This window comes from Petromyzon marinus, chromosome 1, assembly GCF_048934315.1.
Source record: "Petromyzon marinus isolate PM22_M1 ecotype Great Lakes invasive population chromosome 1, UKy_Petmar_22M1.pri1.0, whole genome shotgun sequence".
In the NCBI taxonomy this organism is placed as follows: domain Eukaryota; kingdom Metazoa; phylum Chordata; class Hyperoartia; order Petromyzontiformes; family Petromyzontidae; genus Petromyzon; species Petromyzon marinus.
The window spans coordinates 23645376-23771348 of NC_133667.1; the positions used below are offsets into that span (position 1 = coordinate 23645376).

The 125973-nt window shown below is 43.6% G+C and overlaps 1 protein-coding gene across 1 annotated transcript; it reads right to left on the reverse strand.

Annotated features, from left to right (window-relative positions):
• Nucleotides 1-2638: 2638 nt before the first annotated feature.
• On the reverse strand, nt 2639-115800 carry LOC116938511 (unconventional myosin-Ie-like). Its single transcript, XM_032945662.2, has 28 exons — nt 115549-115800; nt 70536-70673; nt 64339-64428; nt 63910-64004; nt 51077-51164; nt 48761-48850; nt 47649-47780; nt 43232-43366; nt 42694-42826; nt 42013-42209; nt 41106-41186; nt 40885-40971; nt 39834-39920; nt 39221-39388; nt 38211-38296; nt 37865-37946; nt 36479-36585; nt 35948-36046; nt 28892-29036; nt 28102-28216; nt 25748-25917; nt 22899-23044; nt 20313-20459; nt 19237-19397; nt 18466-18585; nt 17088-17319; nt 14758-14933; nt 2639-6037 (listed from the first exon to the last, which is right to left on the reverse strand). Exons 1-28 carry the CDS (start codon nt 115549-115551, stop codon nt 5961-5963), a joined length of 3387 nt encoding a protein of 1128 aa, XP_032801553.1. The 5' UTR covers nt 115552-115800; the 3' UTR covers nt 2639-5960.
• Nucleotides 115801-125973: the final 10173 nt, after the last annotated feature.

Here is a 125973-nt window from a genome sequence, read left to right on the forward strand (position 1 = left end):
CAATGTTTAAAAAAATGAATAGTCTACAAAGAATAATGTAATGCTCTTTACCAGGTATTTGAACGTCTTCAATCGTGCAATAGTTAATCAGGTATATGACGTGAAATCTAGAGTTCATGGCCACGGTTGCTGATGTTACCACACCTCGACATTTCCTTCTTCCTTCTGCTAGATTTCACTGCAGTTGCAAAGTCGCCATCCGACCCCCAATGTCTGCTCTTACTGTATTCCACAATCCTTAGATTCCTTAGGTTACCGACCTCTGCATAGCCACTTATACTTCTGTCTTAAATAACCTTGCCTTCCACTTTGTGCCTCACTCATCATAACATACTTTTCCTGATTACATCTACTGGCACTTTAATGCCATATTCCAGAAATTAACTTCCAACACCGCTTACCTTATCCTGCCATGAAATCCCTAACAACCGTCTTTATGCACAGCAAGGTAACCATTTAGCATGGGGTTATTACCAAATTCGACAGATCATAACACACTTGGTGGGGGAGGGGGTGCATCTCACAAGTCGCGTATGACCAGAATTGTAAGACTACGTTGACACCAGGCACAAGTTAGCGGGAGTGCATATTCATTTCTGTAGCGCCTTACAATTCAAGGAACATTATAGTTGAATTCAAACACGTCTCTGTACATCATGCATGACGTGGGCAGCCAAGGGTTAAATACTGCAACTGCATTTTTTGGCAGACGTCAAAACACCCCCCTGGCCTTTTGGACTCACCCATCGTAAATGCATCCCACCTGTCTGTCCCAAGCACAGTTTAATGGCCAGGTGCATCAAGTTAATATTGGGTGAATCAAAGAAGTTTTTTCAGGCAGTTTCACCATTTCACGTTTGCCTACTCCCATCTTATAATAACATACCTTACTTGTCAAATCATATGTAATGCTATTTCCCCATTTTGGCCTTGCAATGCTATTGATGCTCACCTACGTATGAGATGTCATATTGTTTTTAAAAAATGTGTTTTTATTGTCTTATAAGTAAAATTTTACATTCCAAATATACCCATTTGGTATTTACAGTTTGTTTTGAAGTGCCTTGTGGCATCTGCTTTGCATCGCTGTCAAGTTAAATTTTGCAGCCTACCCACAGGTGACGCATTATATTCAGTGACCAACACCAGATGCATATCGAAGCAGCTTTGCAGCTGTGATTTTCACGTGAGGGGCATCGAAGTCTTCATAAGGGGGGAAGAGGGAACGCAAAGAACACATTACATGAAAATTACAGTATTTGACATCAGCATCATCATTGGCTCATTTCTATCTACTAACGTCACCATCCCTCTATTTTGAACTTACGTAGCCAACTGCTAATCGGAGGTACCGGGGGGGGGGGGGGGGAACAAACTAAACACAAAAATCAGTTCTAAAGAAATGAGTTTTCAATCTAGATGATTTCAAAGTGCATCACTCCAGTGGCTTCCTTATATCGGAATGATGGCATCTCTCCATCCCCACGGTGGTCATCCTTTCAGGCTTGTTTTCTCTTTTGACTGACATTTTGTCTGATCGTGTCCATTAGCCACCTTCACTTTTAGCAATGTGTCCTGCCCAGGCTTGCTTATTCTTCTTAAGTCAATTTAATACCTCTACTTTGAATTCCCTGTTCCAAGTGGTCTCTCAATGTAATTCTAAGCATGCATCATGCCATGCTCCTTAGTGCACTTCAAGGTTCTAATCAATTTTCTGTTTATTATCCATATACAATAGCAGTTATAAATTAAAGTTTTAGATTCTGTTGTTCAAGCCTTTGATGAAGGCCGCTTGTGTTGTGGCCGAAACGTCGTGAGAATTTTATTGTGTTATTTTATTTTATCAATTTATTATTTTATTCTCATTCTACGTGATTTTACCGAAAGAACCAAAGAAGAAGAGCTAATCTCCTTGCCGGACTCCTCTATTTTTATTTGTTTGCTTTTTTTCAATCTCGGTGCAGCTGTTCCATCGTTATAAATTATCATTGCCAAATAATATTTTTTTATTAGGACCTTGTTTTGTAACAGCTTGGATACCTGCTTCTGCTGCATCAATGTCTTTTTCCGTCCGTAAATGCCAGCCGTAATGTTATTTTATATGTACTTGCCTATTCCAGGAGTTTATGAAGAGTATGTATTTTGTCAATCTTACTTGCGCATGTGGCAAGTTGGCCTCCACAATGTTCTTTGTAGTTCCCTATAACCTCCGTGAACAATGTGATAAGAATCTAATGATCTGTAATTCTTCAAATCGGTTGTTTCACTTGTGAAGGTAAGCAAATATAAACAGAACTCTGTTATGTACATATAAAATGTCTTTGTCCATTGGCCTATTGGCTTTCCAAACCAATATTATCCAGCAGCATTGCTTTAAGCAAGCATGCTCTGGACAGGACACTCGGTATTGAGGCTTGTTAAACAAACGCTGCTTTGGTGCAAGATGTGACTGAATGGATTACCGCTTTTAGGTTTTTACCCATAATTCTCACAGCACGTTGGTGTGTATAGTTTGGAATAGAACAATTAAGATATATTCCATGATTGATATTTCACACGTGAATTGCATTGTGTTGACTGTGGTGTGCTCTCAAAATGTTATGCAATGAAAAGCACATGACAAATAACGCAAATACAGTAAAGTCACATTCCTTTTATTATAGAAACCCAAACCTGCCCATTTGAGGATCAAACAATTCAATGTTTGCTTTGTACTACAGTATTAATACAACGGATTGATTTGCGAAGTTACAGTATATGTTAAAGCGGCCATCAAAACAGCATACAATATATGGAAACCGTACCAATTTAAACATTTTCGTAAATAGATAACGCGAAACATGACATACCTAAATGAGCACTTTTGGTAAAACGTTCAAGCTAGTTAAAAAAGGACACTCCCCATGTTTAAATTAATGCTTACCGCCAGTGATTCCATTTACCGTTTCGTACATATAATTTAAACTGTATTCGGACCACAGCGTCTCTAAGGCACGCACAATGGACCCAACTATGCAAACAAAATGTATCAACGTGAAGCACTTCAGTAGCACACACATACATTCTGTACAGTGTGCAGGTATAGTACCGCGTTCGAACGATCGCAAAAAAACGAATTCAATCGCAACCTACTCAAGTCAGGCCCTGTGTGGGTGCAGCAATATAGTTGTCGTTTCTACAGGGGTACACAAAAAAGGCATTTGCTTCAATGCACACAGATTGCTCTCCTTTAGTCACGGGCTCGCGGTCCTCCAAGTGCTGTTCAGGAGCCAATGTTCTCATCTTGGAATCCAGAGGGGGTGGCACTGTCATTGGAGTGTTTGTCTCACAAGCGGAACGTTGCTCGTTAAAATCCTGGCTATCATCCCACCAGGGTGGCTAAACTAGGAAGTACTTGTGGGAAGTCAACAGCTGTCCTATAGAAATTAGCCTATCTATGCATGGAGAAATTTGGAATTTCCACCAGTGGCCTGAGCCACTGGTGGAGGTGAGCAGCACCCCTCATTCTTTGTTTGTGCAAGGAGACACTGGAATTGTTTTGAGATTTTTGATTTCCTTATGGCACATCTTTTGAAAATGTATTTATTAGTCTACAATAATTATACCATATTTGTAGCGCATATTGTTGTTACATACAAAATGCATATTCCAAAATGACAAGCAATAAGGAAAAATGTGTTGACATGTTGCAAGTAGCTACTCAGTTGCATAGAATGTGTGGCCAGATGCACATTGATTGCTCATTTCCTTTCCTAGTCATTCTTTTCAGGTCAAGCTGACCTGAGGACAAGTCTCAAGGGCTACAGAAACCAATTGAAGTTGCACGAAATAAGACCCTTGCCCAGGCATGGAATCAAACTCTGATCAATGATATAGCAGCATTGTGAGCTAATCACTGTCACTCCTCACTCACTGTTGTAAAGTATAAATGTTAAGCTCAATCTACAGTCAACCCATTCCCTGTGTGAGTAATTTACAAGGTCCATAATTTCACGCTGTGAAACGAAGTAAAAAGGCACTCCACTATGTGTCCTGTGTTTGCAGGAAAGCAAACGTTCAATCAATTAACACCACATACTCCAGCTTCCATAAAAAAAGGCTAATGCTTCACAATTTAAGCGTTTTAAAATTTGATTTCTCCTCTGGACATCCACAGCAATGTTTTGCATGCAGATTTCATGCATCATTTTTTTGTAATGCAATTTTACAGTTCTCATTACATTTACATGAACTAACGACTGCTCCCCCTTTGCATCTATCTCACTGGCGTTTCTCTCTTAATGATCATGCCGATTCATTAACACAGTCGTGCTCCAGCTTCCATGACATTTTCAATATAAAAAAACCGTACGATCGCTTAAAAATTACCACTCGTTCAAATGATCCCTGCAACCAATACGCAAGTCCATCAGGCAACCGTAAAGGTATGATTGTGCTATGCAAAGAGACAACTCTCAGCATTAAGCCTAACACCCAACAATATCACTCGTATGCATTTACAGTACTGTAGACTTCACGCCTCGGTCAAGCAGCAGCAGCAGCAGTAATAGAGACGTGTGATTTTGTGAGATCTGCTCTTGGATTCACCCAAAGGGCCTGGGGCCTGATGGTAACGTTGTACTGTCTGACACCTCCACTCCTAATTATCCTGCGCTTTTAAACAGGGCTCCAGCATTTACACATGTGCTCTCAGTGCAAGTAAACGTGTGCACGGGTTCAATTCTGACCCTGATGACCTTTTTTCCAGTTGCTGATAGTGGAAATGTTAGTCAACGGGATGGTAATATTACATTCTGTATTACAGCCATCCAACTTTGGTTATGAATTCCACATTCGGAAGATACTTTACATGAGAATAATTAAACGTAAAATGAGTCACTTAAATAATCCTGGTTTTAATTAGTACCATATTGAGGCGTGTGGGTGTATTGCTCTTACAACAAAATTGCTAATAATTAGGTGTAAAATGAAGACAATATATTTTAGAGAAATGTTTTGCTCCGTTGCAACATAACCGGTTAATAGCCCGCAAAATATTGTTGTGTGTGTATATTTAATATGGTATTTCCATTTTTGTTTTTGTAAAAGACCAATAATACAGTACTGTATTATAAAAAGGCATTTTAATGGGTAAGGTAATGTGATTAGTTTTTAAAAACATTGGAGTTTATACATAGTAATTTCATGGAATTGTTATGTTTCTGTAACAAACGGGCTTTGAAAAGTGTAGCCTGTCAATGTCCAATTGTGGGTTATTCGCTGGACAATCACTACAAAACCTTCAGAGCAGATGTGATTTTCAGCTAAGAAGGAATGTACCGGTGGAATTGATAACAAATCTTAGGCAGGATGGCAGCAGACCATACATGCAGAAGCATGCAGGCACATTTGGTTACAAACCACATTGAAAATGCTTGCACTGCTTACTTGTATTATACAGGCAAAACTGCCTAAATAGTTTAATCAGTCCAGAATCCCACACAGCCAGTGAGGTCACCATTGGTCGTAGATTTTTGCTGCGATGCAAAGGTTTCAGAACATTAGGTTGCATTTGCATACAGAAGCGTGTTTTCATAATACATAGCTGCAATGCATAAGTCATTATAGATGCAGGATATCAGTCGATAGTATCCTGCTTAAACCAAGCAACAAAACTGTATTCCACTTATGCCACTCGACAAAACTGGCAGAGAAGAATATGATCACATGAACGCAAAAGGCCAATTTGGAGTCGGCTGCCAATGATTCCAAAATCCCAACCACATGACACGAGTATAAAAATTTATAGATTGAAAATCCAATGTAAAAAAGTAGGAAGAGTGATGTGCAGCAGAAAAACATGTTTCCAAATGCAAAAAGGGCTTAACGTTCACCCACACACACACAACTGTGCATACATTAATACGCACGTACACACACACACAAACTAGCATGAGAGCACATGCGAGCCATGAGACAGGTCAGAGTTTCTCTACGTAGTTTCCAGGGAAGAGGCCTTGCTTGTTTCGTAATCGGCCAGTCCACCAGCCAGAAGGATCTGTGACCAGAGGAAACAGAAAACATGTCCTATATACAGTGATGAAGTACTGTAAATCCATATGCAATATAGTCCAATGCAAAGCATCAGATGTATAAGTTGGCAGAAAAGGCAGTTTGGTAGAAAAAAATATCTAATTGCTTTAGTTTAGTTCTTTCGGTAAAGTCACGTAGAATGAGAATAAAATAATAAATTGATAAAATAAAATAACACAATAATATTCTCACGACGTTTCAGTCAATGTCATGTGAGCCCACTGAATTATGACAGTGATCTGCCACGGCAGAGGAGCTACTGTGGTAGTAGCTACATTGGAGAAACCAAACGACATATCTCGGACCGCATCCGCGAACATAAAGCAGACTTGAAACACGGTAGAACGAACTCCTCTGTCGTGGCAGATCACTGTCATAATTCAGTGGGCTCACATGACATTGACTTCTCCAAGACGGAGGTTCTTTGCAAACCAACCGGCTACCATGAGAGATTCGTTCATGAGGCCATACACATATACAAGCACAGAGACAATTTCAACCGAGAAGATGGATTCTGGCTTAGCAACCATTGGAAAGATGTTTTAAACCATTTCTGTTCTTAATTAATTGTATTTTACGATGACCTTCAGACCGCAGCTCTTTCGCCAGCATTGACTCTTAATACCTCTCACACCACGGTTAATGGTATGGTTTACAACATGGAGTATAATAGCGCCTCGCAGCTGTCTCTCTCCCCCTCCTCTGTTCCGACCATGGATGAACTCGTCCGTCTGAATGGGGCCCGTAGCTATCCGTGTTGCTAAAGTTGAGGGTAAGAATCCACCCATTTTTTCGTCATATAGCATTGTGATATATAATGACTTATTGTTGGTAGCTTAGCTGATTGGAGAATATAGAGTTTATTGATAACATTAAGGTAATTTATATTTTAGTTTTTTATTGGCTCACTATATAGTACTGTGAACAGCTCAGATGTGTAGGCCTTGACTTCAACATAGCCATTTCTGTGACCAGTCACTAGCTAATCACTCAGTTATTTCAATGCTAAATTTGCCTAGTTATTTAAATGCTAAATTCTCCTGTTTGATTTGTACTAAGTGCCTCGGTGAACGTGTATGCTCTGACTTTAACATAGCTATTTCTGTGACCAGTTACAAGCTAATCACTCAGCTATTTCAATGCTAAATTCTATGCTAATTCCTTTGTCAAGGGGTGCCTCTGCGGATGTGTATGCTTTAACTTAGCTATTTCAATGCTAAATTCTATGCTAATTCCTTTGTCAAGGGGTGCCTCTGCGGATGTGTATGCTTTAACTTTTAACATAGCCATTTCTGTGACCAGTCACAAGCTAATCACTCAGCCATTTCAATGCTAAACTATATGCTAATTCCTTTGTCAAGGCGCTTTGTTTCCTCTCACACAGCTTAAAGGTCGTGATCTGAACGTGGCTTTTTCACTCCAGCGCTGTCCTACCAGACAGTCTCGTCCCTTCACCTGATGAAGGCCGCTTGTGTTGTGGCCGAAACGTCGTGAGAATATTATTGTGTTATTTTATTTTATCAATTTATTATTTTATTCTCATTCTACGTGACTTTACCGAAAGAACCAAAGAAGATGAATCATTGCAGTCACGAAAGCTTTAAATCGAAAATTTGCTTTAGTTTAGGTTTTGCCGCTTTTTTACGTTGCCAAAGATCTGCATACATTGTCTTTCTGGACCAGGCCTAAAATAAAAATCAGGACACTCATGATTCAATTAATGTTCGAGGACCACAAGCGTACATGTTTCTGCTCACAGTCATTAATAGAATGCCAGCTTTTAAAGATGAAGTCGAAGTATTCTCTCTCTCCCACAAGGGAGGGACTGAACAAATGTAGAACCACAATACGGTTACACTAAAAAGCCAGTGACATCTCAGCCAATTAGTGCTGATCTATCAGCTGGAAAAAAAAATATCAAGGTCACAACAATCAGTAACGTGGCTTCCAGCATAAGTATTTTAATATAAATGCTAATTTATAGTAAACAAATGTTATTTTGCAGATGTGTTTGCACCCTTTTTTTGTACAATTGTGTGCACGTCAAGATATTGGACCAGGATGTATGGAGTGTCTAATTTATTTTAATAAGGAGCATGTCCAACACATATAATTTTTTCACATTTTTATTCTGCTGTGCCATTTGATGGCGGCTTCAGGCCTGCATATGTTTTTCGGGAATCAATGTGTAAATGAAACCAACTATAAATAATATACATAAAATTACATATGTCAATTATTAAAAACAGATAATTAATTATTAAAGGAACTCTTTTTTTTTGACCAGAGGAAGAACAGATGAATGCCAAAACTGCTAGCATTAATTGCATCCTTGCGAAGTTTATTATTTCTTGACATTCTGTTTGGATTTGACTACAGTATTTAAAACATGTCCATCATGTGCACTGTAATGTCGAAATTTTCTCTCACACACACACACCACATTGACACTAGTTTAAATGTCATGTTTCACACAGTCTGAGACATTAAGGTGATCATATTTCATCCGGTATTATTAAAGCAGACGTTGTGACACGTGCAGGCACTGTGTGAAGCCTGCATCACTATCTTCGAAATGATACTCCGCCTTGTATATAAAATTACCGGTCCATTAGCACTGCTGGACTAGACCAGGATCACAATACTTTATTAATGCCTACGTGACAATATACTATGCCATACCATACAGGGAATTTAAAGGTATTACTCAATACTGTACCTCAAAACAGTACTGTATAGGACATTGTTTGCTGGACTTTAAACCGAGGACTAACTAAAGCGAGGCTTCTCGTCTCAGTGGGCACATGGTTAGAATGGTCATCTATCTATTGCCCAGTGCTTGTTCCAAGGTTTTTTTCTCATGCCAAATGATGTCTAAAACTAAGGTTCTGCTTATTACGAAGGTATTGCCATATGTCAAGGCATTGCCCAATACTAAATCATTGTCCACAGCCAGAGATTGGATAATTTGGAATTTGGCATTACCAAGGTGTTGTTGCTTAAGCAATACCATTATCAGTACAATACCAAGGACACTGATAGGTATCACATTTCTAAGTTATTTGCTTCTTAATCCATTAATAGGATTCTATGTGTCATCCAGCACTAGTTGACGCACTGGTTTCCATTAAGAAATAAGATAACTGGGCTTACTCGATATAAAATGTATTTGAATGTGTTGAGTAAATTACCATTTTATAAATTTGAATTATGTGTCAAATAGCCACTGCTGTGATGAGAACATTGTATGTATTTGAATAGGTTGGGTAAATTTCCATTTTAAAAATTTGAATTGTTTGTCAAAGTCACTGCTGTGCTTAGCACAGTACATTGTTTTTACAGTACTGTCGTGTTCTGATTACAACCCTCTGGAATCGGATGGAATCTGTCACGTGTAGCTAATTTAGCTTTGAAAATGATTCACTGCCATCCTAAATACATGTATTCAACAAATATTACGTATATATTGTATCCTGAAGAAAGTACACTTCTTGAAAATAAAGTTAGCTGGAAACCCAAAAATAGCAGGCCCACTGTTGTTTGTCTCGTATTATCCAATCAGGATACATTTTGGACTAAGTTTGCCTGATATCAGATTTTTGGATATTTAAGCCCAATTCCAGTTTTGTTATTATTAGTTACATTTGAATCATCTTTGTTCATGCACTAATTTAATCATTAAAAAATTCTTAAAATGTATTTTTTGGATTGAAATTTGTAAGTTCCACCAGTAAAACAATAATTAGATGTAAATACATAGTTAAATAATTTAAGCTGAAGTGACTTTACATATCATCAATTGACAGCACTTTCGGTGGGAAAAGCATGTAGGTGACACTGTGGAAGTGATGTCACTATCGACGACGTCATATTCGTATCAATCCGAAACGTTTTTTTGCTTCATGCGAAATTTAATAGCTAGCTCCATTCATCATTTTTTTGTGGGAATTTACCAAAAAACTGGAAACGTATCCCAATCCACACACAAGTGATAATTTTTGTTGCATTAACACTTGGCAGGACATGTTTCCTGCCACAGCTATGCCTGTAGACGTTCCAGTTCCAGTTGAAGCCTTGCTTGTTCAGTTTCAATTCCGCATCTTCAATTATGGAACAACAGATTAAAGTTGCGAATTGAACGGTAGATGGTTTCGTTTGTAAGAGTACCCTATCCTTCAGCAATCTACAAATCAAAAGAACAGTTGATTTAAAGGGATTCGCACATAAGTCAGATGCAGAGAGATTATACTGAATCGAGCAAGTCTATAATGAGAGTGATCTCACAACTGGGTTCTCCTCTATACCCTCTATCCTACAATGCAGCCTGAATACTGATGCTATTTCAAGTAACAGGATTAAGGAGACAATGTACTGTACTGTTCTTATAGAATGTTAATAAGTAAATTTTAATCAGGTAGCCACACAAAAAAATTCTACCCGTGCTTTGATGGTCCATAGGTCACACTTACTTTCTTGTGTGATAAATAATTATTGACCATCATTCAGTTAATTTCCATCACTTTTCCATAAGCCGGTATTGTTTCTGATGAGGAATTAATGCAAAAGTAAGTACAGATTTACAGAAACATCTGTAGATGTTAACGGCATTAACAATTATAGAATTGTACAAATGTAATGATAACAGAAATCTTATCAGCAACCCTATTTACCTGCGAATCCTATTACCCATGGGAGATATAGGGTCTAAAAATGTATTATTATTCATGTCCTATTCTTTTCATTATCCGTGATTTATCCATGTTTTCTCCAATTGCAGAACACGGTCTTATTTTCTCAAAAAAGTGAAGTTGCTCAGCAAATTCATAGATTATCTGCAATTTTTTTTACAGATAACAGGATTTACAAATGTTCACCCCACCCACATTGTCAGGATAAGAGGAGTTCTACTACAGGACAGGTTGTGAGTGTAGTGTACATACCTTTGTGTAAACACAGTGAATGTAGATTTAAGCTTTAACAATGTCAATTTGTTGTACTTGACTAAAAATATAAACTCAAATGTCTGTACTTAAAAATGCAGTTGAAAATGGTGTCTGTACACTACCATCCACTTTGCTTGCACAGTAATCCATCGAGTAGAGAACCCTTGTTTGCCTAGGATTCAATACGTTTAGGTTATAACGCTGACCAATACTGATAACATTCTCGAAAGTTCTAAGAATATACGGCAATTAATATAATATAACGTTCATGTACAATTACTAATAATACATTACTAATAACACGCCTTGTGGCGTCCTCTGGTCTAACACCGTTTTGAGACGAGGCTCAAAAGAAAGCTGTCTCTGGTGTGGACCAATCAGTTTCAACGACAATGCATATATTATCAGAGTATGTTTTTTGTTTGCATTCTAACCACAAGTATTGTGGTTAATGCAGCCATGATTCCTTGTAAAAGGTTTCAGTTTGGGGTTTTAGCATCTTAACACCTGTTTTGTTGCCAGAAAAAGGAGGGGGAAACCTATTCTCATAAATAATATTGTCCATAAATTATGCTTTATCAAGTAAGGTGTCTCCATTAGTGTAGACACAGACGTATACTATATTGGGCATGTGACAATGCATCAATTTATTGATTATAATCTATTCTAACCCTCATGATACATGCATCCACTCATGATACATGCATGTATCCATGCATACATTGAGAAACCAAAACAAGGCACAGCGCAATCGAGACAAACATTGATTCCCTTAATCGTGACAATTCATCGAATCACTGGGGGTTAATAATCGTTTACTTGCCGACTACAGTAAATATATTCAACACAGTGACATGTTTGAATCAATTGCCCTTCTTTCGTCATCACGTGAACATATTTACCTATAAAAAGAAAACTCATCTGAATTGTTTTGTCACTGTAGTTTCATTATACACTACGGTATTAAAGCATTGCAGCACAGCGGGAATGAGCCATGTTTCGTTTGGAAAATGTAGTTTCATGGTGGAAAGTAGAATCTAAATCCTCCCGGGAACTTCATTGATAATGACTTTTGCGTAATTTACCAATTAGCATTGAGAATTATTATTTTATTTTAGTGACATTGTGCAGACAGTTGTTATAATTACCCACGAGACATTTTCACTGCCAATATTTCACAATGCCAGCCCAAATAGGAAAGTGGGCATCACTACATGTGAACAACATTTTAAAATACTGCAGACCATGGCCACTATTCAAACATTTATCACTAGGTGTTTCCCCTGCTACAGCTTTTTGAATGGCACCAGAATGTCGTGGGCATAATTATGCACAGTACAAACTTAACAGGGCCCTTATGCACTCCTGCCCTTTTCTCTATGACGAGGCAATGATGTCAGGCGGGAAACATATCCGCCATTATATTCTTAGTTTTTTCGGTAAAGTCACGTTGAAGAGAAACAACAAAATAACAAAATATATATAAAACAATAAAAAATTCTCACGACGTTTCGACCATAACTCAAACGGTCATCATCAGGTGTGTCGGTTTGCATAAATTTATTTTGAAAAATTTATATCCGCCATTGTCATACATCACTTATGCCTTGTCCACGCCAGACAGCGTTTATGCTTCCCGTAATGGCGTGGAGTGAAAAAGCTCCCCATGGTAGCATGTCGCAAGTCACCTTGGGAAGAAAAGCATGTGCACTGGTGGGCCTGCTTGGGCTAAGAACTGTGTGTGATGTCTCCAGACACACCCCTGCATTTCCATACCCACTGAGGCCTGTTATGAATCTCGGTGAGATGGCACTGCATTGTGGATATACTGTCAATTGAATTTTTTTTAATGATCACAAATGCCATTTTTTTATTACTCGCAATACATTGTTGGCATTCTGGACTAGTAGGAAATGAACATGAATAAATGCCAGTAAGAGACAGCAACACCACTTACGCACTCTAACACCTTCACTGGCTCTAATTGAAGAGATATAGTGCAATGTGAGGACCATGCACACGTGGGTAACCATCACATGATTAATACAAAACCATGGGGAGAAGCCTCTGTTTACAAATCGAGGCCAAGGTGTCACTGCAGACTATGGAATTCGGTTCTTTTTCAAGGCTCTGGGAAATACAACTGATCATGGAGATTACATTTAGTGCTACATTCCTTTAATCTACAATAGCTAATGTAAGCCCCACTGAATCTACTAGGCCTGCTTCCAAAAAGGCCCAAAAATATTAATCAGGCCTCTCAAATACTGAATCAGCACCACAGATTTTGGCAAGGCAGAGAGAGAGAAAACACCACATCGTCAGCCAGCATACGAGACTAGCAGGTCGAGAGGATACAAATGTATGTATTACTCTTTGGTTTTTTCGGTAAAGTCACGTAGAAATAAGAAATAATAAAATTACATAATAGCATACGACGTTTCGATTGCAACGCAAGCAATAATCATCAGGCATAGAAGAGCTAAATTTAAGAGAGAGAGGAAACACAGAACCGCAGATATAAATACAGACACCTAAGTAGAGGGAGTTAACACAGAGACACAAAGAGACACAACGTATTGAGCACAGAGAGATAGGGTCTCTGTGCCGAGGCCTTAGCATGTAGGGGAGACAAAGAGAGATGGAGAAGCACATAAAATCGAACAAGATTTAGTAAAATTTGGAAACAATATAATGCAGCACAGAGGGTCGGTCAAAACACAATTAACGCATTGTCTGGCTGATTACGTTATTTCAAAGATTGCTAAATTATAGGTTAAGAGTGATAGAGTACAGATCGCAGACACATATATAGACATCTAAGCAGAGAGAGTTAGCACAGAGACACACAGAGAGAGACACACACATGGGACACAGTGAAACAGTGCTTCTGTGTCGAAGCCTTAAATAGAGGGAGAGGGGGGGCGGAGACAGAGATAAAGGGATACAAATTAGCATGGACTGACTTGGAGCAAGTAGAGGCACACACACATGTCGCTTCAGCGTGGTGGGGGGGAGGGGCACAAAATCAGATTAGCATGCCCACAGGGACTGTGGAGAGAGACAAGACACATACACATAGACACAAAGGCAGAAACACAGTTAGAGACAACACAGAGACACAAACTTAAGTTAAGTGTGACATTTGAGAGAGAGACAAGACACATACACGGAGACACAAACAGAGACAATGCAAAGACCCTATCTCCATGTGCTCCATACGTTGTGTCTCTTTGTGCCTCTGTGTTAACTCCCTCTACTTAGGTGTCTGTATCTATATCTGCGGTTCTGTGTTTCCTCTCTCTCTTAAATGTAGCTCTTCTATGCCTGATGATGATTGCTTGCATTGCAATCGAAACGTCGTATGCTATTATGTAATTCAATTATTATTTCTTATTTCTACGTGACTTTACCGAAAAAAACAAAGAGTAATTCCTGCAGTCACGAAAGCTCCAAATCAAATGTATGTTGAGCTTCTTTCGCACCGTACGTAGCCAACCGTGCTCATCAAAGGTGCGTTTGAAGTACAGCAAATTAAACACACCTAAATAACTGCATGTGAACCGACAATCCACATTGCCACCAGCTTGCAAGGAACGCTAATATAAAAGTAGGAGGGCATCACAGCACAAGTTAGGGAGCGGAAGGCAGGTACGGCATACATCGGCACTGCTCAGACACCTGGGCTGATGGAAGAACGGCACGATAGTCACTCCGTCTCGGCGGTGCATGTGTCACCTACCCTCCCGCAGGACGTCGATGACCTCATTGGCATTGAAGCTCAGCTCGTCCGTGTCTTGTGCATCATAAGGGTAGAGGGCACGGCATTGGGGCACTCGCGGCTTGGGCTTGGGCGCAGGCTTGGGGCGTCCGGCGCCCGGGGGTGGCTTGCGCTCCTGAGACAGCCGTCTCTGCAATCTACCGTGCATGAGGGAGGGCAGCACTCAATTTTCCGCCATATCAAGGGATGTGATCTAATTAATGCAATGTTGTGTAGAGTCAGGGCATGTATTCACCTCTGGCTAGTTGCCAATGACAATTAGGAGAGCACGTGAGTTAAAATACCAGATAAATGTATTATACCCATCATGTGTCTTTTGTGGATAAAAATGAGCACTGTATGGGAAGCCAACAAGTCATTGTAATATGTAAATATTATCCATAGCCATAATAACAAGGAATTTCCTCTACTGGCACACGACCGTCAATGGAGATGAGCATCACCCCAATGCTAATTTTACTCTCATCTGACTTGGGAAATCCACTCCATTCATTGAGACTCGTTACTTGGGGATAATGGAGAATAAATAAATAAATAACTACGTATGGACCAATGTAAGAATATTTTACCGGCACTTCCATGATGAAATTACTCTAGAATAGTGCGGAAGCCTCAGAGGAAGTGTACGTAAATGTATATAAATAAAGATGGTGATGATGAAGATGGTACAGTTGTGAAATCATGTGTTGCATGCAATGCATTACCATATTACTAAAAGGCAGGTACTGGCAAGCCTCACTATAATAGTGGAGCTATTTAGAGGCAAATTACGGCTGGTTGCAAGTTTAGACCGCAACTGTATAAATGTGCTGCAGAATGATGTTTTACATGAAGCTAAGGCAGGCCAAGAGGGAAGATTGGTTCATATCCTGCTTTCAGAGCCGTAACTTGTCCAGTAATTACAACATCTGTATTCACTGAAAGCCAAAATCACAGGCTGTACTTGTAACATCTGCTCAATTTAAGGATGTATAGATTTCCAATACGATGGCAACTGTGGCCCATACCTGTAAATTGCTTTTTTGCCAAACTTTTTGGGAAAAAAACAATTGCAAGTAAAAAAGAAATGGCAATTTAATTGGATTTTATTGAAACACACGAACGCTTAAAACATTAAAAAACGAGGATGTGTTCCATTATCAGTGCTGATTCCTGTGGGATATTACCCATAGCTAAATTAACCTCTATCCCACACCCACCACCGTGCCTAAGATAACATAATACAATGGATTATTCTTCTAGTGAAAGCACACATTCATTAGTTAAGGAAACACTATTTTTTTAAGTTGTACAGATGCTGTGAGCTAGGCGTGATTGCTATGCCCTGTAGATGAACCATTATGTCAGGCATTATTTATGGGTCTCTTCAATTGCAGGCAATTGTGTGCGTTTACATTTTACATTGTGTTGTTACTAACTATGAAGACCGCTTCACTTTTAAACAGGTCGTAATTTTGAATCCCAGTCGGTGATCGGCTGAGCTCATCATCACACTGTGGTGGATAAAACAAGTACTTTCTTGTGGAAAAACCTGACCCTGCCATGTTAATGTGGAAATTCCACCAAGGGTTCAAAGATGGTCAAAACGCTTCCCTTTCTGCTTATTTCCTGGCACTGCTCGAATTTGGAATGCCCTTCCATTGTTTCTTTTGCCAAGTTCTTATAGCCTTGCTCAATTCAAGAAACGTATTAACTCGTAACTATTAAATGTTAAATATTGCTGTTTGTTGCTGGAAACTTGGCATGTTGGGCCTACATTCAGCAGCCGTGAATAAAAAAAAGTGCCACTATTTTTTCAGTAAGCTACTGACTTACCAATACACATATGCTGTCTGCTTCACAGTGGACGTTAAAGATATCGTGTCATTCCATGTTTCCCTCGCTTTATCTGGGTTCGGTTTACGTGATTTTACGTATATATGGCTAATCTATTTCTACACAAAACCTGCTATATGCGATGTGAATTCACTCACATGCGGCTATGCCGTTGGACGTGGGACAACATTGCTGTGTGTACTGTATGCGCTACTCGGCAGACGGTTATCTCGAGCGGTTTCGCTTTGTGTGCACTTTTGTTTGGAACGAATCTGCTGCATAAAGCGATGGAAATCTGAATGAAAAAAATAATAAAAAGGGCACGATGCAGTAGGCCACATTGGCACCTCCTGCAAGACAAAACCCGCATGCGTGAAACATAGCACCTTCACCGTAGCACTGCGCTACAATAATGGCACAAATACCAAAGGTACTCAGGATATAAACAAAAGAAGACTCGTCCTGAATGGACTCACCCGGCAGCCCCTTTGTCTGGGACACGCATGAAGGGCAGGTCCTGGGGTTCCTGTCGCGAGGGCTCGACGCGGGCGCGCGTGCTGGCGCCCTGGCGGGGCAGGGATGGCGCGTCGCCACCAATGCCGGACTGCCGGTGGTTGGGGTTTCCACGCTGGGGCCCCGCGCTCTGCCTCTGCTGAGTCATGGGCGCTTGCTGCTGATGCTGCTGCTGTGGAGGACGGAATTGTGGCCCTGCGGGTGCATGACGGAAAAGAGGTTGGTGCGTGATTCGCGGGTTAACGTGAAGTCATTACAATCATCTGCATTGCTGCAACGAGTATTCAAAGGATTATGATTATTCACATAAGAAAAATTATAATTTTACAGGCATTTGTCAAGCCTCTACTAGATGAAGGCATACCCAAGTTCTGTGGGTCATGGGGGTTTGTTGACAATACCTTACTGCAGGTTGGTGAAAACTGGTTTATATGTCACTCACCATGGATGTCAGCTGAAGTTGGTAATCTAGCTCTAGCAACGCTAAAGTTGTGTTATGAACTGATATGAAGCCAGACGTACTTAAAGTGTATCATATTTTAGAAGCAAAACTTTATCTATTTTCGAACACAGTGTGTTCTCTAACTGTGGCATTTTCCTCTGTTGCATATAGTACATATTCACAAGTGGGTGGGTAGCTTATCAACCGAATATGCTGTGGGACATCCAGACCAACAGTAAAGGTACCACTTTGCTACGATGCAGAATATTGTAGATAACAGCAATGTGATATAAAAAACAAAGCGTCTCCCCAGCTGAAAAAGTGCTGTGCAGCCTTAATATCAATTGAGATACCTTACTGGAATTGTATAAAAATTTTGAGATAACATTATCTCAATTTCAATAAAGATATCTCCTACACATCTCAATACACGAATTAAATATTTAAACACTCTGCTCTGTATGACACAGATCCATCGCTTTCACAATATTGAATCACCTGTTGAAAAGAACGTAGGAGGTCATTAAAAATCAGTGGGGTATTTACACACTTATACTTACTTAATAGTCAAATCTCATAAGCGACTGTTGGAGCTGAGTCAGTTGAACACGTAGGCTTTCACAACCAATATCCATAATAAAGTATTTTTGGTTTAGGTCGTGTGACTATAAATATACAAAATGGTACTCGAATTTAAATGTTGCGGGTTTACTCTCCAACACACCGGTGTGCTGAAGTAGTAACTAAATGGCGCCTTTTGTTGACGTGACAAACCTTCCCAATTGGCTGTGTCGGGTCGTAACGGGTTTGACGACATTCATACTTACGTAATCTAACCCAAAAAAAACCTTTCTTATGCTGGAGCTTCCTTTGCTCCATCTCGTGAAGGAGGAACTCACCAGAATTGGGCCCTCTTGAGGTGCCCTGGCCACGCCCCCTGCCTGCACCACCGCCGTGACTGGCCGTTGCCCTGTTTTGGGGTCGCGACCTCCCGGATGGTGCGTCGCGTCTGGTGGGTCCTGCAGAGTCCCGACAAACGCGATTGTCAACACAATTGAAATGACAGGCCCACACGTGATGGAGCTGCACATCGCTCCATTGCACTTTAGTTTAATTCACATGAACGTACGTCGGCTCCACGCCCAAATAAGTGTTGGGCAGCTAATTTCTTGGGCAGTGATGGAAATACAGTAAAACCTTGGATTGCGAGCATAATTCGTTCCGGAAACGTGTTTGTAATCCAAAGCACTCGTATATCAGTTGTGATCACGTGACGCTCGGCAGACAAGGCGTATACGTTACTACTTGTATTGCAAGACCTCGCTCGTTTTTAAAATTAATATTTATTTGAAATTTTTGCTCGTCTTGCAAAACATTCGTAGACCAAGTTACTCGCAATCTAAGGTTTTACTGTAACATATTCCTCTAGCTGTCAAGGGTGGTATAGATGAAAAGGCGAATGAGCCCCCAACAGGAATTTGACCTCATGACCTTTATAGTATGAAAGCATTGCACTGCTACAGTGCTACTCATGTGGATGAAGTTGACCATTAATGACAGACAACTCAATAAAAGGAGTACACACTGCAAAACATATTTAAAGGGAACTGTCTGATTGGCTTATCCAGTCTAAAACCCAAATAACTGCTCCCAAATTTGTGGGAACTCACGGGAGTTGTTGGGCAGGCCCTGTCCGATCGCAATTGTGAACTGCTTTCCGCTCGGCTTGAGCACGGCCACGTCACCCTGGCCCTGAACGAAGGAGACCTGACGGGGGCCCCCACCACCTGGCCACCCCCCCCAGCCCTCCTTTTTCACCTTGAACTCCAGGCTGCGGCAAACACAACATATGTCGCAAGGTAAAAACTTTTACAGGTGCGACGATGCATCAAATTACGTGTAAAAGATATGTTTTTCGCCTTATGTGTTTGTGTTTGCAGCCACTAGAGAGGGAGGGTACGTTTGACTTGAACCTGATCATTACCCTGAATTGCAACAATTCATTAAATCACTAGGGGGTGGGGGGGGTGGTAGTGAAACTTGTCACTCCTGAAAATGTTAATTTTAACTAAAGATCAACGGTGGTAGGTGCGTGTGCAGGTGTGGAGTGACATATGGACCCCTTGCCTGATTACCCGTGCCGACTTGAAATATTCAGAAAGACCTGCCTATGATCCATCAAGGCTTTCTCCAGGTCAGGTTGTGATGAGCTCACAGATACTGAAATCATCTGGACAGTGTCATCCGTGGGGTCCATTAGCAAGCGAGGCCAAGGTGAACGGGTTGTGTTGTCCGCATGGCATAGAAATGAGATGGGCTGAGGCGGTATAGGAGGAATTCGAGCAAAGCAGACTTGCCATGAACTGGTACCAGTGGTGTCCAGATCAGTCAGCGAATAAGAATACCGGGCAGTTGGCAATAGGATCTGTCCACGAATGAAGCAATGTGGAGGAGCAATGGTCACAACAACTTGCATAGCCTTAGGCAGGTAGAAACACGTTTGAGCAGTGTTGCATTTGCCATTCACCAGAGTCTAGTGGACCTACGGCACCACCCAACTTGGTCGTGACCTCCTCAAGGTAAACATTCACCACCCCACCAGAGTCTCGAAGTGCACCTGGTCATGGCTCCACCTAAGTGGGGAAAAAGTAGTGGGAGGAAAGGAAGCTACCGTTCTTGAGATTCAGTGCATTCGTGTGTGGTGGGGTTAATCGGCAATGCGCGTGAAAGTTGAAAATGCACTTGCCTGTTTGCGAACTTCATGTGCAGCTTGCGCTGAGTCCGCTCCTCGTACCGCTTTACGAGCAGGCTCAGGAACTCGGTCTTGAACATGGACTCCAGCAGGCTGTCATACTCCGCCTCGTGGATGATGAAGAAGTCGTCTTGTAGGGTGCTGCGTTACCGAACAGCGGAGTGACGTGCACGCAAAAGTAATTTGGACCTCATAATGCCTTCTCCATAGAATTCTTTGCTTTCCGCGAGCCCCCTTTGATGCCAGGGATGGCTTTAGGATTGTTCTGTCCATAGGGGTCCCCCGGGTTGGGGATCTAAATTATTTAGGGAGGTAAATGGAACCTGGCACAAAAGCCAACCGAGATGGGGAGCAATAAGCTACAGAGCAGCGGGGGAAACCATATCATTAACAAATAAATGCACAGCCATTTACCGCTTTAGCAATAGAGTTGTTCATTTCCTGATACCATGTGCTTTGGGAACTGTTATGGTGTTTACAGTAAGCACTCAGGCTAATTGTAAACACGACAATACCCAATACTAGTGAAACGTAACACGACACATAGAGAACTGTCTTTCCAAATGGGGTCCAATTCTTGTGGTGAATGGCATCAGGGATAGATTTTGAAGCGGCAAAGGTTACCACTGTTGTCCCGCTCCAATGCGTGTGGTGCAGCGCCCATCTCTCCCGATGGCCCTGATCCAGTAGGGGAAACTCCACGTTTCATATGGTAGGGGCAGCCGACCCAAAGGACAACCACTGCTGACTTGGCACTAAGTGTTACTTCGCATTTAACTCAACATCATTTTGACGATTATCTCTGTGCGTTGACACCCAACTTGGATTTCGGTTTGCAACCTCCCAATTGTGAGTCAAGCACTCTGCCACCTAATTAGATGTTGCAAGTAAAAAGCACCATGAATTTTGGTTGTCACAATCTCCTACGTTCCTATGACTGAATCACCCAGCATATACACCCATCTCATCAGATCTCAGATGCCAAGCAGGTTTGAGCCTGAATAGTGCTTAGGTGGGTGACCACAGTGCCAAAACAAGTTGTCATAGGACTGTGGAAATGCATGTATGTTGAACTTCTTCCGCACCGTACGAAGACAACCATGCTAATCGGAGATGTGGGGGAAGGACAACAAACTAAACATAAAAAGCAGTTCTAAAGAAATTCGTTTTCAATCTAGATCTAAAAGTGCATAGCTCCAGTGGCTTCCTAATATCGGTAGAGCGCTCCAGGCAGCCGCAGAAGTGCATCTGAAAGCACGTAATGCGGTGACCGTCTTTGTTTCGATGGCTAGCCAAAAAACGCTTCGAGAATGACCGGAGTTTGCGTGATGGTTTATGCTGCTTGACGGGATCAGCAAGGTGTTGTGGTTCATTTGTGGCAAGCACTTTGTGTGTAATGAGTGCGACCTGCTTGGCAGCAGAGTTCAGTGTGGAAAAATCCAATGTTGTACTGTACTTCCCGCATTCACCAGTGTTGCGAAGTACGGTCAAACAGCAACCATGACTAGCAGTTGACTAACAAAAGGGCTATGCATGTACAATCTCACACATGCTGAAAATTTATGGTGACGTAAAATGACCGGTGACTGTTTTAACGGAGGACCTTTGAACACCTGAGGAACAACACCTTTGGCCCAATGTCATGAACTTTATATCACCAATAAACACAAGCATGGCTGGCGGGTTTCCACCCACGCATTGGTGAAAGAATGAGAATCTCGATCCTGTAACACTAAAAGTACGTTGGCAGTGTTCAAATGTCGATGCAGGAACACGAGTGCGTCACCGTGTGCTGTTTAAGTTTGCCTGTAAGTTTGTGCATGCACACGTGCGTTAATCTGCACACGTATAAGCAGATGTGTGCATGCTTGTGCACATTGGCAACCATGTATGTATGTTGAACTTATTTCGCATCGTACATAGCCAACTGTGCTAATCGTATATATGTCCACATACACAGGCCCATACATTTGTAAGTGGGTGTGTGTGTGTGCATGTGTCGCCCCAAAACATTAGCACGTGGCAGACAAAGGTGGCTGGGCATGGCACTGGTCACCCACCACCTCTTTTCCCATGCTGGCCTTCATAGCTACTCGCTAACAGCATTTGCCCCAAAAGTCTATTTAGGCTATAATATGGGGGTCTTTGTCTTTCTGTGTATGTGCGTGATTGTGTCAATGTGCATGTGTCCATGCATGTACATGTGCACGTGCATGCGTTCATGTGCACGCATCTGTGTGTATCTTTACGTTCACACGCATAGGCCCATGCACGTGCATGGTGGTGCAGTGATTAGCACACTGTGCTATGAACCTGGCGAGTATGAGTCCCCGCCAAAGATAACATCAGTGGGAAGTGATACGAGGACCAGTCCGGGGCTTTCCGTTGATCGTCTCACTCATAAATGAGTACTTGATGTGCTATATAAACATCAGCATTGGGGAGACCAGGTATGGTGCTGGCCAGACCACTCTATTGTGCACTGAGCTGGACTTCACAGGTGCTCACGAACAGCACTTGTACCAACAGACGATGTAGGCTATACGCGAGATCTTTGTTATGTGTGTGCCCACAGCTCACCTGAGCGAGACACCTTCAATCTTGTTGAGCTCAATGTGGCGCTTGAGGACTTCGCGCACCTGGCCTTTGTCAGGGCCTTTCGTCACCTTCTCACGGCCAATCATGTACAGGCCCTTGGACGTCAGAATGAGGTCTCGTTTCACGCTCTGCGGAGAAAGACGGGCGAGAGTCCTTACATGAATTGACATTAAAACACGATGGGGAAGAAAAAAACGACATTTCAGGGAAGGCGTTCACAGAAAGTGTACAAGTCAAATCAATGGTACAGTATTTTTTCCCACGAGTGGTACTAAGCTAGTGATTGGAATTTGGGAATTTCACATTCCTATGACAGGGACCAGTAAATCCATAAGACAACCATGGTTGTCTTCCTTCAAAGTGGTATTCACTAGGCACGTAACAATTCAGCTCGATTCAGAATCATGTTTGGATTCAAGAATCAATATTTTTGTCTCATTTTTACCAACTCGTTTATATCATGTCCCACACGTTGAGTCCTGTTCACTCAATCAGCCGATATGTAAACGTAGCATGAGCATATCATTTGCATCCATTGTTAATAGATTCTCAAATGTACAATTCAATGAATTTTTTAGAACATAACAATCAATTTTAATCGATGAATCGTCAGCGGGGTCAGCGACAAGATCGCGTGCCTCTGCATCTTTACTCTCGGTCATCGACCGCATCTTTATTCACTCCTGTTGCCCTGCATGACAGCTCACGGTGGAACTCTCCGCAGCAGCACGACTTACAACCTCCTCCTATCTACACCAAGGACCAAGACCGTCACTGCCAGGCATCGTTTCTCCATGCCAGCCCCATGCCATCTGGAACGCCATCTCGACGCACATTGACAGCATTCAATCTACACCGACTTTTAATGGGAATTTAAGGGCCCTAGCTCCCTCGCCCGGCTTTCAAACAGACACCAGGCTTGGCGCCGCACCTTAGAGTCACGGCCATTCATGTCCGTGAAATATCGTGTGCATAAGAATGGTATTCTTATTATTAGTACATGCCTCGTCCTCGTTATTATTGACTCCAGAGGAACAATGGGATGAGTAGACCCCAACTACAATTTTAACTCACAACGTCTACTTTAATTCTGGGCCAAGCGCTTAGCAAGCATAGAAGCAGATTTAAATATCTTTCTATCACCAATTTCCATGTTTTTTTTTTACAACATTGAGGCACATTCTGATACGTCTGTCTTTTCTAAACTAAATTTATGGGCCAAAATTTGAGCCAACAAGATATTTGATAAATAAATAAAAATGAGAACTCATGTTCATCTCTCCACATAAAAATAAAGCTGTTTTTAGCCCATGAGCATTTGGTCTTTTCAGATCAATATTATCCTGCAGGATGTGTTTAAACGAGCAAACTCCAAACCTGTTTAGACCTTCAGGGTCCTGTCAGCAGTCAGGCGTGTTAAACAAACACCACTGGTTTGCCAGATGGACTTCAGAAATATTAACTTTCATTATTAAGGGATAGAGGTCTATTTTTTCATTACCCACATTGATCCACAACAACGCATATTATATTTTATAACGACTTTAAATATTGTTCAGTAACAAGGCAGAGTGAGATGACCCATCTTCGGACTGTACGATCAAACCCAAGCGTTTTTTCAAGTTGTTTTAGTACCCTTACACAGAAAACTTTCTACACTCTTTTACAATATTTTAACAGTGACATTCCACCAGGTCAAAAGATAAACACAAAAGCTCGCTACTTCTCCAAAAGGCTTATTACCATCTTCTTGACATGATGCTACCATTTTCAGATAACTGAAATCTTGTTTTATCCACTTGCGTCAAACTTGTGCACTGTTAAATTAATGTTGACTATTCCTCCCAGTGACTCTTTTCAGTGCTTGAATAATATACTTACACAACATAATGCAATGCAGGAATTACATTCTGTTTTACTGCAGTGTTCAAGACCAGCAGAAGGAATGGTAATCGAGAGATGGCCTGATAAAAGGGAGATGAGGTGAATAAATCAGGGCCAAGTGTGGAAGGAATAAATGTTAAGCACGTAAAATATCATGTGGCATAAAATTCAGTACAATGTCCTATATTTAATCCAGTGACCCGATTGAGCTTTATCAGTCTATCTTGACAAACGTCGTTAAATGAGGACAAAGACATATTTTTTCTTCTGAAATTATTTGTAGGTGGTGTCTAAATTTGGGTTATGAGCGACCATAAATCACGCTACGAGACTGGACAGCCATCCCTGCTGCTGTTGCTGGCGTGGTGGAGGGGACCGCCCGCCTCTGAGTCACCACCTTCGAAGCGAGGTTGGTGGATCACGGAAACATCGCCACGTGTGAGACGACCAACCCGCAGGCCCATCACCACATGACCACGGACTAGTGCAGCAAGTAGGTTGATAAGCAAGAGTGATCCCCTCACATTCGTGAGTTTTCAAGGGATTTTGGTTACACCTCAATGCAAAATAAATACTCAAAAAAGTGTTTGAGACACACTTTCTAAAACTGTAATAAAAATGTAATAGCGAGACTCGCAGTCAGGAGTCTGCGAGCACAAATCCCGGTCTTAAGTCAACTCAGCCCATCATCCTTCGGGGGTTGATAAAATATGTACTAGTTTGTGGATAGTAAATGGCAGTCATCCTGCAGACACACCGTCCCCCATCACGTGAATCAGGAATTTCCACTACCGCTTCGGGGAGACGCCCGTGATTGCTCGTTCAAACAAGGAGACACTGTCTTGACGAGGCCGGTCACATCATCCAGCAGTGGATTCAGAATGTGTGATGGTCGAGGAGAGAAGGGCCGGTGTTAGTGCGGCGAGAGGGTAGCGTGAGGCCGATACCTTGAAGCGGCGGTCATATTTATTGACGCTGTCGGCAAAGTCCACGCGGTCGCGTTTGCCCAGGAACTGCCGCAGCTCGGGCCTGTCGTCCAGCCCCAGGTAGTCGCCCACAAAGTTGCGATTCAGACTGTTCCTCCGCCGCTCCTTCTTGTTCAGCAGGATGTCTGATGCTGCGTGGGGTTAAATAGGGGGAGGGGGGGGGGGATATGACATACAATGGCAGAGAGGGACAGGGTAAAAAAAGATATAAAGGTGCAGAATTTCGTTTCAAATTTTTTTGGACCAATAACACCAATTACATGGTTAGAGGGTGTATAACTCAGAACTGCAATGTTGCCATGCCAAATCTCAAATAGAGGTCGACTCAAACCACCATAATCCATACTCTATAAAATGGGTTCCACTTTGCAGAAGGTCAAGAGTCGAAATTTACACCACTGGCTCGAGGTCACCGACAGAGATGAGAACAACCTCAATGCCCATTTAAGGACTTTGTTTATGCCATCGGCATCATGTCCCGAAGCTAAGAAAGGTCCTTCTGGAACTTCCTCACTCAGCCGAGCATCGTCATCCCCACGTCAGCTAATATTCCTGTAATATGATGGCATGTAGCTACTTTTACAGTGACTTCAATGGGCCCAGACCACTCACTCATGCTCTTTAAGGAGCCGTTGTCCATATGTCAATCAACCAATATAGTATATATGTTAGCCCCAAGAGCCAAAGTAAAACTAAATTTACCAGGTCCTGAAGCTAGGTCCAGCTGCCAGAAAACTCAAACATAACGGATGGCTTTTCCCGTGCAGTGATCGATGACTGGGCTGAGATGAGCAACTCTCTCTCTATACTTAAGAATCAGGTCTCTTCGCTGATGGCAAACCCACAGTCTGACACGGGACATTATAAGCCCTCTGAGCCACACAGCCATGTAAAGAATTCTGCTTCCTAATTGCATATTGACAGAATCTCTCTTCAACACCATCTCATTTGCTTCTTCATTACACCGTACCTAACTCTTTTTATACGGCATTTCATTTTTTACACACACACACAAGCACATTACGAATTAATAACAAACAATATGCTTCATAATGATCCCTTCACACTCGCATATTAAGTATACGCCTGCTGCGAGGATGGTGACTTCGCGATGGTAATTTCATACTTTGCTTGTATTGTTTCAAAAACAATTAGGCTATAATGAGCAAATTACAATGAATGCACATTGCCTGTGAGCGCACGGGAACCACAGGGTGGGGTGGGCGGGCACGGAGGGAGCTGCGAATCTACCTCGCTCATCTCATCAAAGAGCATAAAGCATCACGCAAACTCCGGTCATCTTCGCAGTGGCTTTTGGATAACCGTCGAACAAAGACGGTCACTGCATTGCGGGCTTTCAGATGTGCTTCTGCAGCCCGTCTGGAACGCTCTTCCTTCCGATATTAGGAATCCACTGGAGCTATGCACTTTTAAAACTCATTTCTTTCGAACTGCTTTTAGTGTTTAGTGTGTTGTCCTTCCCCCGCACCTCCAATTAACACGGTTGGCTACGTACGGTTTGAAAGAAGTTCAAAATGCATACATATTCATACAAATGATTTTGCACAATTCTCAATAGTCGTGATGTATTTCACACCGCAAATGCTACGCATGAAATGTAAACGTATTCTCGCCATCAGAGCTCTATTCTTAACACCATTAGACCAGGTTGCACGATCCATCATGTATTTGTTTCTTAATCATGCATTTTTGTGTGGTCATCAATAGTAACATTGTAAGCAGTCTTGTAAATCTAACATGTAGGTGCGAAAATAGCAAAGGCGTATTGCTAATGTCAGCATTCGTCACGTAAATATAACATACCCTTGTGTGGCTGTATAGAAGGAACAATGCCGTCTTTAATAAACTATTTACTCAAAATGGCAGTGCATTTTTTTTTTAATGCATCAGCCAGGGTTTAATTTGAGCACCTTAGCTGGAAGTCCTATGGATATCCTGGCTCCCACCATAACAATATGCAATTTCCACCAATGGTTCAGTGCCACCAAAGGTGACGAACACAGCCCCACATGGTATCGAGGGAGAGACTTTAAAATAGTGACGTCATGTCAAGTGGATGCACGTGCACCATCGATGTTAGCCAAGGCTAGGAAATGAACTCGTGTTTCCGGCATCACAGTGCTGTGTGCTAATCGCTATGTCCACCGCTGATCCCACGCGCCTGCTGACAATGAATAACAGCAAATGCAAGGCCAATCTTTAAGTTGCAGTGCTGTGGAGCTGCCACACGTTGGCTCTGCCCTCACGGGAATGCCGATGCTTTTTTTTTTCGTTCCGAGCAGCGCTGCGCTCACCTTCCTCCCTCATCTTCATGTACCGCTTGTGTGCCACGTGTTTCCTCCACGCCTTCTGGATGGCACGTGCGTAGCCGTCGTATTTCCGCTCCCGCATCTCCTCAAGCAGGAAGAGCTAAGGGGAGCAATCATCCAATCCCCACCAAGTAAATAAGAAAACATAAAACAAAGATAAAGATACCCCCTCTAGTTTATGTTGTGACAAGTGCTGTTAGCAATGACATATGAAGGCATGCATGTGGGGATGGTATGACCAGCACCACGCCTCTCCGACTTTGTCGCCTCCCCGACTCCACAAATCCTGATGTTTAAACATCGCACCAGCAACTCATTCAAGTCTAAGTCAACCTAGGACAGGCCCAAAACCTAGTTCAGAAATTCGTCACTGATGTCAATTCAGATGTCACCTGCCACGAATTTTAGCCATGGCAGGTATCGAGGTGTAGCTAACCACTCTGCTACCACTCCCCGCACAGATTTAGCCAAACATCCCAATGCAGGACCCTCACGGAAATAAGTCTTGAGACTCAATTAAGTTGGTCAAATGAAAGGCACGTCTATAAACAGTATACAATTACCATGGGCTGTCAAGGTGCGAGGTTCAGGAGCACAGTGGCGAGAGGGAGCCGAGGAAGCAGGAAGAGCAGAGGGGGAGTGAAGGAATTGGGAGGCATTGGAAAGATGCAGAGAGATCAGAGCGAGAAGAAACATCGAAGGAATCGGCGGTAGAAGAGGAATCAAGAAGTAGCAGAGGAAATTGGTGACATCGGATGGAGGGGGTCCACCTCACCGACTCGGGTGCCTTGACGAACACCTTGGTGCGCCCCATCTGGTACTGGTCGGGGTCCATGTTGACGGTGCGCAGGAGGTACTCCACCCCTTTCCGCTCCTCGCCGTGCCACTCCGGCCACGTCTCGCGCGTCAGAATCGCGTACCTGCACGCGCGGCCGGGCCCACCCCGCAAGGAGGCGCGTCAACCATGTCGAGCATCCGACGATTCTTCACGCCCAAAGTCACAAGCCGGCGACTTCTGTCGACAGACCGCGTTGCTTGCAAGTGGGGCTGGTGGCTCACGGACAGATGTTTACTTCATTAAACAAGACTCACGGAATGCTGCACCTGTGAGCAGGGTCGAGCCTGGATTTTGCTTAGTGGTTGGCCACCAAGCATAACAGGTGTTGTAGGCTGCAGAGGGCAATGTTGTTGTGGCCTACATAGGGTGATGCAGCAAGATGCATTGTTGTACTGTATTTATTTGCTCCCACATCTATGCTCCCCCACCTTCACCAACTAACATTGATCAGCAGAGTAAAGTATGGTCAAATACACCCTCCATGACCTGAATGGTGTGGGAAGGCACTCGCCCAACAGTGGATGAATAAAACATGGGCAGTTCATGTACAAGTACACAAGTACATCAGACACCCATCCACCTCAGGAGCAGGAGGGAGGTAGTCGATAGGGGGCGGTACAGCACATACCGATCGTCACCCATTTGTACTAAGATTGAGCGTTATCGCTTTGCATGTTCCCTATGTAAGTATCCGCGCCCCGTGATTTTCTCCCACGTGTAAATAAACGCGCAGAGAAATTGGTCAAATATCCCAAGCAGGAAACTTGTAAGTAAAACAAGAGTCCTAAAAGTCAGTGAGGTTTTCCTATTAAATAAAGAACTACTGTATCAGGATTAATATAGCTACACAATTTGTTTATTTAAGTTGTGGCTTGGTGTTTCAGGGAGCTGCAATACCCATGTTAATATACACAGCCAGCACCACTGGATTTCTGCATTATAATCCCAGGCACATGCCCAAGATTAAACAGCATTGTGGAGTGTAGTAATTGTAGTGGTTTGATCAGTCAGAGTGTATCCCCACCTCTTGCTGTAGTGACCATTCAGACATACTTACACCTCTATCTGTGGCCAGGAGCCACTCGTGGAAACTCCACATTCCCATGGATGGAGGGCATTCTTTCCAGAGGAGAAACATGGCTGACATTTCTGAACTTGGTTGTCATTTTGTGAAACTGATAGTCCGAGCAAACCCTAGTTTATTAACAGTGATATTCGCTTTACAGGATCATGGTGCCTACTCTGACAGCTCACTTCAGTCTGCAGGTGTTAAATAAGGAGAGATTTCACCTTCTTACATCTTCACTTACATAGCACAATTGGGTTGTATTGTTTGTTAAATTAAAGGCCCAAGTGTAGAGCAACGGTAACCGATACACCAATCACTGTGATTCATTTTAGTGTATCTCGAACAGACTCCGCAATCCATCAGAAAGCTATGTACGACCAACAATTACCCAGATTTTTCCCTGTGTAATATACCAAAGCCAAAGTCCTAGCACCATCTATTGGTAGACGTTATATTTATTTAATGCCCGAATTCTTAGTCCTGGATTTTTATTTGCCATCGGCCGTAACAAAAACTGTTGTACGCTTATTTTAGTGTTCTGGTTTGTTCTGAGATCCGCGAAAACAATCTTTTCCCATCCACCTGTGGATCCAAATCCACGTATTGTCCACCATTGGCGTAGACAACCAATCATGCAGATTGGTCTCCAACGGTCTTACCAAACACGGCACTGTGTATAGATTTACTATCGTTTATATTTCTCTGACAACTATTAAGCAGACAGAAATTGAGTGAACCTTACTATCAACGGCACAAATAAGGAGCATAGTCTAGAGATTGTGGCCAAATTAACTCTTAAATGGATGTCAAGGATTAGGATGTAATTTCAGATTTATTCCCAAAATGAAGTTTTACCTCGTTATTCAAGGGCCCCACTTCACGCCTCCACAAGAATTTTACAACAAATTGCAATTGCGAGAAAAAAATGTCAAAACAATGTTACTATAATTATTGTACATTTACTGGTTCTGAAATTCGAAGTGAAAATCTGTTCCGCAACATTTTGTTGCCTCATCCGCCATATGCAAGTGCATTGTTTACATAGCGCACATGACCGTCCATAAATCCCTGCCTCCCCAAATACAACAACTCAGTCAGTCGTACACAATCGTATCAAGGGCAAATGGTGGGGGGGGGAAGACCATACAAGGCCTTTTTGACATTGCACGCTTCACCACCACACGGGAGCAGGAAACAGACAGCAATTCAGCAGCTCCAGCCTTCCGACTACGTAACGCGGGTCACCTCTGCTCGTCAAATCCCTGCCAGCTGTACACGTTCCAAGAGCAACTCAAAAAAATGCATTCGGCCGGCTATGCTGTGGCACCGAGATGGTAAGCGTTGATTTAAGAGCCACTGAGATACGTTTTTTTGTGCTACTCTTGACTAGAGATGCTGCCTTTGTGTAAAGGTTAGCGTACTGGACTTGCGACCTAGAGGTCGCCGGCTTGATCGGCGCCACAGTTGAAACAATGGGACAGGCTCCCCCACCGCCTGTCCACCCAGCAGTATATATGAGGCCAACAAAGTCGATCAGTAGGTCGTGCATGGTGGGATAAAGTGTGGGTACTCGCATCTCTTCCAAGATATCTGGCCAGCACTGGAATAGTGGGTCATAATACCCTCTAGAGGAACTCTCTAGAGCTCCCTCTCGTGGAGACCCTTCTGCATAATTAAATTATAATAAAAAATCACTTGACTTCCAGAGCTGAAAATTAATAATAGTAGTTTGTTGCCAACAAAAGTTTCTCTGTAATAGGCCGTGTATAAAAAAAAATGTATGCTACCGGTGTGTGGATAAAAATACTGTATATAATTTGGATAGACCTCGGAAGTAGTTCTGTCATATTCCTCTCGGACTTGTGTTGATACACTTCTCAGTGAGAGTTTAGAACGGATGCTGTGCCTCATGACACAATGCCAAAAGCACAATTGTTACAATATTTGTGGGGGGGGGGGGAATGCAAATCCTGGTTGTGGGGTGAACTCAATCCTCCAATCCCTCCGTGATTGATGTCAGGAGTACCATTTTGTATGTCGAGTTAAGAGTGGTTAACCTATTGAGGGAATGGAGTGGATTTTTAACCACCAACTCTGGCAAGCACTGTAGAGGCCTGTGTGCATTTGAGCATCAGGACACTTTTATTTTTTAAGATCAGACTGGAGCCCACTTATACCAGCCAGGAGAGGAAATGAGACATCCAATCTGCCAGCTGTCTGTGGGAAACTTTAACCACGTGGATATTCGCTCAAACATCTTGTGCCATCATTACTTCTACAAAATACACTCAAGCACTACTATTGAAGAAAGTACACAATACAAGGCTTAAACGTAACCCCATGACAGTATAGTAAGTGTTATTCTACAAGGACCATTCGAGATCAATCTGGACTTTTTCATTCTGGATTATCACAAAAAATTACACGAGACCAAAAGATCGTGGAGTGCTAGTAGCAACAGATGCCCAAAGTAGTCTGGGTAGGTTCAAGGTGTGGCGAATTCTGTATCATAGATTGCGGAGCAATGTTGTGCAATTAAGATTCTGGTAAAGCTAAAATACCAAACCGGCTGAAATATATTGCAGGTTTGCTGAAGGGTTTTGTTGATTTTTTTTGTCAGGAACATAGAAAGATATTGAAGTGTTACAAATTGTTTCGAAATGGATGCGAGTGGGCAATGGATGACGAACGTGTTTATGCATGATGCAGCGTTGTGACTCTCACAGAGACTGCGTGCTGAGCAGTTCATTCAGAGCAAATGCCACATGAATGTGTATGAGACTGACGCAAAACTGGCAGTGTTGGAAGTGTAGATGCCATCATTCGATCGCACCTGATGAGGAGATGAGGTGATCATTGAATGATGAGGAGAATGTGGTAGTGGATGCCCTCATTTGGCTAGATACATGTCCTAAAGAATGTAATGCCTCTGTAATTAAGGTGTTACAACAACCAATCGGGAAAAAAAAACCGTATACATGTAGCTGGAGGATCATTGAAAAATAAGTAAAGTTTCATTTACTTTCCTTTACATTTTCGAAACTAAGGATGAATGTTTACCTTTAATGGCCCACATACGTGACTCTCTCTGTGGCACTGAAATGCACATGTGAAATGTAAATGATCCAAGCACATGGTTTTCACTCTGCTGTGTTTATGTTACGCCTCTTTTTATGGCATTCTCCATCGTGCCAGTTATGGAACGAGGCCTCAGCCGGTTAGAAAGGATCGCAATGTATCCGACATTGTACACCTCAGCTGTGTGTCCTTGTAAATGTTTAATCAAATAAATAAAACCCACAAAAAAAATAACCGTTTCACATGAACGACTATCCTTTCATACAAGCACTGTTACTGATGGCGCACTTTCAATGTAATGATTTCTTTATTTGAAAGCTACACATTTGAGGTCATGGTAAAGGACACATGGCACAGAACCTGCTGCTGACAGATATGTTACACCAGTGGATTTCTGCTTTAACCGATTGAGCCCTTTGTCAATCGACTGTTAGATGAAGACCTCCACATTCCACATCGGCTATGAAGCTTGTTTGACTATGCTTCAACATGCTGGTCAGTTCAGGTTGATGATGGGATTGGTTCAGATATCATTTGCTTGTAACACCGGCCACAGCTGGGAGTCAAACTCAAGTTGTTAGTTTGCTTCTCATGTCAGCCACAATTGGGAGCCAAACTGAGCTTGTTGGGCTCACAAAGTAGTGCACATACCACTGTGTCATCACTCCATTCCCAATGTTTAAATATCGGCAAATTATTCCTTTAATCATTTTGAAACACCTATTTAAAATATTTTTCCTTGCTTAGGCCAGGAAATGGAAGCACAACAATGGACTGAGATAATCCGTGTGGAACTATGAGTGCTATCCCCTTGAATGTGTTCGTTTTCTCTAGATACTCCAGTTTCCTCACACATGCATTTAATGGAACTCACTAAACAGTACATGTGACTAAGCCTCCTGAAAAAAATAGTCTTGAGACTCATGGAAGCTCTGCTTGGTAAGTACAGAGCATTATTATTTTTTAAATGTCAATGGAGTGACAGCACTTTCCCAGAATCAGCACTGACCGTCTCTCTCACAAGCTGAAGACAGCGATCACATCACGGAGCATAGCTGACGTCATTTCAGTTTCAATGTGTGTGCGTCACGGTTTCACAACAGCTCCTCGCATTAGCACAAAGTTGATTCCTATCCGGAGCCAAAAATCTAATGTTGGGCTCAAGTTTTAATAGTGGGTAGTGTTTGTTACAGTTTCCTATCCTTAGCATGGCTCACAATTCGACAATTGTGAGTTCAAATCCCAGTTGCGATTCAATTCAGCCCAGGTTAATGATAGAAATATAACTTTGCTGGAAGCCAAAAAGTGGTAATTCCATGGAGAAATTGGCCTCTGTCATGGGAATGTGGAATTGTCACCACTGGTCCAGGAATAGCCACTATAGATGAGCACCACCCCATTGCTTGTATGAGTGAAGAGACACTTAGATGTGATTTTCACTTTCCTGTAAAATTCTATGAACCCTTAACCTACCACAAATTCCCATTTGTACCACCCCCACCCTGTACAATTATGTAACGTCTCCTGGCATTTCAGTGGCTTCTAATAGCACCGCAATCCACAACTGCTATCATGCATGGCTGATGTCAGACTCCATTATTGCTTCTGTTTGGATATGTATGGACATGTTCAGAAGCTAGATTGCAGGTGCAGCAAACAAAGTGTGATTTTGTATCGGTCATTTAAGATATGAAGTTTACTTTGTTTGATTATTTTACATGCGAAAAAAATGTTACATGCCTGGTTGATTTCTATATTTAACTATTTACCATTTTTATTTTACCAGATAAAGCCCACTGAGCTATTTAGATATTTTTTCAGAAGCAACCTGGCCACAAATGACAGCTTAATGAAGGGACTCATCACGTGGAAATTTATCTACCCAATTTAACTCAAGACACCACTTACTCTGACAATTTTGCAAACGTGGACCACCAACTCAATCATATAAATAACCATCAACTACTATCCAAGCTCACACATTCCCCAACCTTCCTCCCTGATACTCTCTCCATCTCACAGCACTGCGACTGCCACCACCACCCACCCCAGAGATATCTCCCTCCCAACCTCACGCTCCACGAAAGGCAGGTTCCACCCTCTGCCCTCCTGTCAGAGGGCAGCCAAAATCAGCAGGTAACCAAATGCTCACGCCCTGTTCACACGGGCCCTTTTTCCTCCAGCTGCTGAGAACCGCGGCGTAAGTTTGCCATGTGCCATTATGCAAGACGCCCATGATTGTGATGCACACCGAGCTGTTTTGTTTAAGCCCGCGGGCGGGCCAGCGTTGGTAGGGGGAGGTCGTGACTAACCGCCGAATGCCAGCGCGGTTAAGCGCCTTAAAGCGGTGTGAACTGTGTCTCAATTTCACACTCTTGTCCGAATACTTCCAACGTGAGGCAGGCAACAATGAGGGGTTTCTCACAAAGTGTTTGGGGCTGATTACCATTAAACCTAACATGCCACTGCGATTCCAGAGGTATTTTGGGGTATTTACCCGGACATCAATTCATCCGGCCGGGTGGCACCGTGGTTAGAGCGCGCGTCTCACAATCTAAAGGTCGCGGGGTACAAAATCCAGTCGTGGGACAATTCAGCCCACATTCCGACAAGCCAAAAAAAAAGAGAGCACGGTTTACTTTGTTGGAAGCCACCAGTTATTGTGCTTGTAGAAAACCACAGGGAATTTGGAATTTCCACCACTGGATCAGAGTATACGAGTGCTGCTACTTTACTAATTTGTGCAGGGATGCAGAGACATTTAAAAACTTTTTTACGATCAGACACAGGCAACTGCCACTTGGTGACACTGACAATGCCTGTGTCCCCCCCCCCCCGGGACTCACCGCTGCAGGAACTTTTTGAAGATGCGGCGGTACGCGTAGCCCGCGCGGCGCACGCGGATGTTCTCGCGCAGGCCCAGGTACTCCGCCTGGTGCTTCACCCTACGCACGCACGTGCACGTCATAGACCGCGTTGTACAGCACCTCCCAAGAAAACCACGAGATTACAAAGACAAATCCCCAAGAGATAAGAGCTCTTGTACCCCATTTTCCACTGGCACATCCGAGCCGAGTCGAGCCGAGCCAGCACGGCAACTTCAAGTTACGAGTACTTTTCCAACGGCGAATTGCCGCGCCGAGCGAGAATCAAACTACGAGACGTTGAATGTGGCCCGAGGCCAAGCGACGGCCATAGTCAGGGCTGACGACGCGTTCTTTGGGAACGACGTCAGCGGCACAGCTCGGCTTCTGCGGTGACATGGAAACAACCTGGCGCCGTCTCCTGAGCCGCGCACGGTTGGCTCGTCACAGACCCGGCACGGCTCGGTTGTACGGTGGAAAAGAGGCGTCGGTTTAGCGTGGCCGGGCCCGCACCTGCTCTCCTCCCAGTCGCGTGGACGCTTGGTCTCGTTGGGCTTGATGCAGCGGATGTAGTGCGGCGTGCACTTCATGAGCGTGTTCACCAGGTCGTTGGCTTGTTTCTGGGAACCACATGGGCGGACGCCACGCAATGAACTCCCATTGACATATTGGCATGGCATTCATCCAGTGTAAATTACAATGTTAATTATGTATCCGGAAAACACACAATGAGCTCCTGCATTCGGGATGTTTGTCCAATATAAATAATTACTGATTGTAATGTGGGAGAAAAGTGGAGTACCCAGAGAAAGCCCATGCACATGCTCAACAATGCTATCCGTTGACCACCTTGCAGGATGCGGTTGCTGGTCTCAGTCCGGTTACCAATGAGTGCACAAAACAATCTACATTAAACTTGGTTCTGCATATAATTTGGACAAATTCCACCTTTGAGAATTGAAAATATTGGTTTGACTCTCATGCAACAAATGGTAAGATACCAATGCTGATGGAAGGAAAACAATTATTGTTGAAAAGACTCAGCCCTATCACAGGACTGTGGTATTTCCACCATGGCTCAGACACAGAAATAGAGAAGAGCACCGCCCCATGCACCTAACTTTTAACCAACTATTTTTTATTTCCCAAGTAAGGCCCACTGAGCTATACAGCTCCTTTCAAAAGTGACCTGGCCAAAAACGATAGCTCAACGAAGTGGCTTATCATGTGGAAAGGTATCGCAGCCAAGTACTACAAACACATGTTTCTTAATGTGGAGGTAAAAACCGGAGGACCCGGAGAAAAATCCACGTGACCATGGGTAGAACACACAAACTCAAAAATAGATAGGTGTCAGGGTCAAGATCAAACCCACAACCTCCTATACCAGCCAAGGTAGTTCACATCTCACCACCTGCTAGTCTAGGGAGACTCTTTTACTTTTATACAAATTAGCTTCTGTGATAAGGGCACGAATGTGGTATCATGGCTCAAGTACTCAGCGCCATGATGTCATGACGGTGTCCAGAGTTGGCCTCCACTACCCCGCCCAGCAGTGTCACACGAGAGAGGCTCCTGGGTTGGTGGTCAGGCAACTAAGTTGCCATCTAGGATTGCCACTTGCTCTGGTTTTTCCTAGGATGTCCTCTTTTTGAGACAGCCATGCTGGGAAATCTGTGAGCCTTCCAAGGCACTGAAAGTCCCGTTTTTTTGTTCATCAGTTGCGTAATAATACACCACTCAGGACGACGCATTCAATTATAGTCCTCCACTCTTCCAGAATTGTGAGATATTCTGCTCTCTGTGACATCAGAGATGGCAACCCTAATTGACAATCATGGTCGGGGAAAACACACGGGGATGGATTGAACACGTTCGTGGGTACGGGCTATGAGGCACCTTTATTTTGCTGGCTACAGTTGTTGGTCGCCCTTTCTTCTCACTCTGAATGTTTTCTGGAAACAGCGCCTGGATAAAGGAACTATGGCACAAAAAAAAAGACAACACACGTGTTTATAAACGTGAACAAAATCACTCAACTTTAGCATGGTATGCAAAGGACAAAAAAACACTTGCATAATAAAACAAAGTTACATGCATATATAAACAACTTTAATGTGATTTTACGCATGACAATTGAGTCACATGATATGTGAAACTCGTAACCATTTTGCCTTTACACGACGTCACGCCTGTTAGTCAAGCAGGGTGTATTTTTGTACTTTGAGTTTTTTGACCAACATACTGCTCGCTGCTTTGCATCAGTTCGATCAGGTCCGTGAAAAGGACGTCGCGATTCCGCTCGCAAAATCCCTCCACATCGTACGACACCTGGCAGAGAAAAACAAATAAAGAGGCATGAATTCCACATTCCTATGACAAGAGGGAGTCTCTTCACAGGACAACGATTTTTGGCTACCCACAAAGTGGTACTCGACTCACACTGATCCCTACAATAAACGCCAGGCTAGATGCAATGTCACGATTACTGATTGCAACAACACAAAAAAATATTCTTTGGTTCTTTCGGTAAAGTCAAGTAGATAGAAAAAATAAGAAAAATAAAGTGAATAAAAATAATACAAATAAAATATATATTTATATTTTTCTATCTACGCGACTTTACCGAAAGAACCAAAGAATATGAATTCCTGCAGTCACGAAAGTTTTAAGTCAGAATTTTAAAAAACGTTTTTGTTGTTGTGACCTAGATAAATAAAGGGACATAATTAATTGAATAAAAAAAACAAGCTTTGGTGACACCTAACACGCTACCGCCACCGTCTGTAGCTGCCATTCATTCGACGCAATGAGGCATGATAAATGGTGTGCAATTTCCGTTCTCTCTTTATCCATCGTTGCCTTGTCCAAACACGCACTATTGCACACTGTATGGCATTTGCTAATTGTATCTTGCTTTGCGATTGCAGATGGCGGTAAGACAGTGGTTGCCGAAGCCGTTCTATCCAGTAAAACAATTTCACGTGCTCCAGGTCAGGGGTCACGCCCTCTCCAAAAAAACCTCTTTTGGAAAGTGACCGTTTGCATTCGAGTTGGTGTACTCGTCACCCTTGTACTCATTAAGGTACTCAAGTTATGAGCATGATCGTGCACTAGCGCTGAACGTGGTTAAGGGTTGGCACCTCCGATTAAGCATGATTGGTTACGTACTGTGCAAAAGAAGTTCAACATACATGCATACACAAAAGGGAAAGGTGCTCTTCGTGTGCGCGTGTCTGGCCGGCGGAGCCGCACCTTGCCCGCGTAGTGGTGAACGATGAAGCCCTGGTTCCAGCTGTTGAAGTGCTCATGACTGCCGATCTGTGCGCGCAGCTTCTGCAGTAGCGTGGCGTCGGCGCCCTCGCCCTTGGCGTGCATCGTGGCGCACACGTCGTCCAGCACGCTCATGATGCCCGGCGGGTTCTACCCAGCATGAGCCGGCGCACAGGCCACACACACGGCTCCCGTCGCGCCGTTCGTCCTCTTACAACATTCGTTCGTATCCTACTACTCTTATCACAGCGTCCTTCTTATACCGTCGTCCCATATCGTAGCCCTCGAGCACCCGAGCAGTAGAAATACTGCATTCCTATAGGAGGGGTGCCTGAAATAGGATGACGATTGTTGGCTTTCCATGACCAATTAAGGCACGATAGCCCAAAATTGACACCAGACCGGTCCAGCACTTTAACATTGCAATCCGTTTAAATATATTACCAATCACTCTCTTACAAGTGAGCATTAGATGCCCAAGACTAGGCTTTCCCCTCGATTTACAGTGGGTAAGGCTAATGGAGAGACCACGACGGATTGCGTGTCACGGCGTTCAGTTGCACCTTGATGACGAGCAAGGCAAGACGATTCCTACCACTTTGTTTTCAATGAGGTCGCACACGATCTTGTTGTTGAAGTAGTCAATGGGCGTCCACTTGATGCCTTCCTGCACGTATTCTTCCTGCAGAAATCACACGCGCTTTAGCTACTACCAAGCCCTACTACTAGGGAAGACTCGACATGCGGTCACGCTTCTTCGGTCAGCAGCCGTGCCCACACAACAATGACGACAATAACAACAACACCACCACACCAACCGATGCAACGGCGTCACGTTACTTAGGAATGGAGCCTTGATGCGGGGGCGATAGCACGCGACTTTGGGAACTTGCAGGAATGGAGCTGCTGCGAAATTTACGATCACTTTTAGAGACCCGTAGAAGGCACTTTCAGGATTCCCTGTTTTTCTGTGTTAATAATACCCGCGTTCCGCCGAGATGAAGACACCTCTTAGTTTATCGTACGTGATTAATAATACATTATAAAACATTATCCAGTGATCACGGGGAAGGCCGAAGAAGACCAGATGGGGAGATACCGTTTGGGTGGCTCTTGTAATTTGCGTGTTTACTGTTATTTAAATTCTTCTTTTCAATAGCATATTGTTGCTCGTCTCTTAACTGTCACTCTTAAATATGCTGTTCGTTTTATTGTTAGGTAAGAAACACTTACGTCTGTGCTCTCCGGCTTCCTGTGTAGAAAAAGTGGGCCAGGTTTTGCCCAATCCTGGCCAGTTGGCTCAGTAAACACAATAAACTAACTACTGCGGGATATGGCGGAGGGTCGTCGGCAGTCCCTCGGGGTTCAAGGATGACGTCAATCAGGTTTGGTGGTGGCTGAGGAGTCCGATTCTCGATCCGCAGATATTTGGGCATTGGGGGGTGCGGGCACGTGGTTCCAGGTGGTAGTGGGATCCGCAGTGCCAGGGTAGAGAGTGTGTTAGTAGCGTGGTGTGGTGGCATCAACGACTTTGGCCACCATGACATCCTGGTGCTTGAACATATTATCCCATTTGGCTATAAAACACATTTATTTTGCTTCCTGAATGTTGATCATGAAACATAAACCCTCGGGGTATGTTTTACCTGCTCTGCCTTTAGCGTCAGTTCGATGAAAATTTGTTGCAGTTTCTCGTTGACAAAGTTGATGCAAAACTGCTCAAATCCGTTTTTCTGTAACGCAAAGTGAAGCAACAACAAAGAGTTCGGAATTAAAGTCCCGAACGACACAATAAAAAAACGGAATAACACAAAATGCCAAGTCGCGTTTGTGAAAATGGCAAGAACACACGAAACGCACAACGCACCTGAAAAATTTCAAACCCGTAAATGTCGAGGACACCAACATTGTACTCTTCGTGGTCCTTCTGTATGGCTCTGTTGATTGCCTGTGATCAAACACAACACCCACATCCCCCTTGACAAAGGTCTCAAAGCACACACAGCACTTAATACACCACATGTAGAACAGCGACAAGACAAAGATTCCGTCCTATTACCTTAATAGACTGTAGGGGGTAAGTGCCATTCGCGAGCACCTATTAAGGCCGACACTACACAAAAGGAGGTGGGGGTGGCCATCACCACGCCCGACCCCCGTTGTCTCCTGAGCGGCGATATTTACACACCGCACCAGGTACTCATTTGAGGCTAAGTCTATCTAGGGGAGGCCACGGGCCGGTTCAAATATTCACCTCGGTTGTTGGTTGCTGGGTTCATCTCGCAGAGTGCTAACCACTCAGCCACCGCTGCCCCCACACACACGTGTAGACACGCACACAATGCAGTGACTTCCACTAACCTATACATTTGACTTTGGTGAAGAAATGGCCATACATCCCAAGCAGAACCTTCCTGTAAAAAGGTTCTAAAGACCCATTTGAGACTCTCCTAGATAAATAAAAGACTATTTAATCCTTTTATTTGATAAAAACCTAAATAATAATTTGAGAACACCTGAAAGGCACCCGATGCGGTAACCGTCTTTGTTTGATGGCTCGAGCCAAAAGCCCCTGTGAGCATGACTTGAGTTAGCATGATGGTTCATGCTCCTTGATTAGATCAGAAAGATGTTGTGGTTCATTTCTGGCAAGCACTGTTGTCCTCCCCACGCACCTCCGATGAGCACGGTCGGTCTACGTACGGTGACAAAGAAGTTTAACATATCAGACATACAAGGTAGCCGGCTCGGCCTCCACTGCGACCGGACCTCACCTCGACCAGGTAGTCGAAGACGCGCGCGTACAGCGCCTTGGCGAGCGCGTCGCGCGTGTAGTTGGCCTGCTCCACGTTGAGCGTCACCTCGATGGTCTCCGACTTGCCGCCCCACTTGCTGTCCATCTGCCGGCTCGTCAGCTTCTCCTTGAGCCGCGCCTGCTCAATCCCCAGCAGGAACGCCGGGAACGCCAGGACTGTCGGAGCACGGTGGGGGGAACAAAACAAAAAGGGGGGTGGGGGACGTTCATGTTAAACTTTACAGTGTGGCAGAGGGATCATTTAGGAGCCGCAGAGGGCGGTTCAGCAAAATGCATTGTTGTCCTGTACTATGCTCCAAAACCTATGCTGAGTGGAAGGTTGCTCATTCTCCTCTGCTCCCCGCCCCCCCCCCCCGCCCCCTTTGTCTAGAACTCCCCCAGCCGTCCGTCCTCCCCGTCCCCCCTTCAGGATCAAGACCTTGCTTTTGTTAATCTCGTCTTTCTCTTTCTGCCTGCGCCCGACTGCTTTTACTAAAATAAATACGCCCACTTGTTTTACTTAGAGCGTCTTCAGATGCCACCTACAAGCCGTATAAAAAATCCTCGTTGCATTCCATTTAATTGTAAATCGCCAGTGGCAGGAGCTCGACGGTGGCGGCGCTCGCGGTTGTGTTTGACCCGCGGAGGTCGCGCGGCTCACAGTCGTCGTTCTCGACGGCCGCGTAGTTGCCGGCTTCGCGGAATGACAGGTTTCCCAGGTGCAGGATCCCCGCCACGATCTGCAGCACCATCTGCTGATGCTCGGCAGGGATGCCGATCACTCGCATCGCTTTCTGAAGTGGGGGGGGGGGGGCGGGGGGGTGGTAGGAGAGTGGGGACACGGTCAAGGGGCGATGGAGGGGCATGTGTTTGGTGGAGAGGAGGAATAAGAAAGGAAGAGAAGGTGGATATGGACATAAACAAGAGGGGTCAATTAAGACCTGGTTTTGAATCAAATAAACACATGGCAATGACCAAATCACCATGAACGTACCCAATGGTGTTTAACCAGGATTGCTTCTGGGCAAGAATCATCAGGAAAAACAATTGGTAGATGGACGTAAATACAATTTAACTGCGGCAATTAAATTATGCCTTTCCTATGTGTTTATGTACTTGTTTGTTTGATGGGAGCAAAGTTGGTCCACTGGTAGAAAGAGGCCAGTACCTCTGCAGCCTGATTGCTAAGCGATGGTTACCATGGTTTCCTGGAAGTCCTTGCGGTCATCAATGTCATCGACCTTGTAGGCCCCAGACTGGTTGAGGTAGTAATAGTAGTCCGGTGTCGTGATGCCCAGTGACTCTTTCTGGTCACCCACTGCTGCTTCTGTGAGCTGCAGGAAATACGGGAAGCAATTAGATAGTTAAAGACAATGTAAAACGTTTCCATTTTTTACCACAGTTGTCATAATATGATCAGGTGGAACTGTGGTTAGAGACAGGGTTGCCACCTGTCCTCACTTTCCTGAGACTGTCCTTGGAGAGGTAGCGGTTCTGGAAAAGCTGCAAGTCTTTACATACACTGAAAGTCCCTGTTTTTGCTATTGAAGTAAAAATACACCACTCAAAACCATGCTTTTACATGTAATTGTTCCCTCTTCTGAGATCGTGAAACATACTCTTTGATTCTATTGGGTAAAGTCACGTAGGTGAAAATAAAATAACAAAAAATCACGACGTTTCGGCCACAACACAAGCGGCCTTCATCAGGTGAAGGGACGAGACTGAAGGCCGCTTGTGTTGTGGCCGAAACGTCGTGATTTTTTGTTATTTTATTTTCACCTACGTGACTTTACCCAATAGAACCAAAGAGTATGGATCCTAGCAGTCACGAAAGCTCTAAATCTAGAATCGTGAAACATTGTTATTCCCATGATATGTCCCGGTATTTTGTTATACCTCAGGAGGTGGGAATGCAAGTTATATGGCCAAAATCAGCCGTAAACTCAGTTCAGCCTATTATCTCTCTGGAATAATTAAAATAAGTACCAGTTTGTGGCAAGTCAACAGTGGTTGATCTGTGCAGAAACAGGACCCAGCCATAAGAATGTGGAATTTTCACTGCTGGGTCAGGGAAGTCAACAGTGATAAACACCACCCCTAGGCTCACTTGAGCATGGCACAACTTTGTCCTTCACTGTCATGATTACAAGCACGGCCCTATTAGTGAAACAAGCACAGTAATAAGCTACCAATTAATGCGGCGGCAGACGACTGTGGCTTATAGTTCAACAAAACGTTTTACAAAGAGGTGCCAGGAAAATACAGTGAAATCTCGAGAGCAACGTTTTGTTTCAGGGGACATGCCTTGTTGAATGTTTAAATGATCATTTACATCTCAATTTCAATCCATTGCTGGATGAAGGCCTTAACCATTATGTCCCAGTCATGGGAGGTTGTTTGACCGAACTTCACCATGCTGGGCAGTGCCCGATGGTGAGGTGGGTGGGTGGATAGAACCACTCGCCACTTATGCTAGCCTTGTTAGATGAGATACATTTTTTTTCTGTGAACAATAACTGGAATTGTGCCAATGGGAACTTTTGGGTGACTTACAAAATGGGATTCTAGATACAGGAAGACACAAATCGAGAATGTTATCATGCGGTTTCGCTTCATTTGAAAAAAACAGCAATTGGTAAAAATGTCAAGTAAATCGTAGAAACTGCAATGGTTGCAGAGTGGAAGCATGAGCCTATAATAACCTCATCAACCCTGTCATTAACTCTATCTGACTACAGAAAAATATACAGCAGACTAACATTTGGGTGGGCACTAAACACGTTTCTCAAATCAATGCAAAAAGGCCATTTCTCAAAAATGTTGCCCCAATATATATGTGTGTTTGTTATGAGGCAGTGCCAGGAAGGGAACTGATGAGGCACGTTTGGTCTGAGTTGATACAGACACAGTTTTCCATTCGAAGATGTTTGGCATCAAACAGACGTTTATGAATGGTGACATTTCAGTCTTGTCAAGGCATGGCACTGTGACGCATTTGTTTATGCCCATTATAAGACCACAACCTTTTGCCGTACTGTACTCCCTGCTCAGAATAGACGGATGAGTGCCAACAAAATTAACTTAACACTATTTTTCACTCGTAAGGGTCTGTTTGTTAATAAGGATGGTAATTAAGTATTTAACCAAACACAAGTGCCATTTAAGGTTACCATGCACTTTTTTTACTCTGGGTAAACATAAAATACAGATCACTGAGAGTTTTCAGAATGGAAGTGGAAACATCACAGCAGTGCAAATCAGGCTGGGCAATGCTAAGATGTAGGTGAACAATCTATCATGTTTGTCGGGCAGTGTAGTATTAAGTTACTAATGAAAGAAAATGTCCAGCGAGATGAAAATGTCAGTAAATTAGCAGATACATCGCTCTCATGGAGATGTATTTGAGTTGGTAAAAATTTATTAAAAAAGGGAATCTGTCGATAAAGGGATGTGAAAGCAGATATCCTGAAATGGCTGTCTACATATTCGCAGGAATTATATGTTTCGGGAATTAAGGCTTGACAACAGCGATAGGATGAATGTGTATACATAGCAGAGCAATACCTTTATAATTAGGGCAAGTTTCATTCACTTTAAAACTGTCTACTACCGCTCAAATTGCAGCTTATCCGTGGTTGACTTCTATATCATTGCTCTTGTACTTCGATAGCATTGTCAATGCAGTCCTGATAATGTTACTATAATGCAAACATATTTTGCTCTTGATAGATCATATTTGTAAAAAAAAAACAAATCAGTAAGGCAAAAACATGGGCTTTAATGAGCTTCGTTGTCCAGGTGAAAAGCTGCATAACACATTTTTGGGGTTTAATTTGCTTAATTTGGATTATGAAATGTATAATTAAGTACTGAAAACGTGGACTTATTGCTTGCTTACAACCCCCTTCTCCTCCCCCCTGAAAAGGGCAATTAAAACATGATTATGTAAATTGGGACAATGTGCATATAAATTAGATACAAAAATACATTATTTAATATTAACCACGTTATTAGATTCTACAAGGGTGTTTGTTCAGTGCTGTTCACGAGCCTACATAAAAGCGAATTTTCCATGATGCGGTTCTTTATTAATTGTGTTATTTAAATTTGTTTATAGACCGATAGATTTTTTTTCAGCAGGAAGGGCCCAATGAGCTATTAGGCTTTATTTCCAGGGCGTCCTGCAACGGCACAGGTTTTACACGGTACAGATCTTAGTTATGAACATGGTTACATCGGTTGCGATACAAATAGCGAGTATCGGTCAGTTTAACACGTAGGCTTCCGCGACCAACATCATTCAACATTTCAGTTTTTTGGGGGGGTTAGATCGTATAAATATAAATGTGTTGTTAAACGAGTATCGGTACGTGCTTCAAGAATAGGGAACTAGTTAAAGATGCAAAAAAATGTCGAAATTTTATCTTCCATTAAAACACACAAAAAAAGTCAAAGCGTCTTTATCCCCAAATCATAATCTGCTTGCACCTATTCCCGTTGGTGGCCCTACATCCAAAAGTGAAAATTACACATTCATCTGGAGGAACACAATCTTAATATACAATAACCACTGGCAGCATTTGAAATAACAAACACCAATGTGCTCACTAATGACCAATTTCCAAAAGCACGTTACTCCGAATTAAAAAAAATTGAAGGCCCTTGATCTATCAACCACTAAATGAAGGCCTCCTCCCCAAGCCAAGTCGCAGGGGTTGTTTGTTCACATGTCACCAAGTTCGTCAATCGGGAGTTGGTGAAGAGGGGATCCCTGGACTGGTTCAGATTGAATGCGCTACTGAAGTCAGCCTTGGCCAAGAATCAAACCTCTGGTCGCCGGGTTCATAAAGCAGTGAAAACTAGAGTCCACTTTGCTTATCATTTATTTTGCACATCCATGTGACAAATATGTTTAGTTATCACGGAAAAAAAAACACCTCACATTCTAACCTTTGAACCACAGCAATAAAAAATCTGATGTTACTTGTTATTACAAGCGTGACTGAGTTGCGAAACAGCAGGCTCCTAGTAAATACCATTCTGAGTTCAAATCCCCACCATGGTTGACAGTCCCTTATTATTCACAAGTAAAAAAAATACTTGATTGCTCAACATACATGCGGGAAAACATACCACATTATCATGGCGGGAGGTGGGGTAGTCTCTGTATGGGACAACCACAAAGAGGAATGAACACTGAGTTGGCCAAGGGATGGGCAGTCCAACTGGATTCTATCTGTGCAGAGCTTTGAGTGTAAACCCTTTATATTGCATGGAGTGTTTTTCTAGGTAGTCCCGAATTCCTCCTCCCATATTACAAACACTCAATGGTATTGGTCCAATTTAACACGTAGGTATCGGTCCAACCATCTCAATGCAAGACCTTCCTAAAAACAGGGTCCTGAGACTCAGGGAAGCATTTACGAGGCAACTAACTGGCATGCTATTGATGGGCTGAGTTAGAAATATTTCATCTAAGAACCTTCCAGTTGTGAGTCAGATGCTGTAACCGCAGCACCACAAAGAGATAACCTCAAATCTGTGCGAAGAAGAGTTGGTGTGCGAGGGTCATGGGTCATGGGTCAAGGTTCAGGAGGAACAGAGCGGTCATGCCTGGTAGTAGATGTGGAAGTTCCTCTCCTGGGGGTTCTGGCTCACGACTCGAGACTTCTCCAAAAGGAAGTTTGAGATCTTCCCTCCATCTGGCTCTCCACCCCGGCTGAATTGGATCTCGAAATACTTTCCCTGCAGGACACACATGACAACAACAACAACAATAACAACAAACATTGGTGGGAAAAAAATAGTTCGGAAAAAATGAACTCGGGTTCAGGTTAATTTACAAACAGATGAGCTCTCTGGGTTGAATGTTAAAGGCTGCTCGCGATGTCTTTTTTAATGTAACAATCACACCTTTGTTGTTGTACAAGGCAAATTGGCAGTTCACTTCACACAATCTAGTATTTTAAGGACAGTAAATGGATTGAAAACGACAATGTTATGGCAATGATGTGTTTGCTTAATTGGGGGCTGTTGGTCTGTGAAATGCTACCTCTAGCACACTCATTTTATTACTGTATGTATGTCGAGTAAATGTTCCCGAGCAAAGGTTTGCTACTTAAAATGTCAATAAAATGACCCCCTTTCAGTGATGCTCATATGAGAAACAGAGTGGTATTCATCTTTCATTGTTGGGCCAGAGTAATTATTGGACATTCCACATTACCAGGGCAGAATCCAGACTGAAAAGGATGAGGTACTGTTGATTTCCCACAAATTGGTGCTCGTTTCATTGACCCCACACAGGAATTTGAAATCGTAGCTGCCATGTGATCAACATGCGATGATATAGGTTAATGCACTGCTCTGAAAGGGTTCCCGGAGAGACACATGCTTCTTCTTGTGATAGCTATTGCAATTTTAGGTAAAACTATTTTTTTTTAAAAGCTGCAAGTTAAATTATATAATCCCAATGCCACCTGGCCATGTCCCTTAACTGACTCGTTGACTATCAATGAAACAGCAAAACATGCCTCTATAAATGACTATCACGAACATCCATTCATTGACATTCAAGCTCCTTTAAATGTTCCCTGCTGTCATCTCAACGTCGCCTAACAAACCCCCCCATCACCCCCACCTCCCCCGGCGGCCCACCTGTGCAAGGTAAATCCCTTGCTGCACGCTGCCATCGCCGTAGCGACGGCGGTTGCTGAGATACTCACGAAGCGGCTGGAGTTGTTGTTGCGGACGGTCTTGGCGTTACCGAAGGCCTCCAGCAGGGGGTTGGACAGCAGGATGATGTCCTTGACATGCTGCAGCACAGGAGGGACCGGCGGAAGGACATTTTGAAAGAGTATTGCGAGCAGAGCGCGTGGAAATATGGGCAAGTTGATACGTCAAGAGCCTCGCATTCTCTGACAATGGAAGCAGCGTTGCCGTTTCATAACCAAAAGCTTCTCCCTGTTCAAAAGAGTGTATGGACGGTGTTTGGGTTGCCCCCTCTGAATTACAAAATGAAAAAAAAATATGTTGAAAGAACATTTCACATTGTCATAAGAGGGGAGAATGACATGGAAATGCATTGCTTTGAGTGGTGTATTATTGGATGAGTAACAAAAACCAGGACTCTTAACGTGCTGAGAAAACATAGAATTCCCAAAAAGAGGATGATGACCCTGGGGAAAGCAGGACAGGTGGAAACTCTAGGAGGTGCTCATCTCCCTTGTCCTACATGAGTCAGTGGCATACATTTGTGTTTGGGGCCATCTGCTTAAAAGGAAACACGTGTTGACTTTCCACAAAATAGTATACATTTTACAGACCCTATAAAAGATAATAAGCTAAATCAACACCCCGACTGGGTAACTAATATACTATATTTCCCGACCGGGTAACTAATATACTATATTTCCCGACCGGGTAACTAATATACTATAATTCCCAAACGGGTAACTAATATACTATATTTCCCGACCGGGTAACTAATATACTATATTTCCCGCCTGGGTAACTAATATACTATATTTTCCGACTGGGTAACTAATATACTATATTTCCCGACCGGGTAACTAATATACTATATTTCCCGACCAGGTAACTAATATACTATATTTCCCAACCGGGTAACTAATATACTATAATTCCCAAACGGGTAACTAATATACTATATTTCCCGACCAGGTAACTAATATACTATATTTCCCGACCGGGTAACTAATATACTATATTTCCCGACCGGGTAACTAATATACTATAATTCCCGACCGGGTAACTAATATACAATCTTCCAGTAACGAGTTGGGCATTCTACAAATGCACCACTTAGGTGGATTATTTTGAAGTCAACCAATCAAGGGTATAACGATGCAGACTGATGCTGATTCCTATGCTCCAGACATACGTATCAAATTACATGTGTAAGAATATAATTGTTTGTGTATATTGCATGTCATGGATTCATGTGACCCCCCCCCCCACAGCCATTAGAGCACTTAATTTTTTTTTATTCTTGGCTTGAATCGTGACCCTTAATTACGTCAATTCATTGACTGGTATTGCCCTTGTAGGAGTCTATCACCACAGCAGCATCTGCCGTTGCTACTTAACTGCTGTAATTGATTAATAAGAGCAGAACTTAGTTGTTAGGATCGTGTTGTTTAAAGATGCTTTTGTACACTACATGTTTTAATTTGACATTACAATTAGGTCACAATGTAAGTCGGTGTTCCTGTTGATTTTAGTATCATAATAATGATGCGTGTAGTTTTTACAACAAAGCCTTCACCCTATTCTCATGACTCTTTTTCGGAAGAGTCATGCATTGGGACGTTTGGACAATTCCAAAAAATGAGTGTTTGGAATGGGGGAGGAAACCAGAGTGTCTGCAGATGACCCACATATACGAGAGGATACAGCCCACTTCAAAGCATAGAGAGATGAAATAATCCACTGTTGTAAACATAACGTTTTTTTATTCACTTTGTAAAGGAATTCAGCGGATATTCGTATTGTAAACAGTTGTATCAGTAACAATTTCCAAGTGTTATGTTATATTACAAGCGTGCTCAACTTGCAATTGGATGGATGCAGGTTCAATTGCTGACTGCGGGTTGAATCAGCCTAAGCTCTCCCCCACGGTTGCCAAAATAAGTATCGCTCTGTGGGAAGGCAACACAGGATAAGTTCTACAGATGGACTGGCCCTTACTCTAGAAATGTGAAATTTCCACTGCTGACTCAGACACTAAGGAAGATGCACACCACCCAACACTCATTTCAGCAACTAAAAATAATGCGACTAAAAATAAAACAATGGCGCAAGTGTGCCGAGTGGCTATCATTAGTAAAGGTCACCGTATTAAAGTTAGAATCGAAAACCACCCCACCAGCGGCGCACTGAGCAGCACTCTAAACGTTGACAGGACGCGCACTCGTTTGGGCTGACGGGGGGGGGGGGGGGGGTAGGGGTTGAGTCAGCCTCCATTCTAATGGATGGTGATGAAGAGCGATGAGATTAGTGTGACCCGAGGCTGCTCCCACCTGCACTTTTGAGCCTCCTCCAGACACTTTGGAGACATAGCTCATAATGTACTTGGCTGCCACGGTCTTTCCAGCACCGCTCTCTCCACTGTAAAACACAGAGCAAGGTGGTGGTCACGCAGTGCACGCACACAGGGACGGGAGGTCAATGCACGGGGCAATGCAAGTCCATCCTCATTCAGCGCGAATGATGAATAGGTTCATCGACTCATGTCGATTCTTATTGTCCATGCTACGTACATGGAATCATGAGATTCGATTATTTATTACGTAAGCAAATTAGCTACCATTATATTCCAATGAGTTTAGGGTGAGTAATAGCAAACACAACTATATGCTACAAATGAGACAAATTAGATGATAAAAACGATACAGAAAATAACTGAATTATAATATAAAAATGCAACAATTTCCACAGCTTGCTTGAAGCAGGGTTAAAGGTTATATAGCTAATGTTTATATCATCATTAGCAGCATCATTTGCCAGGAGCACAAGTGCATTTGCAGCCCAGTCCAGTAAAATATATAGGGATATAATGACAATATTCATTTATACTGGAGGAATCTGATGAGCTATAAAGCTCTTTTTCACAGATGTCCAGTAGGAGCGGGTAAGAACGTTACAACAAACAATACAAAAAACACGATAGTAGTGCCAAGTACAAGGCAAACCAATTACCCAAACACGTACAAATACAACTTAACCATCCCCATCCTGCCAGGAAAAGCCCACCAAGGTATTCGTGTATTTTTTCAGAAACGACCTGGCCACAAAATCATAGCTCAGTGGCTTATCGTTTGTACATTTATAGCAGCAAAATAAGCTCAATGCATGTTTCTAAATGTAGAGAGGAAAAACAGAGAATCCAGAGGAAAACCTCCACGAGACCACAAGGAGGATATGCAAACTCAAATATACAGTCTTGAAACCTGATGAATGCACGTTTCACTTCAGCATAATTTGCAGATGATATAATAACGTTGAAAAAGTGCTTATATATCCCGTAGTTGTGGTGGTTGTGTGACAAAATACGTGCCGAATCAAATCCTTCTCGGGTAGATAATAAAAGGAAGCACATTGTGGGAAATCAACAGTGGTTAACCAATGTATAAGTTGGCCCCTGCCACATATAAAGAAGTATTTTGCACCACTGGCTCAGGACCTACTTTGTCGTGTGTGTAATTCCATCATCGTGGAATTGACAAGAAGCACCTTGAGCTCCAATGACAAGACAAAACCGAGTGCACTCTCACAGCGGTTGCGAAAAACCAGCAGAAAAAAATACGGAATGCGCGAGTATTTTTTAAAGCGAGTGATCCAAAAGGAGTATGGGGCAATTTTTTTTACCAAGCAGGAACTACCTATAAACACGCGGTTTTATGATTTAATAAGACGCAAATGCACGGCGTTTGTGAGCGCTTTAAAAAAAAGGCCGCAAATCTACCAGGAATATTGTTGAAGAGGTGTGACTACCACGAATTCTTAAAAATACATCCGTCAGACAAAGAAAGAAAAATCACTCTGCCCAGACTTGACTCTGCAGTGTTTGTTGAAATGAAGTGTGCAGATTTCTTGGATAGGTCAAATTAGCTGCACATGCGAAAACCTCAATGCACAAACCACGTGAGCGCACGTGACAGACCCCGGACACGGGTTTTTTGAAAAAAAACAGGCGGCTCTCAACAGCCCACAGAGAGCAGGCTCGCTAACTGGAAGCATACCAGGTTGAAGAGACTTTCTTAAACAGAAACCAGCTGTGCCCTCGATTCAATACCTGATAGCAAACAGGTTTAAGTTGAAAGGACATTATATATTGGTGCACCGTAAAAAGCCAAACTCAAGGAACACTGTACAGCCTTATAGACTGTTGGGGCATGTGCTCCATTGGGAAACCTCATTTGCCAGTAACAAAATATGATCATTGTTTTTTTTACCCTTTTATCTGGCAACAAAACTGACACCTTTTTTACAATGCTTACCCCGAGCTCTGATACTCTGATGGTGCATTGTCTTTGAGCTGTGCGCCTTTTGGCGTCTTCTGGTCCAACACCATGTGAGACGAGGCTCTAAAGAAAGCTGTCTCGGGTGTGGACCAATCAATTTCAAGGACAGTGCATACATTATCAGAGTTGTTGTTTTTTTGTTTGCGTTCCAACCGCAGGTATTGTGGTCAATGTAAAGATGACTCCTTGTAGAAAAGAGGTGTCAGTTTTGTTGCCAGATAATAGGATAAAAAAACAATGATCATATTTTGTTACTGGCAAATGAGGTTTCCAATGGTGTAAATGCTAACCCCGAGCTCTCATACTCTGATGGTGCATTGTCTTTGAGTTGTGCACCTTTTGGCGTCTTCTGGTCTAACACCATGTGAGACGAGGCTCTAAAGAAAGCTGTCTCGGGTGTGGACCAATCAATTTCAAGGACAGTGCCACATACATTATCAGAGTTGTTGTTTTTTTTGTTTGCGTTCCGACCGCAGGTATTGTGGTCAATGTAAACATGACTCTTTGTAAAAAAGGTATCAGTTTTGTTGCCAGATAAATGGGTAAAAAAACAATTATCATATGGGGCAAGTGCTGTTAGTAAATGGCTGATTAATGCTGCTTGCCACAGAAGTGTGGGGTGATGTGGCCATCACTGCACCCGGCCACCTTTGTCTTCCCAGTGCCGATGTTTACACACTGCAGCAGGTACTTACTAAAGGCTCAGATGTTGACCTAAGGGAGACCCAGAACTGATTTAGCTGCCACTCGCCACTGATGTGCTGGAAAATTACTCGGGTTACTGGGTTCATCACAGTGTGCGCACTCCTGTGTACCACCACTACGAAAACGTCACATACCCACATCACATACGCGCACACATATGCACACACATGACAGGCTAAATTAAATATAGCAGGTATCTCTGTAACTACCACTGGTGATTCCATACATATATATCCAAAATGAGACAAAATTATAAAAAATTACAATATTTGTTATGTTCCTACGCAACAAAGAATGAGCAGATCCCTCGCTCACATTGTGAAGCTGTCTCATTATTAACAATTCAAGAAAATCATATTGCATACATCGTCTTCAATGACTTTTGTTACGACATTTAAATAATTGAAGTCGCCTCGGTTAAATGAACACTTTGGGAATCTACACAAAAATATATATATATCGTTGGCCCTGCTCCAGGCCATGGTTTAGGTTACATTCTGATACATGAGGTTAACTGAATGCATATTAGACACCATATAGAGTAACTCTTATTCTTAATTATGCTTTTTGTCAATTCCAAGCAACAAAAACATCTCCAATCTCAAATGAGAAATTCTACATCACTCATCTCTTGTTGGTGGCCAGAAGTAGAAATTACGTGAGTCCATGACAGGGATAATTCCTCAAAATGAACATTGTTCCCTTCCAACAAAGTGGTACTCATTTTACCAACTCTAGAGGGATGATGGGGGTGAATTTACCCCCTGACCTGAAATTTGCAACTCTCTGAAGAATGCCCTAATTCAATTGCCATTGGGCTTCTGGAAAACTGCAAATCTAAAGGAGAATAAACATTTAGAACCATATTTGGGCTACCAAAAATAAAATGTTCGGTTCTATTCTGTATAGCATTTTTTTTTACCAATTCAAACGTGGATGAAATCACATGCAGATATCATAACGACATGCAGAATCACTGAAGCCAAATGCTTTCAAAATATGCTATTTAAATATTTCAACGGTGCTGCAAATGTCTTCAAGCCCCCCTTTAAGCTTCCTCGCTTCCCCCTGGAATGTGTGACAAATGGCGCCGTTGATTCTAAACGTTCAAAACAATGATGGGGAGTCAACTTAAAAACCGATGCTGTTTCACACATCTCTTGATTTAGCCAAAGGAATGCTGTTACGTTTCACTCTTAAGAGCTTTTTTGAGAATTTCTCCCCAACAGTGTGGGAACAACTGTTCACGTTGCGAGAAATTTGGGGGGGGGGGGGGGGGTGATCATTCTCACAGATGCAGCCAGGGTGTCTCAGGTTCTTAACACAGTGTTACGGTCAAATATGCAAACCACCGGTCAAGGTGAAAACCACGCGAGACCCCCAGTCTCCCTGTCCAGCCAACGGGGGTGACTCACTGCAGCCATGTGATTGCATGATGCAGAACTCGTAGGAGGCTGGCAGAAGTCTGCAGAAGTTTAAAAGTGCGCCGGCAGACGGCAACGTTCAAAGTTTGTAACGGGTTCAAGTGAACCCCGCCGAGCCACTAAGAAGAGGCCACTACATTCAGCACAATAAAAAAACTATCCGATTTTTTTTATACTGGAGGAATTCGATGACCTATAAAACTCTTTTTCACAGATGTCCAATGGATTATTGAATCAAATCGCATCATCATTTATTGATTCCAAGGGTGGACAAAACAATACATCCCTAATAATTAGCATGTCAACTCTTAAAAACCAGCCCAGCATATTCTTGGTTCTTTCGGTAAAGTCACGTAGAAGGGAAGCAATAAAATAATTAAAACATATATAAAACAATAAAATTCTCACGACGTTTCGACTGTAACACAAGCAATCATCATCAGGTGTGAAACCCACAACCAGCCCAGCATTAGCTCAGTGTGCCTCTTTACGTTCCCAAAATATTTTCATTGTCCCTCCAACTGTGCTCTACGATGTGCTTCTGCATCTATCTCTTGTTATCGCTTCCTCTAGGGATATATTCATTAAATGGTAATTTTGCAGCCCTTTGTCAATACACTACTTGATGAATGTCTGCTCAGGCTGTCGATCATGGGGGTTATTGGACCATACTTCACCGCGCAGAGCAGTGTGGGTTATTTAAGATGGGTGCGAGGGAGGTGCGGAGTGGTGCAGCAAGATCAGTTCTGATATCATTCCCACTGCTGATGGGTTCATAACGCAGTGATTAGAACACTGGGCTACTGCTCCATCGCAATCTTTAGCTATATAACGTGGCATACAAATACCCCCCCCCCCCCCTCTGTATAGCCTAAACAAACGTTTGGGGCAAGTTTTGTTTGAGAGCACCTGTGAAGGCTGGCACGGCACACGATGCGGTGGGTGGCCAGGACCACACCCAGCCGCCTGAGTCTCCCCAGTGCCAATGCTTACACACCGCACCAGGTCGAGTAAAAAGTTCGAGGCCGAGTCGACTTAGGGGATGCCCAAAACCGGTTCAGATAATCGTCCCTGGTCTTGACCGTAAGCAGGAATCAAACTCTGGTCACTGGGTTCTTGTTGCGGCACGCTAGCCACTACGTGACCGCTCACCACAAACTGTTGTCCTTCTCCCGCACGGTTGGCTCCATACGGTGCGAAAGAAGTTCAACATACATTACCTACTATAATCATCACCCAGAAATGTCTGTCCGTCCCGCGCGTGACGTCACGCCACATGAGGCCCACCCCCCCTCATTAATATTCATGAGTGGGTGGATTTTTGCACTAACGCACAGGAAGGTCGAGCTGAATTAAATAATTTATCACGAAAAGTCTCTTCAAATATGACGTTTCTTTACAGAAAGTGACGGTAAAAAATAAATCTACGCAGCACAGTGCGACATCCGTGCGTGACGTCACTGCAAAAGAGCCCCCCCCCCACCCCCTTCATTAATATTCATGCCCGCGTGGAAATTTACACGAACGCACAAGAAGGTCGCGCACTGCACACGCCACACCCCTCCCCTCATTAATAATCATGAGCGGGTGACGTCACTCCACATGCCGCACCCCTCCACAATAACCATGAGCGGGTGACGTCACTCCACATGCCGCACCCCTCCCCAATAACCATTAGGGGCCGTCCATAAATGACGTCACGCGATTTTGGACGATTTTTTACCCCCCCACCCGCCTTCGTCACACGGCGTCACAAAAAGTCAGACCCCCCCCCCTCAAATATGACGTCACAAAGCTCTGCCCCCCCCCAAAAAATATAAAACATGCTTCAAATCTCTTTAAACTGTTGTCATTGTAGTGCGTATTTAATGTGGCGCTGTACTCTGATGTTGTAGGAGAAAACATTTAATAAAAAGTCTATTAAGTAGAACGTGTTATCTATATTTATTTAAAGTTGCGCCTTTTGATGTGACGTCACATTTCTCAAACCCCCCGCTTCGTCACAAATGTCTGACCCCCCCCCACCCTAGGTGCGTGACGTCATTTATGGACGGCCCTTAAAACCCACAGACAGACCGAGGGAGCTGGCTGGAGCCAATCGGGGGCAAGGGACGTGGGCGGTCGCACCCACGCAGATTCACTCGGACTCGGCGATTCCCACCGACCTGGCCAAACGCGTGCCCCTCGCTTTTGTTTTTAGTTGTTGCTAAGTTTTGGAATGGGGAGCAGGAACGGGGTGGGGGAGGGGGGGAGGGATGTATCCCACAGGAGCGTCGATAAATTCCCCGGCAATGTCGACACACAACGATCCGTCCGTGTGGTGGTTTCTAATGTCAGCATCAAACAGCACAATCACGAATGAGCGGGTATTTTAATGCACGCGTGAGCGGGTATTTTAATGCACGCGTTCATGCTTGCGTGTGCAAACTACGAAACATTGTGTCTGCAGGTCACTGGTGAAAGTCAAAGTGTCTCAAAGGCGTTGTAATGAACAACTGATTGAGCTGCACTTGTCTACATAGATGACCCTAAACAAGCCTTGGAAATTCCACATTCCCATGGTGGGACTGAGGCTATCCGTTTTGATGACCTTTGTTGCATTCCCATAGAGATATGTTCGTCTTATTGACCCTGCTGGGGTGAAGGGCTGAGTCAACCGTCGATGAGAATTTAAACTCGTAGCCATCTGAGACGCTTGTCATGCCATCCGGATGGATTTGTCTGCACGTGTGTTTGCTCTGTTCTTGCTGGACCTCCATGTATAATAGTGGGAAGCAGTGGTGGATGAATTTACACACTCAACTTTAAAGCTAGCAACCTAGGTTGAATTCCTGGTCACAAACATCAACAGTGATGACAATTGATATCTCAACCTGTCTGGGGCCTTCTCTAGGTCTACTCAGCCTAACATCAGCCCGGTTTTTGTGCGAGCATCGGCATTGGGAAGACAAATGTGGCTGGGCATGCTGATGGCCATAGCGATCGCTCGCGAGCCACTTTGCCCTTAATAGGTGCTCGCTCAGAGCACGTGTCCATACGGTCTTCAAGGCTGAATAGGAAACGGTATTTTTTGTGTGAAATAGGTCATGCTTTTAGATTGCAGTGTGTTGCAAAATAGTCCAAATCATAATTCTTCGTAATGGCCATCACACTGACCACTGAGCATGACAAATGAGTGAACAACTCCTGCAATTAAAGGAGTCAGTAAGGCATGACTAAACAATTTTTATTTGTGTCTGTTTAGTTTGCGGCACTGGCTAACGATGCCGTGTTCGTTGCATGACCTGTACCACTCACCCATTAAATCACCGTACATGGCAACGTCCAGATATGCAACGTTGTATTGTACACCCAAAAAACTCTGCCTTTGTAGAGATGTGGTTCTGCAATGATGAACTAGAGAAATTAAATAATAATAATCATCGAAACAATTCTTTATCCAGGAAAGCCACACTGGGTCGCAAGGCTCTTTCAGGAGGATCCTGCATTGTGATATGTGTTCAATTACATTCACGAATGGTAGTGAATGCAAGCGTGCATGCATGTGGAAGGAGACCAGAAAACCGAGAGAAAAGTCATCACAAAGACAAAGGACAACTCAGCTCTACCATTCCCTGGTCACCTTGCCGCCCTGAGCCAGCAACACCTGGGCAAGCCCTGATTGGTCAACCACCCCATCTAATAACCAGGCTCAAAATCCCGCTGACTTCCGAGTTCCAACAATATTATGCGCATTTACGGCATTTTTTGTCAAAAGACAAATATATATTAGCTGTTGACACAATGCTGCTATTCTGTTGCATTAAAAAGGGTTTCTGTTTCGGCTCCAACCACTGCATGCACAGACAAGCTGGTTATTACACGGTGCAAACGCTGCCGATAAAACGTGCATGACAAGGTCCACAAGCCACCTTGCATACATTTGCACAGATATTCAAGCTTACAAAGACCCCCCTGTATAGCCTTAACAGGCTGTTGTGGAAAATGCTGTTGGCGCGAGTAACTATGAAGGCCGGCATGGCACGGCACGCGATGTGGTCTCAGCAACACGCCCGACCGCCTTTATGTCCCCAATGGTGATGTTTACACACCACACCAGGTCCTAATTTGAGTCGACCTAGGGGGTTCAGATAATCGTCACTGATGTTTCCCGTGACCAGGAATCGAACCTCGGCTTGCCAGGTTCGTATCGCAAGCTTACAGACACACGCATGCGTGCGTACTAGGCAGGCACTATTGACACAGTCAATGGCACAAGAGAAAACTTGCACGCCTGACCGACCTTTTGTGTTAATGGGGCGGGCATACAGTGCACACAGTACCATAGTCATAGCCAAGAACCACAAGATAAAAAAAAACAATAAAAAAATAAAATTGAAGGGCATTGAACGTGTCCATATTCTACAGAACAAAGCGCAAGGATGGCCACAAAACTACAGGTTTAAGATTCATACGTCTAGAACAGTGGTTCTTAAACTTTACTACAGTCTGCACACCCCCCCTCCCCCCACTTTGGTTGTCAGAAAGGGCATCTCGCACCCCCGGCTAGGAACCACTGGTTTATAACAATGATGATGCTTTTTACTTCGAAACGCCACGCTTAGTCTCAATAATTGTTTTCCAGTGGAATCTGCCGAGATTTAGTTTGGCCAATTCCTTTAATAACCGTTTGACATCAAGTGGGAAGAAACCAGAGTACCCAGAGAGAAAAAAAAAAAACCCATTGCAGAAGATAACACTTAAAGCTATGCAGAAGATAACACTTAAAGCTATGCAGAAACAAAATTAATAACTGGGTTTTTTTTTTCTCTCATCCAAGTACTAAACAGGCTAAGGTCTGATCATCTTATGAAAACTGGCAAGATCGGGCACATTCAGGGTTATGTGGTCAGATTAAAAAACTGCCAGTCATTCTGCTTGTTTTGTCTGCGCATTATTTAACGAGGTTGGGTTAGATCGCTATCGCGCCATGTCCACGTGGGCCAAGCTGTGGTCAGACTCGCAGTGGAGAGGGTGCTACTTAAAATCGCAGTTGGGAGGATCAACTTGGCGCTTCACATCCGTCTGGGGTAAATAAAACAAGCATCACTTTATTCCAAGTCAACATTGGTCATTAGGAATGTCCCGATGCATCGATTCAACAATTTGATTCTTACACTTAACGATACATGCATGAGAGAATCGCTTATATATAAGATTCATGCAAATTTTATATTTAGAGTTAATAGAATGGGAAAAAACTGCATCAATGAGACGGAAGAAATTTGAAACAATGCACAGTCGTGGAGGTTGTTTGATCATCCTTCTATGAAGATCAGTGCGGGTTGGTGAAGGCAAGGAAGCACTGGAGCATAGAAGCACAGTACAACGATCGATGTTGTTGCATTTCCCTCTGCTGCCCAAGACTAAGCGGTCCTGGCAGGGAGCTGCCTATAACAACCTGGCCGTGCGTGGTGGTTGCCCATCCGAGCACTATATCCAGGTTTCAAACCCACTTAGTTTCTGAGATCTGACAAAATTGCACCCACTGCAAATGTTCTGAGTCATAGGTAGACACTCGCACATGAGCGTTGAAGCCATTACTAATTTTGGAAAACTCTTTCCGCAGACAGGAAGACGGGAAACAAGGGGACTTAAAAAAATAACACTGGGAAAAATGCATCGCATTCAGCGAAGGGAGCCGCGGAGGCACGTTGAGGAAACGCTAAATATCCCTTTCCTTTAGGAAGAAGAGTAAAAAAAAGTGTCACCCAAGGCGTTTGATCAGTTTTGTTCTGCTTGTCTAAGCTGCCTTGTTAAAATCCATATCCCAGGGTCTCCTATTTCCTCAGCCCATCTGCACAAAATATCTACCTACGTATGCACCACTGGGATTTAGCCATTTACCATGCACCAGGGAAGGGCTTCATTTTATTCTGTCGGAGGCATTGTGGCGTCTCCTCTGGCTGAGAAATCAGACGGGAAAATGAACAAGCGAGGGGAGGGTAGATGCCCTCAAAAGCGTGAATGTCACACACTGCTTACATGCCATAAAGCCCATGCCAACATCAGCTGCGCTAATTTTTATCGCCTTTTTTATATCTTTCGACGCTCAATTTTCACTCTGTGGCAAGTTCTGCAGTGTCTCTGCGTGTACCATAATGCTAAGCGATCATACACAGTAATAAGATAATAGCTATAGACAAAATACTCTTCTCCTCCTTGATGTCTGGGGTGTTAAAAACCGAGCCTATTCTCCATCAATGGATACATCTGCCATTTCTGGGTCATTTCTTCTGATCTGTGAAAGGCAACAGATAAAAGGATGAATCTACCACTGTATCTGGGTTACTCTTCCGAAATGCGCAAGGGCTCAGGAAATAGGAAGAATGTAGAGCTTCGAAAGCAATGTTTGTGCTGCACGATTGGGATAAATTCGGTGGAAAAGACAAAAAATGTTAGAAAAAAGTTTTCGCAATTCAAGTGACAGGACAAAACTGCATACTATATGCTAGAGCAAACCAATGTTTAAACAATCTTTGTTTCATCTGGCTGAGCACATGAATTATAGTGACTGGCCCCTTCCACGTAAATATGGAATTTCTACCACTGGCTTAGGACGGCCTTTGCAGATGAGCTCTGCTACATTGATCACGATGTAAGAACTTCGAATTGTGCGTGAATTACATGGGCAAAGTTTACTTATAAAATGTATTTGCTTATAACTAGCGTCTGGGAAAATGGGGCTGCTCGTTATCCTCTAATTGGTGTCGTCTTTGTTTCACTCACACACTCCCCCACTCCTTTATTTCAGTATGCAGCATTAGAAAACATTGGTTGGAAAAACACACACACACACACACTTGTGCCATGCATCCTCGCCTGGGAATTTATAAAGAAAGCCTCACTGTGGTTGAACCCATGACCCGACACAGTCAAGCCACAGGCACGATGCTGAAATGAGCCACATTTCCCACCATGTGGCGACTTTTTAAATGTTTGCACACGCGCACGCTGTGCGTGTGTCTGTGAAACTGGAAGGGAGTGTGCGAGCGTCTGTGAGCCGCTGTAATGTTGGACCGCCACGGCGGCGACATGTTAACTACCTCGCCTGGTATACAGGAGGTCGTGGGATCGTTCCCGACCCTGACGCTTATATATTTGGAGTTTGCATGTCCTCCTGGTGGCCACGTGGATTTTTCTCCGGGTCCTCAGATTTTCCCTAAACATTTAGAATCAACATCACGCGTTCAGAGTGTTTGGCTGCTATACATTTCCACATGATGATCAGACACTTCGTTGAGCTATCACTTGTGACAGCCAGGTCTCTTCTGAAACAGAGCTATGTAGCTCAGTGAGCCGCTGTGTATGTCTCCGTGAGCGTGCACATATATGTGTTTGTAAATTGTGTTTTTCTTCATTTGGCGGCCAGAAGCACAGCACCACTGTCTCATAACTAATTCTGTCCATCGCAACTAATCCTGTCCTTCACGACTAATCCTGTCTCAATAACTGAGCAAGAGACCCAGAATGTGACAGTGTTTGTACAAATTCTGCTGGATAGCGTAAGTCCTGTCGGCCGATTGGCCAATGGGCAAATCGAAATATTTAATTTTTGAAGTGCAGAGACAAATAAACAAAGCTATATTCATGTTATCATCCATAAAACCCTACAATATCACTTCATGCACCTGAGACAAGAGTCCTCTTTGGGCTGAACAGGGCCCCCTCGTTTATAGTGAGCAATTTTACCTATAACATTTGCCAACTAAGCAGGGTTTGTTCTACTGATGAGACCATTTCCACATGAATTGCAATGTAAACAATAAAGAGAATTGAATTAATCAGTTGTCAGGTGCATGTCTGGTTTGTATTTATTAGGCACGTAACAATATTATTCCTCTTGCGATTTTATGAAATGTCAGAATTAGTTTTTTTTTACCATTGCGGTAAATATAGTGCCTCTAGTGGCTGCAGGGGTCTGCAACCAAAATAACAAGAAGATACATTTGTATCGAATTCGGTAAAAAAAACCCTCTATTTCAAGAACCGCAATGCATGAGAATACGACACGGTGGTCCTGAATAACTAACATTACGAAGCAGTCCTTAAAGAGCCACCATGCGGCTCCAAGGCCGCAGGTTGCCGACCGCCGCTCTCGTGGCTGCAGGGGTCGTACAATCCCATCATAGACAACACACACGAATCTCAAATCGTCGATTCTCACCTGCACGATTTCGTTGCACGCATCGTGGGCATTAATAATCGCCCTTAGTCCACGAAACAATGTATAGGCACATGCCTAGTATGTATGCATATACAGTATCGCCCCCGTTAAAATGAACAACTTGGAGACCCAGAAGAGGGTTCACTACTTAATCTGGGTGCTTACTGGAACAGGTTTCATGACGATTTGTACGGACTCTTTGAAAAAACACGCGAGAACATTAACCTGTTGCCAGCTATATGTAAATTTGCATTCACGGTCAGATGCAAAATTTAAACATTACACACAGGTACAACATGTGTGCTAAATTCACTGGACAGTAGAGTGTATAATACAGTGGAAGTGTGGCAGTACGTACGATCGTATAAATCAACACAGGACAATGCGTTCCTGCAGGTGCATTCGTTATAAACCGGGGTATCGTTACGAGCACGGTTCGTGATAACGAGGTAAACACTGCGTAGAGAAAACATTTTCACCAAGGCTGTAAGTACCTGATGATGACGCACTGGTTCTCTTGGTCGATGAGCATGTTGCGGTACATGTTGTCTGCCAGGGCGTAGATGTGCGGGGGGTTCTCGTACTGAGCCTAATACGGGGCCAGGCCGGGCAGGAGGAGAAGACAGCGCATGGCAGTGAGAGTCGCGCGTCACGAAGGAACACGTATTTACATACCCGACGAGTCGCGGGCTTAGAGACGCGGCGGAGAAAACATGACAAAAGTAGCGCTGCCAGCAAGACGCCTCTGCAGTGGGAAATGTGGGCTGGAGGTAAGAAAACACGGTGAGTTTCCGACGCGCTCCTACTGGATATCTGTGAAAAAGAGCTTTACAGCTTGTCGGATTCCTCCGGTAGAAATAACGATTCTGATTCAGAAGAATGGATTCGCGGCTCCACGTTCGGCGCAGCACCAGTGGCCTTACCGCGCCCTGGTACAGCTCGATCTCCTTGTCGGTGAAGTACGGCATCTGCTTGAAGGGGTTGACGGAGATGAGCACTGGGCCGATGTATGTCTGGTTGAGGGCAGTCAAGGCTTGTTCAGCATCAGCATGGATTTCAAAAAGTTTTGGCCTATGCAAATGAAGAAATAAGTGTCTGCATGTTGAACTTCTTTTGCACCGTAAGTAGCCAACCGCCCTAATCAACAGTGTATTGGAGGGACAATGACTGTACACAAAAAGTAGTCTTAAATAAATGAAAGTAAATCAATGAATGCAGGCCTCTCCACTGTGTGTTGGTCACGGCGGTAGTTTGAGCATATTTCACCATGCTGGTCCACAGTACAGGTTTGTGAAGTGGGGGGTGCAGGGCAGAATCAGTTCAGATGTCCATTTAGGGGCACCACGGCGAGATGTTAACTCCCTCGACCGGTATACAGGAGGTCATGGGTTCGATCCTGACCCTGATGCCTGTGTATTTGTAGTTTGCATGTTCTCCCCACGGTCACATGGTTTTTTTCTCCGGGTCCTCCGGTTTTTCCCTCCACATTTAGAACATGCGTGTATATAATTTGGCTGCTATAAATGTCCATGTGATAAGCCACTTTGAGCAATCATTTGTGGCTAGGTTATTCTGAAAATAAGCTATAATATAGCTCACTCGGCCTTACCTGATAAAAAAAAATGTTTTCATTTAGTTGACACCGAAAGGATTTAAATATAGGTCGCTGGGTTCCTAGTGCATTGTGCTAAGCATTCTGCCATCGTTCTACCTTCCATAAGGAACACTATACTCTTACAAAATAGTTAAAAGCATGTGTGTGCAAATGGGCCTTGAGTGGCAGCCTTGAGCCTGTGTTTAAAATTCTGCATTTAAATGTTGGGACCCAGTGATGTGCTGCAATTGAGCCAAGAGGGAAGATGAGCTGATTAGACCCTGAATGAAATTAAACACATCCTTCTGACAACACCAGCACATAGCTGCATTGTAACTCTTTTCGCAGTGTTACTTATTATGCACCCAGCAGCATCCATTGCACACCGCAGTCAGTCAGAGGATCACACGTGGTGGGTAAAACAGCCGCCCATGTTTTCAAACTATCGTAAAACTAGGATAAATCTCTGCATCAATAATGCGAAACAATTTTTTTTAAACCTCTGTGAGCATCACAACTTTAAATACCATGCTAAATTGCACATAAAGGAAGGTGAGAATAATTATGTAAATTAGGAAAGTAACGATTAATTGCCACAATTCAGAATTGTGATTCAATGCATAGGATCAATGATTATTTTCAAATTGCGACGAATTCAGTGTCCTCTGGTGGGTGGAGGGGTCACGTGAACCCATTAAATGTAACAGACGAATATAAAAAAACACATTATTACGCATGCACGCTTGATCGCGTGTATTGTAAGCTAAATGAATCAATTTAATCAATGAGTCAATGCATCATTGCATCTTTCACTGCAATACGTTATTGTACATCAAACAACATATACGGAAGAGAATAATTACTGTTAAAACATCACTGGCTTTAGGATTTTGTCAAACCATGTGCAATTAACCCTTTTGGATCAACTCTCAGGAAGGAAATGAATCTGAATGCTAAATTGCAAACAATTTAAACATTTTTTCTCAGGCATGTTCTCTAAAGGACTGCTTCTAAAAATACTCCTCAGAATGAGTTTTTTTTAAAGGAAATACTGCATTAAAGTTGCCTTCCTGAGTTTACTGCACATTAGGGAGGCAGACAGAGATCCCTCTTCGATATAAGGCCCATTTTTTTAAGCAGGCAGCGTTTGACAATAAATGTTTTCAAATAATCTGAAATAAACTCTTTATGGGGTAGAAGATTTGCAGGCTGCACTCGAAGCCTGGTGACCTGAATTTGGTTCCTGGCTACGGTTTACGAAAATTGGCAAGTTATTTCCGACACCAGTCCAAAGCATGCACGCCCTTCATGAACCCGCACTGACCAGCATGGTAAATTGCGGGTAAAATAAACCACAAGACCAACACAGCATGGGTAGGCCTTCATCCAGCAGTGGATTGAGAACGGGTAGTAGATATACAATTCATATGACATACAGACTTGAGATTGATAGAAAAATAAAATTCGCTTTGGTGGAGACTTTGAAGAGGCATAGTTTAAAAGAATATATATATATTTTTAAAATTACTACCATTTATTATTCTCTCAAAAAAAGGCAGTGTTCCCATGCTCATACACGCACTGTGCAGTGTTCATCTCCACTGGAAGTCTTGGAAAGCTATACCTTCTAGATGCTGATGGAAATTCTAATTTCTTATGGAATAGACAACTTTTTTCCATAGGACAACCCCACTGATATCTTCCGCCCAGAGTTGCAGTTCCCCATTTTATCGAACTTGGAAGGCCGAGTGTCCGAGTCAAAGCCTGATCAGCGTTTGAAAAGCATACCTTTCTCAATACGAGTTGATCGCTCGGCCACTGTGCCATTTGGCCCCGTGGTGTTTGGATCCCCATAATTTTATATATATATGCATAGTTCAGCTTGTGTTCATTATTTTTTTTTCAAGTTTGAAAAACAATGTCCTTGGGCTGCAGTGTCTGGGAGACCGCAGCCACACACAGCTGCTGCGGTAGGATTCTCGCCGACTGACATTGGATCCACACTCTGGATGCTGCCAGGCCGCTGGCGGAATCAGACGAAAACAGGAAAGGCTCTCTGACAAACTTAGCATGTGCATTCGCATACAAAGTCTGGATTGCTCACGTGAGCTGGCGCTACAGTTTATTTTCTCATTCTTTTTTTTCTCTCTCTCTTTTGAATCTGTCACAGCTGCAGTGCTAAATGCTCGTGTAGTTTTCGCTACGTAAGGCCCATCATAACGTGGGAGGAGTGATGGCCAAGTGATTTGCGCATTACCAAACCGGCGACCTGAGTATGATTTCCAGCCGCGGATAATAGCCCGCACTGACCAGCTTGGTGAAGTATGGTCGAAAAGCATTTATCACCTGCATTTATAGCATGGGGAGGCCGTCATCCACCAGTGGGTTAACAAAAGGCTCTGTGTTATTATTTAAATTTTAACCTGAATACAACACATTCTGGACTGCAGAGGATGGACTCAAAACCATCATCAGTGTTTCCCATTAATGCTCATATCACTCAGGCTAGGTGCAAACAATAACAAAAAACACATTGTTGCAGAACTGTTGTTCATGCTAACAATCCGTCACTGGGTTTCACATCATGGGAAACAAATATGATTTTATCCACCAGCCACATGAGTCAGGGATAAGAGTTTTTACTCGGGCAATCCCGAGGCGTGTGTTCATCCCTCTGTCCTGTCATCCAACCCTTGCTGCTGTGATTGGCTGAGATGAGCTTACGTGGGTTTCACTGCAATTGTCAACAACAGTGCCCACGCACTGAAAACAAAGCCGGTAGAATCCATGATACCATTTGGCATTTAATGTTATTTTAAAATGTAAATATATACAGCGTGAATGGCAATGAAATCTATGCCATTATTTGTGTTACTAAAGGCAGTGGGTTATTGGGGTGAGGGGTGGGGGCAACTGAGGAGCAGTTGTTAGGCACTGGGTGACTATGGGGACTCGATGTGGTTTGATAAAAGGGGCAAATTTTAGCCTTGGGGGCACTGAACAACAATATTTTTATTCTCCGGATTATAAGACTCACTTTTTATTTCCTGTATTTTAAAGCACATGTTTTGCGTGTACCTTATAGTATGGAGAATATGGTAACTGCTGGTACCACGTGACTTTTTGTACATGGTACAACATTTTATATTGTCCCGAAGGGCATTATTCCATGATTTTTGCATACGTGAATTTATATTACTGCAGGCATGGAAATATGCAAAAACAAAAAATAGGCGATGAAAAAGCCTCTTCTAAACAAGCTCTAATGAAATCTGCGCAGCCGTTAGGGAGAGTCTGTGGGTTTGAAGCAGCATTCCCTTCTGCTGAATCACAGTTTCTGAGGAAGGGGGGCACACCACCAGATGGAAGCATTAGTCAGCACACAGCGTGGAAAGCCAGAGGCAACATTTGGTACCATATCACGTTTCATAAATGTCTGCCCAATATGCACAGTCAGGGTATGTTTTTGTTGGAGATACTTTGACAAAGGTTTTGTCATTCCAATAAGGGCCAGTGAACTCAAAAGTAGTCGATCTTCCGTTCTTAGGAAATAAAAAAAAACCCCACACAGCAAGCCTCTCTGACACAGATGTTGGAGGGATGGGGTGGGGGTAAGTGGCGTCAAGACAAACACAATCTCAGGTACAAGTATGCTCTTCTTTAGGACACCCATCTCAAAGAAAAAAAACTGCCTTGCAGAGCTTTGATTCTGGATTAACAGGTAGATCAGGAGACTTTCTTTACTTTGCCATTCGTTTCATTGGCACGGTGCAAAAAAAAAAGAGCTAGGAACTTTTAATAAGCATCAGCTGGCGCCTGCCTTGGCGCTCACTGCACTACTGAGCAAGAAGAGCAGCAGGCGGGCGCTGACAGGGCCCCGAGGGATCGGTAGAGCCCAGCGCACGACCACGTGCTACGAAAACACCGCAGGGACCTGGCCAGGCGGCACCATGGTTAGAGTCCGCGACTCACAATTGAAAGTTTGGGAGTTCAATGCTGGTCATTCGTCCTCCTAGGGTATTTAAAATGGGTACCTTCCTTTCTAAGAAGTCAAATGCGGGTGTGCCGTGGATAAACTGACCGCTGCCATGGCAACGTAAAATTTTAGCTGCTACCTCAGGGTTAGCTGATTTGTGAATGTAAACAAATCCACAATAAATGCCTTCAGAGAGAAAGTGAAGCAAATATTGAAAGTTTTTATATATTTTTGTCTAAGCACAAGGCACGAGCTTGAAGGAAAACACTTTCTATGAAGAGGTTACAAGAAATTGCCCTGCGTTCCTGAATTCCAGGGATGTAAAGGTTGGGTTGGTCGATCACTGCATGACACCCACTTGCAGGGCCAGCAAAGTGCCTGTAGGAGGAGGTATAACAAGTAGGCTGTAGTGTTGTTGTTTTTTACCATTATCCTCTCGGATGTGTGCGTGTCCTTTAGCAATACAAAATTCTACAAAGTAGTTTTTGGACAAACAACCTGAGCAGAGCTCTCCTAAAAAAAAAGTTTTCAGACTCAGCCAAGGCTTTCCTGGGTCAGGTCAAGGTAAATTCAAAGAGTCTTTCCCTACTCACATCAGCAGTGGAGCGGTGCTCATCTCCAATGGTGACCCTGAGTCAGTGGTGGAAATTCCACATTCCCATGGTGGAGGGAAATTTGTCGACTGCAGTACTGACTTCCCACAAAGCAGCAGAGTCGACCCTTCACAGCTTACGAGCCGACCGCCCTAACACAAGTGACCAGGCCAGTGATTTTTTTCCGAGTGAAATATCGTTTTCAAAATTAGAAGTTCCGTGTGTTCGAACAGCCATGCTGTGTATGAAGCAGTGTGGCTTCGTGCTCAGCTTGTGGGAAACAAGTAGGGCGGCACACAGAGCACAAGCTGCTGTGATGCCGGCTCAAGTGCAACCACACCATGTGTGGCGAGACATAATACAAACCTAAAAGCCATTAATCCACTATCTTTTCACATGCACGTTCACACTAAAAGCCTGATCAAGCACTCTATATTGCCGTAATGCACTGCCTGTCAATAAAATTAGAGTGCCAATTTTTAACTATTAAACGACTCTTAGAAGCCATAAATAAGTAGCCTGAACACACCATAGGCAAACTGCCAATATATATAAACATGATGCAGAATTATTTAAAACCAAACGCTTATCAACACCAAGGGCTTTATCTCATAGACACAACGAGACCATTAGTTTCCAGTCCATACATCAGCATAATTACAATGGATGGCCGCGGTTTGATTCTTCTTAACACATTATATATTCTACGTATGGTGCATACACAGAACTGTTGGCATCAAAAGCAGGGCTTTTAAAAACTAATGCTGTTAGCGCCATCAAAATAGTAAAACAATTACTAAATGTAAGTAATTAAGTGAATTTCGGCTGGATCCATCGTATCAATTGTCCCGCAGTGTTTGAACAAGATTTCAAATAAAGTGAGCAGATGCCGTGTGGTGGCATGCGCGTGGCATGAGGATTGACTAGCCATCGCCGGCCCGTCGTGTTGAAGGATACGAAGATGAAGTCATCCATGTATCTCTTCTTGAGGTTGTCCACGATGGCGTCCTCGCTGATCTTGGGCAGCAGGACCATGTCGTCCACGCCGCTGTGCTTGACATTGTGGCTCTGCCAGTGGTAGCGCTCTTTGCTGCCCTGAGAATAGCAATGCAAACAAATACACACACACGCACATATACACACCATTAGGGAGCCATTCAACCTGCCATCCACTTACAGGATTGTAATCCACCCTCAATTCAGTCGCGTCATCAGGCGATGACTATTAGTCAGCAGCAGAAAATCTGCATTCCTATGTAGGGAGGCCAGTTTTCGTACAGGACAACCACTGTTGACCTCCTACAAGGTAGTACTTAATTGCCTGACCTCCAAGAGATGATGCGCTGGGGGCCTACCGGCATTTTAATTCATGGCCTACTCATGTGCTCTATTACCACGCCCAGCTGTAATACACAAGCGGCACACAATTTTCTCCAACGCCCTTATTCTCTGGTTGCAGATGTTACACCACACCTCGGAGCAAACTAAAATGAAAGGGCGTCATGAGAAATTGCACAAGCGTAACGCCACATCGCCACACGTGGATACAACCCTCATTAAGCAGGTGAACCATGGCTCAGCTTGGTCACTCATGACATCATCTACAGCTCAGCAGGTCTTTTTCCCGGTCATATACACTCAGTCCAAAGTCTACTGTATACCACACTGTCGTGAAGAAGTGACAGATCATAAGCCTTGACGATAGAAAGCCACAAAATGTTTCAATCCCACTGAATTAAATTGTACTTTACATTCGATAATCGAGTATTGCAGATAAAAAAAAACATAGATACAATCCCCCCACAATTTAATCTTGCCAGTGGTTTTGTATGCACTGTACTCTCTGGATTGCAACATGCTCTGGAAAGTGAGATGTCCACGAACTTGCGCCCGTTGCTGATAAAGTGATGCCAATCTGGTCACGTGAGCACACCTACAGGACTGGACGAGACACACTTGCCAACATTTCACATCCGACCACGTCCGTCCAGTGCTCGCCGAGCTGCATTGGCTTCCAGTTGCCGAATTAATACATTATGAAGTCGCACTCATTGCACACAAAGTGCGAGCCACAAATGAGCCACAGGACACCTTGCTGATTTCGCCAATGAGCATGACCCGTCACGCGAGCTCCGGTCAGCCTTGCAGAGGCTTTTGGCTGGCCATGGAACAAAGACGGTCACTGCACCGCGCGCTTTCCTGTGGCCGTCTGGAATGCTCTTCCTTACAAAATTAGGAAGCCAGCGAAGCAATGCAGTTTCAAATCGAGATTTGAAAACTCATTTATTTAGAACTGCTTTTACTGTTTAGTTTGTTGTCCTTCCCTCGCCCCCCCCACCAATTAGCACGGTTGGGTACGTGTGGCACAAAAGAAGTTCAACATGCATACGTTTGCTTAAAAATACAGAGGGAGAAAAGTGGGTCATAATCTGGAGAATACAGTTTATGTCCATGTTGGGGTTTTTATTATTTGTCTGTGTGTACCCTGGCTGTGAAGGTATAGATATTTTTTAGTATTCATGCCGTTCATGAGAAATATCGTAAATGGAATTGTTTTCATTGCACTACATTGGAATGAAAACAGGGCTTTGTCACACCTGGTCTAACAAACCAGATGTAGGCTTGCAGATAAGTGTACAGTTTCATAAAACTTTATCATTAATATTTAAACACCGCATTGTCCGCACCTATGAATATGTTAAGACATTAAACCATTCATTGTGCTCGACGTGTTTTAATGAATACCCTCTGTGTATATAATGTGTCCGAATTTTCCCTTTCCAAGATGATTGTAAATTATTGTGAGTGTGCGTGTAGAAAAACCACTGTTACGTGAGCGTTAATCAAACCCCTAACACCCCAATTACCTTTCACGTGGTTCGCTCCGTCTATGTTTCCAAATTAAAAAGGCTTTCCATACATGATCGCGACGCTACATTTTTACACTGAATGTAACGTTCAGGGAAAGCCTCTGCTGAAGACACTAGCACTTTAGCCACTTTCCAAAAGGAGGGACTACTTGAAGATTCGTTATTGCTTTTAACCCTCAACAAATTCTCCTTTCTGCCGTTTGGAACAAATGGCTGTCATTGGACCTTGGTTTGTTTGCTAATTGTTTTCAAACAAGGGAGCAAAGCCCCGCAATGGGTGTTTGTGCATGGTGCAGTTCATTTGCATCCATTGCTAGTGACGTTTTAGGTAATCCTCTTGCTCTCTCTAATGACTGTGCTCTCACACTGACCACGCTTGGTTAGTGTGGGTTTATAATAATGATTAAAAAAATATATATATACAATTTCTAAACGCACGGAATACTTCACGAATCGGACGTGTTGTTCCATCGAGAACTCGGGAGGTTTGAATCTGGAGCTCACCGTCCCTCGTATGCTTTGCCTGAACAAGTGAGCCTTGAGCTGCTTGCCTGACGATGGTGGATGGTGTTTGGATCACGCTTTCTTATTATTTAGTGGAGAGGGGCAACCTAAGACCGGTTCAGATATCGCACCTCCGATTAGCACGGTTGGCTACGTACGGTGCGAAAGAGGTTCAACATACATACTCCGTACATGCATATCACTCTTCGCATATGTTAGCCATGATTGGGAATTGAACTCAGGTCAGCAGATTCACAGCACAGCTCCACCCAACAGTCTCGCATTTTCATTTCAATCATTAGAAGAGCAAAAAAAAAACCTGTTACGTCCGTTGGGACACCAAGAGGCTCTATGTGAACACTGTACTTACAGAAACCCAGGGGGCACGGCTACGCCACTTGCCTTGCGTAAAATGCTGGGCATGCCGGGCAGTGGGCTCTCCACACAGCTTTCGAAGTTAAGCAATTCGGGGCAATCACTCGAGCTGGCTGGCGAGCCGGAACGGTCACGGCCGTGCGTCGTGGCATCGCGACTCTCCTCGTGTTTATGCCCCCAAAACCTGGAGCCTACGGCCGCTTCCCGGCGTCGCAACCAAGAGGTTGAGACACACAACCGCCCCACCGCACCACGCCAGTTGGGGCACGGGGACTGTGCCATCATCGCATACGCTGCAGGGTGTCGTATGCGTGAACACAAGGAGGCGTCGTGGATTGTAAACTAAACTACATTTTTTTCTAAACGATTTCTTTTTACCAGGTAAGGCCCACTGAGCAATGTAGCTCTTTTTCAGAAGCGACCTGGTCACAAATGACGGCTCAGTGAACGAAGTGGGTTATCATGTGGAAATGTTTACAGCAGGCAAATACTGAAAATGCATGTTGCTTCTAAATGTGGAGGGAAAACCCGGAGAACCGCAGAAAAATCCATACTACCACGAGGAGAACATACAAACTCCAACTATACAGGCATCAGGGTAGGGATCGAACCCATGGCCTCCTGTATATTTTGTTGGAGTAACAATTCTTTGAAAATCTATACAGTTAGTCAGACACTTCCAATAAAATGTTTTTTTTGCATTGGAGAAAATCTTTGCTATTTTATGGAGTAAAACAAATACAGCACAGGAAACATGTTATTGGAATTCTGACAAACCGAATGAATTTCCAAAGAACTGTTTCTCCAACGAAGAAGAGAAAAATCCAACAAGATATATGACCAGTGGTGAAATGCTTAATATAAAGAATATTATGAGTCTCATGTGTGGTTTAAGGATTGTATACAAAGATGTACACCTGGTCAGAGAACCCGAGGAAGACCAAGAAAGTGACGGAGAGATGCCGCAAGCAAATGGACAAAGATGTAGACCACATGGAAATGTGTTATTCTATTCCATGCTTAATCGAATCAACAACCAACAGATTAATACATTATTTCAATAGTCAACAGTTACAGCTCTAAACAGTGCATACATAACGTGTCCTACCGGAGTCTAGAAAGTGTACTACACATCACAGAACCCCTGAGTGGTGCTCCTGAGAATGAGGCCAATGTTTCAAGTGCTCAGCCTCCCCACACTTCACTCGAGCACATTCAGTCCAAACCAAGAAGCAGCACAAATGCGTGGTGGGGCAGCCAAGAGTCTCAAAAGTCTCGGCAATTATTGGGACAATTTGACACCGCTGCATTTCCCAGAGTTTATCGATGACAAGCAGGGGGCCCTACGGAACCGCGCACCCCAGCGTACGCTCCGCCGAGGTACATCTCGGGACAAAAGGTTTGGCGCCTCCGCGAACCCCGAAAGTGGGGAAAAACATTACGCGTGACCACGCACGTGAAGCAACAGAGACTACGGCTCAGCCGCTGAGTTCCCAGACTCTTGAGGTCTGTCATGGACAACTAACGACTTGCACTGCTAAATATAGAAATTCATTTATAGATGCCCCCTGCCGCTACCCCTCACTAAAATAATAGCAGGAAATAATAAAGAAAACAACATTTTTTTTATTTCTGAGACTGCATGCACATCTTGCACCACCAATCTCAATACGCTTACTAAACCTTTTGACGCTCTCCTCCGCAAAGGACATGGGGCCATCGCTTGCACACTATTCACTCACCTGTTGACAAGAAGCTAAGAGGGGCGTTGGAAATCAGTGGGACTTGTGTTAAGCGTAAGAACTGGTAAAGTGTTTATTTCAGTACCCATCGAGAGAAAGCGGTGCACAAAAACACTTTTCCTTTTTGTTTCCGGATATTTTCTCGTCTCATATGTAAGGCTGTGCTCGCCGTGCGCATGTGTGCACATTTACTTATGGGTGCACATTTACTTATGGGATCATGTTCCAATTCAAAGAAAATAACAAGTATTTCATTGTTAAGTAGAGCCGGTACATTTTCAAATGAGCTATGGTGTGACCGCCCACAGCAATATACGATAAAACAAACACCGTTTGTTTCAACGGAATCAAAGAAAACTATACCATAAATTACGGTCATGTGTTGTACAGTGTGAAACTGTATTAACAAATGCCTAATTCAACTTAGCTTCGATTATTGGTCCAAAATACTGATCTTTGCAGAATATAACTGCATTGACATTAGTATAGCTTCCAAATGCAACCGCATCACCAGACGCTTCACAGGATACATTACTTTTTAGCTGTATGCAGACGAGCACAAATGATTCTTAGCTCTTGACTTGGACAAGGGCAAGAGTCTCAACTGCGCAGAGTTCAAGAGGGAGAGAATTCTAGGACATCAGGAGTACAAGCCGAGAAAGGGTGACCCCCCCCTCCCATGCAATGAAGGGTGACTTTATTGGTGTAGTGGAAAAAACGTGCCAGAGAGTAAAGTGATATGAGTAGACTGGGTAAAGACCATAAATAATTTTAGAAACAATCACTACAATCCTTAAGTGAATCCGAGACTTGACAGGAAGCCAGTGGAGAGACTGCAGCAATACTCGAGTGATACGATCACGACTTCACGTACACGTGAGGAGCCAGGCAGCGGCATTCTGAATCATCTGTAACCTTAAAATAAGGGAATATGGGACACCGTAGAAGAGTGGCGTTACAGTTGTAAAGGCGAGAAGTAATGAGAGAATGTTCATCTACGAAATGTCCTCTTTCTAGGACTTTTATCCTGGAAATATTTCCTGCAGGTAGATGCTGCTACAAAACGGCATTTGAAATGTAATTGGATGTTGATCGCCAACAAATGAATAAGATGGGGGGTGGGGGGGGAAACATGCAAATACGCGTGGATTCTGTAATGTTTCTGATGTGCAATCGTCCCCAGGAGTAATTTAATTAGCGCTGATAACATTATCACAGCCTGTGGCAAGATGATGACACAGGTCCAGACATCATGGCAAGGAGAGGGGGGGGGGTGCATTGGCTGGTGTCACATAAACTCCAAGTTGCTCTTGTTTGTGTGTCCATGTGTTGGCCAACCCTTTGAACAATTTGTTCGGTGTTCAATAGGGTATGCCCCGAAAAGCAACACAACTCTGTAGGAAAGTTTGGTTCATATTTGATCATCTTTACTAAAATTATAATGACCCCCCCCACCCAAGCCACAGAGATGGACAGATAGCAAGACAGGAGCTATTGAGACATGTAGCCGGACAGAGCAATTCAGACAGATAGATAGACATGGCTATTGCGACAGAATAGATGGACAGAGCTATTACACACTGAAAATACTTTCAACCGTAGTTTGAAAGCGTAAACAATAATGCAACCAGTACAGTACTGTATAGACACAATACAGTGATTTATGGAATGTGGATCATTTAAGCGGACCCCCATAACTGTAGGTGTGGGAGGGCGTAAATGGTGATTCAATCAACTGAAATAACTCGCAGGCAGAAAAAGGAGGAGGCTGTACTGTACTAGATTTTAATTTGTTTTTTTTAATGCATTAAGCCAAACCACTGTAGCGACCAAAAAAGTGGACTCGCCGATTTAAAGATTGCAGCTTTGCTTGGAATTTCCCACTACCCGCATACACAACGGTATTTGCTCTGGAGATAAATCATGCGGCAAATTGCACGTGGACAATATAAGTGCGCTTTCCCTAAAACGAGCGATTGTAAAATGCGATGGTACATTAACATCACGAGCTCAGGTTAATTGAGGCTCGGGTTAATTGAGGCTCGGGTTAAAATGCGGATCTGTGCGTACTGATGGTAATGGGCGCACGTCTCAGCAACGGAAGGACACAATTCCCCGAGAGTGGACATCATTTATAAAGATCCTCTACTCCTTTAATTCTAAATATGTAATAATTTACCACCCTTTATCAATCCACGACTAGATGAAGGAACACCCTCCCCACACCTCGTCAGCATAAGTTGGTGAAGAGGGGCAGCCGATGACTGAGAATCGAACTCAGGTCACTGGGTTCATAACAATGTGCCACCGACACCACCCCATTCTCTGTTCCCTTCGGCTAAAGAAAGCCAGCCTCCTCAATCAGGACTGTTCTGAAACAGATTTGTTTGTCAAAAAGCCAATATCATGAGCACATTTTAGAGATGATCACCCCCACTTATCTCAAATGCTGTAGCTAATCAAAGCAAGTTAAAGTGTCTCCCTGACCAAAAGCGCAGAGGGCACTCGTCTCCACTGAAGGCCCCGAGTCGGTCGTAAAAGAAAATAGATATTCCCATGGTCTGGGCCAACCTTTTGGCAGGATAACCAATATTGGGTTCTTATTAAGTGGTACAAATTTTGTCGATCCTGCATAGATGATAGGCTCAGTTGGTACCTATCAGGGATTTTAACTTGCAACCATCTGATTAGCAATTCACATGCTTCAATACCCAATTACCCAAATAACCATTACAATGACACAAACGCCTACTCAAATAGAGCATTATGGAGTCCAAGAATAACCAATCATAAACATGAAATATTGCATCTTAATGGCAGTGGAAATAATTTGTCTTCGAAGAAGTGCTTACTCTCACGATGCATGCATTGAATCATGCGCGTTAGATCAATTACTTACGGATTATGCAAGTTTATGCTAAAGTTACATTTATGCTAACGGAGTGAACAATACAGTACATGAAGAAGACCAAATACAGAAGAAACTCCACCACAAAGACGGTGAAAAAAGAAGACAAATTAGAATCGAATCTCAACTCGAATCTGGACCCGATCTCGATCCGATCTTTGGTCTCAAACTATTTCATTTGCAAAAAAAGAATAACAGGCTTTTTTTACCCTTTCTATGGTATTGCCGTAAAGAGTAAAGTCTCTTCTTTTTTGATCATTATGATACTGGAAAAAAGGTACCATAGATAATTGTATTTGCACATTGATGCAATAATGGCACAAACCTTGAGAAGGCCGCCTGCACACTCCCCTATACTCGGTTTAACCATCGCACCCCCCCCATCCCCCACCAGCTTTGATAATGCACATTTTTTTTTATAAGAGTCAAGCAGAAAACTCTTGAATACGACTGACTGCAAGCCACCACAACGGAGCAGGCGTGCCATTCCTCACAGCCTCCTGCAGATGGGGGTGGCCTGAGGCAAGCAGGAGCCGAACAGCAAAAAAAAATATCGCATTCCTTCTCCATATAAGGGAAGGCTGACTGTCGATAGAGTTTGGCTGGCAAAAAAACTATCCCATGAAAAAAATGCTTTTGCATTGACGTGCCCAAGTAATGCATTACTAAGTGTTATCACTGACTCCCACAATATTGAGTTTCCCACCCCCCTCTCTCTCTGGTACTCGCCACTCTGCGCTGTATATCATCTATTGCTTTATTTAAAGAGGCATGGGAAGGCCTCCTGTTTATTTACTGACTGAGGGGCAAGGTCCATTGTGGCTATAAATGAGCTGTAAACTGGCCTGACTTTTCAACTTCACCGTTGCATTTATGTCACGAGACAAATATTTTATGCGAACAGAGTACACTTTTTTTGAGACACAAACTCAACACGTTCTTCAACAGCAACACTGCCCTGAAGAAAACAATAGGCAAGGTCATGGGCAGCAACCCTTCTTCACAAACTCACATTCATCTCTCTGCTGTGAAGAAGGTCTATTGCCGAATACCTGGCCTGTTATACGTTTCTTTCCTCTTTAGCGCAGCGTTATTGACCAATGCGTGTTCAGCTTTTGTTATTTGTACTTGTACACCCAGGGCCAATGCAGGTATGACAATTATTTTAACATTTTCTTCACAACATTACACCACTGTGCTAAGAATGAGAGGAAGGAACATTTTTAATTGCTCTTGTTTTTTCTTCAATAAAGGCCATCCGGCAGGGCACAAACGCTTGTAACATCAACAGCAAATGCGCAGTTGGCAGGGACCTTAAATCTATAACTTTTTTTTATGAGCGATGCACGGAGATCCGTCGGTGCAACAACACAGAGGGCAATGTGCATAAAAGTACAAACTCAAAAGGTAGGACTACGAAGAAGAGAGATTAACAAGGATTTCCCATAATAATATAATAGGGGTATAGTGGTGGTGCAGCAGTTCCCACGCTGTTACATACTCAACAACCTGAGTTTGATTCCTGGCCACAGCAAACATCCGTGGCGAGAGAGATCTAAAAACAATCCCGGGTAACCCTTCGTTAAGCCCGCGCTGACCAGCGTGAAGCATGTTCAAGCAACCCCCGACAAAGCATGGGGAGGCCTTCATCCAGCAGTGAATTGAGAAAGGGCTTTAAAAAAATAACAACAGTGATGCCCTCATGAGGATCAGACATTGGAATGTGCAGACTCTATTATCCAAGCAGGTAAGGTAAGAGTGCTAGTTCGTGAACTCTGTACTGTAAAACGTACTGAATTGTGTGATCAGATGGGCAGTGATATGAGATTAACAGATTCTGTTACTCACAGCCAAATACACCACGTGGTGTAATGTATTGGGGAAAATGTACAGGGAAAATCAAGCACCATCGGATTTCTTACAATCTCAATCCACTGCTGATTTGCAGCTGAACTTCTGTACATCTCAGCTCTGTAAGCTCAGGCCTAAGAGACCGTCCATAAATGACGTCACGCGGTTTTGGACGATTTTTGACCCCCCCCCTCGTCACACGGCGTCACAAAAAGTCAGACCCCCCCCCCCTCAAATATGACGTCACAAAGCTCTGCCCCCCCAAAAAATAAAACATGCTTCAAATCGCTTTGAACGATTGTCATTGTAGTGCGTATTTAATGTGCCGCTGCACTCTGATGTTGTAGGAGAAAACATTTATAAAGTATATTTAATTAAGTAGAACGTGTTGTCTAAATTTATTTAAAGTTGCGCATTTTGATGTGACGTCACATTTCTCACCCCTCCCCCCTCGTCACACATCGTCACAAATGTCTGACCCCCCCCCCTCCCAGGTGCGTGACGTCATTTATGGACGGCCCCTAAACTGCATACCACACTGCTTTCTTTAAATATAGATTGAAAACTAATTTATTTAAAACTGCTTTTAGTGTTTTGTATGTTGTCCTCCCCCGCACCTCCAATGAGCACAATTGGCAATGCACAGTGCAAAAGAAGTGCAACATCCAAACATGCACACTGTCACTTAATGACCCAAGGTCGCTCTTGCAAAAGAGGTTCGCTGTCTCAACGGGTCATGGCAAACTAAAATCATTCAATCAATATCACCAATTGGTGTCAATGGGTTTCTAGAGTCAATAACGGTTATGTAGGTTTGCATGCCGTACAGTTCTTATGACCCAGACCTCCCTTCAAAATGAGACTCCGTCATGACCGTGCTTTTGCCTGGTCTATTACAAAAGGTGTTTGTTAATCTCTAATTGATAACAAGACTGCAGAGGTAATGGACAGCTGGCAAGTCCCCGACCGCTCTCAGGACATCACTCTTCACAAAGACACAACCTCGTGTGTTTCTGCAAAGACATAATTCAGTCCGACCACAGTAGACGATCTCCTGGATCCCACCTGCACTCGTTCAACAGTGCGCCAGTTATCGAGGTGTCTTCTCCTGGAACGTGTGAATTAAAAATGCACTTGAGTGAATTTTCTCTGGGGAGGTCACTTGTCCAAGAGGATGTGTTCCTTCACCTCAGCGTCCAGAAAAATGCCTTCGGTCTACACTGTGGCCGGTTACACGCGGCTGTGTGTATCAATAAGCACACAGTCGGCTTCCTTTGGGGCGGTACAGCTCCCACAGGGCTCTCTGCAAGAAGAGTGGGTCATTGTATGCTGTTTTATGAGTAAATTAACCAACGCCAGTATATAAGTAAAATTCCCCACAACAAAAAAACGGGAGCCTTTATAAACAAGGACCATGCAGCTTCACAGAACCAGTCCACTTTTAGATGTGTGGGTAAAAGAAAACAGGAGCTTAATTGTACAGTTTTGCATACTGATAGAGGGAAAGTGTGCTCTCTGCATTAAAATAAGTAATATATAATTAACAGCTGCAACACAAGACAAATTGTGTGTGGACATGCTGAGTTATGTATTGAGCACACATTCTCCAATCTCCTTGTCTCCCTCTCACCACCTCTTATCTCTACATTTCTTAAGGTCTCACCTCCCATTCTGCACTGTGTTCATCTCTCCTTCTATCTGTGTACACACACACATGGATGTGGGTGTGCGCACACTCACAGATACCCAGACGTGTTTTAGCCCGGACATATCCAGCTGCTGTGATGTCAGTGCCTCATGACCCTGGCTAGACAAGTGCTGAGGAGGGCAAGTCTCAAGACAACTCCCCAGTGTTCACCACTTCCTCACCAGAACCCAGCGATCCCTAAACCTGTGGCCTCGCCTAAAGACATCGGCCACCCAATGACAGGAGTGCCGCATATGCACCAGTAACCAAGCCAAAGAGTCCAACCAACTAAATTCCCAGCCATGGCGACGGTCATTTGTAAATTGCTGTAGCTTCGATGCACGGGTTAGCTCTATTGGACTCGATCACGTGGCTCGCATCAGATCAATGAACCAATCCAGAATAGATCCGATCCTATCCAGATTTATACAGCTACAATTGTGATCAGTCCTTTTATCCAGATTTAACATTAATGATTGTACAATACAAATACAATACGAATTTGTATTTATATTTTTGCATAGTAATCGTACAAATATAAATAGAATAAATAACAGAAGCTTTAGTTAACATAGTATTTTTATGAAATAATAGAAACAATGATCAATTCACGAATCATATTGTGAATCTTATAGCTATATCACACCCATTGCAAAATATGAGAAAAAGGAATTGATTGGTGTATTATTGAATCGTGACTGCTGAAGTCATTTCCATTATTCACGGTCGAATAAAAAATAATCAGAGCATCTAATCAGGACGTCACCTTATCGGTAGGTACCATTCGCAAAGCATTGTCTAATTTGCTACAAAACTCGGGCCATCAAATTCCAACCCAAACCAAAGATCCATCGCAAGTGTACACCGTTGTACATCAACCCCCTGACAGGGAAGGACCTCCTGTGAGAAATGCAGCCAGGTCAATGGGTGCACAAGTGCAGCCATCAACATGTTGGCCACTGCTTGTGGGGTCCAATCTGGTGCAGTATTTGCATCGGTCTCAAATCTGCCAAATGTATGTATTTAGAACTTTTTCCCCACCATACGTAGCCAATCGTGCTATCATTGCCTTGTAGCCGCAGACTAATGCCCGTTTTCAGGCCAGGTGCTGAGTCAACTTATGCCCATAGGGGCAGCTGCCACTGGGGGTGCCCTTTCAAAAACAGTACTTGAGATGTCATGTAAAGAGCTCGGAGACACCTCGGCGTACAGGGCGCTATATACAAAAACAAATCTTTTCCACCATCATTATTATTAACGCTCATCGGTCGACCTGGTCAAACACACTGAAGATGCAGGATGTTCTTGAAACAGTCTTGAGATTCAGTGAGTTTTGTCTGGATAAATAATGGGCATTCAACAATAAGAATTTTACACATTCCCAAAAATAAGTATTCTCTTGCATCCACCTTTCAAACAACATATTCCCCCCTGTGCTGGCTTTACTGTGCCACCATTTGTTAATTATTGATTCTCAATAATGGTTAAAATAAATTAACTATTTTAGATCAGTAACGATAATGACCCATGGCAGCACGGTGGCTAGGGGCACCGTGCTATGACCCTGGCCACCTGAGCTCGATTCTCAGCCATGGCTAACATCCATGGGGAGTGATGACTGAACCGGTCCTGGGTGCCCCCCCAATGTGGCGAAGTATGGTCAAACAATTCCCATGAATGATATGTGGGGAGGACCTTCAAACAGCAGTGGATGGACAAAGTGCTGTAAGTGATTAATGATTATGTTTACCCTTACATGCTGGCTCATGCTAAGTTACCTGTTACCAGGTGAGATAAGGAATTCAGATAATCCAGATAAGATAACCCCTGTTAACAATGTGTTCTGGGTACAGTGCGTTGCAAAACATTTCTGTAATGGGTGGAATTATTGCACACACCTGAATCTGGTGAAGAAACGTCTCAGTGTCTTCAACAACAAATTACAATAATGGCATGTGTTCAGACTAAAGTTGTGTAATGCTTATGAGCCACTAGAATGAACGACGATGTGATATGTTGTATTAAAGGGCTGAGGCCATCAACTGTACAATCACCTGCATGTCAACAAGTCCTCGAGCCACATTACTCATCCGACCATGCAGGAAAATAATATATTTTATAAATACTAACTGATGATTACAAACATACACCCCTTTGTCAATCAACTGCTTTCGTAAGGACTCCTCCACAAGCCATGCGGGTCATGATGAAAGGTTGACCACTGAGTTGTACGAATCCCTTACTGTAGTATGTAATCAGTAAGCGATCAGGTTTGTATATGATCAGGTTTGATGACAAGGCCCTCGGGGGTGAGTCAGATGGGTTATAGAGGCGGCTGCAGCAACATGCTTTGTGCGAAAGGTTGGCAATGAAACACAATTCGCTTGGCGAGTTGAAAGAGAAACGGATTACACTGCAGGGTTAAAACAACACAAAGGGACTCGAGACGAGCACTGACCAAATATATACCAGTCGATTGAGAGGCAAAGAAAAGCAACAGAAAGTAATGTAGAGATCGATAGGCAGATAACATAGCTGGATCTTTATTGTTTTTTTTTAATTGAGACAGTCCTTTGGCAATCCACTGCTCGATGAAGGCCTCCCCTCACCCGTGTCGTTTGTGCGGTTGTTTGACCGCAATGCACGCCTGGTGGTGCAGGTGGATCAAGGGGCAGCCCAGGGCCCCCTCACTTGCCACTGATGTTAGCTGTTGTCGGGAATCGAGCTTAGGTCACCGGGTTCATAACGTAGGACATGACCCACCACTCCATTTCAATAGCACACAAGTGAATTTGCCAAAACACATGCCACAATGCGGTGTTCTTCTCGTTAATGATCTACCAGTGATACACTGGGGTTAGGGTTATACTGTACTTTTTTGTGACCAAGGCTAAAAAAAATCATTTACAAACCAAAAGGGTCATAGGTCGTCACATATACGGTAGGTCGATCACTGGCGACAAGATACAGGCGCTTAGCATTCGGATTCAACCGCACACGCTTGACGATGCTGGCGCTTGTGTGTGCTTTTTTTTTGAGCGAGCCAGTGCAGGTTGCAACATCCCATAGGCGGCGGGCGGGTGGTGGATTGTGGGCTGAGACACAGCTGCTCCACCTCACACTGGAATGCTCAGGAGATGCTGCGGAGCCAGTTGAGCCACTCGCCGAGAGCTTCCTTAACGCCTCGCGATAGCGCAGCTCCGTTGGACGGACTGTACACCGTGGGGTTTACCAGCAGCGTTTCAAACCTGCTCGACTCTACATCACTCTAAGGTGCAGGGGCCTCTCGAATTACTTTCTCGCATGGCTGCTGGCGGAAGTGCCTCCACTTAGAAGGGAGCTTTATAAAGCCCCTCCTAGCGGGAGTATTTGGCCTCCTCTTCCATGGTGGCCAGACATCTTGGAAGAAGTGAGGAGTACCCACACTTAATGCCATTCACCTGTGTCGTCCCCATGTGTACAGAGATGGTTGGGGGGGGGGGGGTTGAGGAACTTTCCCACTCTTTCAGCACGTTAAAACTGGGCGACCAGCGTTCATTTCCCAGCCACAGCTAACATCAGTGGCAAGAGATATCTGAACCGGTCCAGGGCACACCCCTCCCACCGCCACCTTAACCAAAACCGTGCTGACCAGCGGGGTGAAGTATGGTCAAACAACTCCCATGACGGACATGGCATGGGGTGGGCCTTCGTCCAACCGGGAACTGAAAACACCAATTGCAGATAAAGTCAAGAAAGCTACAGTAAATGACTCGAAAAATCACAACTCAACACCAGTAGTGACTGTGAAGAGAAACTTTTCGTTTGGGAAACATAGGAAAGCAATTTGATTTGCATAACCTGACATATTTTTCTTAATTCTTAAGAGACAGAATCACAATCTTGAATTATCCTGGAGAAATCTAATGATCCATGAAGCTCTTTTTCACAGACATCCAATAGGGGCGGGTCAAAAAGTTACAACAACAATCATTGTGTATCATTGTACAATAATACAATCGTTGCATATCTGGCTTGAGCACCTGAATGTGAAATTAGCCGTACAAAATCAGAAAAAAAATGGATACTACCTACGATGAATATTGGGTTCAGAAGCATGGTTCCGTGGGACAAAAACGAAAAAGTACCCACACGAACAATACAGAAGGGCACGCGTGGAATTACACCGAGAGACAGAATGAGGAACAGGTTAATTGGCAAACAATTTCAAACTGTTAAGAAGAGTAAGTGAGCTTGGGGGCGGGGTATGTCGGGTCAAAGGGATGATGGCCGGTAGGTCAAGAATAGTGACGGAGTGACAGCCAAGCAATGGAAAGCATCTGAGATTGTTGTATCCTGAACACAAGATGGAGCAATGAAATCAGCTCGTGTCCAGGTGGCTCGGTGGACAGCTGCACTGCAGGATCGTGAGAGATGACAGCGACATGGGCAGAGATTCGTCCAGCAGTGAACTAAAACATGGCCCAATGACAATGGATACACAATAACCTATAACTGTCATTTTGTTTCAATGTTAGTCCTTGAATTACAAGCATTCACCTGTAAACTAAAGCAGACACAATTCTTAACACTGTAAAACTCTAATGTGATATTTGCTGCACGGTATCAAAGTTTGTGTGCATACGTTTTGTGTTTGCATGCAGCGATGTGAGCCAATATAGCAGATATTTATGTAAATGTAAACTACAAACAACAGTTACTGGATACGACATTTACTAAAACAGCCTAGAGATTAAAGTACAGTGAAATCTTCCGCAAACACAGTGTCGTAATACTGGATGTGTCTGAGCAGGGGCACGACTATCGGTGTTGTATTGTACCTAAATAAATAAACAATGGGCATCTTTTACCACTAGAATACTGCACACAACAAATGTCCTGTAATGTATATTCAATGTAATAGTTTTTTTCTACCAACTCTGTAATGTATATCTAATGGAACAAAACTCTGTAGTTCTGACAACCACACCGCAGCCCACACCTGGCATATCATCTGTGGTGCCCCTATGGAATAGAATTCATATTAATAAGTAATTGCAATGGCCAGTACTAAATCGTGAAATTCGCAGGCTCGTCGAAAATATTGTACTGAACCGACACAGGGCGATCATTCATAGAAATCCCACTGAATTCTAATGACCCACTCATGTTCTTTTCAAAAAGTGAGTGAACGTTGTTAAAGCGATGACTCTGTATCGTACACTTAAATTAGACCCAAAATACGCGTCAAAAAAGCACATGACTATTGTGTCGTCTATGCAAAATAAACCATTGGCCTTTTGCTTGAAAAAGTAGCATGCTGGTCCTCTTAATCCATATATCAATGTTAAAAGGTAGACATATATATTGTGGATTTAAGCTGTAAGCACCCGGTGAACTACGAAGCCTTTTTCCACAGGCGTCCAGTACTGAGATTGGGAGGAAACACGTGTCTAGCCTTTAAAACAACGTCACTTTTCTCTACAACTTCTCCCCATTATTTTAGCAGCATATCTGCAAATGGATCGCACCCCCTGTATAAGCAAGAACGTATTAAAATTGGTGAACCCCGGTACAGAAAAGGCACGCCAAAATGCGTTCACCGTAATCATTTACAGCTTCCATTGAATTTGCAGTGTAAGTGGTATCGACGACGCCTAAGGTGGGCCCGCTCTGGCACCACGGGCTGCCTCATTGGTGTTGCCAAATGCACGGTAAACACAGTCCTTGCTGCTGAACAAAACACAGGGCCCATTGTTGTTGTACCGGTACCAAAAACCGTACCTGTATATATGGATATAGTGTGCATATGTGTGTCGTCTCACTCTGTATCTCCCAAATGGTACGTCGTACGAAAAAATAGGTAAAAATGTCTCTCTTGGCGAGGACGTACCCATAAATGTCACCTTTCCCCACCCCCCAAATTACGAAATATAACGTACAACACGAACCAACAGACACCAACATCATCCAGAAGAGCGGCTCGCGTTGTATTGGTAACATCATGCGGAGGTTCGGTTTCACAGTTTATATTGAAACCCATTCTGCATGGTCCCTTAAACAATGCCCTATGGCTTCGACGTGGTGACGTCACCCATACAGGGCTGAATTACTTTATGATGTCATCGCACAGTCAACGCCGTAAGTTCAAGAGGGCAAGGGCGCGGTGAAGTAACATCCTGGGCAAATGCATGTGGCAGTGCTAGTTCTCAATACTATTAACGGCCAAATCTATTCGCCAACATGTTGATTTTCTCCGTCATATTCTTGCGCTTGGGAGACTGTTAAGGCAAAGGCAATGGCAGGCCAAATGTTTTTCGGCATGAAAGTTAATGCGGTGGGCATTGTGGGGTTATTTATAACGTTACACAATAACTTCATTAAAAAAAACACTGTTTCGTAACTAAATCTGCACGCTAACACAGCTGCTGTTGCAGTTCACGTGGGTCTAACCATTAATTATGTCACATTTTTTAAATAGTTCCCTATTAAATATTGAAACGAAAACTCCTACATTTCTCTCCTCCGCCACCACCAACTCTCCCACTCTTAATTTAAACAGCACCGAAGGAACTCGTGCACACTGCAGCTTCCCTCAAACATTCAATCACGTGCCCTTGGCAAGCAGCAAATGGCCACGTGATTTCGGAGTTTTCTTTTTCTAACCGATGAAAAACGTTTTCAACCTACGGGGATGTGACGACATATCGATTCATACAGTATCTACAAGCTCACGGAATTAACCATGTCACAATTGAAGGGGTTGTTTTTTTATCCATGTGTGTTGCACATAATGGGTTTATATGACGTCTCCCTGCAAACACAAGAGACCACTACATTCACCACAATGTTAAAAACAATCAATTCTAGATTCCAACTGAGACCCTGGTCACAAAGATACATTGAATCATGCAAAGGGGAAGGGGGGGGAAATGCATTGTTACATTCCTAATAGATTACAGGACAGTATATGCTTTTAAATCCAATGTGGATTGTAGTAGAGTATTTGATTGCATCTGACTGTGCAAATCACTTCTCAATATCGGATGGTTTGACATGGCAAAAGCTGTCATGTGCAAATATAATTTATCAATCCACATCTTTAACTCAATAGAGAAAATTGGCTCTTAAATAAAAAAAAACATTCAGGGCCATTAAACATCAAACCACACTTATTAACCATCTTTACTTTGTTCAAGTGTAGTTTATTCCACATGCTGTGCGTAAAATCACTCTTACCGCCTACTGTTCTGTATCATCTAAAACAAATGAATGATAAAAGCTGCCATGGGCAAGTCTATGCACGTTAGAGTATATGTCGGTTTGGCTTTAAGCTTGTACACTCAATCAATGTATATAGAAGTTTCCCACTGTAAGTAACCAACCGTGCTGATCGGAGTGCAGGGGAAGCTCAACAAACTAAACACAAAATGCAGTTCTAAAGAAATTCGTTTTCAATCTAGATTCAAAAGTGCATGGCTCCTGTGGCATCCCTATGTCAGAAGGAAGAACGTTCCAGACTGCCTTAGAAGCGCATCTGAAAGCATGAGATGCAGTGACGGCCGTCTTTGTTCAATAGCTAGCCAAAAGCCGCTGCGCTGCCAGGATGACCAGAGTTTGCGTGATGGTTTATGCTCCTTGACGAGATCACAAGGTATTGTGGTTAATTTGTGGCAAGCACTTTGTATATAATGAGTGCGACCTTATAATGTATTCGTTCGGCAACCAGAAGCTAATGCACTGGACAGACATGGTCGGATCTTGCAGTACCCGTCACGATACGTGCCAAAGAGTTTTGTACACGCTGCGGCTTGGTAATGGGTTTTTTTGCCAGACATCCCGTAGAGTAGTGAGCTACAATCGGTGAATAAAAGTACAGTGCGTGCGTAAAAGCGAATTTCATCACTCCGTCTCCTCTCAGTGGCCGTTCTCTTGGACGCATTCTGTTCCTCAGCTTTGCTCCGTAATTTTTCCTGACCATCGGGGCCATCCTCATCACTTCTAGTGACGGGTCCTGCACAAGCCCACTTTTACTAACAGTCAACAATGTCTCTCTAACTTGTGTATGTTCTCTAATCCCATGTGTTCCTTTTTTGTCTCTCAAATTAACTCCAAGAATGCATCTCTCCATTGTAAGACGTTTTAGGAATATATGTACAAAAAAAATTTGCTCGTGACCAAATTTCTGCAGCCATGTCAGACCATTATTAAAGTACGTTCAAAATCCAAGTAGAACCCTGCTGGAATCGGCATTGGGCTGCCAAATCATTTCCCTTGGCCACCTTGAGCCAACAGCGGAAATTCCACATTCCCATTACAAAGCCCAGTTTTTCCACAGTATTTCCAAGTTTGAGTTTCGTTTGACAAACTGATAGTCGTTTAATTGACTCCGGACGGCTGATTTACTGAATAGACCCACCAATCAAGATTGAATTTGAGTGCTTATATGACTGTGAACTGCAGTGCTACCCAGCCAGATAAGGCAAATAATAACTAACTAACCCAAAAGCCTTTATTATGAATAACTAGCAGTACAGAAACAGTCGAGTATGTGGCGTGGGGAGGCCCTCATCCAACAGTGGACAAAAAAGAATGCATACGTAGTCTGTACCGTAGTCCGTCTGACATTTGTTGATATCAAAGGTCTGTCACTGAGACTAATCACGCTTACAACCGATTGCTATACCCAGTATAGAATTTCAAAAGAGCAAGGGCAGCCGTCCATATTGTGCCTCCAGCTGCCTGTAAAATCTATGTGCTCACTCACGGAGCATGCACGTGATTATACCGCGGGGTTCGGCCCGCCTCGGTGCCGCTCAACTGGATGTGCCCGGTAAGAGACCCCGGGGCCGGTTTCAGAAGCCCCAACCAGGCAGCGCCCCCAAAATCATCGTCGCAGAAAGGGGCTGCCGCTGCTCCAGGCTTTGCTTTTAAATAGCACGCCGAGACAAGGAAACAGTTCAATGCAAATACGAGCGGCGTACTGATGCGACAGCTCTATATGCTGCTTCACATCGAGCCCAGGATCTCTTTTATTCTGTTGAGCTTTTTGTCTATTGTAAATACTGTAACAAGAACAATGGGTGCAGCTGTGGTGCAGTGGTTTAGGGGCGCAGTGCTGTGGACATGACAGAGCCGAGTTCAATTCCCTGCCGCTAGTCTAGATCGGTGGCGACAAATATCTGACCTTCAGCCGATATCGAATGTTTCCCATTACAGTACTGCATTGGTCATATCGCTCAGGCTCTATGTCTTCACTAATCAGCAGTAGATTGGCAAAGGGTCATACATTACTTAATTAAATTACTTATGCCTTTTGATTCAGCGACGGCGCTTAAGCTCACTGTGCAGTGAACCCAGCGACCTGAGTTCGAGTCTTAGGCCACAGCTAACATCATTGGAGAGTGATATCTAAACCGGTGCCGGGCTCCACCCTTAACCAATCCACACTGAACAGTTTGGTGAAGCTCAAATATCCTAACAACAAAATACAGCAACGGGAAGGCCTTCGTAAAGCACAAAAAAACCTGTAAATTATGTATACAGTACCATTGTAAGAATAAGTTCATAATGTACGTGCAATTATACACCCATGGATGTCCGAGTAGGTATTTTCATACAATAGCATTTGTTGACTTGAGTTTTTTCGACGCGAGTTATGGTGACAACTGTGACGTGAAAAAAAGTTACGTTGACATAAGGTAAAGAATTAAGTTTCTTCCTCCGACAAGTGGAGACTGTCAACTTCACTACGACGAGGGGTTAGAATACAAAAAAACAAACGCGCAAAAGCCCAATGAGGCTTGATCAGGCAAGGTCTTGCTTGGGATGTGTTTTTGAGTATTTTTTTCACGTAAGCCATGATCTATCCACTGCTGGAGGAAGGCCTCCCCAAACTGTCTGCCATATCACAGTCTCCCCCAATGTAACAATCAATGCCCCTCCATGCACACGAGGAGATCCCATGGCTCTGTGATCAGTGCTTTTGTGAACCTTCGATGAAAGGCACCAAATAAAAATACATTATTATTAAATTATAATTAAATTATTGTTGCTCCATCTGTGTGGTGGCGAGATGTCAACTTCCTCACCTGGTATACAGGAGGTCGTGGGTTCGAACCTGACTCTAGATGCCTGCTGTATATTTGGGGTTTGCATGTTCTCTGTGGTCGCGTGGCTTTATGTCCGGGTCCTCTGGTTTCCCCCTCCACATTTATAAACACGCGTTTAGAGTATGTGGCTGCTATAAATTTCCACGTGATAAGCCACTTCGTTAAGCTAGCGAGCTATCATTTGTGGCCAGGTCGCTTCTAAAAAAACAGCTATATAGCTCAGTGGGCCTTACTTTGTAAAATACAAATTGTTATAAATGTTCCATCGTTAGTCTCGATCCTCAGTCATCATCCTCCGAGGTCAGCAACCTCCATGCTCTAACATATCCAATATGCACTTCATTTCCATGACTATTCTTTTTTATTATTTATTCGTACTTAAACACAAGTTTTACTTCCAAATGAACGTGGGACGTTCACCACTGGCTCGGGGTGCAACCAAAGCAGGTGAGATCAGACTAAATTTGAAAACGAGGTACAGGAAGCGCCCAAGAGGTTGTAGTCGACATTGAGCACTTTGAAAAAGCCAGTGTGACTTGACACTTGGGAAAGTGCGGGGTTTTTTGTTTTCCCCACAGAAAATGTTTCTTGGGTCATGGGCTCATGGCTGGGTGGGAGTTATGATCGCCTCTGGTAATGGCACCTGTGACATCTTGACAATGTGTGAGCTAACCTTAACATGTACCTGTTATGGGCATGTCTTCGTTATCCATGCAGGTGACAGTGTCAAAGAGCTCGACTCACAACCGGCACACATCGAGTTCAAATCCTCCTCTGGTTGTCAAATCAGCACATCATGGGTCAATAAAACGAGTAACCCTTTGTGGGAAGTCGGCAGTGAAAGTGCTCTCTGCCAGAATCGGCATTGGCCAGGATTCATCGCTTTTTTGCAAGCGTAAGCCAGTGAAGGAAATTCCACATTCCCCTGATGGGGGCCAGTGCGCCGAAGAACAACCACGATTGCTTTCCCACAGAGTGGGAGTCGACCCCCAACCAGGATGTGAACTCGTAACTTTCCGCTTGCTTGCCCAGTGCTCTCACAGTTAGGCATGTAAGGGTGAATAGATTAATCGTTTTAAAAACATCGGTTTTTTTAGGATCAGAAATAAGTGGATAAAATCGTGCATGTGAGTATTTACAATGCATGTAAACCATATGCGATGTCATATTTATGCTAATCGAATAAACAAATATATACAAGCAAGACAGAACAAAGAACTGATTTATGTACAGTATTGAATTGTAAGCACTGAATTTTGACAAATCACTAAATTGCTTGAGGAGGAAGCCTTTACACGCTTCTAATTGAAACTGCCAAGCAAAAAATATTGTTTACTTAAGTTGTAAAAAAATAGTGCCATCTCTCTCAAAAATAGATAATATCCACATTGTGGCGTCTAACAGTCTAGAGTCTAGACTGTATCCAATTTTGAAAACCAATGAGGAATTTGGTTTTGGGTTGGTGGAAGCAGTTAAATGGGGTTAACAGGATAATGCTCGTTAATTATTCATAACGTGGTAACGCAAAGCCTCGTATGTTGCACAACTCAAGATCAGCTATGCCAACCTTGAAGGGTGGACGGAAAGGACATACATAATGCAATGCCATCTCAGACATGCAGAGAGGGAAGAGAAGGGGGGGAGGAGTGCGTGCGTGCGTACGAGCTTGTGAGTTTTCCCATGCACGAGTTTGTGAGTTTTCCCATGCACCAGCTTGTGAGTTTTCCCATGCACGAGCTTGTGAGTTTTCCCACGCACCAGCTTGTGAGTTTTCCCACGCACGAGCTTGTGAGTTTTCCCACGCACGAGTTTGTGAGTTTTCCCACGCACGAGTTTATGAGTTTTCCCACGCACGAGTTTGTGAGTTTTCCCATGCACGAGTTTGTGAGTTTTCCCACGCACGAGATTGTGAGTTTTCCCACGCACGAGTTTGTGAGTTTTCCCACGCACGAGTTTATGAGTTTTCCCACGCACGAGCTTGTGAGTTTTCCCACGCACGAGCTTGTGAGTTTTCCCACGCACGAGCTTGTGAGTTTTCCCACGCACGAGCTTGTGAGTTTTCCCACGCACGAGTTTGTGAGTTTTCCCACGCACGAGTTTATGAGTTTTCCCATGCACGAGATTGTGAGTTTTCCCACGCACGAGCTTGTGAGTTTTCCCACGCACGAGTTTGTGAGTTTTCCCACGCACGAGTTTGTGAGTTTTCCCACGCACGAGTTTGTGAGTTTTCCCACGTACGAGTTTGTGAGTTTTCCCACGTACGAGTTTGTGAGTTTTCCCACGCACGAGTTTGTGAGTTTTCCCACGCACGAGTTTGTGAGTTTTCCCACGCACGAGTTTGTGAGTTTTCCCATGCACGTGCTTGTGAGTTTTCCCATGCACGAGTTTGTGAGTTTCCCCACGCACGAGCTTGTGAGTTTTCCCACGCACGAACTTGTGAGTTTTCACACGCACGAGTTTGTGAGTTTTCCCATGCACGTGCTTGTGAGTTTTCCCATGCACGAGTTTGTGAGTTTCCCCACGCACGAGCTTGTGAGTTTTCCCATGCACGAGTTTGTGAGTTTCCCCACGCACGAGTTTGTGAGTTTTCCCACGCACGAGTTTATGAGTTTTCCCATGCACGAGATTGTGAGTTTTCCCACGCACGAGCTTGTGAGTTTTCCCACGCACGAGTTTGTGAGTTTTCCCACGCACGAGCTTGTGAGTTTTCCCACGCACGAGTTTGTGAGTTTTCCCACGCACGAGTTTGTGAGTTTTCCCACGCACGAGTTTGTGAGTTTTCCCACGTACGAGTTTGTGAGTTTTCCCACGTACGAGTTTGTGAGTTTTCCCACGCACGAGTTTGTGAGTTTTCCCACGCACGAGTTTGTGAGTTTTCCCACGCACGAACTTGAGTTTTCCCCACGCACGAGTTTGTGAGTTTTCCCACGCACGAGTTTGTGAGTTTTTCCATGCACGTGCTTGTGAGTTTTCCCATGCACGAGTTTGTGAGTTTCCCCACGCACGAGCTTGTGAGTTTTCCCACGCACGAGTTTGTGAGTTTTCCCACGCACGAGTTTGTGAGTTTTCCCACGCACGAGCTTGTGAGTTTTCCCACGCACGAGTTTATGAGTTTTCCCACGCACGAGTTTATGAGTTTTCCCACGCACGAGTTTGTGAGTTTTCCCACGCACGAGTTTGTGAGTTTTCCCATGCACGAGTTTGTGAGTTTTCCCACGCACGAGTTTGTGAGTTTTCCCACGCACGAGTTTGTGAGTTTTCCCACGCACGAGTTTGTGAGTTTTCCCACGCACGAGTTTGTGAGTTTTCCCACGCACGAGTTTGTGAGTTTTCCCACGCACGAGTTTGTGAGTTTTCCCACGCACGAGTTTGTGAGTTTTCCCATGCACGAGCTTGTGAGTTTTCCCACGCACGAGCTTGTGAGTTTTCCCACGCACGAGTTTGTGAGTTTTCCCACGCACGAACTTGTGAGTTTTCCCACGCACGAGCTTGTGAGTTTTCCCACGCACGAGTTTGTGAGTTTTCCCATGCACGTGCTTGTGAGTTTTCCCACGCACGAACTTGTGAGTTTTCCCATGCACGAGTTTGTGAGTTTCCCCACGCACGAGCTTGTGAGTTTTCCCACGCACGAACTTGTGAGTTTTCACACGCACGAGTTTGTGAGTTTTCCCATGCACGTGCTTGTGAGTTTTCCCATGCACGAGTTTGTGAGTTTTCCCATGCACGAGTTTGTGAGTTTTCCCACGCACGAACTTGTGAGTTTTCCCACGCACGAACTTGTGAGTTTTCCCACGCACGAACTTGTGAGTTTTCCCACGCACGAACTTGTGAGTTTTCCCACGCACGAGTTTGTGAGTTTTCCCACGCACGAACTTGTGAGTTTTCCCACGCACGAACTTGTGAGTTTTCACACGCACGAGTTTGTGAGTTTTCCCATGCACGTGCTTGTGAGTTTTCCCATGCACGAGTTTGTGAGTTTTCCCATGCACGAGTTTGTGAGTTTTCCCACGCACGAACTTGTGAGTTTTCCCACGCACGAACTTGTGAGTTTTCCCACGCACGAGTTTGTGAGTTTTCCCACACACGAACTTGTGAGTTTTCCCACGCACGAACTTGTGAGTTTTCACACGCACGAGTTTGTGAGTTTTCCCATGCACGTGCTTGTGAGTTTTCCCATGCACGAGTTTGTGAGTTTTCCCATGCACGAGTTTGTGAGTTTTCCCACGCACGAGTTTGTGAGTTTTCCCACGCACGAACTTGTGAGTTTTCCCACGCACGAACTTGTGAGTTTTCCCATGCACGTGCTTGTGAGTTTTCCCATGCACGAGTTTGTGAGTTTTCCCATGCACGAGTTTGTGAGTTTTCCCACGCACGAACTTGTGAGTTTTCCCACGCACGAACTTGTGAGTTTTCCCACGCACGAACTTGTGAGTTTTCCCACGCACGAGTTTGTGAGTTTTCCCACGCACGAACTTGTGAGTTTTCCCACGCACGAACTTGTGAGTTTTCCCATGCACTAACTCCGACGCTGTGGGACCCCCCCCCCACCAAATGCCAGGCGACGATTACAAACGTTCAGCTGCCGCTTCTGAGTCATATTACCCACATCCACCGTGGGCCCATCAGACGGCGCAACAAGCAGCAGATTAATCATTGCTATCGGACATCAGTCACTTGTATAAAGTAGGCTGGTCTCCGCAGTTTGAAATTTGTCACGATACGATCACTGTTGTCGAAATCAGTTTCCCGTAACTGTGTCATTTTGCAACGTATGAAGCTCATGACACAGCATGTGGACAGTTACGACGTCAAATATATATTAAGTGAATGTCTGCAAATGTAATTAGTCCTTAAGTTTTTGATAATGGAAGAGAAAGTATCCTCAATGGGTCCACACGTGGCATAGGGGCCGTCCATAAATGACGTCACGCAATTTTTGACGATTTTTGACCCCCCCCCCCCATCGTCACACGGCGTCACAAAAAGTCAGACCCCCCCCCTCAAATACGACGTCACAAAGCTCTGCCCCCCCCCCCCCCAAAATTAAACATACTTCAAATCGCTTTAAACTGTTGTCATTGTAGTGCGTATTTAATGTGGCGCTGCACTCTGATGTTGTAGGAGAAAACATGTATTAAAAAGTATATTTAATTAAGTAGAACGTGTTGTCTGTATTTATTTAAAGTTTCGCCTTTTGATGTGACGTCACTTTTTTTACCCCCCCTCCCCCTCGTCACACATCGTCACAAATGTCTGACCCCCCCCCCCCCCCGGTGCGTGACGTCATTTATGGACGGCTCCATAGCTATTTACAGTATTTAGAGCTGATTTAAAGCTTTCGTGACTGCAGGGATTCATATTCTTGGTTCTTCACGTAGAAGGGAAACAATAAAACAATACAATTATCACTATTATTTTATATATTTTTAATTATTTTATTGTTTCCCTTCTACGTGACTTTACCGAAAGAACCAAGAATATATAGTATTTAGAGCTTTCATTATTTAATTTGTTTACTCGCGAATATTGTGCGAGGAAATAAGACATTAAAACAAATATTCAGCAAAACGAATGATACCATTATCGAGGATATGATATTGTACAATGTATCGTCACACCGTCTTGCCCCATCGCGGCAATCTTTTTGTAAACACTGACCCAATGCAATCCTCACCAAAAGCGGCGTACAGTACTCACGCCCCTATAAGTCACCTCAGCTCCGTCTTGCTTTGTTGTAATTTATAGCCACGGTGTTTCTGGTGATGGAGAGGGGGGGGGGACGAGCATCCGTGCATTTCTAGTCCTCTTATCCGTGCAGACGAATGCGGGTAATAGGATACATTTGCTGCCAATTGGGTGTAACTCCATTCATCCACGTGCAGTCACTGACAATTGGAAGAATCTATGCGTGGCATGAGAAGGAACATTTTTGTTGGATTGACTCCACGGTGCAGCTCATATTCGAGTTGGTCAGAGGCGTCTGTCTCACTGTACCTGCCGATTGTGAGTGAGTCGCTTGAGCCACTGCAATACCCGGCATTTCAATGTACCCTTGTGTAACGTCTCAATTATATATCAAAGGGCCCAGGGTGTGCGAAGGAAACCAACAAAATATACTGACAGCAATTCGCTCTATCCAATGTAACATTTCTGTGGCATCACATTTTACTTGTTCTGAATGCCTACAAGACCATCATTGCTTCCATAAGTGTGCCCCCCCCCCCCATTACACTTCTCCATGCGGGAAAATTGATAAGGTGGCTGTAACATGTAAACCTGTAACTACAGCTCACGCCACAGGGACTGCTATTGTGGAATCGTAGCAGGGCGTGAATGCCCATGCTGTACTGTTTCTCTCTCACAATGTCCACATTCAGATTTGGCCCTTAAAGAGTACGCTATTCTACATGAAGAGTTTCATTGTTCGTTTTCATCGTAGTGATGTTTTTTTTCCTCTATAAAAAATAATTCACCAGTTAATTTAACACACCCAGGTCACGGTGAAGGGCAATAAACAGCGACGTTGAAGTTAAACACCCCAATACAACGGCATGCCCCACCCAAAATAAAATGAAGTGCAGTATCATGCCATTTTATTAATTAAGCAAAAAACATTTTTCGAGTCCCAGGGGTCATTTTCAAGAGTTTTCTTTGCACTGGAACGTGTTTGGTAGACAAAACCACACATTAGAGGAAACCCTCAATTAAACAAAGATAGGTCAAGAACCTCCACGCTGTACCTCTGTCGATTGGCCACCTCACAACACGGACGATTGGGAGATTATTGCACGAAACTATATCCACGTGATCCACCAACCTTGCGTCTAAAGGGCTAGATTATAGACGTGCACCATCAAGGTAAAGGGGCAGCCATGCAATTTCTTGTTCATGCCCTGTTGGCAGAAGGGACCCCACTCGTAGGAGCCCTAGAGATTGCCCCTAGATGGTATTTCGGTCGACTCTTGCATGCTGAGCAGACGTGTTGGAACAGGTGGGAGTTCCCATACTTTATGACCACACACAGACTGACAATGTGGTGTTATCCATTTATTCTGCTGGGTAGATAGAGATTTGAGGGGGGGGGATATTAAGAAACTTGCTCCGTTGTATTCTTAGCTCTTTCGGTAAAGTCACTTTGAAGGGAAACAATAAAATAATAAATTATATATATAACAATACATATATTTTATTGTTTCCCTTCAACGTGACTTTACCGAAAGAGCTAAGAATATGAATTACTGCAGTCACGAAAGCTTTAAATCAAAATTTGTCCCGTTGTATTAACTGCAGTGCAGGAAGAACAAACCAGCGACATCGAGATCACAAGTCCAGTGGCGCCACAAAGCTAAAGCCAAATAACAAAGTGAAATATATTTTTTTACCATTGTAAGAAATAAGAGTATGCAAAACGATAAGTCTCAGGGGAAACTTGTTTCGTGTTGACCGGAGAGCAAGAGTGGCAGAGTTTATTAGTAACATGGTCACAGGAAGCCCTTTATTTAAATATTATATAATATCAATCCTGCCACTTTATAAAAGTACTGAAGTTTGCCACCGTGTACTGCAGGTTTAAGTGAAAATATAAATATAGTACTAATAATAACAAAGATGATTTTTAATAAAAGCCTCACAGTTGTCAACAATATTGTTCAGGAGGTACCTCCGATGAGATGCATTATGGTGTACTAAATGCCTAATTTGAACGTAAACATACATTTAACTCAATAAATAAAATAAAAAAGGTACCGTTTTTGAGGAGCAAAAGTCATTCTTTTCTGGCCAAACTGTCCCCTTTGGCCAAACTGCCACAATGAAATATCTGTCATGTGGATACGAAATATATATAAAATAATGTACCCCGTAAAAAGTCGTCTGTGATAATCATCTGGAATGCGTCTGATTTTATCATATTTCAGAGCTAAATAGAGTTGAGCTGACATAGTACTTGGATGGGTGACCACCATCTCTTAAACATGTGTTGCAGGCTGATGTCGAGCTGCATTTTGAGCAGATGGCGGTGGAGCAAATCCATTGTCTTGCTGTACGGTGCTCCAACGTCTATGGCTCCCTACCTTCGCCAACCAGTACTGACCAACGTCGTGAAGTAGAGTCAAATTACCCCCGTGATCTGCACGTCATGGTTGGAGGTGACTCAACTCACAGTGGATTAAAAAAAGGGCTGTGCTTGTACATAAGCTAAGACGCGTGTGGAATCATCATCATCATAAAAAAACAGAGCCACAGTGTACATTGACTGGGCAATTAGAGTGGAGCAATTTCACATGACACCCGTGAAAGGCCGCTCTGTTTCGCGAAAATTGGCGGCCTCAGGTGGCCCCTGCCTGATGCGAAGGCTCACGGGAGGGGGCTGTCAGCCAGGTACAACAGCAGCGACCCCCATCGCCTGTCGACATAGCAGGGAACAGGCCACCACTGTACGAGCCACTCAGTCCACGGTTCCGACAAACATCATCATCACCATCGTCGTAATTTTGTTCAGCCGTGACATCATTGCCACGTTGAATGGCGTTGAATGGATGGAAATCAGTCGCATAGAGAGTAAGACAGAAATATGGGGAAGTTCAAGAGCAGGTCAATGAGAAAAGAAGTCGAATCTAAACAATTCAGAGAAAAGGCAAGATATATGGATTGGGCACATTCTCAGAGGTGAAAGTTTGAAGGAGGAAGTTCTAGAGGGAAGGATGCTGGGAAAGAGGCCATGGGGGCAGAAAAAAAAACGAATGCTCATTGAGATTTGAACAAAAACAGCCATAGTTGTGAAATGAGGAAGATCGGATAGAATGGACGAACATTTTGAGCCAAAGTCCTGTCATTTAGTAGAGGACTAAAGAACATACAGTGCGCAGCCTCGAACATGAAGAGACACAGATTGGCATCAATGGGGTGAGAAGAAAAGGGGAGTACTCCATAGTTTGAAAAATGTGGCTGCCTTTTACCACATGGAGGAAATGTTGACAGTAATTAGGGAAAAGTGAGAATGTATTCACTCTGGGAATCAGAGGGTTTTTTTTTTAAGAGTGTATTGGGTAGTTACCCAGTTAACATGAACGCCATTGAGCCACTACCAGCTAAAGATAACTATTCCTCACACGTACGACCCTTGTTAATCCACTGCTGGATGAGGGCGTGCCCATTCCTGCATGGGTCATGAGGATTATTTGACCCTACGTCACAGTGGGGGTTGGTGAAGGTGGTGAGCAAGTACACGGAAACATAGATGTACAGTACAGCACACCACTCTGATTCCATTGTCACAACCGGAGATCACTTTAAGATTCGTGAAGCAATCACGTTGTCTCGTTTTTAACGTCTCGTTTTCATTGTTTCTCATTTCCTCTGTCGCGTTCGTACAGTTTTGCCCAATTAGCCTAAAAATAAACCTGAGCATCTGCTGTAACTTACATAAATAAGACGTGACTACACCATGGGACCTCCTTTGCCAGTACCAAAATATGAGAATAGGTTTTCCCTTTTTTTTTCTTGCAACAAAACAGGTGTTAAGATGTAAAAACACCAATCTGAAACCTTTTACAAGGAATCATTAACCACAATACTTGTGGTTAGAATACATCTTAACACCTGTTTTGTTGCCATAAAAAAGGGGAAAACCCATTCTCATATTTTGGTACTGGCAAAGGAGGTCCCATGATGTAGATGCTCACCCCGAACCCTCATTACTCTGATAGTGCATTGTCTTTGTGCTGTTCGCCTTTTGGCGTCTTCTGGTCTTATACCGTTTTGAGACGAGGCTCAAAAGAAAGGTGTCTCTGGTGTGGACGAATCAGTTTCAAGGACAATGCATATACTGTATTATTGGAGCATGTTTTTTGTTTGCATTTTGACCGCAAGTATTGTGGTTAATGCAGACGTGATTCCTTGTAAACGGTTTCAGCTTGATTGTTACTTGCCTAATTAACACACGCACACATTTGTAGATCGAGTATATTTTAAGTGAAATTGTTAAGTGCGTTGATTCCACCACTTGAATTTGCTCCTAGTTCCCAGGAACACGTGTTCTAAGCTGCCACAGTTGTGGGACCGAAAAACTAACTTTGGCATTTGACTTGCAGCACACGACGACAATGCCATGCAGTTGAACCAACAATAGATGGGCGCCCACCTGGCCTAATTTAAAGTACCCAACGACTCAACTTTACTTGACATTGATTCTTTCACACCAACACGTGGTGCAGCACAGCATCATCGTTTGCGTTTTTCCAGTTGCGGTACTATATAATGAAACTAGAGGCTATGCATTTATTGCTTTTCCCCCCCATATGGAAACACTGTTTAAATACAACGCCATCGTCATGCTGCAATCAGTGCACGTCGTTACACAACGATATCATCAGCGATGCAATCCTCTACTTATTTTAGGTTGGAGATTAAAGAAAACAGGAAATTCCACCGTGACTGTTAATGTGAATACCTCTCATTCAGGGGCGTAAAAACGAATAAAATTTTAAACATGATTTCTGTTAGCGATCATCACCACTATTTCTTTTGTAATTCACATATTTGCGGACAAGTAAAAAATTAGGGGTCTTTAAATGCATCAAATAATATCCTCAAGCTCACGAAACGTGTATAAATTTGCACGTGTAAGAACTAATAATCAATGTTCTTCAAGACCTATATGTTTAATTACATGGGTTCAATTGACACTGGTTTCCACGAGAAGCCACTACATTCACCACAATGTAAAATATATATTGATTCTCCAATTGAATCGCTTCCATAAATTGTAATAATTCACTGACTGGCCGGTGGGCGGACAGTGGGGGGCGTGTGGGTGAGAATCGTTAAACCAGTAGTCAAAACCATAATTCTTCTTTACCGTCTTTCCACGAATATTCGGACGTTGGCTGCCAAGGCATCCACCAAGGCCCAAAGAAAATCTAGTGCCCCAGGACCTGCACCAGTAAAGTTCCCTCCCCCCATCATAGGCCACCGTATGCTTCGACATTCCTGTTCAGCACCCTACATGAGGGCTTGCCAGGATTTGTAGCTCGTTCCAGTCCAAGACTGTCTGATCGACGCCACGGTGGTTTTTGTGCAAATGCATACACACCGGGCATGGGAAATACCTGCTGCAAGCAACTCTCTTTCACTTCACGGTAATTATCACTGCTGCATACAGGCAGGCCTTCCCAGGCCACCATCATCTCATGGTCTGACGATGCAACGATCCTTCCGAGCTATTGCACACGAGCCGATGTCATTGCTGCATCCCCACGGTCGGAGTACTCTCAGGCATGTTATCTCCTTTGCCTGCCACTCCATCTTTAATCTCAACCACCTGCCATCATACCTTTCAGCAACATGTCTTGCCCAAGCCTCCGTACTTTTATTTCCAGTTACATGTACGTCTCCGACTGGCTTATGTTGTCTGATCCATGTACAGTATTTATTATTTCTGCATCGCTGTAATTCCAAACACGCACCTCTCCATACTTATTTTTTTACACTTTTCAGCTGCTGTTAAAACAAAAAAAAAACATTTTTGTCAACGTCCAACTGTACGGTAATTTCAGGTACGGTAATAGAATCCTGAGTGGGGCAGTCAGTCACAATGAAATGTTCCATGCATCTAAAACCAATATAAAGACGAGCAACCATCCCAATTGAGTGGGAAACCGCTAACAGAGTACTTAATGATACTCCTCCCAGGTGCCAATGACTACTGACAAGCAAGACCAAGTACTGCCAACAAAATCCATAAACACTTGACAAATTTATATTACAAATACACTGTATGCTGCAATTAATGTGAGACAGCCAAACGGTTGAGAATGTAAATTTCAAATCTAAGTGGCCCCATTACTTACACAGCATTCATATTCATTTCCTGCCCTGAGCCAGTGGTGGAAAATACACTTTCCCATGGGTTTGACAAGCCTATCCATGCGACTTCCCACAGTGTGGCTCACCAAGTGGTACTCATTTTATTGACCGTGGGGATTGTAATAGGTTGTCAACTCTAGCTGTAATGTGAGCACAATCTCACGAATATGAATTTAATAATCTACCACCTGAATTATATATTTTTAGTCCTCATTGCGTCACTGCTGGATGAAGGATTCATGTTGTTGTGTGACGGGAGTTTTAGTGACAATACCTCGCCATGCTCGTTAGTGCAGGTTAGTGAAAGGACAAAGGAGGACCGGTTCAGATTTCACTCGTCAATGATGTTTACCATAGCCTGGAATGAATCTCATGTTGTTGGGTTCATACCATAGCGTGTGAATCATTGCGCCATCACTCCACCCACCAATAGACATACCAAATTACTGTATATAACTTACAAACATACCTGGAGGGACATGCTGGATATTAAATGGACCATCTGCCTTGTTTAATTATGGCTTCCCATGAGCTACATTAATTCTTAATGCCTATTGTGTAAGCACAAATGTTTAAATCAAAACACACACCAGGGCTCGGGGTATGCTTTCTTGAAAAAATCACTGTCATTAACTCCCACTCACAAATACTAATAAAGTCATTTGTGTATCCAGAAAAGCCTCACCGAGTCTCAAGACTAGTTTTTCAGGAGGGTCCTAAATTGGGATGTCGTCAATTCCATTAAACTCACACACGACTCATCGCTCTGCACATACAGAGTATACAATCCATAGCGGGAGAGATGGCATAAAATGCCCAGCAATCACGCCATGACACCACCATACCTTTCGAGTGACCGATTTATAGCTAAACAAACACTGCTACCCCTGAATTGACTCGTCCGTTGACCTCTACCAAATGAAACAAATTATATTTATTTGGTCATGGCTGCTGCGTTGGCAGTAGTGCACCAGAACAATTAATAAAAAATAAAACTGGCACTTGTCAACAACCCCACCTGTTTATGGGCCATGAAGAAGGGCCACTGCCCAAAACGTCGCCGATTACATTTATCAGATTTATTATTTTTCTTTTAAGGCAGTGTTGGTTGACGAGTGTGTTGACCTCTTCCAGGTTCACACTTAGCGGCCCCGGTGCCCTCACCACCGCCTGGCATGACCTGCGTTTCAAGAGACGTTTAAAAAACAAAAACATCCTGCCACCAGCAAGAGGCATCCTGTGGCACGCTCTCACTTTGTTCTGTTCTGGGACAACCCTGGTGGCGGTCGGCAATGAATGCGCGTGTGGTGTCTTGCCGTCCACTGCGGCTGGCCCCACTCCATCGAAACTCGGCCCACATCCTGCCCTGACGGTCAGAGTGCCTGTAGCACTTCCTGCATTGGCTTCCTATTTAATTAATCCGATATGATGCACTGTACAGTGCACCGCACGCTTCCTTCACGAGCACCGCTGCCACCGCTGGCACCGCTGGCACCGCAAGGACGGTGCTACCGAGTTGGCAGACTGGCAGCGTCGCCGTCTCTGGTGCGGAGTTGTGTGTGCTCCAAGTTCAACTTCAATCCAATATCATAGAGTTTGCTCATGGTTCTCTGCAAGGGTGAATATCCTTTTAACAACAGCATCCTATTATCTGCACGTACGCATATCATGTATTCCCCTTATCCACACACCTATGGACAAATCACGAGGCATGCACCTGATCTCGTCAGATCTCAGAAGTTCAGCAGAGTTGATCCTGCATAGTGCTTGGATGGGCAATTGCCATGCATAAAAACGTATGATATATGCTCCTGGTGGGCTATGTTGTTGGCAGCAAATCCCATAGTTGTAGTGTACCATGGTCCCATGCCTGCCTTCACACCTGGCATCATGAATGATTCCCAGCCACAGCTAACATCGGTGGTGTGATATCACAAACTAGTCCCAAGCCTCTCCCAGGTTGACTAAGCCTTAAATAAGTACCTGTTGTGGAAACATCAACACTGTGGATTGAGCACTATGCAAATAGCCCTCCTCCGCCAGACACTGAGATTGGCTTAGCCAGCCTTGAATGACTTAGTCGACATTACATGTGCTTGAGAATAGGCAAACGTTTGACCATGTGCTGTGCCCTGTGCAGTAGAGAGCTAACAGGTTCATTAAGTATTCACCTTTGATGGCACGGATGGAATTGTGCAGAGGTCATGGACACACTAGCTCTCAATTCATCCCACGGTCACCGGTGTACACACTGAAAGTTAGAAGCGTGCAGTGTAAGATAAAAATGCGAGTCTCCGAAGAACCTCTGGTGTAGGCGTCTGCATTGCACATGTGCCTCCAGATGTTTTATTAAAATACATGTCGACGAATTGGCAACCAAAGTAGAAGAAACTAGTTCATAAGCAAGAGAGATATTTTCGCACTTGCACTGGGCATATTGTAGATCAATGTTATTATGTGAATACTGTACAGCCCGTTGTTACTCAACTAAAATAGTTATGAAATTGTTTATCAACTAAAAGTAAAATAGTTTTTGTTATAACTGCTGGATGAAGGCCTCCTCACACGGTGAAGTGAAGGAACTAAGACTGTATTCTTGGTTCTTTCGGTAAAGTCACGTAGAAGGAAAACAATAAAATAATAAAAATTTAAAACAAAAAAATTATCACGACGTTTCGACTGCAACACCAGCAATCATCATCAGGTGTGAAAACCACAGCAAGAAAATTTGAAAAAACTGCTGTGGTTTTCACACCTGATGATGATTGCTTGTGTTGCAGTCGAGACGTCGTGAGAATTTTTTTTTATTTTTTTTATTTTATTGTTTCCCTTCTACGTGACTTTACCGAAAGAACCAATAATATGAATCCCTGCAGTCACGAAAGCTCATCGGATTCCTTCAGTCTAAATATTCTGATTCTGAACCCTGATAAATAATTAAAAGAATGTAACCTTAAACACAATTTTGGATTATTAATCGAAATAATAAATTCTGACAATTCATGGCATCGCAGGCGGAGGGGAAAGGGTCATTACATGCCTTGTGAATAGCCTCACCCCAAACAACAAATAACACTACGGGTCTTTTCAGCACCGATTGTTCAGATTGGATGGCCAGAAGGGGACAATGCCAGCCCCCCTTGGGTACAAGCAGCGCCACACCCTGCCTCACAGCATGCCACTTTCATCACCTTTCCAATCCCCCAACGCTCTTGTGTTTCACGGCGAGCACGTCACTGGACTTGGCTGAAAGGCAGCACCCAAAGGGTGACTCGCGCGGTCTCTCCTCTCTTCACAGACCGTTGCGAGCTCCGATGCCGGCTCCAGGCCCCGTTGCCCGCCTCTGCCTTCAACACGCGTGCCTGGCACAGCAAGTGCAGGGCACTCGGCGAGGAAAGCGCAAGCCGCGGGGCGTCACGTAATCGTGAGCGATTACGTTCGCAGGCGTCCCGCAGTGCAATCGTATAGAGCGTCGCCGCTTGCCGACAGCCTGCTATGCATTTGTAAGGGAACATAATAATAATAATAATTGTTTCATCTTCTTTGGTTCCTTTGGTAAAGTCACGTAGAATGAGAATAAAATTATAAAATAAAAAGAGACAATAAAATTCTCACGGCGTTTCGGCCACAACACAAGCAGCCTTCATCAGGAGGACAGTGGAGCACTGTCGTCCTGACAGTTCTGTTCTTTCTTTCTGTTCTTTCACCTGATGAAGGCTGCTTGTGTTGTGGCCGAAACGTCGTGAGTATTTTATTGTCTTATTTTATTATTTTATTCTCATTCTACGTTCTACGTGACTTTACCGAAAGAACCAAAGTAGATGAATCTATGGAGTCACGAAAGCTTTAGATCGAAATAATTGTTTCATTGAACAGATGTAAATGTAATCCGCCGGTAGGTGAACAAACAAACAAAAACATCTTCAAACGAGGCTGCAAGCAACTCCCCCCCAAAGTTTTCATTCAAGGGAAACACGGTTATCGTTCGGCTTCACATTCCTCAGTGTGGCGCTCAAACAGGCACATATGGTTATTATTTTTTTGTCTTTTAGTGGGGGGGGGGGGCGGGTGTTTGGAGGGTGGCAGCAGCAGGATTTTCTGTGGCCGCCAACACAAGAGCTGCGATTTTCTCACGATATCATCTCCCGAGACCCGATCGGCCGCGCAATCCGAACGCCTTGCCAATCGGTGCACAATTATTCTGCTGAGCCGGCCAGAGCGAGCCCAAGCGAAACGTTGCCAAGAGCCCTTCTCTCTCTCTCTTCCTGCCTTGCACAAAGTTTGGGTGGCCTCACTTCTGTTCCACCCGCAACCCCTGTGGTGACCGCACCCGTGCAGGGGCCAGGCTGATAAAAGAGCGAGCCCTCCACACTCTGTTTGTGTGTCCCCATCACACCATACGGTCTTTGCCTGACCTCCCCTCCCACGTCCAACTCGCCCTAATCACACTCTCACACACACACTCTCTCTTCTCGCTCCCTTTGTTTTTCCACCCGCCTCCCATGATTGCATGGCAACTTCTATGTTCGTGCGAAGATTCTCTTTTTTTTCAACGGTTTTATTGAACTTCGCTTGTGTTTGTCGTGGTCAAAAGTTGTAATCAAAAGTTAGTCTAACTTCCTGTTGTCCAATCAATTCCAAATTGTGCACACGTACTCAGATCCGGTGACAATGCATGCCTGTATCAAAATCGGCATCAAATAGTCAATTAATTGCCTCCTTTCAAGCAATTAAAATGTTTTGTATGGACGGCTTATTAATTATATATTGTTGTGTGTGGAGGTCAAAAACGCAGCGGTCCCTAAATTGGGGGAATTGGCTCGCCCAATAAGCAGGCGCCATTGACGCACTTCTCAAAGACCGTGAGTTAAACGAAGTTGTTCATAAAACCGGTTTTAAAAAAAAAAACTCTTTTTAAAGAGTTTCTTGTAACGTAAGTAGGCCAACCGCGCTAATCGGAGATTTCAAAGTGCACAGTTCTAGTGGGCTTCTCCAGTAAATCAATTAATGAAGGCCGTACTCTTTGTTTTTTTCGGTAAAGTCACGTAGGTAAAATAAAATAAATTTAAACTAAATTAAATCACGACGTTTCGGAGGCAACACAAGCTTCCGTCTTCAGGTGGAACAATCACAGCAAAATTAGCCTTATCAAGTGAACAGCTCAGGGACACACGGGATTATATACAGGTTTTAATTTAGTTGTTTTCATTTATTTTATTTTACCTACGTGACTTTACCGAAAAAACCAAAGAGAATGAATCCTTGCAGTCACGAAAGCTTCAAATCTAGAATGAAGGCCCTATCCACTGTGTGTTAGTCATGTGCGTTGCTTGAGCATATTTCACCACAGTGCGGATTCACACCTAGTCTCCGTTTCTAATGCTGTAATGTAAAAAATATTTACGATAAAATAATCATACGAATGTCATGGCTGCTATTCTTTTTCCTTTCACAACGCCGAAGTAAATAATTGATTGGCCTGCGTTCAACGATCACTTTGGGACACTTTTACTCGAAAATGTGACATTTGTTTACGTATGAAACGTTCAAAAATAAACTGAACTAAAATAAAACTTCCTGCTTCCGGCAGCCTCTGCACTGTCCTAAGAAAAAAGTTCTGACTGAACACGCAGATTACACGAGGTGGCCCAGCTGCAGCAATGTTCAGGGCTGAGTTACGTATTAATTAATTTCTGTTATGTCACAGAGTTTGGCATTGACACCAACGATGTCACAAGAGTTTGGGCTACTTCGTCCGGTTTTGTTCAACGATATTAGTTTTGTATTTGCAGCTAAATAATTGCATGCACTGCGCGATAAATACATTTGGTTATGACCAATAATGTAACGTCGTACTCCCTCCTAGCAATTTACTGAATTGTGACGATTCGGAAGGTGGGCGAAGGTCATGATTGTATTCAAGGACTTATTATATTATATTGGTCTGGTTTTTACCATCACAGTTGCACTGCTTCACGGTTTTTTCGTCTTGTTTGCACGTCTTGGTCTCTCTTCTACACTAAATCTAACATTCGCATAGAATCTGCAGAAAATTCGCATTCACGGTAAATAATGAGTTCTTACACGGACAATCCTGTGCATGCACTGTCAGATTCCATTTTAATTGACAAATCAGTTTCTTCTCATTTATACGTCGAAAGTCCATTGTCAGCGATTTTTATTGAGAGTTTTTATGGCGATTACTTTAGTACCCTAACAGATCCTTGAGTCAATGAAATCATGAACTTATCTGGCTGCGTGGCCCTCAATCTGAAACTTTCAAGGTCAAATTCCAGTCGGGTATCAACTCAGCCTAGTATCTCTCCGAGGGTGTAAACATTCATTCAGTACCTATTTCTATTTCTAGGGAGTGAACTGTGATTGTATTATGCAGAGAAAGACCCCTGCCATATTAATGTGGGACTTCCATAAATCTCTCAGTGCTACCAATACAAATGAGCACTGCGTCAAGCTATTTGAGCATGAAAACACTATTTTGAAAATCAACAGAAAAAAACAAACAACCGACCTACACTAACATAGATAAAAGTATGGTGTATTGCATTGTGGGAGAGAAAACACCCGATGCCCAGCAAAGTTCAAAAGAACACATGTTTAAGTATGTGTTTTTGTTGCATCACTAATCTTCTATTGTAAACATTGGGATAAGTAAAAATAAGAGGATTATTTTTCGGACGTGGAAAATGTCTTTGCTTTCCAGCCAAAATTCCCTTTTAAATTGTTTACTTATCCTGTTATTTCAAGGCAGTATATGGGTATAATCTGTCCTCAAATATTGTCTTTAAACAATACACATACACTCTCCAATTGTCAACGGAAAACAATGCCTACCACTGAAAAAAGAAATAGCCACTATAATCCTAAACATTTTAAAAAAAAATTCAGAAAAATAAGATGTTTTAGTCCTCCGTTTCCTTCTGTTCCTCTGGGCCACAGCAGTTGTAAACATCGAGCTTTTGCTTTAGGGGCCGTCCATAAATGACGTCACGCGATTTGGGACGATTTTTGACCCCCCCCCCCATCGTCACACGGCGTCACAAAAAGTCAGACCCCCCCCTCAAATGACGTCACAAAACTTTGCCCCCCAACCCCCCCAAAAAATATATAAAACATGCTTCAAATCGCTTTAAACTATTGTCATCGTCGTACGTATTTAATGTGGCGCTGCACTCTGATGTTGGAGGAGAAAACATGTATTTAAAAGTCTATTTAATTAAGTGGAACGTGTTGTCTATATTTATTTAAAGTTGCGCATTTTGATGTGACGTCACATTTCTCAACCCCCCCCTCGTCACACATCGTCACAAATGTCTGACCCCCCCCCCCCCAGGTGCGTGACGTCATTTATGTACAGCCCCTTATTCAAAATATTGTCCACAGACAATAATATGATTGTAATATCACCACACCAACTCTGCCATTCTTATGTATAATAATGTATGCACTGAACAGACGTATGTGCCTATTTACCCCCAGCTGCAAATGATCATCATTCAGTGTCGAAGTAATGGCCTTTAACAGCTGAAGGGGCCTTGTGAACTCACTTCATACAACACATGAAAATATAAAAACATACATTATTGCACTCGATCCGATGCCTGTATTACTGTCAGCTTAAGAAATGATGTAAATATGTGAATCGATGCATCGTTGCATCTCTTGTAGACATACACAAGGATTCCAACACCACATTAAACCATGATTACACCGCAGGGCATGATCAAAGTGTGCTCTACACCATAAAGCAGATGTTAAGCCTATGGTATTGTTTGCATTTGAAATAAAATGCTACCATGTGCCAGTGTCAAGATTAAAATCCAAAGTTTATAAGCAAACTTTTAAATATAATTGCGTAAAAAAACCTACTAACAATAATCCTGTCCTTGCAAGTTGTCTAAGGTCAGAAGCCCTTGCAACAATTTTAAAGCGTTTCCTTATGACTAAACAAACCATAAGGAAGACAATAAGCATATATACGATGCACATAAAACATACAGGATATGCGTACATTATTTGGATATGTGGTCATCCAGAACAAACAGTACAACACATATAATGACGCAATATCCGAATCCACAAACACAAAGGAGACATCACAGGGATACAACTCCACTGCTTCTCACGCGGATACATCTGGCTTGACCACCTGAATGTGAAATTGTAGTCGTTGTTCTGCATCTACTACATCGGCCATACAAAATAATATTTGGATATTGCTAAAATGGCACACAATGATGGCATCATTTTTCATTTGAGCAAAAACTGCTTTCTCAGATATCAACTTTCAGGAAGCAAAACTTAACCCTTTCCTGTTTGAAAAAAAAAGTGTACTAAATATATAAATAACCCGGCTGCTTGCGTAATCCGTTCATTGCAGTGTACACTGGCACAAAACAGAGGCACACATTTACGTATGGCGCATGGCACGTTTCCCGGAGCCAGTGAGGCTCCCACCCACACAACGCTGTCTGTCAAAGGCTCAGCCCGTGTGTGTGATGTGGCATGTATTTGTGCGCGTTATGCCAACCACTCCTTCAAAATTCAGCAGCCCATTAGCCACGGGCATGAATGACGGCTCTATGTTCTCCACTCGGTTGATTCCTGGAGAGAGGACACTGGAGAGAATCTCACTGTCGTCAGGATGTCAAAGGAATCTCTGGGAAGAGATGCTGACCCCTAAGGTCACAGCGAGCCTCTTGTTGGTTCTTGGGAGTGGGGCAGTTTTGTGGGGGAGTTGTGTGTTACTGTCTGCGTGGTGTGATGTCAGCAATAATAACATGACCATGGTAAAGTCTTTTTACTATTACCCAGATGCGAATGAATCAAGAAGGCGTTTGCGTATGGGACACTCACTCAAAAAGATATGACATTGCGATAGGTATCCAATCCACAACACTGCTATACGAGCATCGAGTGTGCTCTTAACATGACATGAATGGGGAACGCAGTACACAAATAGTCGACTAAACGGGAGATGTTATATTAAATATATTTTGAAAAAAAGTGGCATTGTTTTGTGCAAATACATTTCTTTACGGTTCAAAACCACCTAATTAGAACTGTAAGATGTACTAAAAATAGCACATCAAAAACTCCTTTAAACATGCCTTAATGAGATCTGTTCTTTTTAGTACTGTACAAGACGAATCATTAGCGGGGTACAAGAAAACAAAGCGACTGAACCACTCATGTCCAGCTGCTATTTGACAAGAGGCACTGAGGTGGGGCTAGCATTGGCACTTTGATAAAAATAGGTCTCCGCCCTGGGTCTATTGCAAACACAGCGACAGTATTCTTGTATTACAGAATACACACGACACACGTCAGTGCTAAACCATGACAGTATACAGAACACACACACAAATACTGCACAGAGCAGTTCTGAACTATGACATTAGCAAAGTGATTTCAAATCCTGGATTACGGTACCTGTAGTCACAATAGCTGTATAATTCTGTTCGGAAAAATGAGAGTGTACGTCTGTGACTTAAAACATACTAACTCTTGTTGATAATTATAAAAGTCGGCTAGGCTAGCCAGCAACCATCTGCCCACAGTTTCCTCCCACACGAAGTAAAAACTAATGTAATTAATTGATATTAGGGGCCGTCCATAAATGACGTCACGCGATTTTGGACGATTTTTGACCCCGCCCCCCTCGTCACACGGCGTCACAAAGTCAGACCCCCCCTCAAATATGACGTCACAAAGCTCTGCCCCCCCTCCCCCCCCCAAAAAACATGCTTCAAATCGCTTTAAACTATTGTCATTGTAGTGCGTATTTAATGTGGCGCTGCACTCTGATGTTGTAGGAGAAAACATTTATTAAAAAGTCTATTTAATTAAGTAGAACGTGTTGTCTATATTTATTTAAAGTTGCGCATTTTGATGTGACGTCACATTTCTCAACCCCCCCCCCTCGTCACACATCGTCACAAATGTCTGACCCCCCCCCCCCAGGTGCGTGACGTCATTTATGGACGGCCCCATAGACAAACATCCCAATGCAGGAACCTCCAGAAACGGGGTCACGAGACTCGGTGACGCTCACGAGGACTAATAACGTTGGTTTACAAATTACAGCACTTGAAATGCACATTTTCTTTAGCTAAAACAGTACTTTACAAACAATAGTGGCTTGTTTGTCACGAGGCTAACAACTTGCATGTTGTTTTACTTGTAACATCATTTTACTTTCTCTTTGTAACGCCACTCAAAGTAGGAACAATTTAACTCCGAATGCAACCGTTCATAATTGTTGTCGAGTGGCTGATGTAACGCGACCACACTCGATCCGTGTGGGTTTTAGCTCATCATTTAAACCAGACGTTTAAGGCAACAGCCCTGTTTTTAGGAGAGAAAATGTGATACGGTTTCAGGGAAGTCGTGTTGTTGCGATATGAAGTTTACATATTTAAAGAAAAATAACACGCCTGTTGTTTACAGCATCTTTTATACAAAGGAGAATGTGCCGAGTGTTATTTTGTCCACGCGATCACGTGTACCATACAATGCACACAAGTCAGCCAGGCGGCTTTGTTTAATTTACAAAGGGGTGGGGATACACACATAGGTATTTAAGTTCCATCTGATTTTCATAGGTGGTCACCGACTATCCACCGCCGAAGCACCACCACCCGACCCACCCTGGCACGTCGTTCAATATCCACTCAGGGAGTGTGTGTCGGTGACTACCGTACGAAGAACACCACTCATTTAAATCCCTACCCACCCACCGCCGCCGAATCGTGTATAACAAACAGGTCCCTGCAGGGTGGGCTGGTAGGAACATTGGCAAAGTAACGTCACGGTGCCTTCGAACTTCGCCTCGCAAATGGTATTCGGCTGTGGGCTGTGTGTGAATTTGCCACATCCCCAAAAGCGAAGTTCGCAAATGAGATAATGTGACTTCCAAATGTTGGGTGCAATAAGACATATCAAGTCTCTGCGCTGTCTATTGCTGATTTTACACCCAACAGCACGAGATTTCACTTCGTTAAAGTATTGAAAGGGGACGGACGGACGGACACATTAATCTATTGCAGGCTGGTACACTCAGTTTACAACTTCGTTCCTACCAGTAAAAATCTAACTAAACAAGAATCACTGTGGGCACACTCCGCACAACAACAACTACAACAACAACTACAACAACAACAGCAGCAGCATTGCAAGGCGTTGGGGAATCCACTGCTGGATGCCCTTACAACTTGTCGTGGTATTTGTTTTCTTCCTTGAAGCCCGGACACAGCCCGATCCACCTACAACGTTGCCTACTGCGCTGGGTTTAAAGGCGCAACTCCCCCACACACAGACAGACACACACACAACAACCCCCTCCCCACTGCGACACACCAAATACTCAACACACCAGGCACTCTGTCTCTTGTGTGTACAACGCACACATCATCATCATCATACACATTGTACAACACAGCGTACACAACAGAGTGCCACACAGCACTCTTACAAGCGAACTGTGTATATAATAATACACACAATGTAGTGTCTACACACACACATACCACACAGCACGGACTCTATACTACACATACAATGATTTCACTACAGTAAACCCTCAACAGACACACACACAACATACACACAGCACATTATCTACAGATACATACCATAGACACACAACACAACGCAAGTAACAGCATCAGAACAGCATCAGACTAACAACACAAAGAGCAGTTTTGCACTACAGTCTAGAAACAGTACTACGACCTCGCTGCTCATGGATATACATGGTGAGTTAGTGATGATGATGTAGGTGCTGATGATGATCGTGAGTGATGATCTTAATGATGAGTGGTGATGCAGCTGGTGGTGGTGATGATGATCGTGAGTGAGTGATGTGATCGTGAGTGATGATGATGATGTTAATGATGAGTGGTGATCCAGCTGGTGATGATGATGATGTTGGCGAAGATGAACGTGATGGAGACGGTAATGAAGATGACAATTATGGCGGTGGTGGTGGTGATATGGATGACGAACGGATAAGAGTGGCGATGATGATGATGATGAGGAGGAGGATTGAAGACACTTACCATGATTGCGCTCCACCTTGCGTCTACTCCTCTTCACTTAACAGTCCCCGAGAACTCGCGCTCCTTCTCCGAGTGGGAGGAGGTGGTGGTGGTGGGGGGGGCGATGAGGAGGTAGAAGGTGGGGGTGACACGGCGGCAAGGGATGAATAGAGAAAGATGTGGATGGAGGGATGGGGGTGAGCACAACGAGAAGGGGAGCCGGCCCGGCCGCCGTGAGAAACAGCCAGCCGGCCCGTGTAGTGATCGAGAGGAGTGGAGGGCGGGGACGAGGTGAGGAGGAGGAGGAGGGGGGTGATGATGGTGATGATCGTGGTGTTGGAGGAGGAGGGGGGGAGACGGGTGAGGCTCGAGGTGTCCTGGGACGGCTGGTTGGCTGGGCTTGTGGTGGGGTGGGTGGGAGGGTTTGTTGGTAGGTGCATCGTAGGTGGGGTTGGTGGTGGTGGTGTCGGTGGGACGGTGTGAGCTCGTGGGGCTGTGTGGGGGAGGGAGGGAGGGAGTGAGGGTTGGGGGGGTGAGTAAGTGTAGGTGCGTTAGAGTGTATGGGTGAGTGGGTGTGTCAGTGTAGGTGCGTTAGAGTGTATGGGTGAGTGGGTGTGTCAGTGTAGGTGTGTTAGAGTGTATGGGTGAGTGGGTGTGTCAGTGTAGGTGTGTTAGAGTGTATGGGTGAGTGGGTGTGTCAGTGTAGGTGTGTTAGAGTGTATGGGTGAGTGGGTGTGTCAGTGTAGGTGTGTTAGAGTGTATGGGTGAGTGGGTGTGTCAGTGTAGGTGTGTTAGAGTGTATGGGTGAGTGGGTGTGTAAGTGTAGGTGTGTTAGAGTGTATGGGTGAGTGGGTGTGTAAGTGTATGGGTGAGTAGGTGTGTTAGAGTGTATGGGTGAGGGGGGGTGTTAGAGTGTATGGGTGAGTGGGTGTGTTAGAGTGTATGGGTGAGTGGGTGTGTTAGCGTGTATGGGTGAGTGGGTGTGTAAGAGTGGATGGGTGAGTAGGTGTGTAAGTGTAGGTGTGTAAGAGTGGATGGGTGAGTAGGTGTGTAAGAGTGGATGAGTGGGTGTGTAAGTAAGTGTAGGTGTGTAAGAGTTGATGAGTGAGTAGGTGTGTAAGTGTAGGTGTGTAAGAGTGGATGGGTGAGTAGGTGTGTAAGTGCAGGTGTGTAAGAGTTGATGAGTGAGTAGGTGTGTAAGTGTAGATGTGTAAGAGTGGATGAGTGAGTAGGTGTGTAAGTGTAGATGTGTAAGAGTTGATGAGTGAGTAGGTGTGTAAGTGTAGGTGTGTAAGAGTTGATGAGTGAATAGGTGTGTAAGTGTAGGTGTGTAAGAGTGGATGAGTGAGTAGGTGTGTAAGTGTAGGTGTGTAAGAGTTGATGAGTGAGTAGGTGTGTAAGTGTAGGTGTGTAAGAGTGGATGGGTGAGTAGGTGTGTAAGTAAGTGTAGGTTTGTAAGAGTTGATGAGTGAGTAGGTGTGTAAGTAAGTGTAGGTGTGTAAGAGTGGATGAGTGAGTAGGTGTGTAAGTGTAGGTATGTAAGAGTGGATGGGTGAGTAGGTGTGTAAATGTAGGTGTGTTAGAGTGGATGGGTGAGTAGGTGTGTAAGTGCAGGTGTGTAAGAGTTGATGAGTGAGTAGGTGTGTAAGTGTAGGTGTGTAAGAGTGGATGAGTGAGTAGATGTGTAAGTGTAGATGTGTAAGAGTTGATGAGTGAGTAGGTGTGTAAGTGTAGGTGTGTAAGAGTTGATGAGTGAGTAGGTGTGTAAGTGTAGGTGTATAAGAGAGGATGGGTGAGTAGGTGTGTAAGTAAGTGTAGGTTTGTAAGAGTTGATGAGTGAGTAGGTGTGTAAGTAAGTGTAAGTGTGTAAGAGTTGATGAGTGAGTAGGTGTGTAAGTAAGTGTAGGTGTGTAACAGTGGATGGGTGAGTATGTGTTTAAGTGTAGGTGTGTAAGAATTGATGAGTGAGTAGGTGTGTAAGTAAGTGTAGGAGTGTAAGAGTGGGTGGGTGAGTAGGTGTGTAAGTGTAGGTGTGTAAGAGTGGATGAGTGAGTAGGTGTGTAAGTAAGTGTAAGTGTGTAAGAGTTGATGAGTGAGTAAGTGTGTAAGTAAGTGTAGGTGCGTAACAGTGGATGGGTGAGTATGTGTTTCAGTGTAGGTGTGTAAGAGTGGATGGGTGAGTGGGTGTTTAAGTGTAGGTGTGTAAGAGTTGATGAGTGAGTAGGTGTGTAAGTATGTGTAGGTGTGTAAGAGTGGATGGGTGAGTAGGTGTGTAAGTAAGTGTAGGTGTGTAAGAGTTGATGAGTGAGTAGGTGTGTAAGTAAGTGTAAGTGTGTAAGAGTTGATGAGTGAGTAGGTGTGTAAGTAAGTGTAGGTGTGTAAGAGTTGATGAGTGAGTAGGTGTGTAAGTAAGTGTAGGTGTGTAAGAGTGGATGGGTGAGTAGGTGTGTAAGTAAGTGTAGGTGTGTAAGAGTTGATGAGTGAGTAGGTCTGTAAGTAAGTGTAGGTGTGTAAGAGTTGATGAGTGAGTAGGTGTGTAAGTAAGTGTAAGTGTGTAAGAGTTGATGAGTGAGTAGGTGTGTAAGTAAGTGTAGGTGTGTAACAGTGGATGGGGGAGTATGTGTTTAAGTGTAGGTGTGTAAGAGTGGATGGGTGAGTGGGTGTTTAAGTGTAGGTGTGTAAGAGTTGATGAGTGGGTAGGTGTGTAAGTAAGTGTAGAGGTTTAAGGTAAGATGTGTGAGTGGGAGCGTGAGTGGGATGGTACGAGTGACGTTGAGTTGCAGTCAGTGTGTATGTAGGAGTGGGTGAGTTCATAGGTGCTCGCTCACAACACTTGCCCCAACAGTATGCTAAGGCTATACGGGGGATCTTTCTCTTTGGGGTGATTAGGTATGCGAGTGTTGGTGTGCAAGATTGGGTGGGGTGAGTGTGTAGTTAGAATGGTATGAGGAGTGAATGAGGGGGGTGAGGGATAGCGTGAGTGTGGTGGAGGGGAGGTGGGTGTTTGAGTGTAAATAATAATTTGGAACGAATGAAGTGTGACATTGGGTGCGGTATAAGTGTGGGTAGGGAGTTTAAGTATCAATGGGCGAGTGTGGATGGTGATGTGTGGTGACTATAGGCTATATAAGTAGTGAGTGTGGGATAGTGGTGTGGTGTGTGGATGTTTAGCGTGGGATATTGTGGATGGGGTGTGGTGGAGTGGCACCGTTTCAATGTGGTGGTGTTCAGGTGTGAGTGGGGCTGTGTGTGTTGGGTGTGGATGTGTGAGGACTGTCATAATTTTTCCTGACACAACAACAACCATTTCTGGTGTCTTTGACATTACCCACAACGCAATTGGCCGGGTCTGGTGTCATTCATCAATCATCCAGGGCACAGCACGCATAACTTAGCACGTGTGCATTTTTAAACCCAGAATATCTAGTAGCAGTGCAACGCATGGAAATGTACTATTGTGTGTATAATGCAGTTCTTTGTCTGGTGGTACACACTTACGCATCCACCCACACACTCACCACACCTACACCCATCCCCACAGAGCACCGATATATTACACTGCACAGACATACTACATCAAGTAATGCATTATTGAAAAGCAAAGAACTTCATGAAAATAATGTGTGTGCGTCAAGGCAGATTTCATACAAAGACAATGACTCCCCCTGTCGCCTTAACAGGCAAAGCCGGCAGAAACCCCAATTCGATTCCTGCTCACGGCCAGCACCAGTGATAACGACTATCTAAACTGGTCCTGGGCCTCCCCTCGGTTGACTCAGCCTTAAATGAGTACCTGTTGCAGTGTGTTTATATCAGCACTGGGGAAACAGAGGCGGTCGGGCGCGGGTGTGACCACTAACGCCTCGTGTGCCGTTCCAGCCCTTTCATGGCTGCATACGAGCAGCACTTAACCACAATAATCTGTTAAGACTATACGGGGGGTATCTTTGTCTTTATCTTTGCCTTGTATATACTGTACTGTATAATACACATTACTTTGGCGATATGCTGCATGTGCCTTCGATGTGTATTATGTAACCATATACCGTAATTTGTTATATAATTCAACAGTGGATTGACACATAGGGCTGTGAATACATTTGTGTACAGTATATCCTAAAAATGATGCCCAAAGCACATATAATTGTGAATACACACAATTGTATTGCCTTTTAAACTTGAGATTTTAATCAAGTGTTCAGGTTGAAGCCTTATGTTAATTTGATGCCATTATTTATCTTACATTTGGTGGGAACATTGGATTGATGAACCCCTTCGTGAATTATCTAAATGTGATCGTAATATGGTAATAACACAAATGACTTTACACTAAGTGGCTTGTTAAAATGTGCATGTTTTACGATAAATATAAACGTAGATTTGTTTGCAATACAATCATACGGGTTACAAAATATTCGTCTAATTTTTGTCTCAATATTAAACCGATGATTTGGTGATGATGCTGCTGCTGCATTGGCAGTGGTGCATAATAAGCAAAATAAACAAATAACTCAACACATTTGTCACTAAATCTGTGGCCTTAAAAGAAAAAAAATATAATAGGTGACATTTTGGGCAATGGCCCTTCATAGTATATCAAGCATAACATGTTTGCTTGTTCATGCATTACTGAAAATGTATATCAACAATAATTTCTCAGCCTCTGAGAAACCCAGTCTTCACGGTGTCATGTCATTTATGGGGGATGTTTGACCATGCTTTACCACGCTGGTCGGAGAATCGAATTCAGATGGCAGGGTTCACAGTGCAGTGCTAACCATTGTGCCACCACTCCACCAAGTCGTTTTTCAGTGAGGTCAAGTTTCTGTTCACGAGTGTTTGTTTGCTTCGAGTAGAAGTCAACCAGACTGTAGCACAAAAAATATAGAACGTTAACGGTGTGTAGTGTGCATATATTTTAATTTCGGCAAATTGAAGAACACAGACCCGATAGAAGTATGCACAATATGGAATGAATCTGTCACTAACAATTCAGATACTCTATTCTCAGCTTGCATTACATACAAATTGAACTTCACAAAATCGCTGAGGATTTTATATGTAAAAGTAAATAGAATCTTGAAAATACCATTACAATAATAGGAAGGTATTACTTTTTTCATTCCTAAAAAATATGAGTGCCTCTCACACATTGTTGCATATACAGTATCACCATATGATATGCGATCAGTAAAAGCCATGTCACCCTGTAAAACGTAAAAAAAAATACCCAGCGGAAGAAGGTGGCAGTCATGAACGATGATATCAACCATTATTTTTGTGAGTGGCGTTTGTGAATGTGTTGTGACTGATATCGCCACAACCATGCGTGTGCTGTGCCAGTCTCGATTTCAAGGCCAACGGCAGCTGTGGGTTGACATTTCCACAAGATTTGGGAATCGGACATCCTACGTGGTTCTTTCCACATGTAAAAGTCAGAAGTTGTAGTAAAAGTGGGATAACGTAACCTAAGATGTGTGATCATCCAACAAAAACAAATGTTAAGTTTCAGTATGGGATTTTGGGCATTTGTGGCCAGCCCTGTGGTCTGAACTTTTGACTCACAAGTTTCTGTTTGTGAGATAAAATCCACAACAGAGCTCAACTCCGTCCATAATTCGTCTGAGCCAATAACATGAGTATAATTTTGTCAACAGTGACTTTCTTACGGACGAATTGGCCACTGCTGTGGGATTATGGAATTTCCACCACTTGCCTAGGGGCGCCAACAGGGATGGATGAGCAATGAATGCCCAATATGCTATTTTAAAGCCAGGAATGCCTAAGTATCAGTACCTTGGGCAGTACTTTTAGCAGGGGGCCCTGCTCAGTTTTGCACCAGAGCACGAAGTTTTCTATGTTTTTCCCAAGTGAGTAATTTGAACCCAATCTCCTTTTTGCCATGTTTAATTAATCAAATACGAGGGGGTAACACTCAAAGCTAAGCACAAATGTATTCAATCTCTTATCGAATATGTTGAATCTACAGTACAGTATATTCCGTGTGTACACCGAGCCCATTGCTGTACTGCCATCTTCTGGCCACCTTAGAAGCAGTAGATTTTTACAATGTCAAACAAAAAGAATGTTAGAATTTTTGTGGCGCAATACAGTCGTACCGTACTCTTTTCTATTCTGTCACAACGCGTTTGATAACCATGTTTGACCAGTTTTTGATTGGCGTTGTACACTTACCACGACAGTATTTTAATTGACAAAATTGGGCATGAACACTGACTACAAATTCACTGACAGTTCGAACCATCACTGTTGCTGGTGAGTTCCGTGATTAAATCGTGACTTGTTAACGTCATTAAAGCCTGATCAGCAATCACCCACGTGAATTGAATGTGCAAATGAATTTCGCACAAAACAGCATCCGATTTACCTGCCTAATTTTTCAAGCAATGCCACGAAAGTGTATAGTCAGTTAAATAATTGGCTTTCACTGGAATATATACGTCAGATACGGTATTTAAATGTATTGCATGTTAAAGTTTGCAACTGAACATATTAAATAAAGTTACAACTACATTACAGTACTGTACTACTGTCATGTATATGAATGCTTTCACCGATCTAAATAAAGATTCAGTCTATTTTGTGATGTTGCTGACTTTGTGGTGCCAAAATAACAAAAAACGTAACGCATTCGTCAATAACACTGCCTTTAAATAATTATACAAGTCGAAGTTTTGGGCAATGGCCCTTAGCACACAGAGGCCAGAGAGTGAATCATAGTTGGTCACTACACTCTGGTACAGTCAGCACTGCACTTTAGAGCAGCAAGAAGAAGGGTCATTGCGCGAAACATCGCCTATCTCTTTGTTCCCTTTAATGCCACTTATCGAATAATGCGTTGAGTATTTTGCCACACGTACAAAGGAGTGACGCTCAACCTGAAGTGAGCGTGTAGCAATGATGCCCTCTAGTGACCACATGGAGGAATCGTCAAACACAATGTGCTGGGATGGCGAACAAATAAAGAGTACAAGGGGCAAAGTGATGCACTGGAGTGTCCGTTTGCATATCTACACACAAAACAACGGCGTTTAGTCTATACACGTGTTGCTCTTCCACACCTACTCTACCTAGCAGCACCTGTTACAAAAAAAACACGACAGGCAAACTCTGGATCTAGATTTGAAGTTTTCGTCGCTGCAAGGATCCATATACTCTTTGGTTCTTTCGGTAAAGTCACGTAGATGAAAAATAAAAAATAATGAAAATAATCAAATGAAAATAACGAAATTTTCATTTTATAAAAATAATAATAATGAAATTTACATTTTCATTTAATTATTTTCATTATTTTTATTTTTCATTTACGTAACTTTACCGAAAGAACCAAAGAGTATAAACTCTGGATCGGCGTTTTTATATCGCTCACGTGAATGACCCGTGGGGCCCACGGTAACCTACAGGGTGGTTCAGACGCCTTGTGACTCCCATTTAATGCTCTAAAACTTAATGTATATTTTAAAGTAAAGTTTATTTAAAACAGAAATGAACGGGGTGCCACGGTGGCGAGATGTTAACTACCCCGCGTGGTATACAGGAGGTCGTGAGTTCGATCATGACCCTGACGCCTGTTGTATATTTGGAGTTTGCGTGTCTCTCTCCCCGTGGTCGTGTGGATTTTTCTCGGGGTCATCCTGTTCTTTTCCTCCACATTTAGAATCAACGTCACGCGTTTCGAGCATTCAGCTGCTGTTATAAATGTCCACATGATGACAATTCCACTTCGTTGCGATATCATTTGTAGCCAGGTCGGTTCTGAAAAAGAGCTATACAGTATACACCGCCAGTAAGGGTTGTGTCACGTATACACAACGCCCCATTTCGTTACTACTTCAGCACACGGGTGTGTTGGAGAGTTGATCCACAACGTTTACAATTTGAGGACCGCGACGTTAAGCTGATAATTACACCCAGCATCAGAATATTCTGGCAAATCGTCAGATGATGCTGGATGTAATTACCAGCGAAACGTCGTGCTCAAATTGTAAATGTTGTGGATTTACTCTCCAACACACCCGTGGGCTGAAGTAGTCACGAATTGGAGCGTTGTTTACGTGACACAACCTTTACTTGCTGTGTCGGGTTGGTGGAGGGTTACGACACATTTATACTTAGGCGATCTAACCCAAAACCCTTTATGATGAATAATTGTCGAGTAGTTGATAGTTAATTGGGGGTTACAAGACATCTGGACCACCCTGAACACTGTCTGAGGATGTTGACCATGTGGAGATGACTCGCTTCGTTGATGTCACCCGTGTGTGCCCTCCGTTGCCACTGCACGTAGACTGCGTGCCGTTCGGGGTTCCTGGGGCACAAGCGGTTCGATTTCGTGTCCAAGTTGAGTGATGCGACGAAGGGACATTTCCAGAAACGTCGCCTGTCATATGCAGTCATACAGTTACCACGAATCCCACTTTTACGTCGTTTCGCGAATACGTCTTCACGTTATGAACACCGCTACCCGATTTGCGTCGCCTCAACACCCTCCCTACACCAACTACTTTGTGTCACGCATAAAGAAACTGCTGTACTGTAGAGGACAATATATTATCCACGTACAAAATGTTGGTGAGTTTTGTTTACAGTGCATTGTATCTTATTGTACCCTGTATAATTTGTGTTTACGTTTACTTTTCTACGCGAGTGTTGAGTACAGTCTTTTGTTTAGTTATTCAATATAACGTCGTGTGTACGTCTAGGATGAAGATGCACGCATTAGAACGGAGCTTCACCGTAACCCTCCGTTGTCTTTGTTTAGCTCTCGTGGAAAAAATTGCTTTGACTTACGTCGTTTCGATATTCGTCGCACCCTTCATGAGAGCGCATCCCCGACGTTAACCGGGGCATGACCGTGTTTTGTTTTACATCAAGGCAGTGTTACCGACTAATGTACGGAGTTTTTGTTGTTGTTAATTGTGCTTGTGGCACCACTGCTAACGCACCAGCACCAATTAATTGGTACTGTGGATGCGTGCCTTCACGACGCGCCTCACCCACTCTATCCATTGAGACAAACGCGCACAAGGCTACAGGGAAATTTCCCAAAAGGATAGCCTATTGCATTGTAGTGTTCTCTTATAAAGCAAGCATAACCTGTACTTACCTATATCCAGTACTGCATTACTACAATCTTATTCACCTTTACATGTTGAAGCCAAGTGCATGCCAATATGGTCAAGTGGCATTGTTACAAAGTGTTAAATGTGTCTTTCTATCAGGATCTGTGGTTATTTAACTGTAACTCAAGACCATAACTTTTACACAGCATGGTCAGGGCCCTCGTCCAGCAGTGGGTTGACAAAAGCACTGTACACAGTGCTAGAATTTCAGCCAGAATGATGTGCCTTGAATTAGTTTAGTGTACCACATCTCTTGCCTTATATTGTCTTCGTGATAGTGCGGAGGTGTTTATTATTGTTCCGTCAATGGAAATATAGGGTATAATAATGTTGTAGCGCCTTATGCCTATAATTCTTTCTCCAACCCATCCTAGCAGCGTTCCAGAATAGAGACATTAAGCCCTGGCTGTAGTGGTAGTGCCTTGTGCTATAATCCTTACTCCAACCCATCCTAGCAGCGTTCCAGAATAGAGACATTAAGCCCTGGCTGTAGTGGTAGTGCCTTGTGCTATAATCCTTACTCCAACCCATCCTAGCAGCGTTCCAGAATAGTGACATTAAGCCCTGGCTGTAGTGGTAGTGCCTTGTGCTATAATCCTTACTCCAACCCATCCTAGCAGCGTTCCAGAATAGAGACATTAAGCCCTGGCTGTAGTGGTAGTGCCTTGTGCTATAATCCTTACTCCAACCCATCCTAGCAGCGTTCCAGAATAGTGATATTAAGCCCTGGCTGTAGTGGTAGTGCCTTGTGCTATAATCCTTACTCCAACCCATCCTAGCAGCATTCCATAAAATACTGATTGAGAAGTTAAGCCGTGGGTGTAAATGCTCTATCATTACAATATATACTATTGTGTTAGAATTCCCAATAGCCTCTCTCTCAAGAACTCTGATATCTTAAAGTACATGTTCAATCAGGGATGGCATGCAAAAGCGGATTGATGCATGAAGAGGGTAACGCTGAAGCAGCGCACGTGACCCTCGCTCCACCACAATGTCCCCACACACTGGGTCCTCAGGAGGGCCCGGGAGGGTTAGAGAGAGAGAGAGAGGGTCATGGGTTCAAACACATCCACAATGATCGACTCCGAGTGACTAAGTGGAGACTTCACAGGTCAGGTAAGTTCGAGGCATTGCCTCCTCAACCGTTGAAAGAACATTTTCCAGTTTTAATTAGGTTAAAACACCCATTCATAATAATAACAAACAAAATTGTAATTTAAAGGGTATCACTGTTAGCGTGGGGGTTGAGCAGTGATTTGGTTGATTGTGCACTGTGCTGTGAACCTGGCAACCTCAGTTA

What these genes read in the sequence shown, in the direction of transcription:
- LOC116938511 (XM_032945662.2), bottom strand. An exon ending in TGACGCTAAAGGCAGAGCAG is followed by an intron (nt 39,921 to 40,884) that starts GTAAAACATACC and finishes TGATTTCTGCAG; the next exon opens with GAAGAATACGTGCAGGAAGG. An exon ending in ACCTCATTGAAAACAAAGTG is followed by an intron (nt 39,389 to 39,833) that starts GTAGGAATCGTC and finishes CATGCTGGGTAG; the next exon opens with AACCCGCCGGGCATCATGAG.